The sequence below is a fragment of the Salvelinus fontinalis genome, chromosome 18 (genome assembly GCF_029448725.1).
Source record: "Salvelinus fontinalis isolate EN_2023a chromosome 18, ASM2944872v1, whole genome shotgun sequence".
NCBI classification, from domain to species: domain Eukaryota; kingdom Metazoa; phylum Chordata; class Actinopteri; order Salmoniformes; family Salmonidae; genus Salvelinus; species Salvelinus fontinalis.
The window spans coordinates 11347548-11465639 of record NC_074682.1 but is presented as its reverse complement, the minus strand read 5'-3'; the positions used below and the strand labels follow the sequence as shown (position 1 = coordinate 11465639).

Sequence of the window (118092 nt, the reverse complement as noted above, 5' to 3'; positions counted from 1 at the left end):
ATAAGTTAATTTGTCGAATTTATTTCCTTCTTAATGCGTTTGAGACAATCAGTTGTGTTGTGACAAGGTAGCGGTGGAATCAGAAGATAGCCCTATTTGGTAAAAAGCCAAGTCCACATTATGGCAAGAACAGCTCAAATAAGCAAACTGGCTCTCATGAGGACCGGCACAGGAAATAAGACCCAGAGTTACCTCTGCTGCAGAGGATAAGTTAATTGGAGTTAACTGCACCTAAGAAATTGCTGCCCAAATAAATGCTTCGCAGAGTTCAAGTAACAGACACATCTCAACATCAACTGTTTAGAGGAGACTGCGTGAATCAGGCCTTCATGGTCGAATTGCTGCAAAGAAACCACTACTAAAGGACACCAATAATAAGAAGAGACTTGCTTGGGCCAAGAAACAGGACCAATGGACATTAGACTGGTGGAAATCTGTCCTTTGGTCTGATGAGTACACATTTTAGATTTTTGGTTCCAACCGATGTGCCATCCCACCTGGTTTGCGCTTAGTGGGACTATCAGTTCTTTTTCAACAGGATAATGACCAAACACACCTCCAGGCTGTGTAAGGGCTATTTAACCAATTAGAAGAGTGATGGAGTGCTGCATCAGGTGACCTGGCCTCCACAATCACCCAACCTCAACCCAATTGAGATGGTTTGGGATGAGTTGGACCGCAGAGTGAAGGAAATGCAGCCAAAAAGTGCTCAGCATATGTGGGAACTCCTTCAATACTGTTGGAAAACCATTCCAGGTGAAGCTGGTTGAGAGAATGCCAAGAGTGTGCAAACCTGTCATCAAGGCAAAGGATCTCAAATATAAAATATATTTTTATTTGTTTAACCTTTTTTTGATTACTACATAATTGCATATGTGTTATTTCATAGTTTCGATGTCTTCACTATTATTCTAGAATGTAGAAAATAATCAAAATAAAGAAAAATCCTTGAATGAGTAGGTGTGTCCAAACTTTTGACTGTGACTGTGAAAACATGTTGTTTGACAATTTTGTAAAGGTATTGAAAACTAAATACAGAAATATCTAATTTACATAAGTATTCACACCCCTGAGGCAATACATATTAAAATCACCTTTGGCAGCGATTACAGCTGTGAGTCTTTCTGGGTAAGTCTCTAAGAACTTTGCACACCTGGATTGTACAATACTTGCCCATGATTCATTTCAAAATTCTTCAAGCTCTGTCCAATTAGTTGTTGATCATTGCTAGACAAAGATTTTAAAGTCTTGTCAAAGATTTTCAGCAGATTTAAGTCAAAATTGTAACTTGGCCACTCAGTAACATTCACTGTCTTCTTGGTAAGCAACTCCAGTGTAGATTTGGCCTTGTGTTTAAAGTTATTGTCCTCCTGCTGAAAGGTGAATTCATCTCCCATCCCAGTGTTTGGTGGAAAACAGACTGAACTAGGTTTTCCTCTAGGATATTGCCTGTCAGCTCCATTCTGTTTATTTTGTATCCTGAAAAACTCCCCAGTCCTTAACAATTACAAGCATACCCATAACTTGATGCAGCCACAACTATGCTTGAAAGTGTGGACAGTGATACTCAGTAATGTGCTGTGTTGGATTTGCCCCAAACATAACAATTTGTATTCAGGACCAAAAGTGAATTGCTTTTGTGGCTTGTTGCAAACAGGATGCATGTTTTGGAATATGTTCATTCTGGAGAGGTTACCTTCTTTTCACTCTGTCAATTAGCTTAGTATTGTGGAGAAACTACAATGTTGTTGATCCATCCTCGGTTTTCTCCAATCACAGCCATTAAACTCTGTAACTGTTTTAAAGTCACAATTGGCCTCATGGTGAAATTACTGAGCAGTTTTACTTCCTCTCTGGCATCTGAGTTAGGAAGGACGCCTGTATCTTTGTAGTGACTGGGTGTATTGATACACCATCCAAAAGGTACTTAAAAACTTCACCATGCTCAAAGGAATGCCTTTTACATTTTTTCCTATCTACCAATAGGTGCCCTTCTTTGCTAGGCATTGGAAAACCTCCCTGGTATTTTGTGGTTGAATCTATGTTTGAAATTCACTGCTCAACTGAGGGACCTTACAGATAATTGTATGGGTGGGGTTCAGAGATGAGGTAGTCATTCAAAAATCATGTTAAACACTATTATTAGACACAGAGTGAGTCTAAGCAACTTATTATGTGGCTTGTTAAGCACATTTTTACTCCTGAACTTATTTAGGCTTAACATAACAACAGGGTTGAATACTTATTGACTCAAGACATTTCAGCTTTACATTTTGTCTTAATTTGTAAACATTTCTAAAACCATAATTCCACATTGACATTATGGGGTATTGTGTGTAGGCCAGTGAAAACAAATCTAAATGTAATCAATTTTAAATTCAGGCTGTAACACAACAAAATGTGGAAAAAGTCATGGGTTGTGAATATTTTCTGAAGGCACTGGTACACATGGTATACATCGTCCAACGAAATGCTTCCTTGCAGGTTCCTTATCGACAATGAAACAACAATAAGAAATAAGAAAATGTAAAAATACAAACATAAAGTAAATGGCATTAACATTTTAGCATAAGTTTTGTAGCGACCCGCACTAGTCATGTCATTACAGTATAATACAGGATGGCACAATTCATAGTCCAATATTATGTATTCATATCTAAGAAACAGGGATAATTCAAAGCACAATTTGTAACATCTTTGATGCTCAGACAAAAACACACATACAAAAACAAACATACGCCAATCAGTGTGCAGAACATAAGACCTCCTCCTGCAGAGTCAATACTTTAATTCAATTAAATACTTTGGTATCTCTGATAGGCCAGTGTGATTTTCATAGAACAGACACCAAAAATACACAGCAGAGATAATTCACAATTTTCATGTTAGTGTTATTACATGCTGATTGCAAAGAGGGCAATTGTCTCGCGAGGGAAGTGCCCGCAGGCTGCTGAGAAGGGGAGACTTAATCTCATTTGTTTGACTGCAGCCTACACTCAGAGTCACGCCACAAAAACTAACATCCCATTCCTATCTGAGAGTGTTTGGATCCTCTGCATTCAGCTACTTGATTGGACTTCCCTTTTGTGCTACTGAGTGAACATCCATTCCCATCCCCACCTCTTTCCCTTTCTTTAAGAGCTTACATTTTGCGTGAAAATCCGTCGGCGAAGGCTGTGGCCTCCTTTAGCCCAGGATTACAGCTTGAGGAAGATTTAGTGGTTGACGCGTGTTGCACACTTCTCCTGCTACCACAGTGCGAAACACACTTGTGTGTACGGTGGCTGCGTCACTGGGACCTGTGCTGTGGAATGTTTGGTGAAGAATGGGAATGAATGGAGTAACCAGGGGCCTTCACTCCCTGTCCTATGGCTAGTTCTTCTGGAGACACACATACAAACAGGTGGTGGTACATGACAAGGTTTTTTAACTCTGGGTGATAAAATACAATTCTGAAAATGGATATACTTCCTGGATTATGGTAGGGAGTTAGAGTTGTCTTCAGGATATTAGTTTTGGTTTGAACCACAGTCCAACTGGAGAGACGAAGGCTGTGTGAGGGGCACAGACACTGGGTAGAGGACATGAGCGGGAGGCAGGTGTGTAGCTAAATGAGCGGTACAGGAATGAACGTCAACTCAGCCATGGCACCGCTATCTCCAGGACGAAACGTCAATTTATCTCCAGGACTAAACCCCATCAACACCCCACCGATGACAGCTCCATCTCCAAGATCTCCAAGACTGAGTCCCACCACCACCCCACCGATGACAGCTCCATCTCCAAGGTCTCCAAGACTGAGTCTCACCACCACCCCACCGATGGCAGCGATATTTCCAAGACTGAGCCTCACCTCTACCCCAGTGATGGCTACCTCGTCTACAGTGAAGAGTGGCTCTCCATCCTTTGCTTCCTTGTCTCCCGGACTGTTCTCCCCCTGTCTGTCCTCTCTGAGCGCAGAGAGAAGGACCTCCTCCCCCTTCAGCAGGTCCTCCAGCAGGTCCCCCACCCCATCCATCATGACGTCCCCAAAGCTGTGGCAGAAAACCTCCATCTCCAGACTGGCAGAGGAGTTCTTTTGGATTGGTGGAAGCGTCGTAGCACAACCCAAATGGAGACTGGGTCAATATGGTAAGTGACTGATGGAGATATGATATTTGACATATATTTTGTCTTCCCTCGAATGACTTAATTACATATTATTTGGGGAGGATACAGAGCTGTAAGTCATTAGCCACTGAGGTTGAACAAAATGTATGAAATAAAATAGCATATTCTATAACACCTGCTATTGCCTCCTAAACCTTGGGTTTCCCACCATAATAGAGTGACAATGCAGGTGACATGTACTCAGGTAACAGTGAGTAGATGACGGGTATATGGACTCCGGACAATCCCTAGAGATTAGACTGAGTGATGCAGACTAGTGGGCATCACGTGTCTCTCTCTCTCTCTACTCCAGATTACAGAGGAAGGTTAACTGCTCTTACCGTCATGCTCAAAAATACCGTACAAACATGAATGCCATACGAACATGTCATGGGACAGGAGGTCGTAAGAGAATGGGAGCCAGCTCAATTAGAAAGACAAAGTCAACTGTAGGTAGGCCTACAGTATGCACCATCAATGAGTCAGTATAGAGCAGAATATTCTACACTACATATATTGCAAGGATGAAGTATAAAAGTATTTGATGTGCAAGGTGCACGTTGATAACATAAACAACCCCTTAAATCTTGGCCCTGACGTTGTCAGCTAATCTAATAATCAACTGCTAGTTGGTAAATCTCTGCTTCAACCCTGCTATTCTCCTCAATTAATCTGAAAGGGATAATATGCGTGGCTTCCCCAGTGCTGTGAAATAACATTTGTAAATTCACCTGTTGATTGAAAGATAATTCAGTATTGTAGGACATATGGGGCTACACATGCTTATGACACGTCTTACAATGCATTAGCATCTTCTCTTTGTTGATCCAGTAAACAATTGCTATATGGGCCCAAATAGACTAGCGTTCTGTGCAGGGGGTGTACTTGTACATCAAGCTGCCTCACGCTACAGAAACAGGATATAGGCTCCTACTCCTTTGAGCCATTCCCTATTTACCCTAACCCTATTTACTTACTCGCTATGGGCCCAAATGCTATAATTTTAGGGCACACAAGTACGCGATATGGACAGGGCGCCCTGTACCATATGAGCACAGAGGTCATCTGATGTTGACCCAGTGTGTGTGTGCCTTCCTCCCTGCGGCCTGTCTGCAGTGGAGAGGTGTATGTGCACCATGCAGACTGGCACCCAGATGACCAAACTGAAAGGGAAGAAGAAGGGCCTGGTCAGGTTCTTCTACCTGGATGAACACAAGTCCTGCATCCGCTGGAGGCCCTCCAGGAAGCACGATAAAGCTAAAAGTGAGTCAGACAGGGAATGTTTCAGATGGGGTTTCATACGGGTACTGTGAGGAATACTCTAGTATTTTAACTTGGTCTACATTCAACAGTTTAGCAGCCCTATTCCATTAGCTATTTGAACATAATGTACAAATGCGCATACCACATGTGTGTATTACCACCTTGTAACTCATCTGAAGTAGCTATGAGATTTCTGAAAAAATGAACAGGTTATTGCAGCTGATTGACTGCTAGAGTACATTCTTATTCATTTTCATGTTGATTCTATCCCAGTAACCATTGACTCCATCCACGAGGTGTGTGAGGGCAAGAAGTCTGAGATCTTCCAGCGCTACGCAGACAGCTGCTTTGACCCCAACTGCTGCTTCAGCATTTACCATGGCGACCACGTGGAGTCTCTTGACCTGGTCACCACTAACGGAGATGAGGCCCGTACCTGGATTACTGGCCTGAAATACCTCATGGCTGGCATCAGTGACGAGGACAGTCTGGCAAAGAGACAACGCAAAAGGGACCAATATCCTTTACTCTGTCACTATGGAGCATATCACTCATAGGGCCTTATGACCCAATTATGAAAGTAGAACATAGACCATCCTACAACACCATAGAATACATCCATTTGACATAATAGGACCTGAATATCATCAGCCTGTGGGCATTTGATTCAATTAGGACATGATACCTTCCAATGTTTGTGTAAAATCACATGTAGCAACACATGTAATTCCAGGGATGTCTTGTCACTTAGGATGTATTTTGATACACACTAAAATAAATGTCATTGGTCACTGGTCTCCATGTCTCCTCCTTAACTCTTATTTCACATGGTTACAGCAGACCTTCTCAGAGGCAGACAAAAACGGGGACGGCAATTTGAGCCTGGGAGAGGTTCTTCAGTTACTCCACAAACTCAATGTGAACCTGCCCAGGCAGAAAGTCAGAGAGATGTTTAAGGTAAGATCATATTCAGATGTTCATAAATCTGGGGATGAACTCACCAAGAACATTTTGATGTTCTTGTATCTCAATGTTTCTCATTACATCCTAGAATACAATAACAAGTAATTGTAATCTTTTAAAAGTAGTTTTACAGAAGGTCATTATATGTATCATGTGGAAACCCAGGATCAATTATAAACTAGTTTGCAAGAGCTTGCATTACAGGTGTCCTTACATGGTTTGGCACACAATGTACAGTGTTGTATATACTGTAGCTATCCCATAGTTCTGTCTGAAAGGTGAGAGGACTTAACCCTAGGCTACTTTAGCAGCCAGCAATCGGGTTTCACTCTGACAAGACTCTTCCAGAGGGGTTTAGGGGTCAAAGATCATGGCCTGATCTCCAATCCTAGCTTAGGATGTGTTGTCTTGTCTCAGGATTTCCTAGCCGTACCTTGAGAGAGTACAGGTTGGTCGCTGTACGTGAGAAGCTCGCTACAGGAAGACCAGGCCATATGGTCACCGTTGAACAGAACAGATGGCTATGGTTGTATTAGCCTACTGTCACACAGCTCCATTAATTCATACTAAGGCACAATGCATTACCCGTCTTCCATCTTGTTTAACCCCTCATGTCAGACAGTTTTGTTTTGTGGCTGTGCAAGAAGGATTTGTTCTGTGTCTTTATCTAAATCTATCAGTGGCTTGGAAATACAATGACATTTCTAAAGGGGGCAAGTAATTATACGGAACAAAAATATAAACGCAAGATGTAAAGTGTTGGTTGGTCTCTGAAATACACACAAAAAGCTTATTTCTCTCAAATTTTGTGTAGAAAATGTGTTTACATCCCTGTTAATGAGCATTTCTCCTTTGCCAAGATAATCCATCCACCTGACAGGTGTGGCATATCAAGAAGCTGATTAATCAGCATGATCATTACACAGGTGTTCCTTGTGCTAGGGGTGTGCAATTGGCATGCTGACTGCAGGAATGTCCACCAGAGCTGTTGCCAGATAATTGAATGATACTTTCTCTACCACAAGCAGAGTCCAATATCGTTTTAGAGAAATTGGCGGTACGTCCAACCGGCCTCACAACCGCAGACCATGTGTGACCACCAACTGTCTGAAACCATCTCAGGCACGCTGGAGAAGTATGCTCTTTACAGATGAATCCCGGTTTCAACTGTACTGGGCAGATGGTAGTGGTGGGCAACTCCAGTCCTTGGGGGCATAATTTTTGTCACACTTTTTCTCCAATCACAGCTGATTAATCAAATTGCATTCTAAACTGAAGATCATGATTAGGTGATTATTGGAGTCAGATGTGTTGGCTGGGGCAAAACTGTGACACCAATCAGGCCCCTGATGACTGGAAATGCCCACCCCCGGTGTATGGTGTCGTGTGGGCAAGTGGTTTGCTGATGTCAATGTTGTGAACAGAGTGCCCCATGATTCCGGTGGGGTTATGGTATGGGCAGGCATAAGCTACGGACAATGAATGGCAATTTGATGGCATAGAGATATCGTGACGAGATCCTGAGTCCCATTGTCATGCCATTCATCTGCCGCCATCCCATCATGTTTCAGTATGATAATGCTTAAGAATCATAAAGAGATGGGCAGTATTTTCTGAACTGCAAAGAACCATTGAAGGGTTCAAATGGTTCTTTGAGTCATTATGGTTTCACATAGAACCATCACCCTTCTCAAATAACCCTTGAGGAACTCTCTTTTCTAAGTGGTTAACCCTCACCCTAACCTTAACTAGAACCCTACATATTTTCTTTCCATCCTCAGAAAGCAGACACAGATGACAACCAGGGTTCGTTAGCTTTTGAAGAATTCTGTACCTTCTACAAGATGATGTCTACACGCAGAGGCCTCTATCTCATCATGCTCTCCTACAGTAATAACAAAGAGTTCATGGACCTGAATGACCTGGTCCGTTTCATGGAAAATGAACAGAAGGTAAAACTGAATTAAAAGCAGAATATATTGTTTAAAAAAAAATATTCAGCATATTTGCTGATTTTTCATCACAATGTTTCTGTTTGGTAGATGGCGGGTGTAACCAGAGAATATTGTCTGGAGATAGTCAGCCAGTTTGAGCCATGTTCTCAGAACCTACAGAATATGGTTCTGGGCATCGATGGTAAGGATTTTACATGATTTTGAAGTAGTTTTCATGACACAAGCGCCTGTATCACAGCCCACAGAAATAGCCAAATACACATGAACAGACATGGTGTATCTCCAAGTACAGTAACAGTATGTCAATCAAAGAAAAGTCACATATCCTGTTTCTTACCTCAGGTTTCACCAATTACATGCGAAGTCCAGCAGGAGACATCTTTAAACCAGACCACCATCATGTGCACCAGGACATGACTCAGCCCCTGTGTAACTACTTCATAGCCTCGTCCCACAACACCTACCTGACAGGGGACCAGCTTCTGTCTGAGTCCAGGGTAGACATGTACGCCTATGTGCTCCAGGCTGGCTGTCGCTGTGTGGAAGGTAAGCTTAGACACTATAATGGCTGTTCAACTGCCTCCCTACTCAAAACATTGCAGTGCTGTACTCCAACTTAAGTGATAAGTGATATGCCAGAGAAGCCGGTGTTTGCTGATTTGTTTAAGAGACTTTATAGCCATTTACACAGATGATTCAAAAGATACAAGAACAGGACGTACTGGGTCAGCATTTGTAGTGCAGGAATGTGGGGTGGCAGTCAGGAAACGTATTACTGATCATCTGGCTGTATATACGGCAGAGCTGATGGCCATTCTGTAGTTGTTGCTCTGATTCATGTGCAGTGTTGATGAGTCTGCAGTCCTTTAGCTCACGTAGCAGACAAGACCTGCTTGATAAGATGCTACAAACCCATGGCAGGATTAGACAGATGGGTATACAGAGATAAGATTTACTTGAGTCCCTGTCCATGTGGGGGTAGAGGGGAACGAGGCAGCTGATATACTGGCTTAACAAGCACTTAGTAGTGGGAATGTTGATGTTGTAGTTTTAATGAGAAAGGCAGAGGTAAAAAGCCTAATATGGACAGTGATGGTGCAGAGATAGCAGGAGCAGTGGAATAGAGATACTAAGGGCAGGTATTTATTTAAAGTACAGAGGAAAGTTGGGGAGGGGGGACGGCAGGAAGGGACAGAAGAGAGGAGGCTATTTTTACAAGATTAAGGGTGGGACACAGCCAGTAGATTAAGGGTGGGACACAGCCAGTAGATTAAGGGTGAGACACAGCCTGTAGATTAAGGGTGGGACACAGCCAGTAGATTAAGGGTGGGACACAGCCAGTTGAATAAGGGTGGGACACAGCCAGTAGATTAAGGGTGGGACACAGCCAGTAGATTAAGGGTGGGACACAGCCAGTAGATTAAGGGTAGGACACAGCCAGTAGATTAAGGGTGGGACACAGCCAGTTGAAGAAGACCTTAAATATGATAGGAAAGCATCCAACAGGAAAGTATGATTATTGACAGGAAACAGAGACAGTGGAGCATGTATTGCTACAATGTGAGGAGTATTAGAGGGAAAGAGAGAGACTGAGATCTAGCATGAGGGAGAAGAGGATACAGGGAATTATTTTAAAGAGTATATTGAGTAGAACGTCATTAGATATAGTCTCAAATATGTTGTTATGTTTTTTTAAGAGCAACATGGCTGGGAGGTAGGATTTAGATTATCCCTATCGCTGGTCCATACTCCAGTACAGTAGGTGGCGGTAATGCACCATAACGTTGGATGCCAACAGCCGATAAAACCCCATCAAAGAAAGCCGGTGTTTGGAGGATATATTGGCACGGTTGTTGTTAGGTCCGAGATGAGGGCATTATTAATTTTGTACAACGGGTCACCAACATATTCAAATAGTGATTGACATATGTTTCATTAAAAACGTTATTTTTATGAATTTATTCATACTATTTCATCATTCCACAAGATATAGTCCCGACACAAATCTATGGTTGCTTCCCAAGCCGCCTGGTCGTTCGTTCTTTCTGGCGCCATTCTTATCCCTTGCTTGCCAGCTAGCCAACTTTGGCTAACACAGTCACGTCAAACAGCGTTGCCATAATAGTAGCAAAGTAGCTGCATTTGCGTTTGTATAAGCTGTTTTCTAATGATTGTTGGGGGGATACATCCACGGCAATGAACTAATGATGTGCGATTTCGCCTGGCATTGAACATTTCTCTGTCGCCAGGCCACTGTTCAAAAGAGACAGCCAACTACACAGCTAACACAATCACTTCAAACTGAAAATGGAATGACAGCAAACTAGCTGCATTTCATCTCGTTTTACCTGTTTTCTGTTGACATTTCTTTGTAAAAATGATGCCTGCTGATTTATGATTTCGACTGGCTGAGAAATGCTGCCTGCCTGTGTGTCTCCTCCCGACTCCCGACAGGTTCATTACCATAGGACAGCTGGAGATCGAATTTCAATATCTTGAAACAATTTTGCAAATGTCGGAGAGACAGAAAGCAAGGTTTATACAAATCTCCGCTGTTGAAATTTAAATCAAATGATAGTCTAAAAGAAATGGGATATAATGTCTAAATGCTTTTTATAGTGGAGATCAAGTTTATAAATTGCTTGGCTGGGCTGACGAGAGAGTGGATTGTGCAGTGAGATGGGACAGTAGATAGGCATTTAACGTCCTAGCTTTAGCTAGCGGTAACTTGTGGAATAGACACCGGCTGGAATGTTGTTTTAACCAGTTAGCATCCAGGATTAGACCCACCATAAACCATGGGTATGACAAAACATTTATTTTTACTGATCTAATTACATTGTTAACCAGTTTATAATAGCAATAAGGCACCTCAGGGGTTTGTGTTATATGGCCAATATACCACAGCTAAGGGCTGCTCTTAGGCACGCGGAGTGCCTACATACAGCCATGGTATGTATATTGGCCATATTTTAAAATTGAACCTTTATTTAACTAGGCAAGTCAGTTAAGAACAAAATCTTATTTACAATGGCAGCCTAGGAACAGTGGGATAACTGCGTTGTTCAGGGGAAAAACAACAGATTTTTTCCTTGTTAGCACAGGGATTCGATCTAGCAACCTTTCGGTTACTGGCCCGATGCTCTAACCACTAGGCTACCTCCCGAACCATATAGCACACCGCTTCGGGCCTTATTGCTAAAATAGACACTGGCTGGAATGCGGTTTTAACCAATCAGCATCCAGTATTAGACCCAACCGTTGTATTACAGTATTTACCATCCTCATCACTCACTCACTCTTTCTCTGTGTCTGTCAGTGGACTGCTGGGATGGACCAGACGGGGAGCCTATCGTCCATCATGGCTACACCCTGACATCCAAGATCCTCTTCAAAGACGTCATTGAAACCATTAACAAATATGCCTTCACAAAGAATCAGTGAGTACCTTTATTTTGTCATCATGTCCTGCCCAGGTATAGATAGCAATATAAAACCCTTCATGGGCAACACACATTCCAATATGTTGTGTCATACATCCTCAGGTACCCAGTGATCCTATCCATAGAGAACCATTGCACAGTGCCCCAGCAGAAGAAGATGGCTGAGTATCTGTTGGAGGTGCTCCAGGATAAGGTGGACCTTTCTACGGTCAACATGAATGAATTCAGAAAGTTGCCCTCCCCAGAGCTCCTGAAAGGGAAAGTTTTAGTCAAGGTAAAGCCATATTTCTTTACCAGTGCACTGCGCAACCAATAGTAGCAGTCAGTCATTTCCATAGCGCCGATTTCCAAATCATGAAACTTTAAAACAACATTGCACAACACTTTCTGTGAAAATAAAGTAATGTAGTAAACAGACTGGTTGTTATTCCTCAGGGAAAGAAGCTTCCAGCGAACATTGATGATGATGCAGAGGAGGGGGATGTGTCGGATGAAGACAGTGAGGAAGAGGAGGACGAAGATGACACCCAGATAAACACAGATGTAAGGACATTACTACCGTTTAGCTAAAATATACAGACGGTAAAATATCAATGTTTTGAGTAAAACTACCCCAGGACATTTGTAGTGTTCCTAAAAGCCCCTGTAGGTGGCATAATACACCAAACGTGAGGCATCAATGAACGTCTCATCACTGTAAGCCTAGTGCCCTTATTCTTTGTCTGAAAACTTCTTTGTCTGTTTTACAGTGGATGTTATGTGAATTTCATCATGTGTTTCAGTTTACCTAGATACAAACATCTGATTGCTGTACTTTTTTTGTTGTTGCTGACTTCAGAGAACAATGAAAAGCATACCTTGTGATGTTATCAGGTGCTCTGTCATAAGATGATACCAAAGCCATTAGGAATTCCATCAGACAGTGAGATAGCTAGGTGGCTGATTGATTGTGTCAGCAGGGAGTCTAGAGTCTTGAATATGTTTGACTATTCAAGGGGAACGCTGCTGGCACTGCAGATGAATCCAAACCCAAGAAACGCAGGTCTATCATGGGCAGCTTCAGACGCAAGGTCAGCCTTTTCTCTCGTACAACTCCCTCCCTGCCTACCTCCTTACCCGGTCTTCGCTTCACCGCGCTTTCCAATCATGTTTATGCAAATGAACTTCACTCTTCCTCTTCACCAGTCCCTCCACCATGCAAATGACTCTTACCTCACCAGCACAAATGCAAATCACAAACTCCCTTCACCACCCCCCTTTACCAACACTAGCGTGTGAAAATAGCCGTTGTCACCATAGGCCTACATCAGCTTTTCTGTGTGACTTTCCTGACAGCGCAGTGTATTGCTTTGAGAGACATTTTCTACTGCTCTAACGTGCTCTTGTTACAGTAGAAATGCCGCCATCTGGACTAAACGCTGACTGTTCATTTCTTGTGCTTAGAGGAAAAAGAAGAAGAAAAAGAAGCTGATGCTCAATTTAGACCATGCAGACCAAGAGAACCCCATCATGAGAGACAAAACACACATTGTGTACCACAACAAGTAAAGCCAATCAAACATGACTGTTATACTGTTATCAAACCATTTACTTGAACTTTTAAACATTGACCCATGCATCCACTTATCTCTGGCCCTCCCCTGTTCACCCTCAGGAAAGGGAAGACGATGAGGTTATCCCGAGCGCTGTCTGACCTCGTCAAGTACACCAAGTCTGTCCGGGTCCATGACATTGAAACACAAGGTGGGGAGTAGTGTCCATATTCATACAAAATCATTTCTGTTTCATTTAACAATAGCACAAGATCTTTCAGCATGGGAGTCATTCTATCTCTTGGTTGTCAGTGTGTCTGAACCTATGTGTTTTCTGGTCGGCAGCTTATATGACCAGTTGGCAAGTGTCTTCACTCAATGAAAGCATTGTGAACCAGATCATGGCTCTGAAGCCAACTCAGTTGGTGCGATTGAACCAGAGGCAGCTACTACGTGTTTACCCCTCCAACTACCGTGTGGACTCTAGCAACTTCAACCCACAGCCCTTTTGGAACGCAGGATGCCATATGGGTAAAATACCCTGCTCATGCAATACCTTAAGTGTGCTTTGCTTTGCTTACAGAGAAAAACAAGACAGTCTAGAGGCAAATATCTAGACTTCAGTCTGGTTCAGAACAGTGGTCGTACTCTAAAATGTATTTCTTATCTTGTCTTATCTTTTCAGTTGCACTGAATTACCAAACAGAGGGCCGCATGCTTGAACTGAACAGAGCCAAGTTCTCAACCAATGGCAACTGTGGATACTTACTGAAGCCCAGGTGCATGAATAAAGGTGGGTACTATTAGAAAACATGGGTAACTGTAGATGAAGCCAAAATACAGACATGAGCAAACGGATTATACAATTAAACACTATAATTGCACAGTAGTTGGTTCTCAGAATAACAGTTTGCTGGCTGAATGTTGCCCTCTGTGTTGCCCAGGTTTCTTTAACCCTACGCTGGAGGACCCTCTGCCGGGACAGAGTAAGACTCAATTGGTACTGAAGATTATCAGTGGGCAGCAGCTTCCAAAACCCAAAGACTCAATGCTGGGGGATAGAGGGGAGGTGAGACATGTCAGACAACCTCAATTGACCTCTTTTATGTGAGGAGACTACAAGGCTATTTGTCTTGTCACTCGTGCGTTGTATGTGAATGTGTCTTCTTTGTTGTTGTCGTAGATTATTGATCCTTTTGTAGAGGTGGAGATCATCGGTCTGCCTATTGATTGCTGTAAGCAGCAGACAAGGGTGGTGGATGATAATGGTGAGCATTGATCTTAACTCAACAAGCTATTTAGTTTCCGTTTTCTTTTAACAAGGTGCTCATTCGACTACGCATTTTGATATTCTGTTAAACTTCTGCTGAATGAAAAGCACTAAAAGGTTGTGGAAATGCAATGGAAGATAATAGTCTCCTTCCTTCTCTGTGCCATTGTAGGCTTCAATCCCATGTGGGAGGAGAGCTTGGTCTTCACCCTCCACATGACCCAGATTGCACTGGTGCGTTTCCAGGTGTGGGACCATGATCCGATAGGACAAAACTTCATTGGACAGAGGACCATAGCATTCGTCAGCATGATGCCAGGTAAGGTAGCTGGAGGGATTAACCAGGTCTCTACTTCATCAGACAGAAGACATTTGGATCGTCAACATAAAACTTGTACCATTATCATGGATTGCTCTATGAAAATAAAATGCATGTGATTTTGGGATTAATGTGATAAATGGTTAATTTTACCCTATCATCTTTTAAAAACATGTTAAGGTTATCGCCATGTCTATCTTGAGGGCATGGAGGAGGCCTCCATCTTTGTTCATGTTGCTGTAAATGACATCACAGGAAAGGTAGGCCTAAGCACTGGGTTGAGTTTTGCTTTACCTGTATTGCTGTAGTTGAAGACTAAGGCCTCAGATTTTCTTAACAGTGAGTCAATTCACAACTCACTTTCTCTTGAACTCAACACTTGATGAAAACTTGTCTTGTTTTCTGTCACGTAGGTTAAGCCAAGTAATGCTGTAAAGGGTTTTTTGAAAAAAGCCACGAAGAAAGGGTCAGCCAAGGAGCCAAAGACGGTCTCTATGCACCTCTCCACTTACTCATCAGAGGACGTCCGTCAGCGGTACCGCAAGGACCTGGACTCCTACTCCCAGGAGAACAGCGGGAACGGCAGCATGTTAGTGACGCCTGCAGGCATAGACTACCTCCATAGAGGGACTCAGAGTGAACCACTGAAGCGAGCTCACACGGTGCAAATTCTGGAGGAGGAAATCCAGGGTGCTTCTCCGAAGGAGGAGAAAAAGAAGGAGAGGAAAAGGAAGGGCATCCTTGTCCGCGTGTCCTCCACCTTCTCCAACTCTGGGGCGTCCATCCCGTGCATCACAGCAACAAGCCCTGACATGGAGAGCATGTTTCAGTCGTCTCAGCCACAGAGTCCAGAACCAGAGAGCCAAATGCAGTCGTTTCAGCCACAGAGTCCAGAACCAGAGAGCCAAATGCAGTCGTTTCAGGCAGCCTGGCCAGATCTGGAAGACCAGGTTCAGTCTTTCCATGCACACTGGCCGGGCCAGAACAACTCGGGTCGGTCATTTGAGCCTGAGTGGCCAGACCCACCTGAGATTGAGGACATAGCAGGAGAACCACTGAGAAAGCTTAACAGTAAGCCTGCACTCCAAACTGTATCACAACATCTGAACCAGCCCCTACCCCAGCTCCATCCGCAGCCCCAGTCCCAACCCCAGCCCCAGTCTCATCCTGAGGTCATTCTCCGGAACCAACACCCACCATCCTCCCCTGTCAGAGTTAGACGGACCCTGGAGACCCCAGCCAGCCAACGCCCCTCCAACACGTCACGGACAAAGGCCCGCTCTCGCAGTGTTCCACGAAAGCAGCATACCTCCCCCATCACCCCGTTAGTTAACCGCAGGGCTGCTGTGCACTGGCAGCCTCAGACTCCTTCCCCTCCCCCCCAGAACCATTGCCGCTATGGCCACCAGCCTATACCCAACGGCCTCTACCTGTCTGACAGTGACTCCAGCAGTGGTGGCAGTATAGACAGTCTAAGTCTGGAGCTCCTGCCCTCGCGTGTGCCAGTCAGTGGGCAGAGGGAAGTGGGCACCCTGCAGAGAGAGATGAATGCCCTATTTGACCAAAAGATGAAGGAGATTCGCTGTAAATCGCCACTCTTTTTTTACGGTAAAAGTGACTCTTATTATACGATATCTTATTCTGTTATTATATCCCAGCTAGAGAGCATGCCAGTGTTAAAGATGTATTGTTTTTTGGTCACAAAGTATGTGTACTTGTATGCTCAGATCATCGACATTACAAAATCGATGTTGATTGATGACCCTGGAATTATAGTAATGACAATTTTGTTCGCTGTGTTTTATTTGCAGATTACTCTACGCTATAGTAACCAGACACTACAAGGACCACAGCAGTGAGCAGACAATTGGAATAAGCATAGGAGTAGGAAATACACTTGTAAACATATAGCGTTACCTTGTATGTATCTAGATGCATGTACAAATGTCATCACATTTTGAGACCGAACAAGTTTATTTTGTATAAGCTAATCACTTACTTTTTATGTGGATATTGTGATTTTTGCATCACGATGCATCTATTGTAAATAGAACTGAATACCAAAGTGAATCGTTCTGAAGGGAACAGAATGGAACATGCATTCATTACTAGACTGGTTTTATTGAAAGATGTGCCGTAACTTTTACATCAACATCGTTCTATGACATAATGCTTTTTTTATGTGTTGAGTTCTATAATGACAAAACATGTTATGTAAGTGGACTGACGGTTTTATAGGTTTGAAACGAATGTGCGAAATGTGTGCTGCCAATTGTACAAAAACAGTTCAGTATACTTGGTATCTATAATATGTAAATGTATAATCTACTTTAAAACGAATGTACTGCATCATTTCATTAATAACAGTAATATATTGCTCTCAGTATTTGTGCTGATCAAAAGTACTGAAATGTAAACTCTTTGAAAGTGATGATTTTTCATAATTTACAGATGACTTGACTTGGACCTTCATGTTTCATTTCTATTTTTGCACCGCTCTTAAATCTTTCTAAATCAGTACACATGAAATTATTTGTAACAGTAAATATACATGTTGTTTTTCTCAATAAAATATCTTCAACATAATACTGTAGTATTGTTAATTTACTCCACCTCTCCAGTATGTTATTTATTACTCTGTTAATTAACACATGTCACATAACAGCCTGGAAACAGTCTGTAAGCATGTCTGATACACAGTGTTTCTTTGTGGTTAAAAAAAAGTATCTAGAACAAAACTCATGTCAAGACCTGCATAGTGACATTTGCTTTGTTAGGCCATATATAATAGAGTATCTACTATCATTTCTACTCATGCTTTGTCTTTGTCTGCGGTTTCCTGGCTTCTCTTCTTGTTGGTGGTGGTGGTCCTCAAGCGCTGACTCAGTTCATCAGACAACACTGTGCAATATGATTTCTGTGGGGAGGAAATTGGAGCGATATGTAGAGCAATCTTGACCAGGCAAATCTGCTTATCTATTCATATGGAATATTCCCACAATCCACCTGTCACGTTCCTGACCTTATTTTCCTTTGTTTAGCTGTGTTTAGTTGGTCAGGACGTGAGCTGGGTGGGCAGTCTATGTTATTTGTTTCTTGTTTAGGTTCATTGTTAATTAGCCTTATATGGTTCTCAATCAGGGGCAGGTGTTTGACGTTTCCTCTGATTGAGAACCATATTAAGGTAGGCTGTTCACACCGTTGGTTTGTGGGTGATTGTCTTCCGTGTCTGTGTATGTACCACACGGGACTGTTTCGTTGGTTTAGTCTGTTCCTGTTTGTGCGTTCTTTGTGTTATGTAAGTTCTCATGTCCAGGTCGGTCTAGGTCGTTTTTGTTATTTTGTCATTTATCAAGTGTGCTTCGTGTTCGTCTTGTTTGAATAAATTCATTATGTACTCCACAAAAGCTGCGTTTTGGTCCGATCCCTGCTCCTCCTCAGACAAGGAGGAGAACAATCGTTACACCACCACTCTTCATTAAACCAGTGTTAGACCGTGTAAGTGTGTGCATATGTGTTGCTCACCCTCTGCTCCCCAGCATTGCTCCGGGACTTGATGGTGAGCTCCAGGACAGCCAGCAGCACCCCCAGCCCCAGGCCCAGAGCCAGCACCAGGAACATGCCCTTCAGGCTGTGGGGCTGCAAGGGGGAGGCCTTGGCTGGGTCTGCCATGCAGCTGCTGGCCCACCACTTACTGCGCAGGTAAGCCAACTCTCCTGCCTCACTCAGCTCCAGGATGGCCACACTGAGGTTCTTCAGCATGGGAGAGCCTGGATGACACAGACAGTACCATTTGCACATCAGCAGGCTTGTTAGAGAAAGTATTTGTGTCGCATGAGTACGGTGAGTGTAAGAACATTATCACGTCTAAATAATGTTCAGAGGTTTCAGTCAATGTGTGTTGCCGTATGAAATCTTACTCCCTGGACATGTGGCTCACCCAGGGTGCCTGCGATGCTGTACCCTCTCATGCCGATGACCTCATGGACACGGACCAGCTCACAGTGACGAGCCGCCACCAAGTCCAGTGACACAGACTCTCCAATGAAGGCAAAGTTGCCCTCCTTTGCCCGGCGAACACCCTCATCCATTGATGACACAAAACTCTTGGCTCTCTCCATGTGCTCATAGATCCTGCGGTAGGTTGGGTTTTTAGAGTTCTACACAAAGGAAAAGAAAAACCACAGACAGAGAGGAAGAGAAAGTCAGCATGCCGCTGAGAGAACTGACAGAACGGAGACACTGACGCGTGAGCCTAATCATTTGAGGGCAAAGAGCGAAGGGGAAAAGAAGGGAATAAGAGGTGTGGCAGGGTGAACTGGCCTCACCTTGAAGAAGGCAAGTGTGGAGGATCCAGACAGGGTCCCATACTCAATCCCTTGCTGGTTGGCCAAGTCCTCAAACCCTTTCACCATCAGTTGATTGGAGTCTGAGCCCTGAGATGTGCTGAGGTTGGAGAAATAGCAGGCCAAGAGGACCAGACCAAACAACCACCAGGTGCAGCATATTATGCGTCCTGATAAAGCTTTGGGGTGTGGACCGGCACCTGAGAATAAGAAGAAGCAATACTAAATCAGAACACCAAACCACACAGACCATACACACCTCGTGTGTTGTTGTTTTGGTGCGGGTACGCTATTGGTTGAAATGCCTGGTTAAATCCCTGTTAGTTACCCTGTAGAGTGAGGGCTCCAGCAGTGTACCACAAACTGTGGCTGAAAGTGAAGTTGTTTTCCTCAGTCTGGGGTTGACTCCACTCACATGGGCTGAGTCTGTGTTGGAAAATGTTTGTTTAACAGTTTTTAAATTACACTTGTAAAAGGTTCCAGCCAGGCTCAGTACATGATAAATGTATTTTCTGATGAAACTTCATCACACCATAATTCACCTGGCTACTACACAGATGGAAATAGCAGTCCCCAGGTACGCAGCGAGGATCCCCACCCAGGTCTCTACTGAGAAGGGGGTCAGGAAGTCAAAGATGCCAGCCTCTTCTGAGATGTCTTTCCTCAGGAGAATGCTGATGCCTGTCTGCATGAAGGGTTTGGTCATCCCCACAACCTTCTCCCGGGCAGCAGTGAGGGTCAGAGGAGCAATGGCCAGGTCGGCCTCCTACAGGGATAAGAACATAGATTTATATTTTACATTAGCTTTTTTCTTTTTTTTTTACCTTTATTTATACAGGTTTTTTCTCATTGAGATAATATCTCTTTTCCAATAGAGATCTGGTCCAATAGCAGCAGAGGGAACAACGTTTCAGACAAAACAACTTACATACACTAACACAACATTAAACAAAACCATAAATACACATACAGTACAACAAAAACATTTTACATAAAAACACAAAGGTCTTGACTGAAAACAGCTGGCCTAAAAACAATTACACTCTTCTATGACATATACATCGATCAAGTGTTTAAACTCCACCAACGAAACTAGATCATCACATTTAAAAATGTTCACACTATAAAATGTTTCACCTGCACAAGTAATTTCCCACATGGTTATGGTCACATTAAAATGGACAGTATCAATCTTAAACAGAAATGTGAGCAGATGTTCCGCACTGTAATCACTCATCTATGAAAAAGTTAGCTTTACTCACCTTTCTCACCACCTCTCCGATCATCCCATTCCAGGCCCCACTCTCATCCTGCCTGCCATAGGACCCATCTTTCACCAGGTGCACGTTGTACTTGAAGTCCAGTTTCTTGGCCAGTTCAGACAGCAGGTCCATGCAGTAACCTTCCATCTGAGAGCCTTTGGACATGGTGTATGGATCTTGCTGAAGAGTGAGGCACAGAAGAACGATTCGGACTTCTGAATCATCATCAATCTTGTTTATACAGCAGCAAATGGGTTGAAATGGAGTAGAAAATGCTTGCAGTCAATACAGTATAGAGTGACAGAAACATGCATCCTTTAGTTACCTTTATTGTAGTGATTGTCAAGTCTGGTTGCATTGCTGAAGGAGAAATAGATATTAGTGAGATATAGAGGTTACCTTGATTCACCCGCATCCAACTTAAAGAGGAAGCTAAACTACTTGAAGTTGCATTTGAACCTTGCCAATGACATTCTTAGGTGAATCACTTATGATTCACAGCATCACCAACAGCGGCAGCATTGTGAGTGCTTTCTAAGTACATCCACACATCAATTGAATAAAGGCATATACACAGGAGGACAACAGCGTGCATGCTTACACACTGAACAGAGAGGGGAGAGGGCACTGGCAGACCTTCTCCATCGGCATTGAAGCATTGCCAAAGCGTCTTTCCGGTCCCACTGGCTCGACATCCCTAATTCACAAATATTTTTCTTTCATTTGGAGTGCAATTGGAGTGCCTTCCAAATGTAGCCGGCGGATTCAAAGAGCTCTTTGTGCTGTGGCCATCTTTAGCCCTTATACCCTGAGTCGGTGACCCCTTTGCAGATAGTGAGAGGTAAACATGGGGGTGCATTGATGCCTTCTTAGTCATCACAACTGGTTTCCGGCATCCCAGAGAGCTGGCCACTCTCCTTTCCCACTTGAAAGTGTTCAAAACCGTTAAGATCTATTTACAGCCATATTCCAGCTTGTGAGTTATTTCAAGCCATCACAAAGACATGGCACTATGGGGTAGGAGGGCAGTCAGAGTATCAAAAGCCTTGATACAGGCTGAGGCCTCAGGGCTCCCACAAAACCATAGGGAGATCCTGACACACATCAGCTCCTCCTATTCAAAAGATGACAGCCATACAAGCTCTTCAAGGGCCCTGTCACTTTTTGGCCACATTTAAACACAAGGCTCCTTGTTTGTTGCATTGAATTGATTTATTACCATTTTTGTGAGCATGTCAGCTGGCTCGCTTCTTTTTCTGTCAGAGTGGTGCGTGTATGCCAGACAGGATGCGGCCCCTCACTTTGATGCCATGCCCAGCTGACAGTCTCCTCATTCATAACTCGTCAAGCAGAGAGAACATGAGGAGTCTGGCACCAAAATAAGCATATACACTGCCAACACAAGCGCATCGACTGGTCAAACGGCTAAAGAAAAACGTCTACATTTTGTCATTTTACATTTTCTCATGTTCTCTCGGGAATTTAGTTTGAGTGGCAGTGTGTTTCTGTTATCATGCCAATCAGAGGTGGACATAGCTATGTTTCATAGATTTCAAATTAAATGGACGCCAGCTACCCAAGGGTCCCCGCCCACTGACTGATTTACACAAATGTCAGTTAGTCACTAATTCAACAGATTTATAAGACCTATCTATAAACATTTTAATTGTTGGATAATAATAATAATCAAGCAGTAAATGTATAGGGGTGTTAGAAGGCCCCTCAACAGAATTTTAAATGGGCCCCCAAATTGCTATGTCTGCCCTTGATGCCAACTCCTTGTCACTCATTGTCCTACCAAACAAATCCTCTATTTTATTCTCAAGCTCATTAGTGGTCATTAATGAAAGAAAGTTTAGAATTGAAGATTACTTTGAGACCAGATTGTTTGGACCAGGTTATGGTGAATCTCATGCATGTCAAGATTCCTGTTTTACACAGTTTTGCTTGCTTTAGTGACCGACAAACAGACAAAGAATTAACTGGATTTATGAGCACAGTAAGATGTACATTAAACAGTGTATTACCCGCAGCACAGCTCCTTGGGGACAGTAGAAGCACCACGGTGCACACGATGACACCCAACAGCACCCTCATGGTTTCACCTCTGATCCTAATGATGTAGTGGTACCAACGTGATTTCACAAACTATTCAATTCAGAGAACAAAAGAGCTAATGTCGTACTCAAACTGAACAGTGGACTAAAAATACAGTAGTTATGAAGCATGGATATATTACATCTATGACAATACACAAATGAAAGAGATCTCCATACCTGATAAGATTGTTAGATGTAAAGTGAGTTGGCTGTGTTGAGGCTTCCAGCTAAAGACTGATCCTGATGAACTAGAACAAATGATGATGAGAAATATTCATCCCAGCACAACAGAGCTGCTGAAACAGCCAATGGACTTTTTTGTGGGTGGAGAATGAGTTTGGCCCCTGTGACTGTGTCACTTAACAATATGTTTGGAAGATTCAAACGCCTGTTTTGCTATAACTAATGTTATCTTCCCAATTGCTTGCTGGTTTGATGTTAGGCTATATATAGGCTATAGACCAGCTGGTGGATATAGTATGGAAGCTCGTTCCTGACACACAAAAAAAAAAAAATCTGACTACGAGTTATGAGATAGTAAGTCATAATTCTGAGATATTAAGTCAAAATTCTGAGATATAATGCCTTCAAAAAATATTCAGACCCCTTTGGCTTTTTCCACATTTTGTTAAATTACAGCATTATTCTAAAATGGATTAAATCGTTTTTCCCCCTCATAAATCTACACGCAATACCCTATAATGACAAAGTAAAAACAGGTTTTGAATTTTTAGCAAATGTATTAAAAATAAAAAACTGAAATATTACAGTCAGTCAGTCTGATTGATGGCCTTGAGATAGAAGCTGTTTTTCAGTCTCTCGGTCCCAGCTTTGATGCAACTGTACTGACCTTGCCTTCTGGATGGTAGCAGGACTGTTAAATGTCCAGGATCCAGACTTACTATCTCACAATTATGACTTAGTATCTCATTATTATGACTTACAGCCACTGCCTGTTCACCGCGCTAACATCCAGAAGGCGAGGTCAGTACAGGTGCATCAAAGCTGGGACCGAGAGACTGAAAAACAGCTTCTATCTCAAGGCCATCAGACTGCTAAACAGCCATCACTAGCACAGAGAGGCTGCTGCCTACATAGACTTGAAATCATTGGCCACTTTAATAAATGGAACACAAGTCACTTTAATCATGTTTACATAACTTGCATTACTTACCTCATATGTATATTCTGTATTCTATCCTAACTATTGCATCTGAGCCTATGTCGCTCTGACATTGCTCATCCATATATTTATATTTATATATTCTTATTCCATTCCTTTACTTAGATTTGTGTGTATTAGGTATTTGTAGTGGAATTGTTAGATATTACTTGTTAGATATTGCTGCACTGTCAGAACTGGAAGCACAAGTATTTCGCTACACTTGCAATAACATCTGCTAACCATGTTGATTTGATTTTAAGTTAAAGTAAAAGTTGTCAAAAATATAAATAGTAAAGTAAAGTACAGATACACCAAAGAACTACTTAAGTAGTGCTTTAAAGTATTTTTTACTTAAGTACTTTACAACACTGCTCATAATTATACCTTACTATCTCATAACTAAGACGTGGATGTCGATTAGGGCAACCGCCCGGATCTCTCTGATTCAGAGGGGTTGGGTTAAATGCGGAAGACACGTTTCAGTTGAATACATTCTGAAACTGACTAGGTATCCCCCTTCCCTTTCCCTTTAACTAGTAGTCAGATATATTTTATTTTGTGGCGGGAATGGGCTTCTATAGTATGGAGAGCAAAGAAAAGAAAGTGGCACATGTTTTTTGTTGTTGTTAAATTAACAAACGAAAGAGGGTGGGAATGTTTATAGTATAAACAGTGAAGGGAGCTGGCTGGATCAGTTGCATGCCGCTATTATTCCTACGTTTCAAACTCTTGCCTGTAGATATGATCCCCTTCACGAAATCAATGTCTATTTTTTTGTATATGAAATACAGTGTGACAAGTTCAGAAACTATGCAGAAATAACATATAAATAGGCATAGCCTACATTGTGCACCTTGTTCACTTATTTAACCGTATATATTAAAAGGAATACAACTTCTAAGCAGCACCGTGTGTGGACTGAACTGAATGTAACAGGTGTTAAATACTGTTGTCCGTCGTTAATGAAGACAAGGCGCGCAAAAGAGAGGTCGGGTAGTTTTTCTCAACGCTTTGCGATAATGTGTTGTCCCGTTACAACTCGATGCAATGGGTTTTCTGTCTTGGCCAATCATAATCGAACGCGCGTAGTGTACGCGGTAAAATTAGGCTTGTGCTAGTTTTTTTTCCTCCAAAGGGGCGTTTTTTTCAAGCCATCTTGACTGAATATCTAGCTACATCCCAAGGTAGCTAGCTAGCTACATCAATCTGACACATCTTACATTATTTTATGTACCATTTAGTGTAGGTATTTCAAGTTGAAGACGTCTAAATCACAGATATGTAAGCAGGTCGAGTTTGAGCATTTGTCCGAAGTCACCATGGAGGACTGAAGTGCTGAAGATGACGCTGTCGCCCCTGAAATTACCGGGTAGCAATGGCATAGCTTGTTACTAGCATGTCGGTCGTATTTCAACATTAGTTAGCTAAAGTTATCTTTCTCTGGCTCGCGCATATCATAGGATCACGTTAAACAAGGTAAACACTTCCGACATTTTGGCTGACTTGTTTGTTTTTGCTTCATAAAATATGGCGCTCGTCATGTCGAGCTAAATGTGCCCTGTGCAAGCTAGCTATCAAATAGTAACGTTAGTTAGTTAAAACGTTAGCTAGCGTTAGTTGTGTTTGAAGGGTCTGTAGCCTGCGTACACATAGGAGCACACACATTGCGGCATTCTAGCCGACATGATACTTGTAGTTGTGCACAGTGTTAACCCAGCAATAGTGCCACGGTTATGTTGTTGCTTATCAGTTCACAATAATAGTGACTGCAAATGTTGTATGGATAAAATGGCTGACAGTCGGGTCGGTTTGGTATTTAGTGCCATGCAACCCAACTATGTGAGCAGAAAAATTAGACGATACGAGCAGTTGATTGGTTACATATAGATGTGTGGAATTTTCTCGAGCTGTGATTGGATGTAAGCTAGGGTGTTATGTTAGAGGTGCATCATATAAACTGCTGTCATTTTTATTTATTTAACCAGGCAAGTCAGTTAATTAAGAACAAATTCTTATTTACAATGAACATTGGGTTAACAGCCTTGTTCAGGGGCAGAATGACAGACTTTTACCTTGTCAGCGCGGGGATTCGATCTAGCAGCCTTTCGGTTACTGGCCCAACGCTCTAACCCCTAGGCTACCTGCCGCCCCGTAATCATACCTCAGTGACTATAATAGCTACCAAATTGCTTTTAGTGTTTTTCTGATATGAGATGAATCAATGTGATAATTTGTTTGATTGCAAATCAGTAGGCCTAATGTCTCTTCTGCTGTGTGGCTATTGGTCATTTCCATGTGAAAGGTCCCAGGAGCTCGAACATGTGAAGTTCATAAGAGCATGTCAAATTGGGTGTCAAATGAAAGCTAAGAGTCTATCTCTTAGACTTTAAGGCATATATACATTATCTTCAGAGAGTATTCACACCCCTTGACTTTTTCCACACTTTGTGTTAGTCTGAATTTTAAAATTGATTAAATGTAGATGTTTTGTCACTGGCCCACACACAATACCCCATAATGTCAATGTGGAATTATGTTTTTACGAAATTTTTACAAATTAATAAAAATGAAAAGCTGAAATGTCTTGAGTCAATAAGTATTTGACCCCTTTGTTATGGTAAGCCTAAATAAGTTCAGGAGTAAAAATGTGCTTAACGAGTCACATAAGTTTCATGGTCACTCTGTGCAATAATAGTGTTTTTTTAATGACTACCTCTGTACCCCACACATTCAATTATCTGTAAGGTCCCTCAGTTGAGCAGTGCATTTCAAACACTGATTCAACCACAAAGACCAGGGAAGTTTTCTAAGTTTTCTAAGCAAAAAAGGGCACCTATTGGTAGATTGGCAAATGAAAAAGGCAGACATCGAATATATGTTTGAGCATGGTAAAGTTATTAATTACACTTTGGATGGTGTATCAAAATACCCAGTCACTACAAAGGTACAGGCGTCCTTCCTAACTCCGCTGCCGGAGCGGAAGTACGCCAGTCAGGGATTTCACCATAAGGCCAATGGGTGACTTTAAAACCGAGATGGATCAACAAAATTGTTGTTACTTCACAGTACTAACCTAACTGACATAATTAAAAGAAGGAAATCTGTACAGAATACAAATATTCCAAAACATGCATCCTGTTTGCAGCAAGGCACTAAAGTAATACTGCAAAAAAATGTGGCAAAGCAATTCATTTTTTGTCCTGAATACAAATTGTCAAGTTCGAGGCAAATCCAATACATCACATTACTGAGTACCACTCTCCATATTTTCAAGCATATTTAACGACTGTGGAGTTTTTCAGGAGAAAAATAAGAAACAGAATGGAACTAAGCACAGGCAAAATCCTAGAGAAAAAACCTGGTTCAGTCTGCTATCCACCAGACACTGGGAGATGAATTCACCTTTCAGCAGGACAGTAACCTAAAACACAAGGCCAAATCTACACTGGAGTTGCTTACCAAGAAGACAGTGAATGTTCCTGAGTGGCCAAGTTACAGGTTTTACTTAAATCTATGGCAAGACCTGAAAATGGTTGTCTAGCAATGATCAATAAACAATTTGACAGAGCTTGATGAAGTTTGAAAAGAATAATGGGCAAATGTTGCACAATTCAGGTGTGGAAAGCTCTTGAACCCAGAAAGACTTAGCTGTAATCGCTGTCAAAGGTGCGTCTACAAAGTATTGACTCAGGGGTGTGGGTACTTATATATATTAGATATTCTTGTACACTGAACAAAAATATAAATGCAACATGTAAAGTGTTGGTCCCATGTTTCATGAGCTGAAATAAAAGATCCCAGTAATGTTCCGTAAGCACAAAAAGCTTATTTCTCTCCAATTTTGTGCACACATTTGTTTATATCCCTGTTAGTGAGCATTTCTCCTTTGCCAAGATAATCCATCCACCTGATGGGTGTGATATATCAAGAAGCTGATTAAACAGTGTGATCATTACACTGGTGCACCTTGTGCTGGTGACAATAAAAGGCCACTCTAAAATGTGCAGTTTGTCACAACACAATTACACAAGTTTTGAGAGCGAGTGCAATTGGCATGCAGGCTGCAGGAATGTCTGCCAAAGCTGTTTTTACTTATTTAAGTAGGCAAGTCAGTTAAGAACAAATATTTTTTTTACTGACAGCCTACTCCAGCCAAACCCTAACAACATTGGGTCAATTGTGCGCCTCCCAATGGGACTCCCAATCACAGCTGGTTGTGATACAGCTTGGAATCGAACCACGGTCTGTGGTGATGCCTCTAGCACTGAGATGCAGTGCCTTAAACCACTGCACCACTCAGGAACTCTCTGTTGCCAGAGCATTGAATGTCCATTTCTCTTCCATTATCCACCTCCAATGTCGTTTTAGAGAATTTGGCAGTACGTCCAACCGGCCTCACAACTGCAGACCATGTGTAACCACGTCACCCCAGGACCTCGACATCCCCTTTTGTGGGGAAATACTAATTCTGATTTGCTGGTCCTGGCTCCCCAGTGGGTGGGCCTGGCTCCTCCGTGGGTGGGCCTATGCCCTCCCGGACCCTTCCATGGCAACACCCCTGCCCAGACGTGAAATCTATATATTAGGGCCTAATGAATTCATTTCACTTGACTGATTTCCTTATATGACCTGAAACTCAGTAAAATCGTTGAAATTGTTGCATATATATTTTTGTTCAGTAAATTTCATTTTCAATACATTAGCAAACATTTCTAGAAACGTTTACATTTTGTCATTATGGGTTATGTGTAGATGTGTGATTTTTTTAAATATATTTTTTATCCATTTTGAATTCAGGCTGTAACGCAACAAATGTTGAATAAGTCAAGGGGTTTGAAGACACTATACATTGTTCAACCATTTTCAATCCCCAAAATTATAATGGAATAATTAAAGCCTTTGATTTCTTAGAAAACATCTACCAGAAAAAGTCTTAAAAGGTATTAGAAATTAAACACAATTTTGAAGTAAAGAGTGGCACAGCAGTCTAAGGCACTGCACTTAGTTCTAGAGGTGTTACTACAGACCCTGGTTCGATCCCGGGCTGTATCACAACTGGCCGTGATAGTGAGTCCCATAGGGTGGCGCACAACTGGCCCAGCGTTGTCCAGGTTAGGGGAGGGGTAGGCTGTCATTGTAAAATAAGAATTTGTTCTTAACTGACTTGCCTAGTTAAATAAAGGTTAAATAAAAAGACCCTTGCCAACTAATACCAACAGTTATATTTAGATTAGGATACGTTTTTTTGCCTTCTGTAAGTTTAAGAAACATTGCCTTGTGTCTTGAATATCCGTTACCAAAAACCCACATATCTTTAAGATAATTTCAAATTTCTCTCCCTCATGAGGGAGGATAAAGAAAATTATCAGAAGGAACAAGTAAAAGTAGTGTTTAGTGTGTTTAGTAGTTTAGTAGTGTTCAATTATTGTTTTTACTAATACAAATTTAGTTTATGAATTAGTAAGTGATTTAAACTCAATTCTGTTACTAAATCAGTAACAGAATTTCCCCAAAAATCGTTAACGGAATTTCTGCAATTGATTTGGCTACAATGGGAATATCATAATAGTCAAACCACATTTGGGTGACCTGCTACTGTCCTCCCTTCCACTGGCATACTGTTATGTTCAGCAGAACTGTTTTCTTTCTCTTTCTGTCGCCTGGTGGTCAAAGCAAGAGTGTGAAAAGTCTGGACAACCACTCACTCACATACATTTTTCTTACTGGTACTTACCCCATGAGCCCCTCTTTCTATTTACTGTAACCAGCCCTTTACCACCACTTTACCACTAACCAGCCCTGTAACCACTGAGCACCGACGTCCACGGACGTTGAAAAGTAGTTGAAATTTGGTCAATCCACCCTGAACTTGATTTCAACATCCACAGACGTCTGGACCGTCCTTGATTTGGCCCAAACATAGACGTCCATGATTGGTTCAGATTTGGTCCGGAACAAATCTGAACCAATCATAGACGTCTAGTTTTCACAAGTTTGGACAGTACAGTATAGTAGAGCACAGTACAGTTAAGAAAGTAGTACATTACATTACAGTACAGTAGAACACAGTACAGTAAAGAAAAGTAGAGTACAGTCCTATAGAGTGGAGTAGAGGTCTGTACTGTACACAGTAGAGCACACAAGCATGGGTAGGTTACACTATAATGTATTTTATTGAACTATACTTTACTGTACACTACTGTATGGTACTGAACTGTACTCTACTTGACTATACTCCACTGTTCTGTACTTTGATCTACAAACGTGTGAAACATCGAGGTCTGTGATTGGTTCAGATTTGGTCCGGACCAACCAAATTTGGTCTTGATTGGTGGCGGAGCTCATTAAAATAATAGCCAATGTGTAGATTAATACCCAAATATGCAAAGGAGGATATTAAATATTTCTACGTTTGTTTACCTATTTAGGATACATCACCATGAACTATACATAATTATGCATTTCTGTATAGTACAGATCAGGGACCCATGATGAAATTCCGTTTCTGCAATTCTGTTACCGGGTGTAAATCCACTTCACTTACTGTAGTTTAATTACCAAAGATATGTTTTCAAACTCAGGGTGTCATGTCATAGCAGACATCATTGAATCTTAACTCAGAGCAGATATTTAAGAGTTTTTTGACAATGTTGTCACGTAAAAAGCAAGGGAGGTTTTACAGAAATTCTGTTACCAAACTTTGCATCTGCACAGTTCTTCCATTAAATGTTTTTGTAAAAATGTCAGTGTAAAAGTTGCAGAGTTGTATGGTTTGTTATACTTTGAAATTAATGTTTTTTTGTTTGGCATTCATATTAAATGTTTACCATGTTGTGCTGCTGTCATGTTGTGTTGCTACCATGTTGTTGTCATGCTGTGTTGCTACCTTGCTATGTTGTTGTCTTAGGTCTCTCTTTATGTAGTGTTGTGTTGTGTCTCTTGTCGTGATATGTGTTTTGTCCTATATTTTTTATTTCATTATTTATTTTTAATCCCAGCCCCCGTCCCCCACAGGAGGCCTTTTGCCTTTTGGTAGGCTGTCATTGTAAATAAAAATTTGTTCTTAACTGACTTGCCTAGTTAAATAAAGGTTAAATAAAAATAAATAAAATAAAAAATGAAAAATCTGAGTTTCAGTGCAATTACCGTTGAATTGCCCTATTTTGACCAGAAAATGTCATGTGCATGTTCTTGTGAATCTCTCTTGCACAAACTTGCAGCAGGCTGGCACTGGTGAGTGCATTAGTTTCTGTATGTTGATAAGTTGGTGTTTGACTGTTTCAAATATCCTCTGGTGGGTTGTCTTCCTTATCTCACATACATCTAAGTTATAGTCTCTCTATCCTATTGTGCTATGTAATCATCCTTCAGGACATTTCAAATGAAGGATACCTTCTAATTAGTTCCTCTATTGACTTATTGTGCAATTCAGAATTGAACAACAGATTAGTTTTCTCTTTCTTTTGCTTAACTCCATCCTCACCCTCTCCATTATAGGAAACTAGTGCAAACCCCCATGAGGAGGCTGCGGAGGCGGGGATGCAGTGCTGGAGAAGTTGGGCTTGAGATGGGCCGGGGCCGGGGAAGGGGAAGGGGCAGGGTCTCCAGCGTTCGGCCGCGGCCGCCTTCCCCCTATAGACTGCAACTATCTCCATCTAGAGAGACTTTGACATATGCTCAGGCCCAGAAGATGGTGGAGGTGGACCTGGATGGAAGGCTTCACAGGATCAACATCACAGACCCTCTGCCAGTCATCACAGAGGATGAGATGATGGCTCAGGACATTGTTGAGTGCAACAGTAACAAAGAGAACAGCGAACAAACCCAGAGCAGAGCCAGACCAGGGCGCAAACCTCCCAACCCAAAGGGTCGCAGGAGGGAGAGTAAAACCTCATCTCACCTGAGCCGACGTTCTGGCGGTCAGCAACACACGCAAAGCCAAACCGATCCTTCCCAGCACCCTTCCCCCCAAAGCCCTCTCCCTGAGCCCACCTTCCGCGTGCTGGACTCCCTGTGTCCTTCAGCCGCACCTCCCCTCCCTGCGGCCTACTACCGGTTCATAGAGAAGTCAGGAGAGGAGCAGGACTGTGAGGCAGAGTACGACATGGACGAGGAGGACCTGGCCTGGCTGGAGATGGTCAATCAAAAGAGGGTGTCTGATGGCCACGCCTCCGTCTCTCCGGATACCTTTGAGCTGCTGATCGACCGTCTGGAGAGGGAGTCCATCCTGGAGTCACGGAGCCAGGCCCTGTCCCAGAGTGCCATAGACGAGGACGCCTTCTGCTGCGTCTGCCTGGACGACGAGTGTCTCAACAGCAACGTCATCCTGTTCTGTGACATCTGCAACCTGGCCGTCCACCAGGAGTGCTACGGCGTGCCCTACATCCCTGAGGGCCAGTGGTTGTGCCGCTGCTGTCTGCAGTCCCCCTCACGCCCCGTGGACTGTGTGCTCTGCCCCAACCGGGGAGGTGCCTTCAAACAGACTAGTGATGGACGCTGGGCCCACGTAGTCTGTGCCATATGGATCCCAGAGGTGTGCTTTGCCAACACGGTGTTCCTGGAGCCCGTGGAGGGGGTGAAAAACATCCCCGCAGCCCGCTGGAAGCTCACCTGCCACCTGTGCAAGCAGAAAGGCTGGGGCGCGTCCATCCAGTGCCACAAGGCCAACTGTTACCGGGCCTTCCATGTCACCTGTGCCCAGAAGGCTGGCCTCTTCATGAAGATCGACCCGGTCCGAGAGACCGGGGTCAACGGAACCACCTTCTCTGTAAAAAAAACTGCCTTCTGTGAGAATCACTCTCCGGTCGGGTTAAGGCGAGATGGGTCTGGTGATGTGGAGGGGAGGCTGGTGGGAGGAAGGGGGAACAGAGGTCAAAGGTCATACACTCAGAGCCCCCTGGCACTACCCAGTAAAAAGACTCCCAAGGGCCAGAAGAAGAAGAAAGGTCAGACGACCCGTCGCTCCGCTGTGCCTGTACTGCTGGTTCCTCAGATCCCCTCTCACAGGTCAGCCCTCCCACACCCCTTCTACCAACACAACACTCCCAGTAGAATTTTTCTCTTTGTCTTCTTACTACCGGTATATTTGCTTTGAGTAATCTTCAGTTTAGAGAGCACATTTTTATAGCCTAATAATAATGTATGTTTAATGGAACAGTACAACTGCCTTGTACTAACTATTAATACACTATCTATACAGTGGGAAGATGCCAAAATATGAATAACAGTTATTGCAATGTATGAACAGGCTGAACAAGATTTGCACTGGGGTTGCTGTCCAGAGGAAGAACCAGTTCATGCAGAGGCTTCACAACTACTGGCTGCTGAAACGTCAATCCCGAAACGGCATGCCTCTCATCCGGCGCCTGCACTCGCATCTGCAGGCTCACAAGACTGCTGAGCAGGTCAGGAAAATAGAGGGGGGGAAGGGGGGCTTAATGTCAATTATAGATATCGTGTTGATAGTGAAATGTAAAATGTGTGTTTGCATGTGTTCAGAGGGAGCCTGATGAGAAGCTTAGTGCGGCAAGGGAGGAGCTACGGTACTGGCAGAAGTTGCGGCAGGACCTGGAGAGAGCCCGGCTCCTGGTGGAACTCATTCGCAAGAGAGAGCGACTAAAGAGAGAGCAGGTACTTTTGTCAGTCGGGGGAGGCCATGATTTTACATACTGTATAATCATGAGTTACCATTTGCATGTAACGTATGAGAATAATGCATTTTTACAATCACTGTATCTGTCTAATTGCTTTCCTTAAATTACTCTGCGCCCTTTCATATGACCTCTTTCTCTCCCCCTCTTTCATTCTCCCTCCAGATGAAACTTCAACAGGCCGCTCTGGAGCTGAAGTTGACCCCTGCGTTAATACTGCTGCGCTCCACCCTGGACCAGCTTCAGGAGAAGGACACGGCACAGATCTTCTCTCAGCCTGTGAATCTAGCAGAGGTTAGTAGAGTTAGATCAGTTGGTCTTTTTTGCATTGCTTTACAATTCAGCCTCTAGCAATGCTTTTCTCACCTGCTTCTTTCTTGAAAGGTTGGTTCGCTTGTATGTTTTTAATTGAAGGTCCCGGACTATCTGGAGTTCATCTCCAAGCCCATGGACTTGTCCAGCATGCGTGCCAAACTGGAGGCCCATGCTTACTGCTCCATTGCAGACCTGGAGGGCGACTTCAACCTCATGGTGTCCAACTGCCTGAGGTACAACTCCAAGGAGACCGCGTTCCACCGAGCCGCCCTGCATCTGCGGGAGGTGGGAGGGGCCGTCCTCCGCCACGCCCACAGACAGGCCCAGAGCATCGGGTTGGACCCCAGCACGGGCATGCACCTCCCAGACTTTCCCAACATGCACGGCTTCTACCAATGCACCTGGGAGGACGGTGAGCACAGCTCACAGGTTGGGTTGGCCGTGGAATGGCGTTCAGAGAATAAAGCTTCACAATCATAACTCATGTCCCTCTTCTCTTTCTCCTCTTTTTGTGTTCTCTCGACAGTGGACTCTCTCCTGGACCCAGACAACAGGCTCCACCTGTCCACAGAGGAGCAGCTGAAGGCCCTGCTGGAGAAGCTGGACGTGGTGACGTCCATGCGCTCCAGTGGAGGGAGAACCAAACGCATCCGGCTGTTGCGCAGAGAGATCAACATGATCGGGCACAAGCAGCAGCGCTCACAGTCTCTCAATGGGAAAGAAGAAGAAGTTGACGGAGAAGAAGAAAAGGGAGAGAAGGGCAATGTGGAGAACGGTCCTTTAACATCAGCCTCTACCCCGGGGACAGGTAAGAGAAGGGATTTACTTTTATTGTTGCTTTCCAACCCTACTAATCTTTCTAGAATTGATGTGTTAGTCAAATTATTGATTTGTTGTTGTGCAATTCTGATTTGATTACCCTAAAGCAGGTATTCCCAAACTGGGTGAGGTACGCGCAATGTCGTCGGGGGTACGCCAAATAAAAATGTGATTCACATTTTTATTTTTCTAATTTCGAAAAAATTCTATATTTTTCGCAATTTTATTTTTCACATTTTCAACAGTACATTTATATTTTCCAACAGTGCTATACATTTTTCTTCTCACCTGAGTAGCATCGTTTCATTGCCAAAAATGTTATTAAACCATCTAGTGTTCAGTGAAATAACACAATGTCAAATACAGATAGCCTAGTCAAATAATTAACATGCAATCACATTAACCGTTACTCTCTCGCGGGAAACCTTTACTCTTGCGCAGACATTTAGAAACAAAACATGACAATTTGAAAAATAAGCCACAGGAGTTTTCTGAGCAAGAATAAAGATGACTTTTGAGTAGTAAGACATGTATAAAAGCAGCAGATACCATTAATAATAAGGGGCTAGAAGAGTCTTATATGGTGAGCTACCGAGTGGATAGGACAGGCAAGCTCCGTACTATTGTGGAGCACTTAATTCTTCCTGCTGCCGTCGATATGGCTGGGACAATGCTGGGGGAAAAGGGCAAAAAAACTATATAGACAATGCCTTCATCAAACAACACTGTTTCACAACGCATCAGTGACATGGCAGGAGATGTTTTGAAACAATTACTGCTTCGCATACAAGCCAGTGAATTCTATGCCTTACAGCTGGATGAATCAACAGACGTGGCGGGCCTGGCACAGCTCCTGGTATATGTCTGTTACGTTTATGGGGGGTCAATTAAGGAATACATCATTTTCTGCAAACCATTGGAAACCAGGACAACAGAAGAGGATATGTTTAATGTACTGGACAGCTTTGTGACATCAAATGGACTTTGGTGGTCAAGATGTGTTGGTATCTGTAATGATGGCGCAAAAGCCATGACAGTGAGACATAGTGGATTGGAAACGCGTGTGCAAGCAGTTGCTCCCAACGCCACTTGAGTACACTGCAGCATCCACCGAGAGGCTCTTGCTGCCAAGGGAATACCTGACAGCTTGAAAGACGTTTTGGACACTACAGTGAAAATGGTTAACTTTGTTAAAGCAAGGCCCCTGAACTCTCGTGTGTTTTCTGCATTATGCAATGATATGGGCAGCGACCATGTAGCGCTTTTACAACGTACAGAAGTGCGCTGGTTATCAAGGGGCAAAGTATTGACACATTTTTTTAAATTTAGAGATGAGCTTAAAATTTTCTTTACTGATTAAGAAGTTGGATCTCTTTTCTGTCTGCATTAACAAGGACAACACACAGGTCTTTCCATCATTGTATGATTTTTTGTGTGCAAATGAACTCAAGCTTGTGTAGGGTGCCGTCTTTCGGATGGGACGTTAAACGGGTGTACTGACTCTCTGAGGTCATTAAAGATCCCATGGCACTTATCGTAAGAGTAGGGGTGTTAACCCCGGTGTCCTGGCTAAATTCCCAATCTGGCCCTCAAACCATCATGGTCACCTAATAATCCCCAGTTTACAATTGGCTCATTCATCCCCCTCCTCTCCCCTGTAACTATTCCCCAGGTCGTTGCTGCAAATGAGAACGTGTTCTCAGTCAACTTACCTGGTAAAATAATGGTAAAATAAATAAATAAAAGCTTACGGACAACTCAAGCTTACGGTCAAATGTGATAGAGCGAAGCCCCTGAGTGAGCTGGGTGCGCAATTACGCAGGTACTTTCCCGAAATAGACGACACAAACAACTGGATTCGTTATCCCTTTCATGCCCTGCCTCCAGTCCACTTACCGATATCTGGACAAGAGAGCCTCATCCAAATTGCAACAAACGGTTCTGTGAAAATTTAATTTAATCTGAAGCCACTGCTAGATTTCTGGATAGGGCTGCGCTCAGAGTTTCTTGCCTTGGCAAATCGCGCTGTTAAGACACTGATGCCTTTTGCAACCACGTACCTAAGTGAGAGTGGATTCTCGGCCCTCACTTGCATGACAACTAAATACAGGCACAGACTGTGTGTGGAAATTAATTTAAGACAGACTCTCTCCAATACAACCCAACATTGCAGAGTTATGTGCATCCTTTCAAGCACACCCTTCTCATTAACCTGTGGTGAGTTATTCAACATTTTTGATGAACAAATAAGGATTTATATGTAAAATGGCTAAATAAAGAGATTTTGTTGTAATGTTTGAGTCACTCAAATATCACATGAATAAACATTAGACGTGGCAAAATGTATAGAATTGCAAGAAGATGTCTGAGTGAAAAGTTAGGGAACCTCTGCCCTAAAGCATGAAACACACTGAGAATCTCACTGCCGATAGACTGCCGACAGGTACTTACCACAGTGGCAGGCCGGTCCTTCTCTTGCTAGAACAAAAGCGGTACCTGCTGTGTGTCGATCGGGTAGCGACGAACCTACCGATTCTACTTGTAGAATGGCAATGCTCGTAAGTGGCCAACCACTTGACTTAGAGCCAATCAGAGAGTACAAACTCCTACGTGGGGGAGCCAAAAATATATATTCTAACGTTAGCTAGCTAACTCAACATTTGTCTATGGGCTGGCACTGGCAGCATGGGATTATGGAGAGTGAATTCAATTGTTTCTTCGTCATCTTGCTAGGTAGTTATCTAGCTGTGGCCATCTGGCTAGTAACAACAAGGGCTTTCTACAAAATAGCAACATTAGTGCAGATAGCTTGGAATCTAGACCATAAGCAATAAACATGGATATGCATTGCCAAACAACGCAACTGCCACCTTCTGGTTTGGAGTATTTTAACAAGGCTGAGTGGCTGACGACTTCCATTGTCTTTGCTGTGTGAACACAAAAGAGGTTGACTGCTGACACTGTTCAGAGGTGCTAAGTAATGTCGGTAGGCAAATATTGACAATCCTACCGGTGTGTCTGAGCTTTAACAAAGTGATAAATGCATGTTTCCTTCTTGTAGATGACTCTCCACCAACACTAGAGCCTTCATGCCCAGTGTCGTCCCCACTGCCAGGAGATGCCCCACCTGAACCACCCTTACTGGGCCTAGTGACCACAGGGCAAAGGTCACCAGGGCGCTCCTACAAGCGCCAGAGATCCTCCCGTAGTGGGGGCAACGGACGGAGCGATGATGATGCTGAAGTTGGGGAGACACTGACACTGTGCAAACAGGAGGAGGCTTCTCAAGAGGTCTCTCCTTTGGAGACTCCCAGTCCTCCCATTAACGCCTGTCCTTTGGTTGGAGTTGGCCGTCGTACATCCGTTCTGTTCAAGAAAGCTAAAAATGGAGCAAGACTCGCAAAGAACAAGGCGGCTCAGTTACAGAACAGACGGACCACTGAGGGTAAAACCAATGGCTTGGACCGTACCCCCACAATTCCAAAAACTCCCAGTGTGACCGCCCTCTCCAACCCTGCCCCTCCTCCCACACCCTCCTCACCGTCATCCCACCACCTGAGGTCCAGAGGGTCCAACTCTGACAGCGAGGCAGACAAGCCCCTCCATCTCGTCAAAGAGGACGGTAGATATAAAACATTTAATTTACATTTGCTCTGTCATTTCATTCCAGCTCTATTTCGTATCGTCTGAGATCCCCAAAGATTGGAAAGTTCCCGCGGTCACCCCCCTAATCAAAAGGGGAGACACTCTAGACCCAAACTGTTATAGACCTATATCCATCCTGCCCTGCCTTTCTAAAGTCTTCGAAAGCCAAGTTAACAAACAGATCGACCATTTCGAATCCCACCGTACCTTCTCCACTATGCAATCTAGTTTCCGAGCTGGTCATGGGCGCACCTCAGCCACGCTCAAGGTCCTAAACGATATCATAACCGTCATCGATAAAAGACAGTACTGTGCAGCCGTCTTCATCGACCTGGCCAAGGCTTTCGACTCTGTCAATCACCGCATTCTTATCGGCAGACTCAATAGCCTTGGCTTCTCAAATGACTGCCTCGCCTGGTTTACCAACTACTTCTCAGATAGAGTTCAGTGTGTCAAATTGGAGGGCCTGTTGTCCGGACCTCTGGCAGTCTCTATGGGGATGCCACAGGGTTCAATTCTCGGGCCAACTCTTTTCTCTGTATATATCAATGATGTTGCTCTTGCTGCTGGTGATTCTCTTATCCACCTCTACGCAGACGACGCCATTCTGTATACATCTGGCCCATCTTTGGACACTGTGCTAACAAACCTCCAAACGAGCTTCAATGCCATACAACACTCCTTCCGTGGCCTCAACTGGTTTTAAATGCTAGTAAAACTAAGTGCATGCTCTTCAACCGATTGCTGCCCGCACCCTCCCGCCCGACTAGCATCACTACTCTGGACAGTTCTGACTTAGAATATGTGGACAACTACAAATACCTAGGTGTCTAGTTAGACTGTAAACTCTCCTTCCAGACTCACATTAAGCATCTCCAATCCAAAATTAAATCTAGAATCGGCTTTCTATTTCGCAACAAAGCCTCCTTCACTCATGCTGCCAAACATACCCTCGTAAAACTGACTATCCTACCGATCCTTGACTTTGGCGATGCCATTTACAAAATAGCCTCCAACACTCTACTCGGCAAACTGGATGTAGTCTATCACAGTGCCATCCGTTTTGTCACCGAAGCCCCATATACTACCCACCACTGCGACCTGTATGCTCTCGTTGGCTGGCCCTGACTTCATATTCGTCGCCAGACCCACTGGCTCCAGGTCTTCTATAAGTCTTTGCTAGGTAAAGCACCGCCTTATCTCAGCTCACTGGTCACCATAGCAACACTCACCCGTAGCACACGCTCCAGCAGGTATATTTCACTGGTCATCCCCAAAGCCAACACTTCCTTTGGTCGCCTTTCCTTCCAGTTCTCTGCTGCCAATGACTGGAACGAACTGCAAAAATCACTGAAGCTGGAGTCTTATATCTCCCTCTCTAACTTTAAGCATGAGCTGTCAGAGCAGCTTACCGATCACTGCACCTGTACACAGCCAATCTGTAAATAGCACACCCAACTACCTCATCCCCATATTGTTACTTATCCTCTTGCTCTTTTGCACCCCAGTATCTCTACTTGCACATCATCATCTGCACATCTATCGCTCCAGTGTTAATGCTAAATTGTAATTATTTTTGCCTCTATGGCCAATTTATTGCCTTACCTCCCTACTCTTCTACATTTGCACACACATTACATAGATTTTTCTATTGTGTTATTGACTGTACGTTTGTTTATGTATAACTCTGTGTTGTTGTGTTGTCACACTGCTTTGCTTTATCTTGGCCAGGTCGCAGTTGTAAATGAGAACTTGTTCTCAACTGGCCTACCTGGTTAAATAAAGGTGAAAAAAAAGAAAAGCTGTATGTGATTGTATTAACAAGTTATTACTTGTTATAAAGGAAAACATGTCTTCACCCTTTATTTGTGACGGTTGAATACGGGAAGAGAGGGTAGATAATGATGATGATATCAATTAACAGAATTTGTATTCTACTAGGCTTGACAAATGGGCTAGGAAAGCACAAAGAGGACTCCTCAGACCCACCATCCAATGACCAAAAACACAGGTGAGAATCTCTCTGAACACCTGATGCTCTGATATTCAAGGTGTTATATATATTTAGAAATATTATGCATCTTCCCTTTTGTTCTGTCTATGGATGTAGTGACCCCCTGCTACCCAAACGCAGTCGTGGTAAACCAGCTCTGGCTAAAGTCCCAGAGAGGCAGAATGGAGGCTCAGGTGAGTGTGTCCAGGCACCACATACCTTAGGGTCAGACATAATAGATATGTTTTCGCAAATATGGATGTATACAGTCGGGTGGAAAATGATTGGCACCCTTGATAAAGATGAGCAAAAAAGACTGTATAAAATAAAGAATACAAATACCAAGCTATATTGTATGCTACATTTTTGGGGGGAAATTATATTATTTTATACTAATACAATTGCTCAGAGAAAAGGTAATATTTTTTTTCTCTCTCAAAGATAGGGGTCAACATGATTGCCACCTCTTAAGAGTGTTATAAATAAAATCTGCATTAACATTCTACTTTTTAAATTTAATCTCAGTTTAAGGAACCGTATTGTGGCCTTCCATGGCTTCTTGTTTCACTGGGGTATAGAAATGAGGTAACACCCATTTAAAATCCCTTTGTCAACCATCACCATGGGAAAAGGCAAAGAACTTACAAATGAAAAGAGACAAATTTTGGTTGGCCTTCAGGCAAAAACATTTTTTGCTAAGAAACCAATAATACAGGTCAACTTCCCATGAAAACCAACTTCTCCTTTTGAAAATGTCCTATGTTGCATCTATATGAGTCAGAAACATTTATTCTAGTTTCAAAATTGACTACAAAGTTTAAATAGGATGATTTTGGTCATCACATCATAATTTACTTAAGGGTTTGGATTACAATTATGTCAACAATTCATGCCCCTTTTGCCTATAAAGACGTAGGGGGCACCGTGTTTTCCGGGAAAGACTGGGCGAGTTCGCTTTGCATGGCCCCGTGCGCTGGGCGGGTGCAGACCTCATCTTAGGAGCACCAATGGAATGGTCGAAAATGAGCAGACCCGGCGCACCAGGCCATGCAAAACAAATTCCACAGACAACACGTGTATCTTTGGCAGTAGCTTGATGTGCAATGCTCATGTCCTACCCATGGCTGCAACATTTAGGCCCTACCATACCCAGGCCCGTGACGTTTAGGCCCTACCATACCCAGGCCCGCGACGTTTAGGCCCTACCATACCCAGGCCCGCGACGTTTAGGCACTACCATACCCATGCCCGCGACGTTTAGGCCCTACCATACCCAGGCCCGTGACGTTTAGGCCCTACCATACCCAGGCCCGTGACGTTTAGGCCCTACCATGCCCAGGCCTGTGACGTTTAGGCCCTACCATGCCCAGGCCTGTGACGTTTAGGCCCTACCATACCCAGGCCCGTGACGTTTAGGCACTACCATACCCAGGCCCGTGACGTTTAGGCCCTACCATACCCAGGCCCGTGACGTTTAGGCCCTACCATACCCAGGCCCGTGACGTTTAGGCCCTACCATACCCAGGCCCGCGACGTTTAGGCCCTACCATACCCAGGCCCGCGACGTTTAGGCCCTACCATACCCAGGCCCGCCACGTTTAGGCCCTACCATACCCAGGCCCGCCACGTTTAGGCCCTACCATACCCAGGCCCGCCACGTTTAGGCCCTACCATACCCAGGCCCGATTGCTTCTGCCAAATGTACGACCCAAATCAGAAAGAACTTCCTCTTTTAGTAAATCCATTGCCTGCTCCTCTCTGTCTGTCGCTCGCTCCCTAGTTGCAACGCGCTCTGCTCATGGTGCTCTGAGTCGCCATAGGAACGTCTTCGCTTGGGCTGCTCTGCTCAATGAAGAGAGATGAGAGAGTAGTTAGCTGTAGCTACTTTTCGTCATTCTAAACTCTGACAAAACTCAAGGAGCATCTCGCCATCTCTCCAGTCTTATATTTGATGAGGTTGAAGCACTTCTGACACCACGTTATGATCTTAGTCAGAGCACGAGCAAATGGCTCTGCTTCAAAATGTTAGTGATCAATTTAGTGATGCCTTGCCCGTACCCTAGTTATTGATGAAAAACACTGGCGTTACCAGCCCTAACCCGGTGCATAATGTTGGGATCTGTCAGGCTCGGGTTGGATAGCAGAGCACTGATGCACATATTGATCAGGAAATAGCTACACTAGTGAAAATGGGCTTCCATAGAAGTTGTTCAACAATCAGATATAATACCAGGAAAGGTATTACAGCCAATGCTAGCTACAAGTTTTGCTGGCTGTCAACCAACAAATGTAAGACTGTGCCTGGTGTCGTTGCTGACAGTGAGTTGGTTACACTAGCTAGCTACATTATTTGATTATTCTAGCGAGTAGCAAGGTGTTGTAGAACGAGTGTCTCAAGAAACACATTCCAGACACTAGTTCTTGCTATCTTGGCATAGCTGTGATTTGACAGAGAAATATCAGCTAGCTAACATGAGAGCAACCCACAAATGTAAATGCCTGGAGTCTGCTAAACGGCATTGGCACTTGGAATGAACCAGTGCTTTGGTCAGATGACATGAAAATTGAGCTCTTTGGCCACGCACACCAGTGGTGGGTTTGGTGTGAAAAAAATACATATTTCATGCAGAAAATAACCTCATACCTACTGTAAAATTTGGTGGAATTTGATGTTCTGGGGCTATTTTGCTTCCGGTGGTCCTGGGACCCTTAAGTTCAATGGCATCAAGTACCAGGACATTTTAGCCAATAACCCTGTTGCCCCTGCCAGGAGGCTAAAACCTAGCCGCAGGTGGACCTTCCAGCAAGACAATAACCCCTAGTACACATCAAATTCCACAATGAAATGGAAGATTCGGTATGGAAGAATTGTCTAAGATCCCTCCAAATGTGTTCCACAATCTCATAAAACCTTTTAGAAAAAGGTTCAGTGCCATTATCATCGCAAGAGGAGTTTTGCAGAGTATTGAAAACAGTGGTGCCAATTTTGACCCCTATCTTTTTCAAATTATTTTTTGTATTACTTGTTCAACAAAATCTCTCTCTGAGCAGTTGTATATCAGTATATAATAATTGTATTATTTATTGTAGTCTTTTTTGCTCATCTTTATCAAGGGTGCCAATCATTTTGGACCTGACTGTACATTTTAGAAAATTCTATAAAATTATAGAATTCATGATATATAAAAAATAAATAAATGGAGTTAAATTTCCCTTGTCTTTGTCCTCAGGGATGAGTATGCTTTTGCCCTTTGAAAGTCAGACAGAGCTCACACCACTGGACCTGGTCTGGGCTAAGTGTCGTGGATATCCATCATACCCAGCAATGGTGAGAGAACATGAATGTCATTCATTCATTGCATGTATCTACAAAGTATTCACACCCCTTCACTTTTTCCACATTTTGTTGTTACGGCCTCATTTTCAAATGAGTTACATTTAGATTGTGTCACTGATCTACAAACAATACCCCATAATGTGAAAGTGGAATTATGTTTTTACATATTTTTTTTCTTCAAATTAATAAAAAATTATAAGCTTAAATGTCTTGAGTCAATAAAAATTCAAACCCTTTGTTTATGGCAAGCCTAAAAAAGAATATATATATATATTTTTAAACATTTGGTTGCAAATTTATAAAGAAAATACAACTGAAATATCACATTTGCCTAAGTATTCACACCCTTTACTCAGTACTAAGTTGAAGCACCTTTGTCAGCGATTAGGTATGCTCTTAGTCTTTTTAGGTATGACGCTACAAGCTTGGCACACCTGTATTTGGGGAGTTTCTCCCATTCTTCTCTGCAGATCCCTTCAAGCTCTGTCAGGTTGGATGAGGAGTGTCGCTGCACAGCTATTTTCAGGGCTCTCCAGAGATGTTCGATCGGGTTCAAGTCCGGGCTCTGGCTGGGCCACTCAAGGACATTCAGAGACTTGTCCTGAAGCTACTCCTGTTTTTTCTTGGCTGTGTGCTTAGGGTTGTTGTCCTACTCACTCTAGTCTGAGGTCCAGAGCAGTCTGGAGCAGGTTTTCATCAAGGATCTCTCTGTACTTTGCTCTGCTCATCTTTCCCTCAGTCCTGACTAGTCAGTCCCTGTCGCTGAAAAACATCTCCACAGCATGATGCTGCCACCACCATGCTTCACCGTAGGGATGGTGCTAGGTTTCCTCCAGACTTGGCATTCAGGCCAATATTGGTTTCATCAGACCAGAGAATGTTGTTTCTCATGGTCAGAGAGTCCTTTAGGTATCTCCAAGTGAGCTGTCATGTGTCTTTTACTGAGGAATGGCTTTGTCTGGCCACTCTAACATAAAGGCTTGATTGGTGGAGTGCTGCAGAGATGGCTGTCCTTCTGGGAAGGTTCTCCCATCTACACAGAGGAGCTCTGTCAGTGATCATCGGGTTCTTGGTCACCTCCCTGACCAAGGCCCATCTCCGGTAATTGCTCAGTTTGGCCGGGCGGCCAGCTCTAGAAAGAGTCTTGGTCGTTCCAAATTTCTTCCATTGAAGAATGATGGAGGCCACTGTGTTCTTGGGGACCTTCAATGCTGCTGTAATGTTTTGTTACCCTTCCCCAGATCTGTGCCTCGACACAATCCTGTCTCTGAGCTCTACAGATAATTACTTCGAACTCATGGCTTGGTCTTTGCTCTGACATTCACTGTCACTGTCTCATGGGTCTGATTACAATGGGTCTGATTACTTATGTAAATAAGCTATTTCTGTTTTTTATTTTTAATAATTTGCACAAATTTTTAAAAACCTGTTTTCACTTTGGCAAATATTTAATACATTTTAGAATAAGTCAAGGTGTCTGAATACTTTCCGCATGAACTCTCTCTGTGTGCAATAATGGTGTGTAACATGATTTTTGAATGACTACCCCATCTCTGTACCCCACGCATACAATTATCTGTAAGTTTCCTCAGTCGAGCAGGGAATTTCAAGCACAGATTCAACTACAAAGACCAGGGATGTTTTGTCAATGCCTTGTGAAGAAGGGTAGATGGGTAAATATCCCTTTGAGCATAGTGAAATTATTAATGACACTTTGGATGGTGTATCAATACACTCAGTCACTACAACGATACAGGTGTCCTTCCTAACTCAATTGACGGAGAGGAAGGAAACCACTCAGGGATTTCACCATGGTGATTTTAAACCAGTTACAGAGTTAAATGGCTGTGATAGGAGAACTGAGGATGGCTCAAAAAGATTGTATTTACTCCACAATACTAAGCTAATTGACAGAGTGAAAAGAAGGAAGCGTGTACTGAATAAAAAATATTCCAAAACATGCATCCTGTTTGCAATAAGGCACTAAAGTAATACTGCAAAAAAATGTGGCAAATCCTATACAACACATCACCGAGTTCCACTCTCCATATTTTCAAGCATGGTGGTGGCTCCATCATGTTATGGGTATGCTTGTCATCCACAAGGACTAGGGAGTTGTTTTAGGATTAAAATAAAAAGTCCCAGAGGTAAACCTGGTCTGCTTCCAACACATTGTGAGACAAATCCACCTTTCAGCAGGTCAATAACCTAATACGCAAGGCCAAACTGGAGTTACTTGCCAAGACAACATTGAATGTTTCTGAGGGGCTTAGTTACAGTTTACTTAAATCGACTTGAAAATGTATGGCAAGACTTGAAAATAGCTGTCTAGCAATGATCAACAACCAACATGACAGAGCTCGAAGAATTCTAAAAAGCATAATGAGCAGATATTGTACAATCCAGGCGTGGAAAGCTCTTAGAGACTTACCCAGAAAGACTCACAGCTGTAATTGCTGCCAAAGGTGATTCTAATATGTATTGACTCAGGTGGTTGAATACTTATGTAATAAAAAATATATTCGTGTTTTGTCCATTTAATTAAAAAAAGAATGTCCATTCTTCAACTCTGAAAATAGTATTTTGTGTAGATCGTTGTCACAACATGACAATTAAATACATTTTAATCTTACTTTGTCACACAACAAAATTTGAAAAAAGTCAAGGGAAGTGAACACTTTCTGAAGGCACTGCAATAGACTTGGCCTGATTTTCAAGAGTTTTTGGTTTGGCACACGTAATGGTTGACAAGTTACCTTCTTTTAGACGTAGGTGAGTTTGACTTTACCAGTCGTTGTTGTAGCACAGAGAGTAACAGGATACATAAACTGCCAATTGATTTCCCCAGGTTGTTGACCCTGACATGCCTCAGGAAGGGCTTCTTCACAACGGCATCCCCATCCCTGTGCCTCCTGGGGACGTGCTCAAACTGGGGGAGCGGAGGCAGAACGCGACAGGGGAGAGGCACTACCTCGTGCTGTTCTTCGACACCAAAAGGACCTGGTAAGAAAGTAAAGATGAGTGTTCTGCTGAATGAAAATTCACATAGTTGCTGGATAGTTGATGGGTGTGTCTAATGATTCCCTGCTATTGTATCAAAAAAAAACATTCCTTACCCTAGGACACTTTAACGGGTGACTATCCAGGAAAATAGAGCTGGTCTAAAGAGGTTTCCCTCCTATTGTATTTGTCATTCTGTTGAACCTTCTTGCTGCATTTCAGGCAATGGCTGCCACGGGACAAGTTGCTGCCAATGGGGATGGATGACACAGTGGACAAACTGCGGCTGATGGAGGGCAAGAAGCCCAGCGTCCGCAAGTCTGTACACACGGCATACGACCGTGCCATGATACACCTGAACCACGTTATGAACCACGCCAAGGGGAACCTCAGTTTCAACCCCTCCAATTTCATATGAAGGATTTTTATCAGTGTGCAAATCCACCGCAATCTGTCTGGTTAGGAGGGATCAAACTAATAACAAAGAGCTTGAGTGAGAGAAGAACGACCTTATTTTCATTAATTCACCAGAAGGTGGACATGGAATTTGAGTGGTTTGATATACTTAAGTGAGTGATGGTCTGGTTGACTCTCATCTCTTCAGGTGAACATTATCATTTTGGAATTTGGGGGAAATGTGAGAGGAGTTCCTAAAAGACATGATAAAATGTGGTTATTCATTGTGATTTAGATTTTAATGACTTTTACACAACCACTCCGTTGCAATGAGTCTAGTAATATTATGGTTGTTTTAGGCCAAGTGAATCAAGACATCAAGTAAATACATTGTATTTATTTTATCCTCAAAAGGGATTCCCCAGATTCAAAGCATATTCAGATTGTATTTGTCATTGAAATACCATGCTTCTTAAACATATTTTTACACATTGTGAAGCAATTTATTTGTTAATTTTTTTTTATTTATATGAAATGAAAATGGTGTGCTTGTTGCAGCTATTTGATGGAACATGAGGACTTTTGAATGTCTAGTCAGGACAATGGAGATGATGCTGTTTCTCACCGGTCATGTCAGCGGTCACTGCAACCACTTTTTTTAACAAGGTCAATAATATTCTTTGCAAACCCTCCAATGACTTGAAAAGCACAATCTGTTAGTTAGAAAAGGTTTATAGAATATATGAGCTGTGAAGACATAGGTATAAAAAAATGTGATATAACTATGTGCATGTGTAGAAGCATATGCACATCATTTTGTATATATGTAAATGTCTGTGTTTATAATACACAAAGTAATTTAAGGAATGCAAAAAATCTAAATAGATTTTAATTTACATCGTGTGACAATTTGAAAGTGTTATTTAAAAATAAATATGGAAAAAGATTTATGTATGAAGCTCTGTAGCTATTTGTATCAGTGACAATACTTATTGAGATATCGGATAATGTGCTGTTGGCACAAAACCCTGTAGTTGTGTCGGCATAAAAGTGCACCAGCCTCCTAGACCGTTTGAGGTGGCAGAGGACTTCTGGATCTTGTCATTTGAATTGTACCACAAGATCTACAATCTGTCTGAAACAATATTTTCTCGCAAGAAATAAATTGTTTTAAATGGTTGTTTGTTCTCAGTCTCATAAAAATCTAACATCCAGTTATGAAAGAATGACAAGGTGGTTTGTGCAACCTGGGATTTATTTAGGAACTAACTGAACATGAATACTGTAGATAAGATGTTCCTAACAGCCAGATAAGCCACCACTCAGGACATGACGCATTGTTGATCCTGGTGTCCAACAAGAATTTGCATGAAGTGTCTGAATAAAGAATCCCACAAATGAGAACTCTGTGGGATTTTCTGAGTGTGTTGGACAAAGCATTTAACCGTCAAGTACTTAAAAGTATATGAAGATTACTAGAGTAGACTGTGGGTGAGGAATTTGGTTCCCAGCAATAAAGGATAGAATGGCAATGTAACTGAATATTTACATTACCAGAGCATAATTAACTGAGTTAACACTATTTACAAACTAAACTGCAAAGATGATAACATGCAAGTCAAACAATTGTTTGGCAATTGTATCAACTGAGAACAACATGTAGAAGTCATGTCAAACAAGTGGTAATCCTTCCAAATTTCATGATGACATTTCAAAATTCAGACATTCATTTCCTGTTCATCCCACCAATAACCACACTTAGGATTTAGTTTGTGTCAGCCTGTCAACATCTAAAGGTTTCTAGCAATAATTATGAAGGCAGTTGAAAACAAAGTCAAGAGTAGTTCTACAGTGTAGGTAGTCCCAATTCATTTTTGTCATGTGCTACAGTGTCAATGACCATGAAACTTGAATTGAAATAGTTATGTAACAAGTATTTGATATGATGCATTCGAGAAGTTCTCACCTTTGTTACAATAGAATAAAACAATATAAAAACTCAATATCATTGAAAATTATCTTCAATGTTCCACCACTAGCCAATTTAAAAATGTTTGCTTTCACTTTACAGATTCCCTGAACATCAACTTGTTCGACTAATCTAAAGCGTTAATGCAGTTCCTGTACATGCTTTCTCATAAAGGTACAGAAGAGTCTGAAAGTGTCAAAAAGGCAAGTCCTCCTTAAATAGTCCAGTGGTCAAAGTTCAATGAAGTACCCAAAGATGTAGGATGTGGTAGAGCCAGTGTACAAACTACGTGTTGACAGAGTGCAAGAGCCGGAGCTAAGCACAGAGATAAAGCAGCTCTATAGTAGAGACATGAAGCCATTATCTGTTGAATCCTGCTGGTCAGACCTTCGGGAGCTTTTGCTGGGGTTGGGCGTGGTTGAATACTTGGGTGGGTATCGGATAAAGAGACGGTCCTCCTCCTTCTTGATCCACCGTAGAAGCTTGGTTATGGCGTTAATGGCACAAGCCTTAGTCACCAAGGGGCTGAAGCAGGTGTACAATTCAAATTTACTTGTGACCTATAGAGGAAAGGAAAAATATGCAATGAGCTGACTTAGTAGATCCATTTCAACAGTTTTAAATACTTTGTAAATTACCGTTATGTTCCATCAAGCTGAAAAGTACTATGAATGCTAGCAACAATCCAAAATAGCTCACTTCATATCTACACTAGAATGCACGTCATTGAGACCAAGACTCCAGACTAAATCAGCCTCCAGTACAGAGAGCTTCTTGGAGCTGCCCATAGTAACACTTCCACGTGTAAAGCCTTGTGGGAGTGACATACCCAGGCCAGCAGCGTTTCCCTCTCTGCCACGTGGTAGATGAGCTTGAGGGCCCGGGAGGAGCTGTGGATGCGACCGTGCATGTAACGGTACAGGTCTAGCAGCCTCATCCTCTCCTCCTCCGTGCTGTAAGGTGCCTCCATCTCTGGGCTGAAATCAACAGCACATCAAATGTAAAATGTAAAAAATAAATTAGCAGCAAGACATCAGACATTATGCAGTGCATTTGGAAAGTATTCAGTCCCCTTGGATTTTTCCACATTTTGTTATGTTAAATTCAATTGATTGGTCATGATTTGGAAAGGCACACACCTGTCTAGATAAGAACCCACAGTTGACAGTACATGTCAGAGCAAAAACCAAGCCATGAGGTCGAAGGAATTGTCCATAGAGCTCCGAGGCAGGATTGTGTCGGCACAGATCTGGGGAAGGGTACCAACAACTTTCTGCAGCATTGAAGGTCCACAAGAACACAGTGGCCTCCATCATTCTTACATGGAAGACGTTTGGAACCACCAAGGCTCTTCCTAGAGCTGGCCGCCTAGCTGAACTGAGCAATCAGGGGAGAAGGGTCTTGGTCAGGGAGGTGACCAAGAACCCGATGGTCACTCTGACAAAGCTCTAGAGTTCTGCTGTGGAGATGGGAGAACTTTCTAGAAGGACAACCATCTCTACAGCACTGCACCATTCTGGCCTTTATGGTAGAGTGGCCAGACTGAAGCCATTCCTCAGTAAAAGGCACGACAGCCCGCTTGGAGTTTACCAAAAGGCACCTAAAGACTCTCAGACCATGAGAAACAAGATTCTCTGGTCTGATAAAACCAAGATTGAACTCTTTGGCCTGAATGCCAAGCATCACGTCTGGAGGAAACCTGGCACCATCCCTACGGTGAAGCATGGGTGGCAGCATCATGCTGTGGGGATGTTTTTCAGAGACAAGTCCGGATTGAGGGGAAGATAAACGGAGCAAAGTACAGAGACATCCTTGATGAAAACCTGTTCCAGAGCGCTCAGGACCTCAGACTGAGGTGAAGGTTCACCTTCCAACAGGGCAACAACCCGATGCACACAGCCAAGACAACATAGGAGTGTCTTCGCGACAAGTCACTGAATGTCCTTGAGTGGCCCAGCCAGAGCCCAGACTTGAACCTGATCGAACATCACTGGAGAGACCTAAAAATAGCTGTGCAGCAACGCTCCCCATTCAACCCGACAGAGCTTGAGAGGATCTGCAGAGAAGAATGGGAGAAACTCCCCAAATACAGCTGTGACAAGCTTGTTGTGTCATACCCAAGAAGACTTGTGGCTGTAATCACTGCCAAAGGTGCTTCAACAAAGCACTGAGTAAAGGGCCTGAATACTTAAGTGTTACATTTCAGTTTTTTTTAAATAAATTAACAAACATTGCTAAAATCATGTTTTTGCTTTGTCATTATTGACTATTGTGTGTAAAACAATTGAATCCATAATGTGGAAAAAGTCAAGGGGTCTGAATACTTTTCCGAATGAACTGTACATGAAAATGGAATTGCCAAACAGTGTTCAGCAAAATATACATGTTTGCTTCCCCAACTTTGATCAAGCTCTAATGTAAGTTAGACAGGCTAACATTTCAGTCTAACGCAGCACTGCATGGGGAATATTTATTTCCCCAGTAGTATAAGATTTTGCAAGGTTGTGTTCACTGGTACAACTCGTCTAATAAGAAACTCAAAGCTACCAATCAAGATAAATAGGTCACTTGGCATGCTTTTTCTTACAGTGAGAATTATACAATCTTGTTGGTATCATTATAGATATCATGCACTTTCAATTTCTATGATTCTTTAATATTACTATGGTAAAATGCAACAGGCCTACTGGAGGATGCATATGATCTGACCTGAGGCACATTCCTTTTTTGAGTAATTATGTTTGTAGGCTAATCTGTCTGCACATTAAACACACTGCAGAACCAGTATCCAGAGTATATGTAGTCCAAAAAGTACATAAAAAAAAAATAAGTTACATGAAATAGACCGATGTGAATCATTCACTGGGTAAAGGTTACAAAAGCACAACAGAATAGATAGCACCTACCTGGTGAACTGGGTGAGCTGCTTGTGGTTGTCTGGCACGTCAAAGGGCTTGTACATGAAGTGCCTGAGGTCTGAGACGCCCACCTGGCTCACGCTGTAGGAGTGGGCCTTGGCTATGAGGCTCAGGGAGCTCTGAGCCAGCATGGCCACCTCTATCCTCCTCTTACACTCTGCCACCGCATAAAAGGCCTCCTTATCCGTGGAGAGCAGCAGCAGACACACAGTGCATTCTGGGGGGTCCAGGTAGGAGATGTAGGCATAGAAGTAACAGTCAGGGTTAAAGAGAGGCAGACAGATGGGAGTCCAGATCTCTCCAGCCTGGAAGGCAGAGGAGGCCCCAATGAGGTTGAGCAGGAGGTGGACGTCAGCAGGCTCCAGCCTGGCGTCCTCGATCACCGTCTTCTCCTGGACGATGGTGAGCAGCTGGTTCTTAGCGATGAGGATGGAGAAGACCAGGTTGGGGGTGATGGCCTTCTGCAGGATCTGGCTGAGGGAGTCCCTGAGAGAGGAGACCAATGGCAGGCAGTGCACCGCTGCCAGCAGGAAGCTGGGGTCCGAGTCCACCAGGTTGAGGAGGCCGTCTAGGATCTTCTCGGAGCCGGCCAGTAGTCGCCGCAGGTCATAGTTCTTCTTGTGTTGGAAGATGCGAGCGATGCTGGCCTGGGTGAGCATGCTGATGATCTGGTAGTAGACGTAAAGGAGCTCACCACGCAGCTGCTTCTCTGACTGGCGGCTGCTTGACACAGACACCAGCACCAGAGGACCCTTCTGCATGAACACCACTGTGTGCCCATCTGAGGGGGGGGGGGGGGGTAGAGAGTACAGACATGGAGAAAAAAAAGGATGTAAAGCTGTACAGGGGGAGCAAATAATGATGAATAAACACCTATAGTGAACAATTCATTACACTTTCAGTAACAGTTATTGTCACAGTCATGAACGTAAGGAAATTCTAGAAATTCTCACCTGAGTAGACCGAGCGGATCATGTTGTCACTACTCTGGACAAAGGACACCAGTGCCATCATGACTCCCATGGTGGACGACAGGGCCTCTTCACTGCCGTAGCGGGAGTATATGGGCTTCCCTGCTTCACTCAGGACAAACACATGCTTCCTGTGCTGCCTCCAGCTCTCCGCCGTCACGTCTTCGTCTCGGTGGGATGGAGGGGGCTCTGGGGCGCCAGTCTCTGACAGTGGAGAGGAATGCCTCTTCACTCCCAGACCTTGCTCCTCCAATTTACCCCTGGCCAAAATAGTGACCATAAACTCCCCTGAGTCATCCTGCCCATTCTCAGCTGAAACCTCCCCTGGGACAGTCTCTGGTTGACCACCTGAACAGTTCTGATATTCTATCTTACTGCACGCATTAGTCTCTTCCTCTTTTACCAGAACAGGAGCCGGTTCTACATCCTGGTCAGGAGCTGCTTGTAGTCCCTTCTCTCCCATAGAATCTGATGTAGGTGGATATGTAGGCTCCTCTAAAGTCACATAGGTGTTTTTGTCTCCTCCCACTGTTCCAGCAGGCTCAGGAACTGTGTGATTGTCAGAGAGCAGCACCGGAGTGTGATAAGAAGAACCTGAAAAAAAATCAGACAAAACTCCGTAAAATAATCACAAACACTGCAGATCTCCCTACTTTCTGTGTGGAAGCATTTCAAGATCAGCTACATTGCCATTAAACCTCAAGTCAATCTCCGCAGCCCAGTGGGAAATCTAATTAGCATAATACAACAATCCCCATAAAAAATTGTATGTTGAAGCTAGAGATATTTTTTTTTTTGTATGGGCTGCGTCTCAATCCCCCACATCCGGCGATTTAGGCATTCCGCATCTGCAGTGAAAAGTGTCTGTCAGATATAGCACAGACACTTCAAAACAAACTTCCTTCTCTTTTTCCATGTATGAATCTGTAATTCAATGCGTTTCTATAGGCCAAATTCAATATTTCACCTAAAGAGGTCCTACATTTCCAACTGAAATATCTAAATGATCCTTGGTATGACCATCTTAAAAACAATTCCATATGTTAGTTTAGTGGACTCTAGAGGGTTAATGATGAGCTAACTTTCATTCTAGATTAGATGTCACATGACATAAGGCATTTCATTACCAGTTGACGGGATGCAGTCAGCAGAGGGTGGATCACAACTTGTTATCTCCTCTGTCGCTCCTTTTTCTTGACTGTCATTTCTCTCCATGTTGACATCACAGACACTGTAAATCACAGACAATCAAGCATTCATTGGCATACTAGTCATTCGTTTGATATTCAGTTAACAGTTCCTGTCATCCTACAACAGCACAGCACTTGGGATCGAGCTACGCAGCTGGCCACAAACTGGTAATGCAAGTAGCTAACGCCTAGATGACGAGCCAGGTTCAAATGGGTCAGCAGATATGTGGCTTTAGCTTCGGTAGCAAGCACTCAGTGGCATCTTGATGAGATTGAAGCCAATGCAGGAAGAACATAGCTAAGTAGCCGTATGTTACTCGCAACGTTAGCTTTATGTACTTTTAACGCTTTAAAACTTCAACTTGAGTCGTTCATTTCTTAAAACAGCTAAAGCCACAGACAGGAGGAAGCAAATTTGCATCCAAACCAGGGCATCTTAATGTTAAGTTCATAATTTGGAACTAATATACATATATATTTAGCCGTAAGATGCTTTTGGGAAACCGGGCCCTGAACACATCATCATCATCATTGCAATGCCAACGTTAGGTCTAAATGAAAACGCCTTGTATGCTAACGTCATCATAGCCAACTACGGCAAGGTTTAGATTATACGCATCTTATTCTAGCTAATTGGATTAATTTACCTACCTAGCTAGCAAATAAGATAGTTAGCTAGATTTGATTTATTTAGCTTTTCTAACTGCATGTTTTTATTGCAGGCTACCCCTCACTACACACACTTGCCAGCAAAATTACATTCCAGTGCTCCCGAAAACCCCAGTTTTGACGCACACTGATATAACTTGAAATATTGTACAAAAAACAAAGCTCACTTACGTTTTGATATTCCGTTGTTAAATCGTGTATAACGTGAATTTAGGCCATATAACTGGTAGGCAAATTGCCGAAAAACAATTTTTACACTGACAACAGCACATCCGGAATCCCAATAGTGACAGCAGATAGGATTCGTTGGCCAATGGTAATTTAGATGGAGCAAGTAATAAACCAATGAGAGGAGAAACTCCCCCTCCCCAGTCAGAGTGCGTGCCAGGGAAATGGGCCAGGGTTCCGGTCCAGAAGCACGGTTTCGACTGCTCCTATAGTTCTGCTAGAGTACTGCAGTTTAACCAAAGCTTTTTATAACTAACGTTGTAAAACTGACTCTCTTGCACAGACTCTCACTGGACTCAAACTACAAACTCACACATACTACACAGACACTCCAACACGCATATTGACGCCACAAACACACATGCGTTCACATACGCTGCTGCTACTCTCTTTTTATTATCTATGCATAGTTACTTTATCCCTACCTACATGTACATATTACCTCGACTAACCCGTACCCCTCCCTGCACATTGACTCGGTACCGGTACCCCTTGTATAGAACCTCGTCGTTGTTATTTTATTGTGTTACTCGTTTTCTTTTAGTTTATTTTGCAAATGTTTCTTACTTTCTTTTTTAAAACTGGATTGTTGGTTAAGGGCTCGTACGTGAGCATTTCACGGTAAGGTTTATTCGGGGCATGTGACTAATGTTTTTGAAGAAAAGGAAAACGTGTCAATGTCACTTTCACGAGTGTGGAGTAAAAACGTGTTCAAATACTTAAGATATTGTCTCAATCAAGGTTGTGCCTTTTAGATTTTGAAAAAATTAACAACTAAGAAAGACTTCTCTCATTGGACTTGTTCGACATTGCAGGCGACTGCCGACTGACTGATCTACAAATCACCTTGCGTCATGAATAAAGACTGATTATTAGTTGTAGATCAGTCAGTCAGTCACAATTTACCCATGATACATGTAGTGATGGGAAAGTCAGCTCTTTTAACTGACTGATCTTTTCGACTCATTCAGTCAAAATAACTAATCTTTCGACTCATTTTGTTCATTTGAGTCAGTAATGCCCACAGCATGCAGGAGCCCTTACCGGTGGACAATGAACTGAAAACTCGAAAGAGTCATGATTCTACAAGCCTGTCGTTCACCATAGGGGACTTATTGGAGATGTAATTTGTGGCTGATACTTTAAAACAATGTACATTTATTGATTGTTAGGCAAACAAAAACAAAAAAATGTATACACTGGTTGTGCCGCAACCGGACTAGATTGTGAACGACTCTTGACGCAATGCATTGCTTGAATGCCAAACGATTCGAAGTTCGGGCTGTTTTGCTGTTACAAAGCTATGTCCATCGATAACATTCAATAATCAATTATTTGCATTCATTCTTGCACCATGTGATCAATTATCAGTTCTAAACATGTATTTTTATTCTATATGCTCATGATCTATTTCTGTGCGCGAACATGACAGACAGTTGCTGGTCGGAGCAAGTCTCTGGAGCCGCTGAGCCGGAGGAGCGTGTATTGTATTAATCCTGCTGTAAGATTCATTGTGGCCAGCACTAGCATGGCTAAAATGACTAGAATGAACGAATTATGACTCGAGTTAGTAAAAAGACTAGTTCAAAAAACAACGAATCATTCGCAAACTCCACATCACTAGGTACATCATGGTTTTGATGCTCTGGAACACCCACCTAGTCTTCTCAACCCACCTAGTCTGCTTCATCTGTTTCCCAAGCGTTCCCGGAAGTCTCGCGATGTTGCGTCTCTGGGTTTAGAATCTCTGAAATAAGTAGCTAACAGTAAAAGCAAATATTTACATCTGTGAGTTCACTCATATTTTTGACGAATTGTAACAGTCAGCCATAACGTTAGCTGGTTTAGGTAAGGCATGTTTTTTGACAAATCATACACGTTGGGTGGCGTTTTATAAAATGGAAGAGCCGTGGGATTTCGAGTTTTTATCCCGTATTGTGGACGGGTTTGTGTCTTTTCTTTCCGAATTTGTGGATGACTGGTTGGCTAATGATATGAGAGTGTCAATATTCAAGATCTTGTTTAGCTGGCTTGTTGTCAGTCTCATTGCCATCCACTTCGCTTGGAGAGTTTACGGAAACACTGTGAACGATATGTATTACCGACAAGGTGAGCGCTACAGGAAACTAGCTAACATTCATCATATAATGTTTGCCACCATGACGTTTAGGTCTATGCTAGCTAGCCACAAGTAGCTACACTTTGAAACAATGGTGATTATGTGAACGCTTCCATACAGCCGTTACACAGTATGTAGTGTAAAGCATATAGCACAGAAGATGTTCGTCCAACCGATACTTCCAACTATTGATTTGAGTCCATGTGCCAGACCACAACAATTGGGTAATCGGGCTCATTTGGGCCGACAATGTTTCATATTGATTTTTTTTAAAGGTTGTCCCTAGAGTTCAGGGTTGCCAGGTCTAGCAAAAAAAGGTCTTGAATAGATGACTACCGTACTCTAAACCCGACCACAAGGCCTGAAACTGCAGCAATAGCGGAGTCCACATTTAGCCAATTAACACTTTCCATAACCTTGACGGAATTACGAAGGAATCTTGATTTAACTTTTAACGACCTTAGAAGCAAAAGTTTTTCCATTAAAATAAGAATTATTGCGAGCTAATGTGACTAATAAATACACTTCAAAAAATGAATGTTAGGCTATTTTCTGGCAATTGTGTCAGATGTTAAGACTACAAACCTTTAGGAATGGCTTATTGGAATATTGACCTGTCATAGGCTAGGCCCACTGACTAAAATCTGGGTTTATGATTGTAATTCCATTTTGCCATGGTTTGGTTAGCCAGATGCAGGTAGCCTACTGCCCCTAATAGCCTACACAGTAGAATGAGCAGCTTGCTTAGTTCAAATTGGCATTCAACATGAATAGCAAGGCGATCTGGTGGTAAGTGCTTCCGTTGCCCAATAGGCTACAGAGGATGGGGTCACAATCACCGAATCAAATATTAATAATATGGATATGAACTGCAGCTAGCAGTATTCATAAATTATTTTTCACAAAAACAAATCCTCCAGAATATATATTTGGTTTACTTCTACTTTCCATTATCATTTAACTGATGACAAGACTTGATTATACATTTTTTAGCTGACATATGATGGGGATTCCTGGGTTGCAGGTTTGCCTGGGCTGGGCTGTGGTCACTGGGCAAGAAAAGTTGACTGATAGGGGTTGAAGCCACTGTTCCTCCATCTTGGCACTCCCCCACCCCACAGTGGTGTAATGCAGTGGTTCCCAACCTTTTTCGGTTACACTACCACCAACTGAATTTTGTCTAACCGGAGTACCCCTGAAGTACCCCCTCATGTGCATTTTACCAGTAGGCATATGGTCTCATGAGTCTCCAAGTACATCCAGGGGTCCCAGTAGCCCTGGTTGGGAACCACTGATATAATTTAACAAAGTAAAACATACTTTGAAGTACTAGTTAAGTATTTTTGGGGGTATCCAGAGCTTGATATTAAGGCTTGTCCACTTGCCCAGGGCAGTACAAAAAAAAGTAGGATAAACTGATTTATGTTGTCCAAATGAACAAGTTATTTTTTTTAAATCACGCAAAAAGCCCTATCAAACAATTTAGGGTACTCCGATCAGAATTGGATCAGTGTCCTCCGGATGCAATGTGTTTTGCACTGTCCTCATCTTCCCTATCTCTGCAGAGTGCATGGGAGTATAATTATTGTAGGCCTGCATTGACAGGCACAAGCGGTCTGTCAATCATGCAGTCGGGAGATGCGTTTTTGAGATCACAGCAAGCTTAGCCGCATTTTGTTCATTATTCCTTGATAGTGAGTTATTTGCCCAGTTATAGCAAATTTCTGGTCAGCAATGAAAATCCTGGAAAAGTCATGGTGTGTGCCAGAGGAGCGAGAGACATTGCGCAACAGGTAAATTATATACAGACTAACTAGATAACAAGCCAAACTACATAATATGTTCAAATTGGCTAGGTAACTATTTAGAAATTAGCATATATTAATGTCACTTATGTCCGATGTCCTAAAATTACTTTTCACCGGCACTTTTGTATAACCGCAAATTGCCGACATGCAGTTGATACAGGGTGCGAAGTTGATGAAACCAATGCTGCATACTCAGGTTGTAAAACCGTTAATCAAGCGCTCAAAATTGGCTAGTATTCTCCTCTATTCAATACAGGCCATGTAATTCTGACAAAGTACGAAAATATTCTTAGAATAGCCTAATTGACAAGTAACTCCTATGCTGTGAAGATCTACCCTGTACACTGAATATTTTAGCCTTACAAATAGATAAACATCTTACTTAGCTACCTCGCCCACCTTAGACATTTGATCCCAGGTTCACTGAATGAGGAAATTATTTTACAAAAAAGTATTTGGTTGTAATTGTAATGTTGCAGGGTGGCCAACCCTCCTCCAGGAGAGCTACTGGGTGTGCAGGCTTTTGCTCCAGCTCTGCTCGAACACACCACATCGTAAAAAATCAGCTGCTCAACAGGACCTTGATAAGTTGACTGGTGTGTTTGTGCAGGGTTGGCTCAAAATCCTGCACACCCAGTAGCTCTCCAGATGGAGGGTTGATGGACATGTTTTATACAGTAACCTATCAGTGCAGCATTTTACTTTTGAGGGGGGGGGGTTAGTGCCTTGCTCAAGGCCACAACGGCAGTAGATATATAATACATGGGATCAGAGACCAGCAGCCTTCCATTGTCAATACCAGTGATAATTATGAATGTTATTTTGTGAAGTGGTTCCTTGCATTATACAACACAATTTATTAATTCATTTGTTACAGACCATTTTTGGGGGGTGGGACAAGTGACTTGAGTCAAGTAAAAAAGCTGTTGTACTTTTCCGCAGGACAAGTGGCTAAAAAGTCAATGTCAAGCCATGGTATCTGTACTTTACTTGACTATTTATATTTTTGACAACATTAACTTTTATAGCACTACTTTCCTAAAGAGAAGATGTACTTTTCGCTCCCAAACATTTTCCCTGGCACCCAAAAGTACTCAATACATTTTGAATGCTTAGCAGGGCAGGAAAATTGTGAAATTCACACACTTATCAAGAGAGCACGTGGCCATCCCTACTACCTCTGATCTGGCGGACTCACTAAACACAAATGCTTTGTTTGTAAATGATGTTTGAGTGTTGAAGTGTGCCCCTGGCTATCCGTAAAAAATAATTGTTGCGTCCAGTTTGCTTAATATAAGGAAGTTGAAAGAATTTATAGTGTTTTGATACTGAAGTATATTTAAAACTAGATATTTTCCGACTTTTACTCAAGTATTTTACTGAGTGACTTTTACTTGAGTCATTTTCTAACACAATTGGCTACTTTTTCCACCACTGCCAGTGTAAAACATATATTCTGGAAGCTTTAAAATGTATTTATTAATGTCAACATTTGTTTTTAATATGTTTATTCTATTACAGACACTAATGTATACTTTTAAATTATATTATGTGAGCTAACATAATTTTCAACATTTTCCTTAGAATAATTTTGAGATTACTAATGTTACTGTCCCCACTACAAAAAAAGTACTTATATATACATGTCATTTTGTTCTTGAAATACTGTAGAATTCCATTGATTTCTATTGAGGACTGCTCAGGAGTGTCAATATGGCTGACCGGTGGCTTCAAAGCCTCGGAATGGCCAAAGCATGCAGTAGCATCAGCAATCCAGGGTTTATATACATCATTGGATGACACTCACCTGTCTTGATCAATGATAAGATTTGAAATAGACAAGATCGCGGCGTACACATTGTTGGATTACTTCATGTAGCAAATAATATAATTTTTTTGAATAACTGACCATTTTCGAATTCAAACGAACCACTTGCAACAGAAACATGGAAGTTTAGAAGACATGCATTGTCTTCCAAGTCGGGAGTTGAGGAAGTATCAGCAAGTACAGTTTGGTCAAAGTTCCTGTGCTATGCTTTACACTGGGAAAATTTGTTTTGCATGGCCCAGTGCCCTGGGTGGGCAGTTTGCTCATTTTAGACCAATCCATTGGTCCCGAAGTGAAATCTCCACCCACTCGGGGCACTGGGCCATGCAAAACGAACTTGACCACTACCTACTTTGTAACGGCTGTATGGAAGCAATCAAATACCATGCTGTTTCTAAATGTAACTAGTTCTATGTCTGAAAGGCATACTGCCATGTAGCTTCAACCGCAACTCGATTCTGACAGGATATTGGGCTTGATCTGTATGAACTCAATGTCCCGTCAAATTAGAATCCAGTTGTGGTCGAAGCTAGCTGCCATGAAGTGCTAGCTAACATGTATTGTTGTGCTCTATCATTTTAGGTACTGGTGGACAGAATGGAGGCACACCTGACACTGCACCTCACCGCAGTGGATGGTAGGTGTCCAAGCATCCATGTGTCTCCCTCCAGGTACCCATAATACTGACTTGTTCACTACAGTCACAATACAGTGTCGTTTTCTCTAGCTATCCACTGGACTCCACACATTTGATTTTTCCCATTATGAATTTAGTTGTTAATGCTAGTTGGTTGCTTCCTACTGTTAAAAGCAGTGTGTGTACCTAAATGAAAAAATAACCTTTACAAATGTAGACAGAGGATAGAGAAAAGCTGCCCCCCTATATCTTTTGGGATGCTTTTAAGGCGTACATTAGGGGAATGATAATCTCATACTCTGCAAAAGTGAAATGTAAGTTAGACATTTTTATTAAAGAAAAATAAAATCACTATTTTTGAAAAAGTCCATAAACATTTTTTATTTACAAGGTAAGGAAGAACATAACATTTCTGAACTTAAGCAGGAATATGATATTTTACTTTTGAAGAGAGCAAACGACTACAAGCATGACTCAAATAAAGTATACTACTTAATGGTAAACAAACCTGGTAAACATCTCGCAGCCCTCAAAATGAATACATGCCAATAGTTATAATTTTAAGATAAACATGCGTTAATTAGAAACAACGCAATTAATGACAATTTTAAAAGCTTCTATGAAAATCTATATAAATCAGAAGCAATATTTCACTTAAAAAAAAAAAGATTGCAGTTTTAAAACCACAGAAATGTGCAGTATGGTATTTTGGAAGCAGGTTTTGCAGATTCATACTGCATTTAATGTACTCTAACTACAGTTATACTACAGTGTACTGCAGTTATACTGCACTCTGACTGCAATCTTTTTTCTTAAGGGTTAGACTGATCCTACAGCCTTAGACTCAACAACCCTGAATCAATTATCAGCAGACAAAATAAACATTAAAAACAGACTTGATACATATCAATCAAACTGTTTATTAAACATAGACACACAAGTACAAAATGTTCGGAACAACTTCCATAATATTGCCCTCAGAACAGCCTTCATTCGCTAGGGCATATGGACTACAAGGTGTGAAAAGTGTTCCACAGGGATGCTGGTCCATGTTGACTCCAATGCTGCCCACATTTGTGTAAAGTTGGCTGGATGTCCTTTGGGTGGTGGACCATTCTTGATACACATGGGATACTGTTGAGCGTGAAACCCAGCAGCGCTGCACTTCTTGACACACACCGGTGCGCCTAGCACCTACTACCATACCCCGTTCATAAGCACTTCAATATTTTGTCTTGCCCATTCACCCTCTGAATGGCACACAATACAATCCATGTTTCAATTGTCTAAAAATCATTCTTTAACCTGTCTCCTCCCATTCGTCGACATTGACTTCAAAGGGATTTAAAAGGTGACATCAATAAGGGATCATAGCGTTCCCCTAGATTCACCTGGTCAGTCTGTCATGGAAAGAGCAGGTGTTCCTAATGTTTTGTACACTCAGTGTACAAGAACATTTCAGTTTAATGCATTGTGCAAAAAAACAAGATATAGATTTGATGTAGAAAAAGGCTTTTGACTGTTTCAAATGGCCTTTTCTATTCAAAACTTTGGAAGTTGTCAACTTTCCAGCTGAAATAATGAATTTAATACAAATATTATTAAATATTTTAAAGCTAAAATATACACAATACATTATCTGATTTAAATTGCTTTAGAAAGGGGCACAAGACAGGGATGTCCTCTCTCTCCCCTTCTGTTTGCACTGGCAATTGAACCTCTTGCAGAAAGAATTAGACAGGACCGAAACATAACAGCTATCATTATTGATAAACATGTATGTATGTGTGTATGTATGTATGTATGTATGTATGTATGTATGTATGTATGTATGTATGTATACACACTTATTTGCAGATTATCTCCTGATATTCCTGACCAATATTAAACTCTGTGCCCCCCCTTGCAAAAAAATATTTTCAGAACTCTAAAATATCAGGCTATAACATTTACATGGGCAAAAAATGAAATCATGGCAATAGGAAAAATAATAACTCATGATCTACAGTAATCCTTTAAGTGGACCACAAAAAATATGAATTACTTAGGATGCTTAATCCAACAAGACACAAATATATAAAGATAACTTTATCCCATCACTCAGCAATATCAAAGCAGATCTAATTAAATGGAAGAATCTTCCCATAAATCTTACAGGTAGAATAAACCTCTTCAGAATGGCATGGCTCCCGAAGTTTTTATACTTATTCTCAGTAATACCAATTATCCCACTGAAGACATTCTTTAAAAAGGTATACTTGGTCATAAGACTTTTATATGGGTAAATAACACTCCTAGAACAAAAAGGAAAGTTTTACATCTTTCTAAGTCTGAGGGTGGTTTTAACCTTCCAGACTTGGAATTGTATCAACTCACCACCCAGGGCTTTTTTACTTGCGACAGTTAAAAATACACTAAAGAGGAACGATGGGTACATATTGAAGATGCGCATGCTCATTCCAATAATCTTTTCACGTGTCTATTTTCAAAGGATAAAGCAAAGAACATAAACAAATTCATAGTTAAGAACACTATAACAATATGAAAAACAAATTCAACATATTCTACAAGAACCAGTATCACTCCCTAAAAACGCATCCTTATGGAACAATCCCTGGATAGCTTTTCAGAATTCACTGATAAATTGGTCCACATGAAAAACTAAAGGCATAGAAACCGTAATTGACTTGGTAATAGGAAATACATGTATTTCCATGACTGCATTAAAAAGCAATTTTGGACTGACCAATGACGTTTTATTTTCAAATACATGCATTCAGTCTTCTTATGAAGAAATTTTGATTCAAAATCTTTTGAACATCATAGCAATCTTGAGGGAATCCTTTTTGAGTCAGAAAATAAGTAAGATCAACAAAACCTTGGAGAGAGCCTATCCAACTGACTATCTCTTTAAAAAATATATAAACTATTGGAACCAAGACAAACTGATATTGGCACAAGATGGAGGGAATGTTGGAACATAACTAATGAAATTACAGTTAATGGAAATGTACGCTTAATACAGTATATAAACTAATATATAAAATGTATTACACGGGGTAAAATTCGCAAATTCTACAGCACAAAGGCAGAGTCAAGTCTTAGTGTAAAACTAACAATGACACAATAATCCATGCCTTCTGGGAATGCTGTAAAGTCCAAAAGTTATGGGCGGAGTTAGAAAGTTGGCTGTCAAAGTATTACAATGTAAATGTACTTTTAATCCGTCTGTCTGCATATTTCAAGACATGGCTTATGAGGTTGCATTCCAATGAGTTGGACGATACTTTTCTCGTCAATGATCTTGAAAAAACGTATACTTAAACTGGAAATCAACCAATCCTCTATTGTTAACACAATGGAAATGTCAATTTCTTTATTATCTAAATGTTGAAAGTGCTTGGGGGACGGAGAGGGAAAAAAATTGTGCCGTTTTAGGCCATGAGTGATGGCAGAGAGTGATGTGGGCTCTGGAGATGGGGGTGTGAGAAGGTGGGTCTGGGCAGGGGTCTGGGCAGGTGTGGTGTGATGTACAGTTGAAGTCGGAAGTTTACATACACTTTAGCCAAATACATTTAAACTCAGTTTTTCACAATTCCTGACATTTAATCATAGTAAATATTCCCTGTCTTAGGGCAGTTATGGTCACCACTTTATTTTAAGAATGTGAAATGTCAGAATAATAGTAGAGATAATTATTTATTTCAGCTTGTATTTCTTTCATCACATTCCCAGTGGGTCAGAAGTTTACATAACCTCATTATTATTTGGTAGCATTGCCTTTAAATGGTTTAACTTGGGTCAAACTTTTCGGGTAGCCTTCCACAAGCTTCTCGCAATAAGTTGAGTGAATTTTGGCCCATTCCTCCTGACAGAGCTGGCGTAAGTGAGTCAGGTTTGTAGGCCTCCTTGCTTGCACACACTTTTTCTTTTCAGTTCTGCCCACAAATTTTCTATGGGATTGAGGTCAGGGCTTTGTACCTTGACTTTGTTGTCCTTAAGCCATTTTGCCACTACTTTGAAGTATGCTTGGCGTCATTGTCCATTTGGAAGACCCATTTGCGACCAAGCTTTAACTTCCTGACTGATGTCTTGAGATGTTGCTTCAATATATCCACATTATTTTGCTCCCTCTTCATGCTATCTATATTGTGAAGTGCACCAGTCCCTCCTGCAGCAAAGCACCCCCACAACATGATGCTGCCACCCCCGTGCTTCATGGTTGGGATGGTGTTCTTCGGCTTGCAAGCCTCCCCCTTTTTCCTCAAAACATAACGATGGTCATTATGGCCAAACAGTTCTATTTTTGTTTCATCAGACCAGAGGACATTACTCCAAAAAGTACGATCTTTGTCCCCATGTGCAGTTGCAAGTGGCTTTTTTTATGGCGGTTTTGGAGCAGTGGCTTCTTCCTTGCTGAGCGGCCTTTCAGGTTATGTCGATATAGGACTCGTTTTACTGTGGATATAGATACTTTGTACCTTTTTCCTCAGGCATCTTCACAAGGTCCTTTGGTGCTGTTCTGGGATTGAGTTGCACTTTTCGCACCAAAGTACGTTCATGTCTAGGAGACAGAATGTGTCTACTTCCTGAGCGGTTTGACGGCTGTGTGGTCCCATGGTGTTTATACTTGCGTACTATTGTTTGTACAGATGAACGTGGTACCTTCAGGCGTTTGGAAATTGCTCCCAAGGATGAACCAGACTTGTGGAGGTCTACAATTTTTTTCTGAGATCTTGGCTGATTTCTTTTGATTTTCCCATGATGTCAAGCCAAGAGGCACCAAGTTTGAAGGTAGGCCTTGAAATACATCCACAGGTACATCTCCAATTGACTCAAATTATGTCAATTAGCCTATCAGAAGCTTCTAAAGCCATGACATAATTTTCTGTAATTTTCCAAGCTGTTTAAAGTCAGTCAACTTAGTGTATGTAAACTTCCGACCCACTGGAATTGTGATACAGGGAAATAATCTGTTTGTAAACAATTGTTGGAAATTACTTGTGTCATGTACAAAGTAGATGTCCTAACTGACTTGTCAAAACTATAGTTTGTTAGTTAACAAGACATTTGTGGATTGTTTGAAAAACCTAAGTGTATGTAATCGTCCAACTTCAACTGTAGATGTTTGTGAGCATATATATGTTGTCATTTGTATGTGTGTTTTTCTATTCAAAAATATATTATAATTACAAAAAAAGCACTAGGTGTGACTCCTTTCGTTGTCTGTTACATTGGTGAGTGATTGTGATAATGTTTTCTATCTGTCAGGGAGAGTGCTGCAGGAGACACCATCAAGACACACCGTGAGTGACAGTCAGGACATAACAAGTTGGACTACATTCTACTTGCTCTTTGTCTAATCAGACAGTGTTGCTGAGTGGACACAAACTTGATATGTTGTGCCTTTTCAAATGGGCTGGAGTTCATTGAGGTGGGCCTGCAGACGCTTCCTTACTCTACGCTGAAAAATAATTTTCCCCGGACGGTTGTCATGAAGAGGTGCCTGTTATCAGGCTCAGTTTACATCCAGACAGCCACACCATGCGATAAGCTAAGATATTCTCTCATATGCCATATCTTTTTAAATCTCATATTTTAAAATGTAGCTCATGTAAATTTTTACCGCCTTTGATTGGTGAGTCATTAAAATATCTATCCAAGTCTATGTCCTCTGATTGGTTGTAGATTGAACTGAAATGTTATTCTGATCTACCGGTAGACAGAATCTGAAAAGACTCGACAACTGCTGTGAGTTGTGACTGCTGTTATGTTCACAACATGTTATTGTATGAATAAGGAGCTGTTTTTATTTCCACTGGAGCAAGGCTACATAGTAATCCATGAAGAGTGCGCTGGAGCAAGACTACTGTGGAGAAAGTGGTCAGAGATTAGAAGCCTTACATCAAATGGCAGCTCCCCTCAAACTCTGATTTCTTTTTCTTGACAGACTCATATTATTATACTCGTTGTACACCCCTTCTATGGCTGGAACCTCCATATTGAGAAGGAGCAAATGCATGAGGCCTCTGACTGTCTTCTGATTGCTATAAAAATATAAAACAGTGAAGGCCATTAATGCCTTTTATTGTCTCAGGTGCAGGAAGGTACCTGGAGAAGGCTATTTAATTGTACATTTTGTAATTTATGGTCTTGTGCAATTGACTAGTAGATTTTAAATAATTTTGAAAAATTGACATTTAGTAAAAAAAAATCATTCTCTAATACGATGTCCAGCACACAACCCACAATTGCTCTGTACAAGAACACTCTCCACAAATAACCAAAAGGTAAATAATTTACGCTATTCATTATTCATTATAGACATAACTGACTGCAACTTTTTAAATTAAACGTGGACTTCCTGAAGGGCTTGCTGGAAAGGGGTATAATTGGCAAGGTCAACTTTGAAAAGCTGAGCTCTAAATACATTTGTCTACTCTGTATGGATTCATACTGAAATGTGTGCTTAGCTGCTTTCAGGCCCTCGTCTTCATCAACAACCAGACACGACTATGGGGATTGGTGGGATCAGCAGGATGTGCACATCCATCACATTGGTACCCATTAACCCTGGTAGGAGCAGTCACTGCCCACCAGACAGGTGTGAAAAGGTGAAGGAATCATTGTTAATGAGGATGCCTTCAGTGTCCAGCCCCTGTGCTCGTGCTTCTTCTCCAAGCCCTGCGTCTATGACCGCCCCTGCTGCCTCAGTTGGCCGTCCTGACCATCTGTCCCACCACTCAGGAACAGGGGACCCTTCGGGAGTGCCATGCCTCCCAGCTCCAGCCCCACTCGCAGGGCTAGCTCTTGGTTCTGCCCACCACGCCCCTTGCCTGTCAACTGCGCAGTGGGCTCTCCCCCAGCCAGGAGACGGTGGCTCCCCAGCCCTCCCCACGCCAAGCACCTGCATAGCACGGCACAAATCCCAACTCTCCACGCCCGTCTCGGGCCCCAGCTTCAGAATCTCAGCAGGCAACTCAGGAGGGGGCTCGTCACGGGAGCAGGCAAAGTGAGCCAGTAGACCATAAAGGCGAGACAGACTGTACGTCCCCACACACCCCTGGCGACAGCACAACTGGACGGAATCCGAGCTCCCCCGCACGTCGCCCTGCGCATTCCAGAGCAATGCTGTTGGAGCCAATCACAGCATTGAGAACATATGCCACCCTGTCTGACTGCTCTCCAGCCTCCTCCCACCGGGGAGCTGAGCGTCCAAGGACCTGCTTGACTGCGGTGGGGAGAGAGGCTGCGGTTAGCCCTTAGTGGTCCAGCACCGACCAAATCTCCTCAGGCCACGCCTCAGTCTACAATGTGGGGCCGCTGGGCTTTTTAAGTCCATGGGATCTCAGATTACGTCAGACAGAACCAGGGCCACCACCTGTTTAGAAAATGTTAACAGGGAAATTGTATTTGACCAAATATGACCACAATATAAAAGTTAATGTGCAAGAAGTTACATTTTTTTGGGTGAAAGCTCTATGAGCTAGTAGAGTTGGAGTCTTATTTGAGCAGGGTGAGTGCAGTGTGCAAGTCCGCCGCTCTTCAATAACGACGGCATGGCGTACAGAGTTAAGCTCCTGAATGGTAGCCCCCAACACCAAGCCAGTCTGCGTGTAACATTCTGTTTTTCTTGAAGAGAGATGAGTGGGACTGGGGCAGGCAAGAGTGCAGACCATCCTACACATGTGTTAAATGTCCAATGCAGCAGAATATATCTCTATCAAATCATTTCTGGGTAACAATTGAGTCTTACTGTGATTGTTTAATTAAACTGGTGTAATAAATATTTTTCTTTAGCATAGAGCAATTTTTCAAGCAAGAATCTAGCCTAGGACTGACGGAGTGGTTTGAGTGGGGAGAGAAATAAAAAAAATGTTATTGGCATAGTTTTGAACTTTTTCTCATTGGTCTAACTAATTTATTGCACGGTGATGTCACCATAGAAGGTCAAAACAGGTAGACATTTAAGGCAGTGTTTTCAAACAGCTCTTACACTAAATGGGCATTATGCTATTTTCACAATTTAACAGTATTACTACAACTTCATAGTGTGGAAATATGTATAAAATACACTAAAAGTTTGACTGCACTGGGCTTTAAAGATATTTATGGACACCCTGTAGCTTTGGTGATTCAAATTAAGTAATAACTATATAGTTTGTTCGACAATTAAATTTTGGTAGTAGTTAGGTATCAATTTACCTGAAATTAGTACAAGCAACAGGTCATTCTTTCAGTGTGCTGGCCAGCCTCTTGATACATTCGGCTGCTCCCTGGGCATCAGTATCAGCATCTGGCAGGTTGTGTTTAGCTCCCTCCAGCACTGTGATACAACTTCCATCCTTCAACCACGCCTGGCTGAGGAGAAATTCATTTACCAACCAACCCATCCCACCCACAAACACTTGTTTGAGTTGCTTACTCTTTCCCATGCTCCTGTAGTGTCTCCTTTATCCCGTGTGGCCCTCACTCTCACCAAGTGGTCTCCCACAATCCTCTCTGCCTCTGCAGCCATACCTAAAACATTTTTGCCAAAGCCCACAAGATAAAGGTTGTTTCTGAGCGTGAAGTTGTGGCCATTCACTAGGAAGGTGTCCCCTGTACGCTCCAGACCCCGCCGCACCACAATGTCTGGTTGCACACCTGTAGCAAACACCTCCCGTGCCCGCATGTCTGAAAACCGTGGATCCCCTTACCCCCGCAAGGGCCAGTAAAGGCAAAGGCCGATGCAGGGACAGAACACGAGCCATCAGGCTGTCCTATCAGGGAGAACAAAGCCAAAACTAAGTTTATGGATCACAGGACCCCCTTTGATGTTTCTGCTGTTGTGATTTTACTGGTCATTTCTCGGATTTGTATGTGCACACCAAAGAAGACACACCCAAGATATTCCAGATAGAGACAAAGGGGCCTACTAGTTGACCTTCTGTCCCTTACCTTGAGATGCCCACACATCAGATAACCACATATTCACTCAGCATTTAGTTGACAAGACAAGTCATTATGAAAGAATCCTAGTGAGGTTGCCTACACAGGGTATGGGGAACCTCTGGATTTCCTCTGTGTGAGAGCTGTGTACTTGCAGAGTCAGGATCAGCACTAAGGCAGTGTCGCAAAATCTGGAAGGAGCTCAACTCAAGTTGAATGTGTACCCTCCGTGTAATGATTGACTCAAGCTTGACCATAGGGCAGAAAAAAAAGTGAGCAGGCTGTGTGTTTGTCTTCAGATGATTTTGTACAAAATCGGACTATACAGGGTCAACCCAACAGCAGTGCTGCTCAGTTTGAGCTAATTGGTATAAAATATTGGCTTTGGAATGAGGACAGGGTCACCTGTGCCACCTGAATGAGTGGTTAATGTTCAAACCTCTTTCACTTATAACTCTAACATCAAGATGGGCGAGAAGGGTGCAATTGCAAACTGCAATTTGGGGCATTCCTGCATCTGCAGGAACCTCTCTTTATACTTCTATTGGTCATTGTATTTAAGCTGTGGGAGGCGGGGGTGCTTCAGTACAGTAGGTGGCGTTAACGTTGCACAATAACGTTGGATGCCAGCCACCAATAAACCCCACTGAAGGGGCGGGGTGACAATGGTAGCTAGCTAGCCGTACGCTGGTAGACAGTGTCCTTCGTCCCCGCATGTCAGGCACTGTTTTTCTACAGATCTGTTAACGACGGCAAAGGCAGCTGGGACCAAAGGACACTGTGTGCTAGCTTAGCCAGCTAGTCCGGTACACAGCAGGTGGGAAGCGACACCAAATCTGTGGCGACACCGTGTGCTAGCTAACTAGCATGTTAGCTAGAAGACGGTGTCGTTAACTAGCAAGGCAGCTAGTTAGCTAGCACATGGTGTGTCCTCATACTCCTACCGGCTGTGCTAGCGGGGCGACCGGTAGACCGTGTCTTTTGCCCCTCCCGTCGGACACTGTTTTCCCGTAGTTCTGTTAACAAAGGTGAGGGCAGGTGTTCGGCAGGAGGGGAGGGGGGGGACACTATCAGTGTTGTTCCCGCTAGCTGACAAGGAGGGGTGGGGATTAAAATCAAATGTATTTATAAAGCCTTTTTTTACATCATGTCACAAAGTGCTTATACAGAAACCCAGCCTAAAACATCAAACAGCAAGCAATGAATAAGTAAGATGGCGCCGACAGACATGGCAGCTCTGCTTCTAGCTCCTAAGCAACTATTGTTTTTTTGTGTGATATTTCTTACATTATTAGCCCAGGAAATGTTTTGTGTTATTACATACAGCCGGAAATAACTTTTGGATATCAGAGCGACGGTACCTCACCAGCATTACGACCACCAGGATTACGATGGCCTAGAATACAACAATCAAATGCCGACCGTATTACCTCCCAAGATAATTATTTTCAGTTATAGTCACAGCCGTATATATCCCCCCTCAAGCTGATACCACGACGACCCTCAAAGAACTACACTGGATATTATGGAAACCCCATATCCTGAGGCCGCATTTATTGTAGCAGGGGATTTTAACAAAGGAAATATAAGGAAAATGCTACCGAAGTTCTACCAACACAGTGACTGTAGTTCTCACGCTGGTAAAACATTGGACCACTGCTACTCAACTTTTCGAAATGCCTACAAGGCCCTCCCCAGCCCTCCCTTCGGCAAATCTGATCACGACTCCATTTTGCTTCTCCCCTCCTGTAGGCAGAAACTCAAACAGGAAATACCTGTGCTAAGGTCTATTCAACGCTGGTTTGACCAATCGGAATCCATGCTTCAAGATTGTTTTGATAATACTGACTGGGATATGTTCCGGGTAGCCTCTGAGAATAACACCGACTAGCCACAGATGTTTTTTCATTTAACCTTTAAGAACAAATTCTTATTTACAATGACGGCCTATCCCGGCCAAACCTGGACGACGCTGGGCCAATTGTGCGCCGCCCTATGGGACTCCCAATCATGGCCGGACGTGATGCAGCCTGGATACGGTGACTGAGTTAATCAGGAAGTGTATAGGAGATGTTGTACCCCATGAAAAAAAAATTATACCGGGCCCCTAACATAGAAATCAGAATGTTTCAGACTAAAATAATGTACTGAACAATGGTGTTATTTAAATGTACTAACTATAAGCTTCTGCTGCTCTATACTACAATTGTGCAGATTCTAGTTTCCACCTTCATCCTTTACCCATATTAACAGAATTGCAAAAATGTTTGGTTCCTAATGTTAACAAAAGCTGCGTCATGAGACTTTTGATGCTTTATCATAAATAACTACCCAATTGGTGACTTTTTAATATGGTGTTGTAGTCAGTTTTAATGAAGAAATTACCAATGATCCATGTTTCAGATTAAAGAATGTATTACATTCTTATAAACAAGGCTAACCCTTTTCTGCCCTATGCATAATTCCTAAATAACATATACAAAATAAAATAAAAATCCTGAACTATGTGGACTGCAGGCATAAATGTGGTACCTACAGAGAACAAGCATCTGTGAAACTGCAACTGTAGTGTCGAGACATTATGTGGGCATTCCTGAGTAAGTTCAGCAGGAGATAAACCATAGCAGAAAATACTCAAACAGTATTTTGCCTATCCCCGGGCAGGCTTGGGTAGAACAGGTTATGTCATTTGTCCTTGTTTGTTCCCTGTAAACAAAACTCAGAGGTTACACTGCACCAAGAGCCCAGCATCGAACCTTCTTGTGCGCAAACTCATTTATAATGTCTTTAAAGTAACATTTTCTTGCTATCTGGTTTTCAATTGAAAGGATGGCAAGGCTGTTCAACCTGTCTTGGAACATTTGTAGATCTTAGTTCTTTAAGTTTCAGCTTACTGAAGGCACGTTCACCTCCAGCAACTGTTACAGGCATTGTACAGAAGATTCTCAGTGCAATGCACACCTCTCCAAAAATGCTCTGTAGCTGCATCTTGTGGATGGCATTTAGGAGCTCTACAGGAGAAAGACCATCTGAAAAAGTGGCACCATATATCGTCTTTAGATGTCGCACTTCATTTTCAAATCCATCTGAGATCTTTGGAGTACTTGTTTCTCAATTTGTGGCAAGACACACATTTGGTTTTCAGTCATTTTCGTAAATGTAAGTATTGGTGAAACCTCCTCGCATATAGCTGAAATCGTGTGGAACTGCATGTCCAAATGACTGATTACACTATCCAGAGCCACATAAAACACTGTGTTGCGAAATCCAGTGTCTGACTTCTGTTCATCTGCTATGCCATCTTCAGTCTCATCAGGGAAACGTTTTCTTTTTTTCTGGCGGCTCCTCTGTTCACTGAGTTGTACCACCCATTTCATTTGCCACCGTGGAGGCTTCTGCCAGAAGAGCGTCCCATTGATTATGCAGAGCCTGTATTTCTTCCTGTAGTGCCTTAATGTAAGCTGCTTCCATATCCAGAGAAATTGTTCCTGACTGAAGAATTAGGCTTCTATTCTCAATACTCTGCAAAACTTTTACCCAGAAAGTGAGCAGGAAGATTGCCTTGAAAGACATGAAGTAGCTTTTTAGACCTTTTGCCTCAGATTTGACTTGGTTTGTCAGGCTGCAGGTAGCAAGAAGCATGTCTAGGGCCTTGATGATAGACGGTAAATGAGTTGCCACTGGTTGGACCACAGCAATACGCACACTCCATCGTGTGTCTGAAAGGAGGTTAAGACAGCAGCCAGTCTTTTCCTTGAATGGCCCATCGCTCTGGGCTGGCACTGAACAGATTGTAAAGACGATTCACACAGCCCAAAAAGTTTGATACTTCTTGGCACGACTGTGCTGCATGTACACCCACAATATTAAGAGTATGGGAGGCACAAGGTGAGTATGTGGCCAGTGGATTCTTTTGCAGTACGTGTGCTTGAACTCCCTTCACTTTCCCTGACATATTTGCACCGTTATCATAGCCTTGACCACGTCAATACCATGCCCTTCCAATGCACTCAATAATTTCAGAAATTTCACTGCCTGTCTTTCTAGCAAAGTATTTAAATTCAAGAAAACGTTCAATTATTTCCCATTTACCTGTTCCCTGAACTTTATCTTTGTGTACATATCTCACCAATAATACATTTTGCTCAGTATGGGAAATGTCTCGTGTTGCATCACATATAACCGAGTAATAGATTACATCTTCTCTTTCATAAGTACTGTTTTCAACACCCTTTGACCACATATTCCTATGCACTCGTTTTGTCTCTCAGGGCTGAGGTAATGAGTCAGTCGTGCTCCTTTCTTTTTGTCGCTGACTTTCTGTAAGTGCTCACGTAATAGCGGGTCATAATTTGACAACAGGTCAAGTAAGCCTACAGTAGGTAATGTCCATCATGCACATCATCAAGATTAAGTGATTTTCCCCCAGAATGGCAGATTCCTAGATGCTATGTACAGTGTCATATCCAAAATCCTTTCTCCAAGTGCTCTGTTTTTATACATTTCTGACTGGATTTGTTTCTGCAGCTGACTCTCTATACCTGTAGCTGTTGTCATGGTATGCTGCAGAATTTTCAATTTCCAGTAACAGTTCTTGTGAGACACCATCCTCAAACTCTGGTAGTTTGTCATACATTCTCCGGCCATTTCACTGATAACTTATAGCCATCCTTACTATTCAGAGAACTGGGTGATGGTTTACTTTGCTCATGAGAAAAAAAGAACACATGGAATGCAATATAATGCCTTTACACTCTTACTATAAATAACCCATTCTCTGTACCTTTTCTCTTCCGTTTGCTGACTTACTGTACTGTAAATTGGGGAATGGTTTGCCTTCTGAGTCTGGGGGCATGATTTTATACAGTTCTGTCTCCTCACCACACCTGTTGGCTAGTCTGCGAACAATAGCTTCTCTTTTATGGTCTTGTACTTTCTCTGGCCACAGTACTGGATCATCTAAAACCTCAGCTTCCTCCCTTTGAATCTGTCCATACTCTTCTTTTCCCTTATTACTTGTTCAATCTCTGTCACTCCTTCACTGGCACTGCTGCTACTCTTTAACTCTTCTTCCTCCTCCCTGCTCTCTACATCAGAGTCTGTCTGACAGCTTTTCACTGAGATTCTGCCTACCTGGGGCTCTCTAGGTACTAGGAAGTGAGTAAACAAAGGGAATTTTAGGTTTAATGTTCGCTCCTACAAAGGTTACCATACTAAAAATCTACTACTGAAAGAAAACTTAATAGTATACATATCAAATACACACTTAAATACGTATTCTAAGTCATCATGTGCCTAACTTTACAATTTAAAAATGGTCTAGTTATGCTGCTGCTGCTACAAAACTGCCTCACCTCCAAGGTTCCGCTGTTTCAACTTCATATAGTAAACACACGTTGGGATCGTTGTCTACAGCAGTAGTAGTAGTAGCATCTACAGTATGGATAGGTAGGCTACATTAGGTTAGGTGTTACATTTTAGTCTAGCTAGCTAACAAATATCACACAAATATTGGGGAATAGTTATATCTAAATAATAGCTAATTAGCTAGCCATAACTGGTAGTGGTAGCTCATCATCATCATGTTAATAATTACTGCTCTGACCGAGCCGAGTGAGTCCACGGTAGGCAGCTACTTGTAGCTAGCAAGCTATCAAGCTAGCTATATTGGCTAGCTAGGCTACTCAGTTCGGCAGGCCGTCTGCACTGACTTACCATCCATCCTTCTCCTCCCGAAACGGGATGGTTGTGTAGAGAATCCTGATCTGATTATGGTTATACGTTTAATTTATCAGATTTTTTTTTGTCTACATTTTTTCAATTATACACAAATAATTCTCTAAACATCTAGGGGGGCCTACCCCATGAATCATTCATGCCTCTCCTTCTCCATGGCCAACGTGAGTAAGACATTTAAGCGTGTTAACCCTTGCAAGGCTGCCGGCCCAGACCGCATCCCTAGCCATGTCCTAAGAGCATGCGCAGACCAGCTGGCTGGAGTGTTTACGGACATATACAATCTCTCCCTATCCCAGTCTGCTGTCCCACTTGCTTCAAGATGTCCACCATTGTTCCTGTACTCAAGAAAGCAAAGGTAACTGTACAAAATGACTATTGCCCCATAGCACTCACTTCTGTCATCATGAGAGGCTAGTTAAGGATCACCTCTACCTTACCTTGACACCCTAGACCCACTTCAATTTGCTTATCGCCCCAATAGATCCACAGATGATGCCATCACACTGCACAATGCCCTATCCCATTTGGACAAGAGGAATACCTATGTAAGAATGCTGTTCATTGATTATAGCTCAGCATTCAACCTCATAGTACCCTCCAAGCTCATCATTAAGCTAGGTGTCCTGAGTCTGAACCCCGCCCTGTGCAACTGGGTCCTGGACTTCCTGACGGGCCGCCCCCAGATGGTGAAGGTAGAAACAACATCTCCACTTTGCTAATCCTCAACACGGGCCCCACAAGGGTGTGTGCTCAGCCCCCTCCTGTACTCCCTGTTCACCCATGACTGCTTGGCCACGCACGCCTCCAACTCAATCAAGTTTGCAGACAACAACATTAGTAGGCCTGATTACCAACAATGACGAGACAGCCTACAGGGAGGAGGTGAGGACACTGGGAGAGTGGTGGCAGAAAAATAACCTCTCACTCAACAAAACAAAGGAGCTGATCGTGAACTTCAGGAAACAGCAGAGGGAGCACACCCCTATTTACATTGACGGGACTGCAGTGGAGAAGGTGGAAAGCTGCAAACTACCTGCCCTCCAGGACACCTACAGCACCCGCTGTCACAGGAAAGCCAAAAAGATTATCAAGGACATCAACCACCCGAGCCACGGCTTGTTCACCCCGCTATCAACCAGAAGGCGAGGTCAGTACAGATGCATCAAAGCTGGGACCGAGAGGCTACAGATGCATCAAAGCTGGGACCGAGATGATCTTAAGGTCATCAGACTGTTACATAGCCATCACTAGCCGGCTTCCACCCAGTCACGTAACACTGCTCTTTGGAGGCTGCTGCCCTTTATACATAACTTGGAATCACTGGAAACTATAATAATGGAGCACTAGTCACATTAATAATGTTTACATACTGCTTTACTCATCTCATATGTACAGTTGAAGTCGGAAGTTTACATACACCTTAGCCAAATACATTTAATCTCAGTTTTTCACAATTCCTGACATTTAATCCTAGTAAATATTCCCTGTTTTAGTTCAGTATTTTAATAATGTGAAATGTCAAAATAATAGTAGAGAGAATGATTTTTCAGCTTTTATTTCTTTCATCACATTCCCAGTGGGTCAGAAGTTTACATACACTCAATTAGTATTTGGTAGCATTGCCTTTAAATTGTTTAACTTGGGTCAAACGTTTCGGGTAGCGTTCCACAAGCTTCCCACAATAAGTTGGGTGAATTTTGGCCCATTCCTCCTGACAGAGCTGGTGTAACTGAGTCAGGCTTGCTCGCACATGCTTTTTCAGTTCTGCCCACAAATTTTCTATAGGATTGAGATCAGGGCTTTGTGATGGCCACTCCAATACCTTGACTTTGTTTCCTTAAGCCATTTTCCCACAACTTTGGAAGTATGCTTGGGGTCATTGTCCATTTGGAAAACCCATTTGAGACCAAGTTTTAACTTCCTGACTGATGTCTTGAGATGTTGCTTCAATATATCCACATAATTTTCCTACCTCATGATGCCATCTATTTTGTGAAGTGCACCAGTCCCTCCTGCAGCAAAGCACCCCCACAACATGATGCTCCCACCCCCATGCTTCACGGTTGGGATGGTGTTCTTCGGCTTGCAAGCATTCCCCTTTTTCCTCCAAACATAACGATGGTCATTATGGCCAAACAGTTCTATTTTTGTTTCATCAGACCTGAGGACATTTCTCCAAAAAGTACGATCTTTGTCCCCATGTGCAGTTGCAAACCGTAGTCTGGCTTTTTTATGGCGGTTTGGAGCAGCGGCTTCTTCCTTGCTGAGCGGTCTTTCAGGTTATGACGATATAGGACTTGTTTTACTGTGGATATAGATACTTTTGTACCTGTTTCCTCCAGCATCTCACAAGGTCCTTTGCTGTTGTTCTGGGATTGATTTGCACTTTTCGCACCAAAGTACGCTCATATCTCGGAGACAGAACGTGTCTCCTTCCTGAGCGGTATAACGGCTGCGTGGTCCCATGGTGTTTATACTTGCGTACTATTGTTTGTACAGATGAACGTGGTACCTTCAGGTGTTTGGAAATTGCTCGCAAGGATCAACCAGACTTGTGGAGGTCTACAATTTTTTTTCTGAGGTCTTGACAGATTTCTTTTGATTTTCCCATGATGTCAAGCAAAGAGGCACTGAGTTTGAAGGTAGGCCTTGAAATACAGCCACAGGTACACCTCCAGTTGACTCAAATGATGCCAATTAGCCTAACAGCAGCTTCTAAAGCCATGATATAATTTCTGTAATTTTCCAAGCTGTTTAAAGGCACAGTCAGTCAACTTAGTGTATGTAAACTTCTACCCCACTGGAATTGTGATGCATTGAATTATAAGTGAAATAATCTGTTTGTAAACAATTGTTGGAAAAATTACTTGTGTCATGCACAAAGTAGATGTCCTAACCGACTTGCCAAAACTATAGTTTGTTAACAAGTAATTTGTGGAGTGGTTGAAAAACGAGTTTTAATGACTCCAACCTAAGTGTATGTAACTTCAAACTTCAACTGTATATACTGTATTCTATTCGACTGTATTGTAGTCAATGTCCCCCTGACATTGCTCAATCTAATTTTAATATTTCTTAATTCCATTCTCATACTTAGATGTGTATATTGTCGAGAATCGTTTTTAGATACTGCTCCACTATTAGATACTACAGCGCTGTTGGAGCTAGGAACACAAGCATTTCGCTACACACGCAACAACATCTGCTAAATATGTGTATGTGACCAATAAAATTTGATTTGATGCAGATGTCGAAGCACGGTGGCTAGGAAAACTCAAGAATGGCAGGAACCCAAAAAGAAACCTAGAGAGGAACCAGGCTCTGAGGGGTGGCCAACAATGTTCCCTCTAAACGGTGCCCGTGAAGTAGCCCAGAGACTGCCGCGCAGCTCCCTCGGGACTGACACGCAGAAATATCAGCCTACAGAGAGAAGCACAAGGTTGAACTTCACACAACTTTCTAGAGCAGTGGTCACTAACTGGGACTGGTCGATCGCCAAGGCATTCCTAGTCAATCGCCAAACATTTCTGTAAAACAAAACTACGATAAAGCCTTGTGTTCCTATTTTATTTATTTTTTGTCTCGGGCTATTGTGGTAGGTGCACCCGATTCAGCTGCCCTGCGTGTCAGGTAGGCAAACTGTTGTCATTTTGTACTATATAATGTGTCTGAAGGTACATACTCTGCCTTCCCGGTGGGCCCGGAGAGCAAATCAAGTGCACTATAGGCTTACCGTTGGCCAATCGGATGGCTCAGATGACTGTGTCTGCAGTAACGTAGCAGGCATAAAAGAAAGCTACAACAAAGTTGATACTGTGAGATTTCAAAACATTTAAAACCATTGCTGGAGAGAGACTGTCAACGAATACAGCAAAGAGCTGCTGTTTTTATGAGTGAGTTCATATTTAAGTGATCCTCGTTTATTTGGTTAACTGATTTTTGTACTGCGATGGCCTTGGGTAGGTGGAGGGAGTCTGGAAGGGCATCTAGAAATCTTTGAGTTGTCTTGAGAATTTATAAGTGCAGATTTTGATAAACCTTGGTTGGGGTCTGAGCAGATTATTTGTTGCGATTGCAAATGTAATAAAATGGTGGCCAGGATTGTCCAGGATTATGAGGAAAAACACTTAGATCCACAATATTTATTCCACGGGACAAAACTAGATCCAGGGTGTGACTGTGACAATGCGTAGGTCCGGAGACATATTGAACAATACCCACTGAGACGATGATAGCTTCAAAAGCCTTTTGGAGTGGGTCTGTGGACTTTTCAGTGTGACTATTGAAGTCACCAAAAATGTGAGTTATATGCCATGACTACAAGGTCTGATAGGAATTCAGGGAACTCCGTGAGGAATGCTGTATATGGCCCAGGAGGCCTGTAAACTTACTGTTTATTTAGTACATATTTTCTTACAAGCCCTTAACCAACAGTGCATTTAAGTAAGCATTTCACGGTAAGGTCTACACTTGTTGTATTTGGGGCATGTGACAAATCAAATTTGATTTGAACCGTAGCTATAAAAAGTGATTGAGTAGGCAGCATAGATTTCATGACTAGAAGCTTTTAAAAGACACAAACACAGTAATTTTTTGTTGTAAATTTACATTTGCTGTCGTAAATGTTCCGCCTTTGCAGGGTGCTGGGGAGATATGGTCACTAGTGTAACCAGGAGGAGAGGCCTCATTTAACACAGCAAATGAATCAGGCTTGAGCCATGTTTCAGTCAGGCCAATCACATCAAGGTTATGATCAGTGATTAGTTAATTGACTATGACTGCCTTGGAAGTGAGGGATCTAACATTTAAGTAGTCCTGTTTTTGAGATATTATCACAATCTCTTTCAATAACGACAGGAATGGTCTTTATTCCAGTGAGATTGCTAAAACGAACACAGCCATTTTAAGTTTCGACCTAGATCGAGGCACAGAGACAATCTCAATGGGGAAAGCTGAGCTGACTACAATGTTCATGCAGGAACCAATGAGATGCTCAAGGGGGTGGTGTTCATGAAGGAACCAATCGGATGCCCAGGTCCAGAACAAATTCAAGGAAACGTACAATATTATACAGAGCTATGAGTGCGTGTAACTCCCTTTCGAAAGTTGCGAAAAAGAAGGGTTGCAATCATTTTCCGAAAGCAATGACTGCAAACTCACCTGCATTGTTACTTCATTTATTCTTGATTTGACAGGCACCGCACGGGTTATTGTATGTCGGATAAGTTAGTTACAATTATTGTCAATATGTGTATTTAAAAATATTTATCTGCTCGCTTTTTTTTTTCTGTGCTCTTTTCTTGTCCAGACTAGCGATTGGTTGTGCGCGAAACATGAACTGACTACCGCGATAGTTGTTGTATGTATCGCGAGAGTTATTGATGCGCGTGTTTGTGGAATTTGCGCGAGGCCGACGTGTCGAAGGCGGTGCTTTTCCATGACTCGGACGAGTATCCCAGGCGGGCTTTCTTTAAAATTTTTGAAACGTTAAGTTCTATTTACATAATAGTAACGATTGTATTTTAAAAAGCACTGAAATAGATTCTCAAATATTACATTCAGTAAAAAACGAGGGTCTGCGCCCCCTCAAGCAAAGAGGCCATCATGAAGCTGACGGACAATGTGCTGCGGAGCTTCAGGGTTGCAAAGGTTTTCCGGGAAAATTCAGACAAAATCAATTGTTTTGATTTCAGCTCAAACGGCGAAACCATCATTTCTAGCAGCGACGACGACTCCCTAGTTTTATACGACTGCCAGGAGGGAAAGTAAGACATACATGAAATGAATTTAAATCGACTGATTTTGCCGCACTGCATGTTATTACGGTAGGCCGACCTATGTGCTGTAGTTAACATCTGTTCCGCTAGTTGTAGTGAGGCCTACTGCGTAATGCACAATCCTCGGGCTCGAGTTCAGAAACTAGTAGAGTTTGAGAGGATTTATGTCTGGCTTGGTAGATCGGTAACAAAACTATGACTTGTATTTTATCTAATTTTCACACAAGCGTGTTAGGTGTATTATTGTGTCCGTAGTCGACGTAAACAACAAAAAAAAAAAACGTGTTAGTCCAGATATTTGTGGCAATTGTTACCCGCTTATTAAGATTGTCTGATTGAGGGGTTGGGTTAAATGCGGAAGACACATTTCGGTTGAATGCATTCAGTTGCGCAACTGACTAGGAATCCCCTTTCACTGACCCTTTTTCATACCTTTATGTTATGGGGATTTTAAGACGTACATTGGCTTTACTAGAAGTTTCTGTGCCAGCAATCTAATGTTGTTATTTTGTTTCTTTCTCCATCCTGTGCTGGTCCAGACCCAAGCGGACCCTCTATAGTAAGAAGTATGGAGTGGATCTGATTAGATACACACATGCAGCCAACACTGTGGTCTACAGCTCCAACAAAATTGATGGTATGTTAGTGCGGAGAGGAGATTTGTAATCAGGCTCTTTTAAATAAGCAGTTGTCCATGTAATTATTGTCTTGCGTCTTTTAGGAGTTACTTATTGTGTTCATGCTGAAGATTGTTCTCATGGATTTCCCGACAGCCTGACCGTGTTGACCTCCGCCTGAGGCGCTCGGCCAAGCTCACCCTGGTCTGAGGTAGTTGTTTGTACAGTTTGAGGGTCTGTGATTCTGCCCAATACAGGAGCTAACTGTACAAGCCACTGCCTTGCCTAGGGTGGAGCCCACTCATCCAACCTGCCCAGTGCCAATTGTCTCCAGGATCGGTAGCTCTACTTGCTCTTTAGTGGTGTGGTGATTAATTGAAATGCCATGCTGTCTTGTCTTCTGCCCATAACCCGTAACTGTTGTGATCATTGCAGACACTATTCGGTACCTCTCCCTCCATGACAACAAGTACATCCGGTACTTTCCTGGACACAACAAAAGGTGGGGACTGAAGCAGAAAGACCCAATGGGCTGAGGGATAGTTTAGGCTGCATTACTGTACTATTACTTAACGATTGTTTGTATAGCCATTTATTTTTTATATATAATTATTAGGTGTTAATTTCATCATGGTAGATGTTTCTGTACCTTTAACTTGAATGTTGTTTCAGAGTGACGTCTCTCTCCATGTCCCCTGTGGATGACACGTTTATCTCAGGATCTTTAGACAAGACAATCCGGCTATGGGATCTGCGGTCTCCAAACTGCCAGGTTGCTTCCCTTCTCTAATTCTCCTTGACATTGCAGATCAGTTTACTCTAGATAGACTCTAATTGTGCTGGATTAAATGTGCCTTTCCTCTCTCTTTCTCTCCATAACACTACCAGGGCCTGATGCACCTACAGGGGAAGCCAGTTTGCTCATTTGATCCGGAGGGTCTGATCTTTGCTGCTGGCGTGAACTCGGAGATGGTCAAACTGTACGACCTGCGGTCCTTTGACAAGGTTAGTCATTTCAGGACTATAACTATTTGGAGTTTTTAGGAAAGGATGTATGATGTGGTACAGATGGTGGCGTATTCTCTGTTTTGTGTGTTCTATTTCTGTGTGTTTGTGTTGGTTGTTTGTATTTAAAGCTTCGGGTTGGGGGCCAGTGGTAGATGGCTGTCTTCAGAGCGTTTTTGTTTTGTTTGCTTCTCAATAGGGTCCTTTTGCTACCTTCAAGCTACAGTACGACCGTACGTGTGAGTGGACAGGACTCAAGTTCAGCAACGATGGGAAGCTCATCCTTGTCTCAACCAATGGGGGTGCTCTCCGCCTCCTCGACGCCTTCAAGGGAGCTGTGATGCATTCGTTTGGGGTGCGAGATCATACACATTTATAGACACTTAAAATCATGACTGACACTGTTGGATACTCTTGATATAGATTTAACACCAACAGCAAGTTGTACGAGGCGTAAATGTTTATTAGTAAATGGATATTGTCATGCAATACAAGAGAGATGACCAGCCTATATTTATAGAAGCTCTCTGTCCTGTAGGGCTACAACAACAGCAAAGCTGTGACGCTGGAGGCCTCCTTCACTCCTGATTCTCAGTTCATTATGATTGGTAAGTCCACACAGACTGGGTAGGTGAGGTGACAGGCTCTATGTTCTGTAAAGTAAGACGGGACAGTTCCAATTGTCTTCCCATTCTACCACAGTATTGTTTGTTAGTTATTTGAAACTGCAAATTAAACCTAACCTAAAAACAGTCTAGTTCTGCTCCCTCTGGTTTTTCTGTGGTCTGACGGTTGGTTGTTTCTCAGGCTCTGAGGATGGGAAGGTCCATGTTTGGAATGCAGAGAGTGGGATGAAGGTGGCTGTTCTGGATGGGAAGCACACGGGTCCTGTCACCTGCCTTCAGTTCAACCCCAAATTCATGACTTTTGCTAGTGCTTGTTCAAACATGGTAAGATTACTTGGGTTGAATGCACACCAATTTCACATATAGTACATGAATGCTCAGTAAGTCTGTTTTGTCCTCTGCAGGCATTCTGGCTGCCCACCATTGACGATTGATTGAGAGAGAAACGCTCTGAGTGGGTCACTGATGGAGGCCACAGGCGAAGTGAGATCCCGTTTAAAACCAGCAGGTGTCAGCACATCCAGTTCTAGGACAATATTTCTATGGCGTGTGTGGTAAATCAAGTTGATTGTAAATATGTAGGACTTCAGGTATATAAATGGTCTGATTTTCTGTTCTTTTATACGTGTAACATTAAATATGTTTTCATTTTCTAACAAGTGTCTGTCTGTGTGTGTGAATGAATGGTGAAATGTGTGTCCGTTCATGTTCCTAAACAGAGGTTCTACCTTAATCTCACGTGGAAAGATTGTGCATGTAAACTGAGACAATCTGTTGGGACTGAATGGGATGCATAGGATTTGAGCAGCACTAGTTTTTCGTAACATTTTTATGTTTGGGTTTTTCGTCACTGGTTATTTGGACAAATCATGATTTCACAGGTGTTCTCATCTTCTGAAGGGGGTGGAACATTCGGCCCATTACTTGCAGAGAGGGGGTGGAGCGCCTCGGTTCAGTTCCGCTCCTCGTTCTAGAGTTTCATGAATCCCTTAACATGTATGGACCCAGAACTTAATTGAGCAGCTGACCAATTCCGTGAGACTTTAGTTCTGGGTTAACCAAGATTACTTCTACCTATACACTGTCGGTGAACAACACATCATTAGCACAGTTGGTGGTATAATGTACTAGCGCAGTACATTTCTAATGGAATACTATACCTAGTCAATTGCGCTAAAGGTACAGGGGGCTGCCTTAATTGAAGTCCACGACATCGGTGCCCGGCGAGCAGTTGTTGGGCATTAAATGTCTTGCTCAAGGGTAAAACAGCAGATTTTTCTACCTTGCCGGCTTGGAGATTTGAGCCGGTGACTTTTATGTTATTAACCCAATACTCTTAACCGCTAGGCTACCTGGAGGGAAGTGTGTATGTCTGTAGACTATCAACTGTTGGGTTAATATCTACAGGAGGGTGTGCTCAGCTGGTGAAGTGTTGTGTATGAATGCTTTACCTCTGGCACAATCTGCCCTTTGGGTAAACAATCTAAGGTTCACATATTATTCAATAGCCCCTCCCTCCATACCTGCACAAACACTCAAAGGGCGGTGCACATTACTGAAGTTATGGAAGTATGACAAAGCAAGCAGGGACATGGGAATGATTAACCCACCAAGTCATAAAAGTCTACTGAAAGCCCCTGAAGTAAGGCCACTGGGCCAAAGATGAGATAAGAGTATCCATGTGCCCACTGAGAAACTCAACCTTTCTAGTGGTGATTTTTTTTTTTAAACACAAGATTTACATTAGACTGCATTATCACTCGTCTTGGAAAGGAGCATGTCTACCTTTGAACAATGTCAATTGGCGATGCTCTGAAAGCTGTGGTTTGACATCACAGATGTGGTAATGGTATTATGAGACGTTTCAGGGAATTGGAATGTAGGGTTCTTGAAATGGTTTCTAACTGCAGGCCAGTTTTTCAGAACATTGAATTAAAATTGTGTTCTAGTATTGTTCTAATTACTGTGTCCCCACTTAGAATTTTCTCAACTACTTGTGGTGAGAACACAGTGCACTACAACCAAGTTCTTTTCACAAAAAGATAATGTATATTCTTCATTATTGAACTAATTACTTAAATTCCACTTTTTTTTTAACAAGCCATAAAATACATGATCTCAATGTTTCTATTAAAAAAATATACTGTTACCAAAATGTTTTGTACAGTGGGTTCTATTACAACAATGCTCTTATATACTTTGGTTTGATTTTGACAGTCCACACAAAAGAAACTGTCATTCAAAAACAAAATCCTTCCTGGCCCATTCAAGAGACGTGAGTAGAAGAGGATGTACACAATGTACAAAATATTATGAAAACCTGCTCTTTCCATGACAGACTGGCCAGGTGAAAGCTATGATCCCTTATTGATGTCACCTGTTAAATCCATGTCAATCAGTGTAGATGAAGGGAAGGAGACAGGTGAAAAAAATATTTTTGAGACATGGATTGTGTATGTGTGCCATTGAGGGTGATTGAGCAAGAAAATATTTAAGTACCTTTGTACGAGGTAAGGTAGTAGGTGCCAGGCGCACTGGTTTCAGTCTCAAGAACTGCAATGCTGCTGGGTTTTTCATGCTAAAACAGTTTCGCATGTGTATCAATAATGGTCCACCACCCAAAGGACATCCAGCCGACTTCACACAACTGTGGGAAGCATTGGAGCCAACATTGGCCAGCATCCCTGTGGAACGCTTTCGACACCTTGTAGAGTCCATGCCTCGATGAAATGAGGCTGTTGTGAGGGCAAAAGGGGCTGCAACTAAATATTAGGAAGGTGTTCCTAATGTTTTTTACATTCAGTGTACAGTTCAATCCAAACTGTCTAACGATACTCGATACAAAACCTGACTTGATTGCACCTCATGAGTCTGACAACACCTGTATCAGAAACTCACATAACAGTTTCACTTTCACAGTTAAACATAACATAATTAAATGCAAGGGGGCTTTTTATTTTCTGATAATCCATTCAGTGTAGCTTTTCAGTAGAACACACACTTTGACATCTTCTATAAAAGGTGAGCTTAAAAAACAGTAACTAGTGACATGCATAAAACCACTGTGGAGAGTAAATGCAGGTGTCTCAGGAGAGACTAACACTCAAATGGCCGGAACACACTGTGACGTTCATAGGTCCATCCATGAGCTGAGGTGTCCAGAAGAAAGACAGCCATAACGTTTCCAATTGATGAACAGGATTTCACTCAACACATGATCATTTTGATCTGGTTTAAACAATTAAAAAAAAAACATGGATCCTGGACATACATTAGCAAATAAACTGTGATAGAATGCTGTTAATATTCATGGGATTCTTTTATGATCTGAATTCCTTTCGGTATTGGACAACCACGCACCAGGGAATGGCCTGCCGCAGCTGAACTTAGCACAGCTGTTTATGTCACAGGGGTCATATTCATTGATTTGACCAAGGCCTTTGGTCTAGTTGGTATCTCATTCTCTTAGATAAACTGAACATACTTGGGTTGGCCCAAAGGCTTTGGAAATGGTTTTCTAGGTAATAATAGAAATCAGTGTTACAAAAGGAGGGCATTAAGTTCAATCACCGGGAAATATAATTAACGGGTGTGCCGTTATATTCAATACTTGGACCATTGTTATTCTTCATTGGTGTTAACTGTGCATTAACACAAATGTTCCCTTGTGACAGTGTGCCATAAACATACCATACATGTCTACCAAAGACATATCTTTGTCGGTCTTTGTCATGGGAATCCTCAGTCCTCCAACCACTTCTCTCCAGTGCACCAAATCACATTTAAATATAGTTGAAAACCCTTTAACAGAAATGTCACTGGGTCAGGGGCTCAGGTGAGTGTGATTATAAGGTTTTCGTGTCACTTTTTTGTCTCTCAAGCAGACCATGGTGGGGTGGGGGTGGGGGTGGGGAGGCGGACACCCAAGGCTGGACAGTCAGTGGCAGCTAAATTTGGGAGAGAGGGGATCAGGTTCCCTCTCTGAACGCACATGATCCTGCCCCAGTTACTCGAGCTGTGTCCCCCTCTCAAACTGTCCCACTCACTCAAAGACCTCATACACTCACGCAGCGATTTCAGACACTTAGACCAGTGTTTCGTCACACAGGCTTTATCAGCGCTTTTATTGCCACAGGTTATCCCATTGTGTCTCTCTTTGTCTGGGCTGAATCTCCACCGTCCGCTCTGGGACTTGGCTTGGCTCTACTGTCTCTGTCTCTCAACCCCTCCCCCCTACAGCACCCGGAGGGTGGGACAGACTTCTTGCTGACCCACAATGTTTCTGGTTCTTGTTGTGACGCCGGAACTAAGGGAGTTCTTGGCCAGAGCAAGGGGTGGAGCTGTCCGCCTCATCCAGGTGCGGATCCAGGACGGTGAGTAACCCAGGGGACAGTGGTTGGGTCAGGAGGCAGGGGCGGGAGGGAGGGATCTTGGCAGGACAGGAGGGATCTTGGCAGGACAGGTGGGATCTTGGTCAGGCAGAGTTGACATAAGATGTATATTAAATTGATAACTTTAATTATTTCACCTATTATGTGATTCAATTGTTCTAACTGTGTGTTTGTATTAGGATGTGTGTATTTGTGAAGGTGTGTGTGAGAGTTAACCCAAAAATCGAATCAAATTTTATTTGTCACATGCGCCGAATACAACAGGTGTAGACTTTACCGTGAAAGGCTTACTTACAGGCCCTTCCCAATGATGCAGAGTTAAAAATAGTAACTCAATAAAATACACAAGAATGAAGCTATATACAGGAAGTACCATATCACTGTGCAGGGGTACAATGTATTTGAGGTAGATATGTACATGAAGGCAGGGTAAAGTGACTAGGCATCAGGATAGATACTAATAACAGTAAAAGAAAGAAAGAACAGCAGCCGCGCGTGTGTGTGTGTGCGGTGTCGGTATGCGTGTGTGTGCGCGCGCGTGTGTGTGTGTGTGTGTGTGTGTGTGTGTGTGTGTGTGTGTGTGTGTGTGTGTGTGTGTGTGTGTGTGTGTGTGTGTGTGTGTGTGTGTGTGTGTGTGTGTGTGTGTGTGTGTGTGTGTGTGAGTTTGTGTGAGAGTGTCAGTGTAGTGTGTGCGAGTGTATAGTATTGTGAGTGTGCATAGGTAGGGTCAATACAGATAGACGGGTAACCATTTGATTAACAATATAGCTGTCTAATGGCTTTGGGGTAGAAGCTGTCTCGGGAACCTTCTGGTCCAACAGATGATGCTCTGATACTGTATGCCCGATGGTAGCAGAGTGAACAGTCTTGGGCTTGGGTGGCTGAAGGCTTTGTCCATTTTTTAGGCCTTCCTCTGACACCGCCTGGTATGTTGTTTGTTGTTCTGCTGTTCAGTCCCTTGATTGTGTGTATGATGCTAATAGGGATGTCATTGAGTTGAACAAAAAACAAACATTTCACAATGTGTTGGGTAACTGAGGCCACATGTGTTTGGTCAGATGATGCATTCAGTCTGATGAAAGGGATTGCAAGAGAGACTGACAGCTTTACTCAACTTTGTAATGGTTGGCATGTTGTCAAGGTTTATATGATCCAGTTGAGATATGAAGTTACATTGAACTCTCATTCGGAAGGGTTATGGAAAATATGGAGTCACTGTCTAATGGTGCCCATGACAAAACCTGTTGATTGCACCTCAGCACCTGAGGTGCAATCAATGAATATAACATTCATTAGTCATCATGATTTGTTTTCCAATAAGAAGTACCACATAGTTAGTGCAGCTGTTCATTAGCTGTGTGAAAGGCATTCACTCTATGTGCCAGACTGTGCATGTGTGAAACAGACCATGAGGCAACAGGACAATTCATGATGTACATCTGGGATGTTTACATCTTGTTTGGGACATCTTGTCTGGGCCTACTAACACTCTATCTGGGCCATTTGTCATATTGTAGTAATCTGAGACTTTCTGACTGATATGGATGTGGTGTCTGGCTCTTTTTTTGGGTTGTCTCTGAGTAGTCCAAGGGCTGTGTCTAGACTCTGATGTCTGGGCCTGTTTCCAGGAGGCCTATGGGCCAACAGTCAGGCAAGTATTTTTTATTTATTTATATTTCACCTTTAAAACCCGTCATTGTAAATAAGAATTTGTTCTTAACTGACTTGCTTCATATAAAGGTGAAATAAAAATAAATAAAAAATAAGTGTGTGCCGCCATATGGTACTCCCAATCACGACCAGATGTGATACAGCCTGGAATTGAACCAGAGACTGTAGTGATGCCTCTTGCACTGAGATGCAGTGCCTTAGACCGCTGTGCCACTCTGGAGCCCAGTATGCAAGAGGGGTACAGTGACACTGTCTTAAAAGCTTTTCTGGACTGTTTTTTTACATCCTGTTAGAGGTCTCCTGTCTGTCTGCTGCTTTTTGGGGCTGTTACTGGGCTATTGGGCTTATTGGGGCTGTCACTGGGCTATTGGGCTTTTTGGGGCTGTTACTGGGCTATTGGTCTTTTTGGGGCTGTCACTGGGCTATTGTTCTTATTGGGGCTGTCACTGGGCTATTGGGATTTTTAGGGCTGTCACTGGGCTATTAGGCTCTTTGGGGCTGTCACTGGGCTATTGGGCTTTTTGGGGCTGTCACTGGGCTATTGGGCTCTTTGGGGCTGTCACTGGGCTATTGGGCTTTTTGGGGCTGTCACTGGGCTATTGGGCTTTTTGGGGCTGTCATTGGGCTCTTTGGGGCTGTCACTGAGCTAATCGGCTGATAGGCATACATGGAGTGGTACCATGTTGTATCCCGGTGTTCACTCATGTTTTCATGCCAATGTTGAAAGAGAATATCTTACATTGTCGTCACCCTGTGCGCTGGCTAAGTATGTCATTTGTGTTTCTGTTATCTCATTGACTAGTTTCATAGGTCACATGATCTCTCAGTAGTCTGGTATCCTTAGCAGTGTTGTGTTCGAGACCACCTAAAGCGAGACCGATTCAAGACCAAGACCAGAGCAAATCAAGTCCGAGTCAAGACCAAGACTGGAGGGGGCCAAGACCGAGTCAAGACCAAGACCGGAGGGGGCCGAGACCGAGTCAAGACCGAGATGGGGCCAATTCAAGACCATGATTGTAATTTAGTCAAATCATCACCATAATAAGAGTAAAAAATGTCCAGTATTTATGTGTTCACATTTCAGAACAACATATGGATTCTTCAAAAAAATGCATGCCGAGGGAAAATTACTAACCCAAACATAGTGGGGAACAATGGGCCTTCTGCGCCTTCAGAGAAGGGCTAACACGGAACTCAAACCGGCTGCGCGCGTGCGCCATTGTGCACCATCGTGCATACATTTATTTTGTCCCCCCACATCAAACGCGATCACGACATTGGACAGGTCGAAAAGCATTAAACATTTATGGCAATTTATTTATGGCAATTTAGAAGCCATTTAATTTATTTAGCTAGCTTGCTGTTACTAGCTAATTTGTCCTGGGATATAAACATTTAGTTGTTATTTTACCTGAAATGCACAAGGTCCTCTACTCCACCAAATTAATCCACACATAAAACGGTCAACCTAATCGTTTCTAGTCATCTCTCCTCCTTCCAGGCTTTTTCTTCTCGACTTTATATTGCGATTGGCAACTTTCATAAATTAGTTGCATTACCACCACCGACCTCGTTTGTCTTTCAGTCACCCACGTGGGTATAACCAATGAGGAGATGGCACGTGGGTACCTGCTTCTATAAACCAATGAGGAGATGGGAGAGGCAGGACTTGCAGCGCGATCTGCATCACAAATAGAACTGACTTCTATTTTAGCCCTTGGCAATGCAGATGCTCGTTGACTCGAGCGAGCAGTATGGGTGCAATAATTGAATAACATAGATTTCTAAATGTATTTTATTTTGCAACGCTCGCACACGTGACGCGAGCGGTGTAGTCAGCCTGTAAGGTTTAAAAATATATCATTCGATTATTATTTTCAATGGTGTTCTGATTTAATCTCTTCCATTTGTGCTTGGAAAGGAAACAGTAACACTGAAGAGAAAAAAATATCCAGTCAGGATTTTTCTTTGCTGGTCTCTGGGGAGATAAATCTAGTTAGCTAAGTCAGCCATTGGCTAGGCCATCAGAAGCTACAGTAGATAAAGGTATCTTTATCTACTGTAGGTATTAGGGCAACATTTTGGAGTGACAGTAGAATCAACCAATCACATTTTGACTTAATGTGTGGGACCGTTTTTACAAAAATGTATGCAAACTTCTAATATTCTTGAAGGCCAACAGGTCACTGCGCAATAGCGAGCAGTAGTTTTCCCACAGTCTACCTAGCTAGCTAGCTTTTGTTGTCAGCTAGTTTGCAGCGGCTGCAGCAGGTGTTATCAAAGAGGATGTTGTTGCTAATTTGTTAGCTTCTCCCTTTTCAAGAATAACTTTCAACAAGAAGTTAAGTTTCAAATGATTATCATCTGGTGAGTGGAACTGTGTTTTTTTTTTGCAGCTCGCTTGCTGTTGTTAGCCATCTCTTTGAAAATAACTTGTGTGTGAAATATTGTTGCATTTAAAGTGAAACTGACAGCATTTTAGCAACATGAATCTGATTAAAATATGTTCATATATACCCCTAGAAAGAATGTGACAAAATCTGAACAAACAACCACTTAAATGGTAATTTTCACATTTTCATAAATTCTTAGAATGTTTGGGAATTACGTATACTAAGGCATTTGTGAAAATTCTATAGCAATGTAGAGTGGGAAAGTGGCCGTGCGTTTGGACAACTAATAGACACTGCAGTAAATAAAACCGAATATAAACATGTCTTGTCCAGGATCGGAGTCTACACAGACCGGTGCGTTATTGCCAATCACAGCCACAGTAGGCTTGCCATCATTTACTTTGAACTGAACTGTGTGTTCACAGGTAGTTGCAACAGCATGGCTTTAGATCATTAGAACACATTCACCAAAAGCCACAAAATACACCTGAATGGATTTCTGTAAATATATAAACATCTTACATTTGGGAACTTTACAGTCCTATTGAACAAACAACCATGAAAAGGTAGGCTCTCTCTGCCTCAGTTATGCACATCAACAACAACATCAGCAAGATGAGCTCAAATCTAACGAAGGAACATTAGATAAACCCTCTCAAACTTTTTCAGCTAGTTGGCTGTCAAAATTGCAACAACACTAAACAATAGATTCATTATAATGGTGACAAACGGTGGCCACAAACTGTTTGGGCCTACACATAAAGCTGTCCCAACAGCAGAGTCTCAACAGCAGTCTCAATAATTTACCACTGCTACACCTGGATATCAGCGGAGCCTTGTCTGACAGCGAAAACAGTTCATTCAACCTCATTTACTGCATTTAAAAAAACATAGCTGACATGGCTGACTTGCTTAAACAAATGTGGTTTCTACCGACAATTGAGATGTACAAACTATGGCATAAGGGGACGACAAGTGGATAAGAGGCCATCCGTAATTTTGATTAAGACATTAATGAGCGAGCTAGGATGGACTTGGTCAATTTAACTATATGTTCAGCACTTTTGAAATGTACAATGACAGAATTCGAAACATGGGCCTTTCTTACAGTATTCTCCCTGTACACCAAGTCAGAACCGTAGGATAAATATATTTGAGTATTACATTTCTCTAAAACAGGCTATAGGCTACATGTGCACCACCAAGTAAGAACAGTAAGCTAGGGGGGCAAAGGGACCAGATTATTAGGTAGAGGCACATGGGCTACTAACAGTTTACTACACAACATACACTTAGTATTACTTTCTTAGCTACAGTATACATATCTCCTTGGAATATTACATAATTTATGCAGCAGCATGCAATACATTTTTGGATTTACCTTGTTGTGCTGTGCTCACTTGAGCAGGAAGGTGGCGCGGCGGTCCTTCGTGGGCAAATTTTGTCATTAAACTTTGTCATCAAAGTCTGGCATTCAACTGGGAACTTGGAAAAAAAACAAGGTCGAGTCATGATGACGTCGGTGATCTTCAGGTCAGAGCTCTAGAAAGAGGCCCAGGTTCCCGACTTGCAATTTCGAGTTGGATGACCGTTCAAAACTTATATTCCTATTCAGAGCAATTTTTTTTCAGAGTTCTCAGTTGTCTTGAACTGACTGAAGTCTGAGATTTCCCACTTCCAAGTTTCCAGTTGTTTTGAGCGTGGCAGAAGTCATGCTGGATTGACAGCATGGCCAATGTTAATCTTTATCCTTTTAAGTTTGGAAAAGAGACCCTTAAACCCAGGCTTGGACCACACACCCACTCCACTGAATAGCAGGCTAGTGATTGATTTGCAATGCTTGCAGTTAGCCACTGATTCCTTACAAACCACTCATTGTTGATTTTGCGATTTCAAACTTGTTGTGTAATGTTTATGTCCAATGGCCAATGAGCACTGATATGTTGTATTATTAATTTCTCTTCATTATTTCTCTTCATATGACTAGGATTGAAAAGGATTTGCCAGTAGATTGTCAACTTGATTCATGATGATGACTGCTAGCTTGCTAGATAAGATTATGAAAATATGATGTTGACATGATCAGTCCAATCAAATCACGGTTGATATAACGTGATTTGACGTCATTTTATCTGTGGCCAATGACCTTGAGCCTTCTTGGATGGACACTTCTAATGTAACTCTATGGTAGCACCTAGGGGGCTTGAATTTTTTAGCTCTACCCGTAGATTTTGCGGTGAATTAGTGTCCCCATGAGTGACAGAACACTGAGCCAATCACGGCACAACTAGAGAACATCACCAACCCCTACCCTCTGTATTTTCCGCTGGCTGCCCCACCCCTACAGAAAGCACTGAGCTAGGCTGAAACACCTGCATTTTGGAGCTGCCTTACTCAAGAAAGCAAAAAAAATACCAAGCTTATTAGCTCAATTATTAATACATTTTTTATATTGTTTGTAAACTGATATGTGACACGTATTAATGCCAAAATAACATGCAAAACAAGTGGGTCTCTGCCCCGAATGATGGGTTGCCACTGCCTCTACTACACTACTTTGATAAACACCAGTAGGGATTAAGAAGTGCCCATTGAAAATAAATTGGGTATACAGCGTATACCTGCCTATACCCTCCACTACACCACTGGCCCTTTGGGTTTTGCAACAAGTGCATTCTCCTACATGAGTGAGCTGGTATTACGGTTGCTGTCCTTTCAGAATCACCAACATGTCACACACTGAAGGCCTATAGGTTCACCACTGCGCAAACATGTCTGTAATAGATGAATCTTTCAATAAGTGTATATGTGTATATGCCAGCAGCATACCACCCTGCATACCACTACTGGCATGCTTCTGAAGCTAAGCAGGGTTGGTCCTGGTCAGTCCCTGGATGGGAGACCAGATGCTGCTGGAAGTGGTGTTGGAGGGCCAGTAGGAGGCACTCTTTCCTCTGGTCTAAAAAATATCCCAATGCCCCAGGGCAGTGATTGGGGACACTGCCCTGTGTAGGGTGCCGTCTTTCGGATGGGACGTTAAACGGGTGTCCTGACTCTCTGAGGTCATTAAAGATCCCATGGCACTTATCGTAAGAGTAGGGGTGTTAACCCTGGTGTCCTGGCTAAATTCCCAATCTGGCCCTCAAACCATCATGGTCACCTAATAATCCCCAGTTTACAATTGGCTCATTCATCCCCCTCCTCTCCCCTGTAACTATTCCCCAGGTCGTTGCTGCAAATGAGAACGTGTTCTCAGTCAACTTACCTGGTAAAATAACGGTAAATAAATAAATAAATATATTTGGCCTGGCGAAGCAGTTTTATGCGCTGACTGAATGGAAGATAATAATGTAGTTTTTTTCTCCGCTGGTTTCAGGAAGACATGATGTGTCCTCACTGTCCGAAACCGATTTAAGACCAAGTACAAATGTATCCGACACTGAGACAAGCCCGAGACACCCAATATGTGGTCTCGAGACTGGACTCGAGATCTCGAGTCCTACAACACTGATCCTTAGTAGCTGGTCACTCAATACTATCCTCAGACAACTCTCAGCAATATGACAAAATATGTGTGTGTGTGTGGGGGGGGGGGGGGGGGTGGTTCTACAATCTAAAGCCCCCAAAAGTCCGTACAAGGATAGTAAAACAAGGAAAATTCTACAGGAATTCCAGGACAAAGGGTATTTTTAGTTTAGGGTTAAAATAAGGGTTTAGGGTTTGGGTCAGGGGTTAGGGAAACTAGGATTTTGAATGGAAATACATTTTAGGTCCCCATGAGGATAGAAGAACAAAACGTGCGTGTGTGACTGGCTGATGGAAAGTATGTGTCTGTGCTGATAGTTGGAATGCGTTGGGGCTCAGAATAGCAACTGCAGTGATAGATGGTCAAGAAATCCCCCTGCACCCCTCAAGGACATTGGACTTTTGGTCTATGTGTGTATGCAGGTTTAAGAATGGGCACGTGTGCACTTGCCTTCATGTTTTGATCATCTGTTTGTGGTTGGATGTTGTTACGTTATTCTTTGTGAGTGTATGTGTGCATTCTTGTCTGTGACCTCATTTGATAGTCCTAGCAATTAGTGAAAGATTTCTAGTAAATACCACCAACGCATCACATTTTAAACACAGAAGCTCCTCTGTCGTTGTGCATGCCAAACTAAGTGACCCTGGATCATTTCATGACACTCTTTTCAGATGTTATAAACATTATTGAGAGAGGATTTGCTAAAACTGCCATCAAGGACAGGACTGCAAGGCTACTGTCAATCAGTGACAGTTTCAACTCAATGGCTGGTCTCCATACACCAGTGAGATTAATACAGTAGATCTTGATACCTGATGGATAGTTAATTGAGGTGTTGAGGCTAATTTAAGCAAAGTGTTGACAAAAAGCACGAGAGGGGTTGAAAGATGAGCCCCAGAAGAATGCATGAAGTGAAAGAGATGAAGGGTGTGCGCGTGTGTGTGTGTGTGTGTGTGTGTGTGTGTGTGTGTGTGTGTGTGTGTGTGTGTGTGTGTGTGTGCGTGCGCGTGCGCGTGCGCGTGCGCGTGCGTGTGCACGTGCGTGTGCGCGTGCGTGTGTGTGTGTGTGTGTGTGTGTGTGTGTGTGTATATATACGTGTGTGTAGCTGAATAATAAAGGTTGAAGCATGGGTCAAGGTGTGTAATGAGGTGTGCTCTGTTTTTTCAGAACAGCTGGTGCTTGGGGCATTCAGAGAGCCGACACAGAGCTGGGACCAGGACTATGACCACTTCCTACTTCCTCTGCTGGACGACCAGGAGCCTTGCTACATCCTGTACCGCCTCGACTCCCAGAATGCCCAGGGATACGAGTGGATCTTCATCTCCTGGTCTCCGGACCAATCTCCAGTACGTGCACGTTGCACGTGTGCAACACACATACTCTCATGTTCACAGCAAACACATTTCACGGATCCATGTCTCATTCACCCATTGATGTCCACTGCAGGTGAGACAGAAGATGCTGTACGCTGCCACCCGTGCCACAGTGAAGAAAGAGTTTGGTGGTGGTCATGTGAAGGATGAGATGTTTGGCACAGTGGAGGTACAGTAGAAGTCATTTGAAACCCCTTTGACGTCCTCTTGGTTATTCTGTCTCACGTGACTAATGATGAGGCTAGAACTGTTGGCTCTCAGCCTTCCCTAAATGACTGACCTCTTATTTGCTCTCTCTAGGAGGACATCTGTCTCGAGGGCTACCAGCGTCACGTGTCCTCCAGCTCCGGCCCTGCCCCACTCACAGCTGCTGAACAGGAGCTGCGGAGAATCAAAATCAACGAGGTGAGGGGACAAGCATCGCCTACAGTGATGTCGTCAACTCCACAGCTTATTGCAGTCACAGTGTATGTGTACAGTATTCACCCAATGTCTCCGTTTCTAACGATTTGTTGTCGTTACTTTTCTAGGGAAGGGTTAAGCAGGTGAGTTATTATGACATGCATGCTTGTGTCTGTGTGACCATGTGTGTTTTCACAAACTGAGGACAGAACGGTGAATTCCCCCACTAGTTAAGATTAAGAGGCTCACACATTCCCCTTAAATAATGACCATGCTTTTTACAGTCACCCTGCATGATTGGCAACTGGGATACATCAAACTGGTAATCCTAGTATACTAAATACCACCACCCCAAATAATGGAATGTATCAACTTTAACAATTTTGAAAATTATTGTAAACCAAATTCAAGGTTAACATTATTTGAGGGGAATTAATAACTCTAGCCTCCTCTTTGGGGAGAGAGAGAGAGAGGGAGGGAGATGGAGAGAGAGAGGGAGAGAGAGGGGGGGAGAGAGAGAGAGTGAGAGGGAGGGAGAGAGAGAGGGGGAGAGAGAGAGGAAGGGGGAGGGAGAGAGAGAGAGAGAGAGAGGGGGAGAGAGAGAGAGGGAGAGAGAGGGGGAGAGAGAGAGAGAGGAGGAGGAGGGAGAGAGAGAGGGGGAGGAGGGAGAGGGAGAGGGAGAGGGGAGGGGGAGAGAGAGGGGGAGGGGGAGAGAGAGCCTTACACACCCATGTGTTGTGTAGGTATGTGAACACTACTGTCTTTTATTCTGTGTCTGACCTTGATCACCCTGCATTTTCATTCAAGCAATGACGTGGGTGTCTTATTTAGTGTGTATGCTGCCCCCTGCAGGTGAAAACAGAGACCAGTGTGGAGAATAAGCACCAAACACTGCAGGGCCTTGCTTTCCCACTGCAGGAGGAAGCCAAACAGGCTCTACAACAACTCGCACAGAAAGGCATCAACTACATACAGCTGGTGAGCCATATAGAAATGCCATTAGCCAACCAAATACAAATTATTGATATCTCTAGTGGCTACATTCTCACCATGACTGACCAATGTATTCTGACCCAAAGCACACTGACTGAGCCATACACAGTCATCTCAGTGTTAGCTGTGTAATATTTGTGTGTTGCAGAAGTTGGACACAGAGAAAGAGACTATAGAGCTGGTCCATTCCGACCCGACAGAGACCCGTGAGCTGCCTTGCAGGGTTCCCACGGATACACCCAGATATCACTTCTTCCTCTATAAACACTCTCATGAAGGGGACTACCTGGAATCTGTTGGTCAGTCTGTTATCGATCATTCCTCTGTCTCTCTCTGTCTCTCTCTGTCTCTCTCTCTGTCTCTCTCTCGGTCTCTCTCTCTGTCTCTCTCTCTGTCTCTCTCTCTGTCTCTCTCTCTGTCTCTGTCTCTGTCTCTGTCTCTCTCTCTCTCTCTCTCTGTCTCTCTCTCTCTCTGTCTCTCTCTCTCTCTCTCTCTCTCTTCAGTTACATAAACATAAAAGGGTGCACTATTATAATGTCATGTAATTAATAGTCCACAGAGTGTCACAGCATCTAAAGGTTTGTGTGGGGGATGAGACCAACGTAAATAACTCAGAATTCCCGAGAAGACAATAAAAAGCCTTTGCATAGAGTAATTCAGAGTTCACCCTGTCCAGATACAAGTAACCACAGAGATCATACATCCATATAGATAGCATCAGAGTTATCCTCAGAGGACAAGTTTCACATAGATACCAAACATGGATACTATAGTATTGTTCTATCACACATTCAATAGTCAGTCCTCTGGAGACTGTAACAGAGTGATACATTTTGGCCCCTCAGAGGGGGAAGGGCTGACTAGTCCTTGGGCATTGTCCTTTGCTTTCCTTGTCCTGGATCATTTGACATGCAACAACTCCAGGTGACAAAGAGCACATCAATGAGGGCCAATCCTACAGCTGGTCCAATCTCCTATTAGAATGCAAAAATATATCTTGGTTGTTCCATGTCATTTCTGCAAGCCATGACACCCACCATCTCAGATTGTTCTGAAATCGTTTCTGTAGTTAGAAACGGATATGATTAGCATTACTGCAACATTATTTTGTTGAAATATAGTTTGTTCTTTGAGAAATTAAGGTACGGTAATTGATTGCACCCAAATTGGCAATTTTAATTCATAAGATTAATATCATATTCAATAAATATAGTACCTAACATCCGATTTGGACCCAACTTTTTTCTAACAATGAGTTAGCATGAGGAATCCAAAGATGTGGTCAAAAGCCACCCATAGACCCACCACACCCCAAGACAATCCCACCCCAACAATTAAACTCACATCCCTTTTTCAAGACCCTGTCTTTCAAAGATAATTCGTAAAAATCCAAAATAACTTCACAGATCTTCATTGTAAAGGGTTTAAACACTGTTTCCAATGCTCGTTCAATGAACCATAAACAATTCATGAACATGCACCTGTAGAACGGTCGTTAAGACACTGACAGCTTACAGACGTTAGGCGATTGAGGTCCCAGTTATGAAAACTTAAGACACTAAAGAGGCCTTTCTTCTGATTCTGAAAAACACCAAAACAAAGATGCCCAGGGTCCCTGCTCATCTGCGTGAACGTGCCTTCGGCAGGCTGCAAGGAGGCATGAGGACTGCAGATGTGGCCAGGGCAATAAATTGCAATGTACATACTGTGAGACGCCTGAGACAGGACGGACAGCTGATCGTCCTCACAGTGGCAGACCACGTGTAACAACACCTGCACAGGATCGGTACATCCGAACATCACACCTGCGGGACAGGTACAGGATGGCAACAATAACTGCCCGAGTTACACCAGGAACGCACAATCCCTCCATCAGTGCTCAGACTGTCCGCAATAGGCTGAGAGAGGCTGGACTGAGGGTTTGTAGGCCTGTTGTAAGGCAGGTCCTCACCAGATATCACAGGCAACAACGTCACCTATGGACACAAACCCACCGTCGCTGGACCAGACAGGACTGGCAAAAGATGCTCTTCACTGACAAGTCGCGGTTTTGTATCACCAGGGGTGATGGTCGGATTCACGTTTATCGTCGAAGGAATGAGCATTATACCGAGGCCTGTAGTCTGGAACGGGATCGATTTGGAGGTGGAGGGTCTATTATGGTCTGGGGCGGCGTGTCACAGCATCATCGAACTGAGCTTGTTGTCATTGCAGGCAATCTCAACGCTGTGCGTTACAGGGAAGACATCCTCCTCCTTCATGTGGTACCCTTCCTGCAGGCTCATCTTGACATGACCCTCCAGCATGACAATGCCCCATTGAGCACGTCTGGGACCTGTTGGATTGGAGGGTGAGGGCTAGGGCTAGGGCAATTCCCCCCATAAATGTCAGAGAACTTGCAGGTGCATGAGGAGGAGATGCACTGCAGTACTTATGCAGCTGGTGGCCACACCAGATACTGACTGTTACTTTTGATTTTGATCCCCCCTTTGTTCAGGGACACATTATTCCATTTCTGTTAGTCACATGTCTGTAGAACTTGTTCAGTTTATGTCTCAGTTGTTGAATTTTGTTATGTTCAGACAAATATTTACACATGTTAAGTTTGCTGAAAATAAACGCAGTTGACAGTGAGAGGACGTTTCTTTTTTTGCTGAGTTTAGTATATAGTATCAGTTCTCTATGTCTGACAAGTAGAATGCAGCTGCGGCTTGGAGTACTGTTTTTCCATCCTATGTAATGTATTCTCAGTGAATTTTGTAATGCTTTTTTCCCCTGTTTAGAGAAATTAGACATTGAAGTTGTTAGGTGTATGTTCCATCGTACATCCTGATATTACCAGGTTCTGACCACTAGGTGGTGCTGTTCCTGCAATTAGGTATTAAAGGGATAGTTCACCCAAATTACAAGATTACATATTGGGTTCCTTACCCTGTAAGCAGTCTATAGACAAGGTATGACAGCAACCCATGTTTTTGGTTTTGTTTACCTTGTGTGAATGTCCTTGTCTATCAGTGTATCAGTCTTTTGTTTTGTGTTTTTTGTGGATCCCAGGGAGAGTAGCTGCAAAGCTAATGGGGATCCAAACTTTTTAGTATTCGTGGCACAAATCCAATGCAGGTGAATGGTATCTATAATAGCATTTTCGCGCTTCATGTCCAAACAATCTATAAGTAACATCATGATTTGGAAATGTGTGAAAATTATAATATATGTGACATCTTGCATTGAATTTGTGACACAAATTACAAAAATATTTAGCATTTGAAACCAGGGTTTAGAACCCAAATTATTTTCCTATCATTTCGTTCTGAGCAGAACAATTGGGTGTCAACTCTGTTTCTTGTGCTTTTTGAGGTGGAAGGACCCATCTTTTATTTGCCTTCTTTCTCTTCCTCTCAGTGTTCATCTACTCCATGCCAGGGTACAGCTGTAGCATTAAGGAGCGGATGCTGTACTCCAGTTGTAAGAGTCGACTGCTGGATGAGGTGGAGAAGGATTACCATCTGGAGGTGGCCAAGAAGGTAATCAGCTGAAATGCACATATTGTACACACAACAGGGTCTTTGTGTTCTTACAATACTGCTCTGTGTCTGTGTGGAAGTGTGCATTTACTCTGTGTTATTATGTCTGTTTACAGATGGAGATTGACAGTGGGGGTGAGTTGACAGAGGAGTTCCTGTATGATGAGGTCCATCCTAAGCAGCAGGCCTTCAAGCAGGCCTTCGCCAAGCCTCGTGGCCCAGCAGGGAAGAGAGGCAACAAACGTCTCATCAAGGGCCCAGCGACTAGGGAGAGCAGGCCGGAAAGTTAGAGAGAGGGACAGAGCTTGGTCGTCTCGGCAGCCCTTTCCTGAATCCTCCTCCTGTTGCCACATCCTCTGGCAGCTTGTTTGGCCACGAAGAAGGAAAAGGAGAAGAATATGGAGGGATTTCTGTCATTTTTATTTCCCCCTGCCTTTGCTTGTGTTTTAACAATGTGTCAATAATGTACGTGCTCTTCATGAACATCAGCTATAGCAGTGGCTCCCAAACTGTGGGGGAGCGAAAGGTCAGCATGGGGAAGAAGAGGGGTCGTCAGGGGGAACTCACTCCGGCTTTCAACTTACTCCAAACTTACTGTGCAATTTCTATATTGCATCAGCAGTTTGCAGACCTTTCATATGATATACTGTATACCTTGTTAGAAGTGCTTAGATCAACTAGGCCATGTCAGCAAACGTTTTTTTTATCTAGGTTTTTTCTAGCCTGTTGATTTTGTTGTAATGTTTTGAAGCACTCAACTATCACATGAACACACATAAGAAATGGCAGAATGTGTAGAATTGCAGGGAATTTGTTTTAAAATGGCAACATTTTCTCTGCACCCCATAACAAAATGTATAGAATTATGGGAAATAAGCTTTAAACCTACAACATTTCATGAACATTGCTTGTGCCCATAGAAATAGATGTGGCTTGCTTGTGCGTGGGGAAAGGGGGGGTGTTCCCCAGTAAAAAAGTTTGGAAAACCCTAAACTATAGGATAAAACTAAGGATTTCACTTGATTTTTCTCAATATCTTTCCGTGTCACTCTTAAACACAACATCCTACACATACACACAGATGGACTGACAGATGGATTGACAGATGGACTGACAGTAATTAAAGACCAGTGGGTGGTCTTACAGATACCGCAGCCAAGTTTCTCTGTTGCTAATATCACATACAGGAGAAGCCCTTCTCTCTAATGTATTGTCCATACCTTGCCTGTTGCCACTAAATGTTTTGTATCAAACACGTTTTTATAAACAGATGATACTAATGAGAGGAATTCCAAATAAAATATAGTTTTTTTTCTGTATGTTGTGTCATAAAAAAACACAGCACAAATTGCATGGGCCCGATGATGCATTATAGCCTCTTGTTGCATCTATGGCCACGCAGAGGGGACAGGGAGGACACGTCTCTAGCAGTGTTCCGACAAGACTATTGAAGGCCGCAGCACTAGTCCGGCCTGTTGGGGCAGCGAATGGCCATCCTTTAGCATAAGCAGAGGCGATCAACATGTGCAGGCAGTCATGCATAATTACCACAGAGCAGATTCCCTGTTATTATGAATGCCTTCTTAATTGAATTAGCAAGTAGCCTATTAGTAGGCTACACATGCCTTTGAGAGCACGCAAATGAAAAGACCTGCTGATAGCCTCTGTTTATACATTTACACTAGGTCAAGTTAGGTAAAGGCAACTCAAACATCTATATATCACATGATGACATATTGACCGATTACACACGGTACGTACGTCAGTGTTGGTTAACATTACATCCTTGTTCTTCACTGGTCCTGGGGACACGCATTTCCAGTGCAGTTCTAACACACCTGATTCAATTAGTAAGCCTTAGGTAAGACCAGGCAGGAAGAAAAACTAAATGACCGTTTACAACAGTTTGTTTCAAAGCTTACTCTACCGAACAAATAACCAACCAAATCACTGTGGCAAATTAATGTCAGGGCAAACCTAAAATCACATTTGTTTTTTGTTTTTGTTCTTGTATTTCCAGCAGACGGCGGGCACCTTTTTGGAACTCAGTCGAGGTCTGAACTTGCTGTTGAGAGTTAAAATAGTAGAATACACAAGGTGCAATTTCAAAATCTGGTTGTGCATCAGGTCCGGCTGTTGGTATGCAGACCCACGAGCCACTGTGGCCCCTTTGTGAGGAGTTCATATTTCTTGTGGCCCCCACCTCCATCAATGTTGCCCATCCCTGATCTACACTGAACAAAAATAGAAACACATGTTCAGTGTTAGTCCCATGTTTCATGAGCTGAAATAAAAGATCCCAGAAATTTGTTTACATCCCTGTTAGCAAGAATTTCTCCTTTGCCAAGATAATCCATCCACCTGACAGGTGTGGCAAGAAGCTGATTAAACAGCATGATCATTACACAGGTGCACCTTGTGCTGGGGACAATAAAAGGCCACTATAAAATGTGCAGTTTTTGTCACACAACACAATGCCACAGAATGTCCTAGGTTTTGAGGGAGCGTGCAATTGGCATGCTGACTGCAGGAATGTCCACCAGAGCTGTTGCCAGAGAATTGAATGTTAATTGTTCTACCATAAGCTGCCTTCAATGTCATTTTGGAGAATTTGGGAGTAAGTCCAAACGGCCTCACAATCGCAGACCACGTGTAACCACGCCAGCCCAGGACCTCCACATCCGGCTTCTTCACCTGCGGGATCATCTGAGACCAGCCACCTGGACAGCTGAATGAACTGTGGATTTGCACAACCGAAGAATTTCTGCACAAGCTGTCAGAAACCGTCTCATGGAAGCTCATCTGTGTGCTCGTTGTCCTCACCAGGGTCTTGATCTGATTGCAGTTCGGTGTTGTAACCGACTTCAGTGGGCAAATGCTCACCTTTGATGGCCACTGACATGCTAGAGAAGTGTGCTCTTCATGGATAGAGACAGCAGGAGCGGTAGAGATACTCTGAATGATCGGCTATGAAAATCCAACTGACATTTACTCCTGAGATGCTGACCTGTTGCACCCTTGACAACCACTGTGATTATTATTTTTTGACCCTGCTGGTCATCTATGAACATTTGTTCTGTTATAATCTCCACCCGGCATAGCTAGAAGAGGACTAGCCACCCCTCATAGCCTGGTTCCTCTCTAGGTTTCTTCCTAGGTTCTGGCCTTTCTAGGGAGTTTTTTCTAGCCACCGTGCTTCTACACCTGCATTGCTTGCTGTTTGGGGTTTTAGGCTGGGTTTCTGTACAGCACTTTGTGACATCAGCTGATTTAAGAAGGGCTTTATAAGTACATTTGATTGATTGATTGATTGATAGATGGATGAATGCCGGTTTCAACTATACTGGGCAGAGCGGTTTGCTGATGTCAACGTTGTGAACAGAGTGCCTCATGGTGGAGGTGGGGTTATGGTATGGGCAGGCGTAAGTTACGGGCAACGAATACAATTGCACTTTATCGATGGCAATTTAAATGCACAGAGATACCTTGACGAGATCCTGAGGCCCATTGTCATCCCATTCATCCGCCACCATCACCTCATGTTTCCGCATGATAATGCACAGCCCCATGTCGCAAGGATCTGTACACAATTCCTGGAGGCTGGAAAGGTCCCAGTTATTCCATTTTTTAAGGCATCTGTGACCAACAGATGCATATCTGTATTCCCAGTCATGTGAAATTCATAGATTAGGGTTTAATAAATGTATTTCAATTGACTGATTTCCTTATATGATCTGTAAAATAATTGAAATTGTTGCATGTTGCGTTTATATTTTTGTTGCATTGTATATTATTTGAAACAGCCCAATAGTTCCGCATACCCATTACTCAATTCTCCGAATGAGTAGAGGGCAGGCTGCAGCAGGCCCAGTGGGCGGAGATAAGCGCACCATGATTCTTGGAAAGTAGGGGGAAGGTGCAGTCTGATTCCTGGGAGAGCAGAGCAACAAGCGCAGCAATACCGCAAGGCTATGACATGACTATGGGGAATTTAGACTCGTCACTAGGAATGATCAATTTGTTTGTTTCTTTACACTGGCATTCACTGTAACATATTTCAAAAAATTAAATGTGAAGGTTTGGATTGGAGTTTACAAACTATAACAGGGTCGGTGGCAGCTCCGCATGACGTCAGAGGCGCGGGTGTGCTGAACAGTTCTCAGAATACAATTCTTGGAATTGGCGAATTTTAAAAGCCAAGCCCGCAGTCTTTCCTTCACACGCGTAGAACCCATTCTAGTGGCAACACTCATCGCACTGCTGCTCTGTATTCTCTTTGTCTCAATTATACATTTATTATATTGCTTTTGAATTAGTTAATTACAGACAGTCTATTAACATATGGGATATTCGGACGCAACTTCTCTATTCACTGAACAGATGCGTGGGACATTCAGAACAAAATGAACACATTCCTTTGTTTCGACCGGCTTATTTTCGTTAAACCGCTGTGGAATTAGACTAGTACGGGATATTGAAGACTCACCATCATGATTCTTTGTGTTCAGGGGTAAGTTCACATTATTTTGTCCCGGTTTGATGGAAAATTACACCATGCTTAGATGTTGATATTCAAAACCAAAAGGCAAAGGCAAAAGTGTTTATCTTCGACATAATATGATCTAAAATAATTTATGGCTAGAAAACAGAAAACATACAGAATATAGTCGAATACGATTAATGTGGGTCGTTCTTCAATTATGGTGGCATTTTTGAAGAAACAAAATATTTGGGTAGGATACTTTTTCCCATTCTCAATAAACTAATATTGTAAATATGTTAGCTTAATGTTTTCAAATATTGTTTTAACAGTAGGAGTATTAACACCAATGATGGTAACACTAACTATGTTTCCATCCAACCTTTTTATGCGCGTAAAGTAGTCTACATGTTGGATAACAAATGTCACGATAGGCCAGATGGAAACAGAAAATGTGTCGGTGAACTTTCCAAATGTCGACAAAACAAAATACGCTTGACATGGTGGGATCTTTTCTGTTTGTAAAATTAATTATGCGAGTAATGTCGGTAGAAACGCTTTTTACATTTGAGTCATTTAGCAGACGCTCTTATCAAGAGCGATTTACAGAAGCAATTAGGGTTACACATGGACAGATTTTCGACCTTGTTGGGTCGGGAATTCGGGTGGAAACACCACTGTTGGGAAAATGCGCATCTTTTCTTTATGCGCATTTTAGAATATTCACATGAAAATGTGTTTCCAATTGTATGGAAACCTCATGAGAACAAATTAAACATTTTAGATTCATTAGTATTTTCTGAAATAGACGCCTCAAATGCTCAAATCTAAGGTTATCAATCCTTTACAAATCATTTACTAAAGTGATCTTAGTAATAACTTTGCTCACAATGTTAGTTCCCTTCATTTAATTGACGAACACCATGTAACACATTAGATTTAGACCCACCAGCACTTATGAAATCCTCAAACGTATGACATAGGCCTGCTCAAAGGATGTGAGAGCTAATATTTTCATTAAAGAAGCACCCCAGCTTTTATGGATTATTTTCCTGTTGAAAAACAATGTCTCATGTACAAATACAGTAATGTACACACACTTAAGGGTAAACAAATGTTTTCAGCAAAATAGTGTTTTTTTTTAGGCACAACTGCAAACTTCATGGAGTAGGCCGTTCAAAGAGATACAAAGAGGTGCCTTCTGATGTCATCGGCCTTTCCCCCCACTCCCACTTGTGCCATGTCAGAGGACACTTGGACTCCCTATTGAGATCTGTCTTTTGTTAAGTAAATCAGGTGATAAATTAGCTGAAAAGGAGACTGGACTAAAACTCCTCCCCGGATAAAAGTTTGCCACTGGAGAGAATGCTCAAGGTCCTTGTATATCTTGGTAATCAGTGATGTTCAAGGCGCTAACACCAATGACATAATATTGAGGGACAGACATTGTACTAGTAAATAATTTTTTTGTTGTTGTTATTTTTATAGCCTTCTTTGTTTTTATTGATCTGTAGAATATATGAAATACTCCCGTTCACTGTCTAGCATTCAAAATAATAGATAGATATCTCGAAATCCCCAAAACATGTCACTACAACTCTACACATCACTACTGGGACAAGCCAATTTGCCAACCCTAAGTACTTTAAACAATGCATAAACATAAGGTTTTGCAGTATTAAGGATTTGCAATATGTTTTATCATTGATAAACAGTTCAATATAAACAATACAAAGTGTTTTTCCTGTGTGGCTCAGTTGGTAGAGCATGGCGTTGGCAAGGCCAGAGTTGTGGGTTGATTCCCTGTGCCACCCATATGTAAAATGTATGCACACGACTGTAAATCGCTTTGGATTAAAGCGTCTGCTAAATGGCATATATTATATATTATGGTTGCAAAGGGACGCAAATGCCACCACATTTCAAGAACCCATCTAGAAAGTGTGCATGGCTATTTGTGGTATTCTCATTTGAAGTTGTTTTATGTAGGCTTGAAAATGTACATATGGGGATTCATATTATAATACTACCAATTTTAACAGTCTTAACACCTGTTACGGAGCATCTCAATCAATTCACACTCACAGTCTGTGACTGCTTGATGTGTGGGCTCTTTGTCTGGCCAATGTTCAAGGGAGGGAGGCAGGCAGCTGTCTGAGATTTAATGTAGAGAATTGAGGTTTTCCAAAGCCACCATTTCCAAATGATGAACTTGGTGCGTGCAAAAGCGATACAAAAACAAACATTTAGTGTTAGGACTATCCTCGTGTTAGGACTATCCTCGTGTTAGGACTATCCTTGTGTTAGGACTATCCTATAACAGAGTAGTGGGAAATGTAAGGGAAGGTTAAACGGGATAGATATACTAGTGTCCCCCTACTGTTTCCTACACTTGTCCCGTGCTTATTATTGTGGTCTCTTGTTTACAGCCCTAGACCACTGCTGTCTGGTACACCCACAGAGGGCCACCTAGGAATGCGGACAGGGAGCGTCTCCTCCCCTCACTGCATTCACAGCACCTCTCCGCAGTGGGACCCCACAAAAGACCTGCGCACCATCACCAACAACACATTCTACCTTGATACCTCAGGTAATGCAAAATGCAATATTAAAAATGTGAACTCAGTCCAACAGGCTCTCTGAAACCCCATCATTGTTTCTTGTTTTAATGTTTTTCATAATTGCGTTTCAAATCATCCAGCCAACTGTTTACTACAGGCTTATCACTCAAATCTAAACCATTGAATAAGTGAATAACCTTTGACCCATCTCTGCAGGCTGGTACTGGGGAGCCATCACAGCAGGTCAGGCCCATGCAGCTCTCCAGGCAGCGTCAGAAGGGGCCTTTCTGATTCGAGACAGCAGCCATCCCCTGTACATGCTGACCCTGTCTGTTAGGACTGCCCGTGGCCCTACCAGTATACGCATCCAGTACAGTGGAGCCCGGTTTCTGCTAGACTCCAGCTCGCCAGCCCGACCCAGCCTTCTGTCCTTCCCTGATGTGCCTAGCATGGTGCAGTATTATGTGGGACCAGGGAGGAAGGTGCAGCAGGGGAAGGTGGAGGAAACTCATGGTGGCAAGCCTGCCCAGAGGACAGTTCAGGAGAGCACAGTACTGCTGAAGCTCAAGCGGGCCCTGCACAAGCCCCAGGCCTTCCCCTCCCTACAGCACCTTGCACGCCTCACCATCAACTGCAGCACAGACTGTCCTGACCAACTGCCTCTGCCACGCCCACTGGTGCGCTTCCTGCAGGACTACCCCTTCCAGGTATGAGGGTCCTGTGATCTACACCCCTATGGAGGGCAGAGCTGAATTAAACTAAACCGTTCAACTAAATCTCGAGGAGCCCTGTCAGAAATTGGTCCCTGGCAGCTGGAAACCACATTACTGCACTGGTCAGTAATAAAGCCACATCGGACACATGGTTGGTCATGAGACCATGTCTGGGAAAGAACCTTTCAGAAAATGGTGTCTCGTTTTTGTATTTCTCAGAGGGGGAAGTGGAGTTCTGCGAACCCCGCCGCATGAGATTCACTGGAAAACAAAACGTGGTGCGAACTGTAGTGTATCCCCGTGCTATGGGGGATATGCTCCCCACCCTCGTGCTGTGGGGGATATGCTCCCCACCCTCGTGCTGTGGTAGTGAATTGTTTTCCAGTGAGATGCATTTTCAATGTTTTATTTTGGTCATTTTTTACATATCTGTATATATCCCTTTTTCTATAAAAAATAATATTCAACATGAGTCATACTGCTTCTGTCTTCAATGTCCTGTTCTCTTTTGGTGGGTCAATGGCCACAATGAGCTTTATAGGCCTACATCCACAGAAAAAATCTTGTTTGTTACACAACATCAACGTCTAAAGTTACCTTTATAACAGAAAACGACCCCCACCGGTTAAAGTGCGTACCAGAGGAGGCTGGTGGGAGGAGCTATAGGAGGACGGGCTCAGTGTATTCGCTGGAATGGAATCAGTGGAACGGAGTAAAACGTGATTTGATGTGTTTGACACCGTTCCATTTAATCCGTTCCAGCCATTACAATGAGCCCGTCCTCCTATAGCTCCTCCACTGGTGTGTACCCAGCCGATCTCCGAGGCAGAACAGGCTGGCTGGATTGAACGTGTCAGGCTGAATCTGAGTCAGTGGGCGAGTCAGCGAGGGAGGAGAATGGGAATCACTTAATTCCTAGAACTATTGCATGCTTCCTGGGAGGGTGAAATTCTGAGAGGGAGGGTTCTAAGAAAAGCCTCTCAGTAATTACCTTCAGCCTACTGCTCACTCTGACTATCACACTCACTCGCCATGCAAACACACATTAGTACCCACATTAGTGTCTCAGGTATTAGTGTCCCAGGTATAAATGTATGTATCTATGATATGTATTTGGGAGGGTTGGTGAATTTGAACTTTTGTGGGGTTTAGTGTGTGAGTACGTGGCGTGGTGGACGTGGGGGGGTTGTTAAGGCTGTAGCAGCCTGGCCTGAGGCCAGTGGAACAGGACGCTGGTCCCGGTCTTTATCTTTGTCGCACTCCCTTTTTTGAAAAATGCAGAAACGAGGCCTGTAAGGTACCAGAGAGAATATGAATCGGGGATTTCATGTGAATACGTTCCTCGATCCAGATTTTGTAAATGGAAGTATCTAACAAAGATATAGCAGTCTTTGATTTACTCCTGAACTGTTGGTGATGTCATGATGCATGTGCACATGGTGTAACCCTTCTACACTTCCCTCTACCCACTGCTGGATGAAAGGGAAAGGGGAGGTACCTAGTCAGTTGCACAACTGAATGCATTCAATCGAAATGTGTCTTCCGCATTTAACCCAACCCCTCTGAATCAGAGAGGTGCCGGGGGGGGCTGCCTTAATCGACGTCATCGGCGCCTGGGGAACAGGTGTTAGGAGTTAACTGCCTTGCTCTTTTTTTTTTACCCCTTTTTCTCCCCAATTTCTGTGGGATCCAATACCACAGAAATGGGTATCCTCACTTACTCCATGAGATCTGTAAGCACTAAGCCAACCAGCTCCTGCACAGACAGACGTGCAATCATAGCTTGATACAACGTCATGTCCCTGAACTGGGAATTCTGATGTCACAGAATGAAAGAATGTGTGTGTGTGTCTGTGTTTATTCTCCCGCACCTCAGTTTCAGGCTGGGGGACATCTTCAATGTCAGATCTCTAATATTCCACTCTTCAATAACATACTGCACTGGCATTCTGAACACACAGCACATTTCAGATGTTCACACAATGTAGGCTACGTTATGCAATGGAATTCGTAGCCTTCCACAGAGACAGAAGAACAGGTCAAGTGCACCTTTACTGACAGTATCATGTTAAGCCTAACATGTGTACCTGGTAAGATGTCTGGTACAGAGCTTCCATGTTGGCTGTCTCTGTTCAAGTGTCAGGAATTCAGCCAGCCAGCCTGTCCTATCCAAATCTCTCTAATTGGGAGGAGAGAGGTTGAGAGTGAGATGGAAGGACAATTCCCTCTGTGGGACACAGATTGCTCTCGAGAACCCAAGGCCTTAACAATGCATTCTGCCTTATCCCAAATGTTCTCAGCTATAAGCACTGCTTGCCGGAGGGACCATGTGTATTACAACCCAGAAACTTCAATACTCATCACTTGCGATACGGTTTTCGAAACATATGGAACTTCTCTTTCATATCAGCGAGAAAGAATATTTCAAATAAAAAAGATACACTTCCCGTAGACGGTTTGCACAGATCCATACGGCTGTGTGCCTGCAGCCGACGAGCTCCACTTCACCTACACGCGTACACACAGGTTACGCTTACACACAAGTGTTTGAGCACACTAGATGGCTAATTAGCACCGATGGTCGCCTCTGGCTGCAGTCTGTCTTCTGTAAACAAACGCTCTAACATGGAGATATGGCCGTGTGAGAACACTAACCCTATTGGCGACCCGCCATTCAGGGAAGGTGGGGCTTCTCTGCACTTGGGTCCAACCTCAGCACATCACAGCAAGCTTCTGCCTCAACACGGACCCAGCAGAGATCACCCAGATCCAGAATACTATAACCCAAAAAGGAGCAATGCTGGGGATATCAGAGACCCTCCGGGCACTTACTGATTCCTTTCAACCACGGCCCATACCTAACCCAGGAGGAGCCCATGCCCAAGTCTTTTCGGCGTTGCCGTAGTTCCTCCAGGGAACCTACACCTGGAATCCAAGCCCAGCATTAAGGAGCCCAGTCAGCTGGGACGCACACGTCTGAGCCCACAGGAACGTGACAGGCGCATGCGCGACGGCTGCTGCCTCTACTGCGGAGGTCTCGGCCATCTCCGTTCTACCTGCCCAGAGTTGACGGGAAACGCCGGGACTCGCTAGGACAAGGGGAGACCCTGACGAGCCGAGCAGTTACACTCCATCTACCCGGTCACCGTCTGCCACTACATTGGGACAACCATCAGCACCACATTCAACCCTTCGTGGACTCCGGGCCCGTGGATAATTTCATTGACCAAGACTTCGCCAGAGAATTACAAATCCCCTACGTGAAATGTCCCATCCCTCTGCAGATTCAAGCCCTCGATCGACGCCCCATCGGCTCCGGTCAGGTGTAATATCAGACCAAGCCCATTCTACTGCAGGTTGGGGTGAACCACTCAGAGACTCTTAGTTTTCTTTTGATCACTGCTCCCGAGAACCCCCTTATCCTAGGGTACCCCTGGCTAGTGCTACATAAGTCACTATTCTCCTGATCTACGGGACACCTACTAGACTGGGGTAAGAACTGCCAGACTAAATGTCTAAGACCCCCATCAAGAGCCTTGCTGTGTTACCCGGCATTCATTGAAGACCAAGACTTTTCCGCTCTCCCTCCCGAGGACGTCGACCTCCGGGAGGCCTTCAGTAAGAGGCAATCCGCCACCCTCCCTCCTCATCGTCCATACGAATGTGCCATAGAACTGCGACCCGGCTCCATCCCTCCCCGTGGTCGTCTGTACTCCCTCTCGACCCCTGAAGCAGCAGTCATGGACAATTACATCCGGGAATCGCTGGAGGCAGGTTTCATTCACTCTTCTACATCCCCAGCTGGTGCAGACTTCTCCTTTGTGGGAAAGAAGAGCGGAGGTCTGCGTCCCTGCACCGATTACAGAGGGCTGAACTGGATTTCGATTAAGAATCTTTACCTCCTAACCTTGATGTCCGCCGCCTTAGAGTTTGACCATAAGGCCCAAGTCTTCACCAAACTGGACCTCCGCAACGTTTACAATATGAACATTTAGTCATACCCTTCGAATTATCGAACTCACCGGCAGCCTTCCAAGCATTGGTCAAGGACACGCTTAGGGATATGTTGAATCGGTTCGTCTTTGTTTACCTCGATGACATCCTGATCTTCTCCAAGACCCTTCCAGAAAAACATCCTGCACGTCCGCCGTGTCCTGAGACGCCTCCTGCAGAGTCAACTATACATCAAGACAGAAAAGTGTGAGTTTCATGTATCTCAAGTTTCTTTCCCGGGCCACATGATCTCTACCTCTGGCATCCAAATGGACCCCGTAAAGGTGAGGGTGGTCACCGACTGGCCCCGTCCGGCCTTACTCAAACAAGTCCAGTGGTTCCTCGGGTTTGCCAATATTTACAGGCGTTTTAAATGCAATTTTGTTGCGGTGGCAGCGCCTCTCACGACCCTAACTCGCAAGTCCCAGAACCGTTTTTGCTGGGCCGCCGAGGCTGACAGGGCATTCGGGGAGCTCAAGGGATGTTTCACCTCTGGTCCTTTCACAGCGGAACGAGGAGAACAAGAAACTGCACCCATGTGCCTTCTTCTCGATGCGGTTCTTGCCACAACTACGTTGCAGGCAACTGGGAGCAGTTAAGTGGGCCCTTGAGGGGTCGAGACACTGGTTGGAGGGGGCACCTAATCCTTTCGTGATCTGGACAGACAATTAGAACTTGGTCTCCATTCAAGAAGCCAAGTGTTTGAACGCTCGCCAGGCTAGGTGGGCTCTGTTCTTTAACAGATTCAACTTCACACTAGCCTATCGCCCAGGATTCAAGAATCAGAAAGCAGATGCCTTGTCCCGCCAACACAATGTCTCTACCAAGCAGAGGGATTCCGAGACCATCATCCCCAGCTCCCACATTGTGGCCCCTGTGATATGGAGTATTGAGACCGAGGTCCGACAAGCCCAGAACCTGACCCCGGTGTGGGTCCCACTAACAGACTTTATGTTCCGCGATCAGCCCATTCCCGAGTTCTACAATGGGGACACTCCTCTAAATTAACTGGGCATCCAGGGGTTAATCGGACACTGGAGTTCCTGAGGCGGGAAATTCTGGTGGCCCATTGAGTATGTGAGATCCTTCATTACGGCCTGCTCCACCTGTGCCCAAAGCAAGTCCTCACGACAACGACTGGCTGGGTTGCTCCAACCTCTGCCCATCCCCAGCCGGCCCTGGTCCCACCTGTCCATAGACTTTATCACAGGGTTACCCCCATCCCAGGGGCTTACCACTATCCTGGTGATCGCCAATTGGTTTTCCAAGGCAGCCCATTCCATAGCCTTACCCAAGTTGCCCTCTGCGAAGGAGACCGCTGATCTCATGATTACCCATGTCTTTCGACGACACGGACTTCCCCAGGACACTGTCTCGGATCGTGGGCCCCAGTTTGTCATACGGTATTGGAAAGTCTTCTGCTCCCTGTTGGGGGTGTTGGTGAGTCTCTCCTTGGGGTTCCACCCACAGTAGAATGGGCAAACGGAGAGGGCCAACCAGGAGCTGGAGAAATTCCTCCACTGTTTTGTCTCCACCCAGTCCAGCAACTGGAGATAGTTCCTCGTCTGGGCAGTTGGAGTATCAGTTTGGGTTCCCCCCCGTTTGCTGAACAAGAGGCCGAAGCGGGGGTGCCATCAGCCGAAGCGTTCATTTGACGATGTCGCCGCACCTGGCTCAGAGTGCGATCCTCCTTGCTCCGCTCCTCTGCCCGACACCAACACCAGGCAAACTGGCACCAAAGGCCTCTTCAGCTCCTCCGACCGGGTCAACGGGTGTGGCTGTCCATCTGTGATCTACTGTTAAAGGTGGGCCATTCAAGATCCTATCGTCTCTAGCTTCCCAGGTCTATGTGGGCCTGTCCATCCTTCCATGTCTCCCATCTCAAGCTGGTAAGGACCAGTCCCATCTCTCAACCCACACCTGCCCCTATGCCCCCTCGACTTGTTGATGGTCGCCCGGCCTACACTGTCCGGCGTCCATTGGAGGTTCGTCCGGTCCGAGGCCCCCTGCAGTACCTGGTGGACTGAGAGGCATACGGCCCCGAGGAGCGGGCGTGGGTGCCTGCCCGGGACATCCTGGATCCAGAAATAGTTTGGGACTTCAACCAACTATGTGGTGGTCGCCCTGGCTCCGCGGGTGGAGCCGCTCCTAGAAGGGGGGATACTGTCATGGTTTCACCTGTCACCAGAGGGTGGCAGACACCGTCCTAGAGACATGAACGACGCTCATGCGTGTCCTATTTACTCGTTATGATTTCCCTGTTCAAAGAAGTGTGTTTTCTGTTGTGCACAGCCCCTGATGAGAGAGAAAGAGAGAGAAAGCGATAAGAGGGAGATAGAGAGAGAGAGCGATGAGAGGGAGAGAGAGAGAGACCTGTTGCCACAAGAAAAGGGCAACCAGTGAAGAACAAACAACCCATATTTATGTTTATTTTCCCTTTTTTATTTGAACTATTTACACGTCATTAGAACACTATATATAGCCATAATATAACATTTTAAATGTCTCCATTCCTTTGAAACTTTTGTGAGTTTAATATTCACTTGGATTTGGCAATGTGAACATATGTTTCCCATGTCAATAAAGCGCTTTGAATTGAATTGAGTGAGAGACACTTCATAAAATAAACACTCATATTGAAATCAGTGAATATTAACAGGTTATATTATTGTTATTCAATACCCTTCATTCATTATAGTCATGGTTATAAATAGTGACGGGCCGATTGATACCGGAGCTCCAATACAGTTTTCAAAGCATTACTACCGCCCACGACTAACCGCTGAGATTTCTATTGCTGACCAGCAGATGTTACTGATGTGTGTTGTGTTAAAAGCTCTGAATAATGAACCACTTTGGGGAAATCCCCAAAGCCCCAAAAATATTGCAGTCAGAGTGCAGAATAACTGTAGTTAGAGTGCAGTATAACTGCAGTACGCTACAAATACTGTGTCCAAAATAACACTGTCTTTTTACTGTAGTACTTTTACAGTGTAACTGCAGTTATTCTGCAATTACTGCGTCCAAAATACCACAGTCGACTGCAGTTACTGCCCTTTTATTGCAGTTTCAAAACTGAAATCTTTTTTTTGTATGGGGAGGCTTCAGAAAGCCTCGGTTTCCCATCACCAGTTATAAACAACTACCTCTCCCCTGCAATCCACGTGCGACACTTTCTAGGCTAATCTTGATTTACCTTGTGTCAAACAAACCGGTATTTTTGTGGGTCAAAACAGTTATAAACCCCATTCAATAGGCATATTCTTAACCTCATCTACATGATATTCCACTTGACACAAGATCAACACGTGCAGCAGTTGCCATAAGGAAGGTTAAAAATGTAGCTATTGTCTATAATATTTGTGTGGAACCAGATAAATATTGGCTAACTAAGTTTTGACTGTACAAAAGAACAACAACTTTAAAGGTAGAGTCGGGCGACAGTGGCGATTTCAGCATGTAGATCTTGGTGGGGCAAACTCCCCAGAAAATTGAAAAGCCACTACACAACACACCACAACACCAAACAATACATGAATTGCAATATAACGGTGACAAAGGGTGCCCACAAACTGTTTGGGCCTACATAAAGCTGTCCCAACAGCAGAGTCTCAACAGCAGTCCCAATAATTTACCACTGCTACACCTGGATATCAGCGGATGTAACGATTCTCGTCTGGTGAAGGAGAAGAGGACCAAAATGCAGCGTGGTAAGTGTTCGTCATAATTTAATTGAAAACTGAACACTACACAAAATAACAACGAGGAGAAAACGAAACAGTTCTGCAAGGTGAACAGACACTACACAGAAAATAAACACCCACAACCAAAATGGGGAAAACCGGCTACCTAAGTGTGATTCTCAATCAGAGACAACGATCGACAGCTGCCTCTGATTGAGAACCATACCAGGCCAAACACAGAAATATAACAACAGAAAAAAGAACATAGGTTTGGTCGGGGCGTGAGTTGGGGTGGGTAGTCTAACACAAAGACATAAAAAAGGAACTAAGGTCAGAACGTGACAGCGGAGCCTTGTCTGACAGCGAAACAGTTCATTCAACCTCATTTACTGCATTTAAAAAAACATAGCTGACATGGCTGACTTGCTTAAACAAA

The 118092-nt window shown here is 43.1% G+C and overlaps 8 protein-coding genes and 1 pseudogene across 16 annotated transcripts; 6 read left to right on the top strand and 3 right to left on the bottom strand.

Annotated features, from left to right (window-relative positions):
• Positions 1 to 4019: 4019 nt before the first annotated feature.
• Positions 4020 to 16722, top strand: plch2b (phospholipase C, eta 2b). Its single transcript, XM_055870017.1, is given in 21 exon segments — positions 4020 to 4131; positions 5266 to 5412; positions 5686 to 5929; positions 6240 to 6369; positions 8157 to 8327; positions 8418 to 8511; positions 8673 to 8876; positions 11650 to 11770; positions 11876 to 12047; positions 12209 to 12355; positions 12769 to 12843; positions 13217 to 13317; positions 13428 to 13516; positions 13651 to 13836; positions 13991 to 14098; positions 14250 to 14374; positions 14489 to 14573; positions 14748 to 14894; positions 15075 to 15154; positions 15308 to 16502; positions 16706 to 16722. Coding segments are annotated over 21 exon segments (3750 nt in total).
• A 273-nt stretch (positions 16723 to 16995) lies between these two features.
• LOC129814970 (glutamate receptor U1-like) lies at positions 16996 to 22992 on the bottom strand. Of its 2 annotated transcripts, none has more exons than XM_055868156.1 (10): positions 22779 to 22992; positions 22530 to 22650; positions 20828 to 20862; positions 20503 to 20682; positions 19783 to 20006; positions 19569 to 19666; positions 19223 to 19440; positions 18835 to 19054; positions 18420 to 18664; positions 16996 to 17811 (listed from the first exon to the last, which is right to left on the bottom strand). In XM_055868156.1, exons 2-10 carry the CDS (start codon positions 22597 to 22599, stop codon positions 17707 to 17709), a joined length of 1395 nt encoding a protein of 464 aa, XP_055724131.1. In that variant the 5' UTR covers positions 22600 to 22650; positions 22779 to 22992; the 3' UTR covers positions 16996 to 17706. The 2 variants fall into 2 exon arrangements, with proteins under 2 accessions (XP_055724131.1, XP_055724132.1); XM_055868157.1 differs by having other exon boundaries at positions 22530 to 22615.
• A 1904-nt stretch (positions 22993 to 24896) lies between these two features.
• brpf3a (bromodomain and PHD finger containing, 3a) lies at positions 24897 to 48101 on the top strand. Its single transcript, XM_055868154.1, has 13 exons — positions 24897 to 25242; positions 31264 to 32772; positions 33014 to 33170; positions 33265 to 33396; positions 33582 to 33710; positions 33831 to 34143; positions 34258 to 34539; positions 37612 to 38172; positions 40137 to 40206; positions 40306 to 40382; positions 43419 to 43516; positions 46374 to 46528; positions 46748 to 48101. Exons 2-13 carry the CDS (start codon positions 31283 to 31285, stop codon positions 46941 to 46943), a joined length of 3660 nt encoding a protein of 1219 aa, XP_055724129.1. The 5' UTR covers positions 24897 to 25242; positions 31264 to 31282; the 3' UTR covers positions 46944 to 48101.
• A 57-nt stretch (positions 48102 to 48158) lies between these two features.
• Positions 48159 to 54918, bottom strand: mon1bb (MON1 secretory trafficking family member Bb). The gene is made up of 6 exons (XM_055868155.1): positions 54810 to 54918; positions 53907 to 54010; positions 52762 to 53373; positions 51797 to 52589; positions 49720 to 49867; positions 48159 to 49450 (listed from the first exon to the last, which is right to left on the bottom strand). Exons 2-6 carry the CDS (start codon positions 53992 to 53994, stop codon positions 49229 to 49231), a joined length of 1863 nt encoding a protein of 620 aa, XP_055724130.1. The 5' UTR covers positions 53995 to 54010; positions 54810 to 54918; the 3' UTR covers positions 48159 to 49228.
• Positions 54919 to 56568: 1650 nt separating this feature from the next.
• LOC129814965 (T-cell leukemia translocation-altered gene protein homolog) lies at positions 56569 to 82328 on the top strand. 5 transcript variants are annotated; one of them, XR_008753382.1, is made up of 4 exons: positions 56569 to 56975; positions 61204 to 61292; positions 65911 to 66052; positions 66530 to 67328. XR_008753382.1 is itself a non-coding variant. In XM_055868153.1 (3 exons), exons 1-2 carry the CDS (start codon positions 56765 to 56767, stop codon positions 61260 to 61262), a joined length of 270 nt encoding a protein of 89 aa, XP_055724128.1. In that variant the 5' UTR covers positions 56569 to 56764; the 3' UTR covers positions 61263 to 61292; positions 82245 to 82328. The 5 variants fall into 5 exon arrangements, 3 of the variants coding, with proteins under 3 accessions (XP_055724128.1, XP_055724126.1, XP_055724127.1); XR_008753383.1 differs by having other exon boundaries at positions 56570 to 56975; positions 61204 to 61258; XM_055868153.1 differs by lacking the exons at positions 65911 to 66052; positions 66530 to 67328 and adding an exon at positions 82245 to 82328.
• LOC129814966 (glycerate kinase-like) lies at positions 67599 to 70307 on the bottom strand (annotated as a pseudogene).
• Positions 81017 to 84612, top strand: LOC129814964 (WD repeat-containing protein 82). Of its 3 annotated transcripts, none has more exons than XM_055868150.1 (9): positions 81017 to 81153; positions 82245 to 82342; positions 82758 to 82824; positions 82995 to 83094; positions 83211 to 83327; positions 83527 to 83682; positions 83866 to 83935; positions 84135 to 84277; positions 84358 to 84612. In XM_055868150.1, the coding sequence occupies exons 1-9, from the start codon at positions 81143 to 81145 to the stop codon at positions 84385 to 84387; spliced, it is 792 nt and encodes a 263-aa protein (XP_055724125.1). In that variant the 5' UTR covers positions 81017 to 81142; the 3' UTR covers positions 84388 to 84612. The 3 variants fall into 3 exon arrangements, with proteins under 3 accessions (XP_055724125.1, XP_055724122.1, XP_055724123.1); XM_055868147.1 differs by lacking the exon at positions 81017 to 81153 and adding an exon at positions 81201 to 81693; XM_055868148.1 differs by lacking the exon at positions 81017 to 81153 and adding an exon at positions 81686 to 81753.
• Positions 84613 to 87960: 3348 nt separating this feature from the next.
• LOC129814963 (twinfilin-2-like) lies at positions 87961 to 104210 on the top strand. Of its 2 annotated transcripts, XM_055868145.1 has the most exons (9): positions 87961 to 88326; positions 97102 to 97280; positions 97381 to 97476; positions 97608 to 97712; positions 97838 to 97852; positions 98562 to 98687; positions 98851 to 99001; positions 102105 to 102226; positions 102343 to 104209. In XM_055868145.1, exons 1-9 carry the CDS (start codon positions 88230 to 88232, stop codon positions 102514 to 102516), a joined length of 1065 nt encoding a protein of 354 aa, XP_055724120.1. In that variant the 5' UTR covers positions 87961 to 88229; the 3' UTR covers positions 102517 to 104209. The 2 variants fall into 2 exon arrangements, with proteins under 2 accessions (XP_055724120.1, XP_055724121.1); XM_055868146.1 differs by lacking the exon at positions 97838 to 97852 and having other exon boundaries at positions 102343 to 104210.
• Positions 104211 to 106144: 1934 nt separating this feature from the next.
• Positions 106145 to 110452, top strand: LOC129814962 (cytokine-inducible SH2-containing protein-like). The gene is made up of 3 exons (XM_055868144.1): positions 106145 to 106736; positions 109136 to 109296; positions 109484 to 110452. The coding sequence occupies exons 1-3, from the start codon at positions 106717 to 106719 to the stop codon at positions 109978 to 109980; spliced, it is 678 nt and encodes a 225-aa protein (XP_055724119.1). The 5' UTR covers positions 106145 to 106716; the 3' UTR covers positions 109981 to 110452.
• The last annotated feature ends 7640 nt before the right edge of the window (positions 110453 to 118092 follow it).

Bases quoted from the DNA above. Each gene is read 5' to 3' on its own strand.
- LOC129814965 (XM_055868151.1), top strand. From the start codon at position 56,765: ATGGAAGAGCCGTGGGATTTCGAGTTTTTATCCCGTATTGTGGACGGG. The intron at 56,976-61,203 runs GTGAGCGCTACA...CTATCATTTTAG, and splicing joins CGATATGTATTACCGACAAG to GTACTGGTGGACAGAATGGA. The intron at 61,259-66,529 runs GTAGGTGTCCAA...TCTATCTGTCAG, and splicing joins GCACCTCACCGCAGTGGATG to GGAGAGTGCTGCAGGAGACA.
- brpf3a (XM_055868154.1), top strand. From the start codon at position 31,283: ATGAGGAGGCTGCGGAGGCGGGGATGCAGTGCTGGAGAAGTTGGGCTT. The intron at 34,144-34,257 runs GTGAGCACAGCT...TTCTCTCGACAG, and splicing joins CCAATGCACCTGGGAGGACG to TGGACTCTCTCCTGGACCCA. The intron at 38,173-40,136 runs GTAGATATAAAA...GTATTCTACTAG, and splicing joins CCATCTCGTCAAAGAGGACG to GCTTGACAAATGGGCTAGGA.
- LOC129814963 (XM_055868145.1), top strand. From the start codon at position 88,230: ATGTTTCTGGTTCTTGTTGTGACGCCGGAACTAAGGGAGTTCTTGGCC. The intron at 97,477-97,607 runs GTACAGTAGAAG...TGCTCTCTCTAG, and splicing joins AGATGTTTGGCACAGTGGAG to GAGGACATCTGTCTCGAGGG. The intron at 99,002-102,104 runs GTCAGTCTGTTA...TCTTCCTCTCAG, and splicing joins GGACTACCTGGAATCTGTTG to TGTTCATCTACTCCATGCCA.
- LOC129814964 (XM_055868147.1), top strand. From the start codon at position 81,533: ATGAAGCTGACGGACAATGTGCTGCGGAGCTTCAGGGTTGCAAAGGTT. The intron at 83,328-83,526 runs GTTAGTCATTTC...GCTTCTCAATAG, and splicing joins ACCTGCGGTCCTTTGACAAG to GGTCCTTTTGCTACCTTCAA. The intron at 83,936-84,134 runs GTAAGTCCACAC...GTTGTTTCTCAG, and splicing joins TTCTCAGTTCATTATGATTG to GCTCTGAGGATGGGAAGGTC.
- LOC129814970 (XM_055868156.1), bottom strand. From the start codon at position 22,599: ATGAGGGTGCTGTTGGGTGTCATCGTGTGCACCGTGGTGCTTCTACTG. The intron at 19,667-19,782 runs GTGAATTATGGT...TTTCCAACACAG, and splicing joins TCCATCTGTGTAGTAGCCAG to ACTCAGCCCATGTGAGTGGA. The intron at 19,055-19,222 runs GTGAGGCCAGTT...TCCTTTGTGTAG, and splicing joins CCACACTTGCCTTCTTCAAG to AACTCTAAAAACCCAACCTA.
- mon1bb (XM_055868155.1), bottom strand. From the start codon at position 53,994: ATGGAGAGAAATGACAGTCAAGAAAAAGGAGCGACAGAGGAGATAACA. The intron at 53,374-53,906 runs GTAATGAAATGC...ATTTTTTTTCAG, and splicing joins TGACTGCATCCCGTCAACTG to GTTCTTCTTATCACACTCCG. The intron at 49,451-49,719 runs GTATGTCACTCC...TTTCCTCTATAG, and splicing joins GGGAAACGCTGCTGGCCTGG to GTCACAAGTAAATTTGAATT.
- LOC129814962 (XM_055868144.1), top strand. From the start codon at position 106,717: ATGATTCTTTGTGTTCAGGG. The intron at 106,737-109,135 runs GTAAGTTCACAT...TCTTGTTTACAG, and splicing joins ATGATTCTTTGTGTTCAGGG to CCCTAGACCACTGCTGTCTG. The intron at 109,297-109,483 runs GTAATGCAAAAT...CCATCTCTGCAG, and splicing joins ATTCTACCTTGATACCTCAG to GCTGGTACTGGGGAGCCATC.